The sequence below is a fragment of the Anolis sagrei genome (assembly GCF_037176765.1).
Source record: "Anolis sagrei isolate rAnoSag1 chromosome 6 unlocalized genomic scaffold, rAnoSag1.mat SUPER_6_unloc_1, whole genome shotgun sequence".
NCBI classification, from domain to species: Eukaryota; Metazoa; Chordata; class Lepidosauria; order Squamata; family Dactyloidae; genus Anolis; species Anolis sagrei.
The window spans coordinates 186,797-330,975 of NW_027118836.1; the positions used below are offsets into that span (position 1 = coordinate 186,797).

General features: G+C 44.2%; 1 long non-coding RNA gene across 2 annotated transcripts; it reads right to left on the minus strand.

Annotated features, from left to right (window-relative positions):
- Positions 1 to 15,639: 15,639 nt before the first annotated feature.
- Positions 15,640 to 97,953, minus strand: LOC137095777 (uncharacterized). Of its 2 annotated transcripts, none has more exons than XR_010908913.1 (8): positions 97,809 to 97,953; positions 50,692 to 50,736; positions 24,189 to 24,382; positions 23,561 to 23,686; positions 23,116 to 23,371; positions 21,145 to 21,266; positions 17,267 to 17,374; positions 15,640 to 16,050 (listed from the first exon to the last, which is right to left on the minus strand). It is a non-coding gene; the product is annotated as an uncharacterized lncRNA (long non-coding RNA). The 2 variants fall into 2 exon arrangements; XR_010908914.1 differs by having other exon boundaries at positions 23,116 to 23,271; positions 23,434 to 23,686.
- Positions 97,954 to 144,179: the final 46,226 nt, after the last annotated feature.

A 144,179-nucleotide genomic window follows, 5' to 3' on the forward strand; every position in this document is an offset into this window, starting at 1 on the left:
TAAATAAACACCAGAGTCAATGGAGATCAAACCCTATTAGATATAATCACGTCTCTTCTATAAAACGGAAATATCAAGTTGTGGTTTTGGGATGTTGTATTTATATAGTGTCTAGATGTAAGGAAATCATAGCCCCACTCTATTCTGCTTTGGTCAGACCTCATCTGGAATACCGTGCCAAGTTGTGGGCACCACAATTCAAGAAGGATATTGACTTTTATTTTGGGGGTAATATTTTTAAGTCATGGGTAGTTGAATCTGTATATACAGAATCTGTTGATAAGGGGGGCTAACTGTATTTATACAATACAACGGAGTTCAGCTTGTCTTTCTCACTCATGTTTTTGATTGGTGAAACTCTATAATATTCCCTAGAAGTTGGGGTAGTAACATTGAGCCCTTGTCTTCAGCCAGATGACCGGGGACTCATGAATGGCATCCCAGTGCTTAGAGGCACCTGACAAGGCCCTGAGGCTCTGCACTTCATCCAGACACCCCTTGAGCCTGGGAGCGAAGTGCAACTAGAGTTGGATTGGGACCGACGGTTCGATCACATGAGGCAGCGTTCAGGTAAACAACTGTTGATTGTGGCTACACTCCCAATCAATGCAGTTTGAACTGCATGATATGGTCAGCATAGACCATATGCACTTCAGATTGCATTATTTGGCAGTGTAGATCCAGGCCGTGGCACAGTTTGCATGGAACCCCCCTGCTATGCCAGCTCCACTGTCCATCTCCGAGCCCAATTCAAAGTGCTGGTTTTGACCTATAAAGCTCTATGCGGTTGTGGCCCAGCTTTCTTGTCAAAAACGCGTCCACCCCTTCGTCCCACCTCGTAATCTAAGATCATTCGGGGAGGCCCTGCTCATTTTGCTATAGTTTTTCTATGAATATCTCATTGAGTCTCAACCCATTCAACTTAGTTTGTGACAGGCAGAAAATGAAGTTTCAGAGGTATAACAACGACTTTCAAAGTAAGGAATGCACAATTAAACAGGAAATAACACTTTCAAACCAGGAACAGAACAGTTCTCCAATTTTGTTATATAGTATAATTGTGCCATAAAATTGTGGTAGGATAAGGAACAGAGTACTTGCCGGTTTTTCACACTGGTAAAAATCCTCTGCTTCACAAAGTACCGCAGAGGTAGTTCTTTGGGAATTGAGAATCTTGCCACCGACTTTCTTCTCACTTTTCTAATCTAGCCTTTTTTCGTGTCAGGAGCAACCTGAGAAACTACAGGCCGCTTCTGGTGTGAGAGAATTGGCCGTCTGCAAGGACGTTGCCCAGGGGACCCCCAGATGTTTTACCATCCGGTCCTTTCTGGGAGACACCTGTTCAACGCTACAACCATTGTCTTGTGGAGTTCCGCAAGGCTCAATATTGTCCCCTATGTTGTTTAGCATCTACATGAAGCCACTGGGGAAGATCGTCCGGAGTTTCGGGGTGAGGTGTCACCCGTATGTAGATGACGTCCAACTCTGTCACTCCTTCCCAGTCCACCTGCTACTAAGGAGGCTGTTCCAGTCCTGAACCAATGCTTGCCCTCTGTGATGATCTAGATGAGGGAGAACAAATTGAAATTGGTTCCAGACAAGACAGAGATACTCCTGGTCAGTTGAAAAGCCGACCAAGGCATAAGGTTACAGCCTAGGTTGGACAGGGTGACACTCCCCCTGAAGACGCAGGTTTTCAGCTTGGGTGGGATCCTAGACTCATCCCTGAGCTTGGAACCCCAAGTTTCGGGGGTGACCAGGGGAGCATTTGAACAGTTAAAACAACTTGTGCACCAGCTGTGCCCGTACCTTGAGAAGTATGACTTGGCCATGGTGGTCCATGCTCTTGTTACATCATGAATGCATTACTGCTGGCTTTAGCCTATAAAGCCATAAACAATTACGGCCCAACTTACCTGTCCGAATGTATCTACTCCTATGAACCATCTAGGAGCTTAAGAATGTCTGAGGAGACCCTGCTCTCGATCCGACCTGCTTCGCATGTGCAATTGGCAGAAACGAAGGACAGGACGTTTTTAAAGTGTAACCACCCATATGTGTATATGTATATATATATATGTATATGTATGCAAGCTTTGAATAACATGGGGGAAGGTTAACACTCTTGCAGTGTTTGTTTTGCTGTCTGCGCCCCTGCTCAGAAGATTTCATCTCACTTTCTGTCCATGTGATAATTGGATTTTGAAAAATGTGGCTTGTAGTGGAAACAAAGATTGTGATAAAAGTTTAAGTGGAGACAGCTTTTCCCCCATGAGAACTCTTTCAGGGGTGAATTTCCCTTCCGAGGGGTAGATTTCTCTCACTTCCTGTTGTCTCATCCCCATTTGTACCTCTTGAGCCATTTGTAAGTTGGATTTCTGTAACCCGAGGACTGTCTGTACTTGAGTTGTGCCAAGTCACCACTGCGTAGGCTAGCTACTCTTGAAATAGTGATCAGGTGCAACTAGATCAGTGTTTCTCAATCTTCCTAATGCCACGACCCCTTAATAAAGTTTCTCATGTTGTGGTGATCCCCAACCATAACATTATTTTCGTTGCTACTTCATAACTGTAATTTTGCTACTGTTATGAATCATGATTTAAATATCTAATATGCAGGACATATTTTCATTCACTGGACCAAATTTGGCACAAATACTCAATACGCCCAAATTTTTTCTTTTGTCATTTGGGATTTGTAGTTCCTGGGATTTATACTCAGTCTACAATCAAAGAGCATTCTGAATTCCACCGACGTTGGAATTGAACCAAACTTGGTGCACAGCACTCCCATGGCCAATAGAAAACACTGGAAGGATTTGGTGGTCATTGACCTTGTGCTTTGGAGTTGTAGTTCACCTACATCCAGAGAGCACTGTGGACTCAAGCAATGATGGATGTAGAGCAAACTTGGCACGAGGCTGGCAAAAGGCTTTGTGTCAATATGGACCCACTCTGGCCGTTCACACCACTTGTGGGCCTTCTCCAGTGTCCACAGGAGGTCTGCACCCAGCAACTTGAGCAGCAAGTAAAAGCCCAGGGCAAAGCCAAACAGGAAGAAGGTTGTATTCATGTATTGCCGCAGGTTTGCATTGTAGATGGAACAGACATGCTCAAAAACCTCTGCCACCAACATCCTTGGTAAGTGGGGAAATCACATGAAATTGACATGTTATGCTTCTTCAGTGTCACCACTTGAGCTTTGGAAGTAGACGTCCAAACTCTAGTCTTCTCAATCCCATTCCAACACTGAGACCATGTTGGTTCTCCAGTTGTCAAATAATGTAGTCTAAATCCTGCAAGTAGCCCCAACTAGAGGGGACTCACTGAATCAACGGGACCTTTGTCAATATTGATATAGAAAGTAAACATGTTCTATGTCAATACTTAGGAGTGGTTCACTGACTTGTTACATCATGAATGCATTACTGCTCAATGGGACACCCTTTTAAATCTTGAAACATTCTCATGTTCCCTCTCTACCTCCCTTTCTCCAAGCTAAACATCCCCCAGGAGGAAAGGAGGAAGGAAAAAGAGAAGGAAGGAAGGAAGGAAGGAAGGGTGAAAGGGAATTGGTGGAGGAAAGAGAGAAGGAAGGAAAGACCAAAGGGAAGGAAGGGAGGAAGGAGAGAGGGGGAAGGAGGGAGGAAAAAGGAAAGGATGAAAGGGTGGAAGGAAAGGAGGGATGGAGAAATAGGGAAGGGAGAGAGGGAAGGAGGAAACAAAGAGAAGGAAGGAAAAGATGGCGAAAGAGAAGACGGCCTGAGAAAAGAGCCCTGGGTTTACTCATACCTGGTCTAAATCCTACTCAATTAGCAGTCCAACTAATTTACGTTAAGTGTTCACTTAACATTCATAACTGATATAGTGGTTTCTGTGTATATTGTTGTTTATGCTTTGATGTTATACATGTTAATGTTATGTTGTTTATTTTACTGCAACTTGTATTGGTGTATTGTAATTTGTTGCTCGGGCTTGGTCCCATGTAATCCGCTCCGAGTCCCCGTTGGGGAGATGGTGGCGGGGTATAAATTGTTATTATTTCCCATAGTAGATAATCTCAATCATATTGCAAATCTCTCTCCCTGGACCCTTATGTGAAGTACCATGAAATATTCAGTAATTCTTTAACTCATCCTAGCAAACCATCACATAATTTCTGTATGGAATTTTTAAAATCTCATTTGCCCACCTGAGCCTAGAAGCCTCTGAAAGTGAGTTATTGATGTAGATGTAAAATACACAATATATGTCTTCTTGATGTATATAAAAAAAACTACTTGGAATGGTCAAGGGAGGACTTCTGTAAGAGAGGTTTTATCACCACCCGCTTAAGGCATGATGGAAATTTCCCCTGGCCCAATGAAGCATTTATTATCGCAACAAACCATTCCAACATCCCCTCTCTGGCCAGCTTAACTAGCCAGGACGGGCAAGCATCCAGAGCGCAAGTGGTGGCTCTCACAAAAGGTGAGTTATAAACATCCAGAGTTACCATTCACAACATCTGGATGGCCACAAACCGCCTACCCCTTCCCTCCATTATTGATGGGATGCCCTTACTGTGAGTTATCTTTTGTGTATCCTAAAACAAGAATAAACCCTTTCCGTTTCTTTTGTTCTAGGCTCACATGATGAACTTCAATCTCCTTCCGCCTGCCTGGTTGTCGGGAAAGTTGCCAAGGGCTTGTTGAACTCAAACAAGCCCTTCAATCATCTGTTCCTGAGACTATTATTATTATTGTTATTATTATTATTATTAAGTTTATTTGTACCCCGCTAGCATCTCCCGAAGGACTCGATGCGGCTTACAAAGGCCAAGGCCTCAACACAACATAACAATACAAACCTAAAGCAAAGTTGGTTTATTTGGAGAAATAAACATGCTGCTTTTGGATTTTTGTTTTCTACTCTTTGAATGGAAATACTTCCAGGTGACTTTGAATATGTGAATCACCTGTGCCTTGGGATCTTCGGGGATTTATTTAAACAATGTATGTGAATTTGTGTCCCAGCATTGAATGTTTGCTGTGTATATGCTGTGCTCCGCCCTGAGTCCCCTTCGGGGTGAGAAGGGCAGAATATCAATGTTTTAAATAAATAACAAACAAATAAATGAATAACAATCGATATCTTGTGTTCTTCCTGTTCCTTCTTTTGTGACCAGTGGGTTTCCGGATGAAGCCGTCCCAGCTGATACAGTGAAATTAGAAGAAGTTTGTCTGGATGGTTGGCCCGTGCCCAAAAGCTATACACAAAGAAGTCAAGCCTAAATACAACTGCTGATCCTCAAGGCTTGCCTGTTGAGTCACATAAGGAACATCAAAGTTTTTTTACATTTTTCCAACTTGATGAGCTGCATTTTGGGGCTTAGAAAGAAATACAACATTTTCAAGTGATCCTTGGCCCTAAATGCTCCTAAGTGGGTTTGGGTATCCATTAAAAAAAACTGCCAAGGCTCCATTAAACAAAATGGGAACAAAATAAGTTGGCTTCTGCAGCACAAATGATGCAAATTTAGATGGTCATCTTGTGCCTAATTTACACAGTTTATTTTTTCTAGTGGGGAAGCAGGCAGCAATACAGTGAATATTGAAAAGTCATCGACTTGAATTGACAAGACAGGGCTGGCAAACACTCATCCAAAAGAGCCTCAACTCACCTCTTTACAAAGGAAAAAGCCTAAAGTCATTGTATTGTTGAAGGCTTTCATGGCTGGAATCACTAGGTTCTTGTGGGTTTTTTCGGGCTATAGAGCTATGTTCTAGAGGCATTTCTCCTGAAGTTTCGCCTGCATCTATGGCAAGCATCCTCAGAGGTAGTGAGGTCATTGACTAGCGGGGGAATGGCTTTAGGAATCCAAAGGACTACATAGTTCAAAGATGGCCCTGCTCCAATGTCTCTTGTTCCATGTGGCCTGGGGTATGGATCACAATGGCTGGGTGATTTAGTCCATTGTTTATCAAGATGTAGCTCAGGGAGGTGGCTTGGAGGTGTCTCTAAGTGAAGACATGCCAATTGGAAAGATCACCATGATGGCTGGTTCGCCAAAGTTTTACCTATATCTATCTCTCTCTTTATCTCTATATCAATAAAATCGTAATGTTTGTTTGTGGGATTAACATAACTCAAAAACCACTGGATAAATTGATACCAAATTTGGACATAAGATGCCAATCGGGCCAACGAGTGACCAACACTCATAAAAACATTGGAAAGCACAATGGAGGGGCTTCAAAAGCTATTTTTTTTAATAAAAAAATACATTACAACGCATGCGTAAAATCACATATATACACAAACACACATATATACACATACACAAAGCAGATATACACAGACTGGGCCACAGCAAAGTGTGGCAGGGGACGGCTAGCATATATAATATTATAATATAATAACAATAATAATCTTCTATATATATAAAAATGCTCTGGTCGTAATGAGTACCTTAAAAACAAAAGAACCAGTGAACAAAATCACACCAAATTTGGCAACAAAACATCTCACAACACAAGGGGTGATCATCACTCAGAACTCCCATGGTACACAGAACTCCCATGACCCACAGAAAATACTGAAAGTGTTTGGTGGGCATTGATCTTCAGTTTTGGAATTGTAGTTCACCTCCATCCAGAGAACGCTGTGGACTCAAACAATGATGGATCTGGACCAAACTCGGCACGAATATTCCATAGGCCCAAATATCAACACAGATGGAGTTTAAGGGAAATAACCTTGACATTTGGGAGTTGTAGTTGCTGGGAATTATACTTCACCTACAATCAAAGAGCATTCTGAACTCCACCAATGATGGAATTGAACCAAACATGGCATACAGGACTTCCATGACCAACAGAACACACTGGAAGGGTTTGGTGGGCATTGACCTTGAGTTTGGGAGTTGTAGTTCACCTACATCCAGAGAGCACTGTGGACTCAAACAATGATGGATGTGGACCAAACTTGACACAAAAATTCCATATGCCCAAATATGAACACAGATGGAGTTTGGAGGAAATAGCCCTTGATATTTGGGATTTGTAAAAAAAGGTTGTCCCCTGACATTAAGTCCAGTCATGTCTGACTCTGGGGTGTGGTGCTCATCTCCATTTCTAAGCAGAAGAGCCAGCGTTGTCCATAGACACCTCCAAGGTCATGTGGCCGGGATTTGTAGTTACTGGGATTTATAGTTCACTACAATTAAAGAGCATTCTGAAACCCACAAACGACAGAAATGGGGCAAACTTCCCACACAGAACCCCCATGACCAACAGAAAATACTTAAGGTCATCCAGTCCAACTCTCTTCACCAGGGCAAGAAAATGTAATCAGAGCCCTCCTGACAAAGAGCCATCCAGTCATAAATATAGATAGATATGATTCTCTCTCACACACACAGATGGTGTCAACAGCCCCCGCCCAGTAATTGCTCCGCACTGCAGCGGAGAGTTCCGCAGTTCCTGGTAGCCAAAATTGGAAAAAGTGGTGTAATGTGACCCAACAGGCAGCTCTGGCTGCGAATGCACTCAGCCTCTGTTACCCTCCCTCCGGCACTGACTTTGTATCTATTTTCGAATAGAGGCACTTCAGCTTTGCAACTTTTAACTTTTCCGCTTGATACATTGTATCTTCCCCTGCCTCAAACTAACTCAAACCTGAAATAAACTTCTTTCTGGGCTCTGGGCAGCCGTGAGGTGTTCCAGGAGTGTCTCTGTAGATCTTAGAAAACTATTTCTTGATTTAGGTCGTTGACGTGCTGGCCGATACCCAAACAAGGGATGAGCTGGAGATGTCACTGCCTTGGTCCTTTCACTATTGGCTGCTACTTCCCGGCGGATGTCAGGTGGTGCAATACCGGCTAAACAGTGTAATTTCTCCAGTGGTGAAGGGTGCAGACACCCCGTGATAATGCGGCATGTCTCATTAAGAGCCACGTCCACTGTTTTAGCGTGGTGAAATGTGTTCCACACTGGGCATGCATACTCAGCAGCAGAGTAGCATAGCGCAAGGGCAGATGCCTTCACTGTGTCTGGTTGTGATCCCCAGATTGTGCCAGTCAGCTTTCGTATGATATTGTTTCTAGCACCCACTTTTTGCTTGATGTTCAGGCAGTGCTTCTGGTAGGTCAGAGCACGGTCCAGAGTGACTCCCAGGTATTTGGGTGCGCTGCAATGCTCCAGTGGGATTCCTTCCCAGGTAATCCTTAGAACTCGGGATGTTGCCTATTCTTAAGGTGAAAAGCACATGTCTGTGTTTTAGATGGGTAGGGATCTCTCTGGTTGTTCTAATCTATCTCTGAATATCCCTAATGGGCACTTCCCTGGTGTTTTTTTTTTTTAACTTTGTTGTGGATCATTTTATTTGTTTCCTTTATTATTCTTTTCCAATAGACCTGCACCAGTTCACAAGACCACCATACATGAAAGAAAGTCACTTTCTTTGCTTTGCACCTCCAACAGGAACCTGATTTTGAGTTGTCCATTTTGGCTAGGAGGGCTGGGGTCATGTAGCATCTGTAGATCATTTGATATACATTGTCTCGAATTGAAGCTGCCACTGTCAATTTAAAGCCATTGTTCCACAGGTTTTCCCAGATGTCCAAATCTATGCTTCCCCCTAAATCTTTTGCCCATGAGATCATGGAAGTTTTAACACGATTATCTTCCAAGTTGGAATGTAGGATATATTTGTACAGTCTGGCTATTAAGCCTTTTCCCCCTTTGTCTAATATAGTTTCCAGATCTGATTTTTTTTTGAAGAAAATCAAATCTTCTCGTCTTTTTTAAACCTTTCATAGAATTGATGATATCGAAACCAGTCTTTAATACCCAGTTCATCTCTCCCCCTCAGTGCCCATTGGCCATTGAACCTGCTAAGGAGTTCCTTCTATGTTCTGACGTCATCTTTACAGGTAGGTCTCCCAATAGCTTCCATTGGCCTCAGCCACAGGGGTGTTTTTGGTTCCATCCCTAACTTGTATCTTTTCCAAACGTCTATTAGGCTTCCTCTAATTATTATATCTTTATTAAACGCCTTATTTAATTTCTCTCCTTCATACCAAAGGTATGCATGCCATCCATATCTGATTCCATGTTCTTCTAAATTCAGTAGATTTATGTTCTGGAATTGAATCGAATCTCTGAGCCAGCTCATGCAGGCGGCTTCATAGCAGGTGTTTAAATCTGGTAAATTTAGCCCCCTCCCCGCTTCTTCTATTTTCCTAGTAATTTTGATGTCTATATTTTTTGTAATAAATTTGGATTTGTCTTTTTTGATTTTGAAAGCCGAAACCTCTCCATACAATTTGATTACCTCTAATAATTTTGGAAGGCTCTGTGTTGGATTAGATAGGATACAAACCATATCGTTTGCATATGTTCTGGTTTTGATTTCCTAGCCTCTTTCTTTGAACCCTTCAATTTCAGTGTCCTAATTCTTATTCTCAAAATTTCCAATCCCAGAATGAATAGTAATGGTGAAAGAGGGCAGCCTTGTCCACTCCCTTTCTGTATATCTATAGCTCTTGTCAGCTGTCCATTTATTTTGATCTTAGCGGATTGCTTAAAATGTATTGCCCCCACTGGTTATGATAGAAATGAATGGCAAAATGGAGCTTGGCAGCCTGCTGGGGTCCCCAAAGCGGCTAGGAAGTGGCCATGGGGCTTGGGGCAGTTATGAGGGGCTATTCGGTGGAAGACGTCACGAATTGGCCCTGTCCCAGGGCTTTGGAGGGCTGTGGAGGGCCGCAGAGGGCCCTGGGCCATGTGGCCCGGTCCGTTGCCAGCACAGCTGAGGAATGCTGAAGTGAAGGAGAAAGGCCCATGGAGGTGAACGGAGACACAAAGAGGCAAAGGATAAGGATAACTTCATTTTATTAGTGTTAAAAAGTAAGAAACGGGTCTTCTCCAGGTGCCGGTGGCTGCTGCAGGATCTCTTGACATTTAGAAATGGTAATGTTCCTTTGTTTTTTTTTTTCCAAGGTAAATTGGAAGATGTTTGGGTAGATGTTGTTGATGTGGGCCAGGAACTTGTTTGGTTTTCTTCCCCCCGGCTCCAAATGATGAAGGTATCATGCACATATCAGAACTATAGATGGGCTCTTTGGTGCTTCTTTCTAGGACTTGTTTCTCCAAGCGTTCCATGGAAAATTAGCGTGACAGGCTTAAGAGGGCTCCCTGTGTCTACCCCATTTTTCTGTTCAAAGAATTCATCGTCCCACTGGAAGTAGCTTGTGGTGAGGCGGTGTTGAAGCAGGGCTGTGAGGTCTTTTGGGAAATTCCCGAGAATGAGCGTGATGGTGAATAGAGACACCACATCAAGGCTTGGTTTTTCTGGTGCTTTTTTCTGGTTGGGTGCTTTTTCAGTTTTCTGTATGTTGTGGGATCCAGTTCTGATTTTTTTTCTCTTTGTATTGTTCTTTTTTCATGATTACCGTGGCATTCCTCTTGCCTGCTGGGAGAAGGATGATTTCTGGATCTGAACTGAGGTCTTTGATGGCTTTGAGTTCTTTTCCTCTTTTGTTGCTGGAGGGAAGTTTTGCTTCCTCAGGATCCTCACTTTTCCCCACTAACTTCTGCCGCTTCTTCCTAGGGGGATGATCAACCACTCATGGAAGATGGGCAGTGTTGTTTTCTATTGAGATCGAGCTGGTAACAGCAAAATTGCCTCCTTTTGCTATGTTGCCTCTCAGTCAGAGCGGTCAAGGTCCACAACGTCTCTCTTTCAGATCTTTGGTAGACGGCGAGGCTGGGGCACTGCCGGAATGCAGGGCTTGAAAGTTTTTGCCGGAGGAAGCCGTGGACCTGCTCGAGGCAGGGGAATAGCTTTCCCTGGGCTCCAGTCTTCAACATTCAGCTTCGGCAGGAAGGACTGCTGCCTCCTCAGTTCAGCCTCTTCGACCTTGGCCGGCCGGTGAGCAGATCCAGCATGGCGAAGCTTCTCCTCTGTGGACTGGGGCCGTGGGGGTGAGGAATGCTGGCTCTTCTGCTTTGGTAGGACGAGGGGCTCCTGCTGTGGCCGCCTGCGAAGCTTCTTTTCCTGGACCTTTGTCCTTTGAAGTTCTGGTTCTGCGGCTTTGGGAGGAGCCATTTCCCGCAAGGGGCGCCTCTGCCTGCTTGGCTGCTGCTGCTGCTGCCGCTGCCGAATTGGTGGAACTGGCCACGTGACGGGAACTTCTTGGGATTCGGGGGCCCTTAAATAAATGACCCGAATCTCAGGAAGCACCATGCCAAAATTCAATAGGTCGTATGCATCCATTGCACTTCCCAAAAAATAAAAAAAATAAAAATAAAAATACAACCAGACAACAAAAACCTGAAGTAAATCCAACAAAAAAACAACCAAACTCTAAATCAAAGAGTGTCAACAAAATAAAAAAATATATAACAATACAAAGAAACAAAAAAGGAAAAATAATACAATAAATATATTCTATATTTTAGAAACTAAGAAAAATAATAAATATCTAAAGCCCTAACTAACCTAATAAGAAGAATAAACAACTAACACTATTAATATATATATATTCAAACACCAACACACTCAATAACAAACACTCTACACACTAAACACTAAACTATTATAAAAACAAATACGAAAGACAACAACAACAACTACTACTACTACAACTACTACTACTCTTACTACTAGTATAATAAGTAAACCAATCAACACAAACCGAACACAACAACCGGGAGGCGCAAGTCGAGGTAAGGACCGAGGCAAAGGCAGGGCAGGGCAGGGCAGCGAAGAGGCAGGGACTGAGGGCAGAAGGGGACTGAGAGGCAGCAACAGTTCAGTCGCCGGGGGGGAGACATTGTGACCTCAGAAGGAGGCAGGGGAGGGGGAGGGGGAGGGAGGGGGCACCGTGACATATAAAACAATACAAAGAAACAAAAAAAGGAAAAATAATACAATAAATATATTCTATATTTTAGAAACTAAGAAAAATAATAAATATATAAAGCTCTGTCCTGGGGAGATGATGGCGGAAAAGGAGAAGAGTGGGGCGGAGGGGGGGGGGGATGCTGGGAGGCTTCTTAAGAGGAAGGTTGCCATCTTTGCCTTCCTCTGAATCGGAGAGTGGGACTTTGCCCCGGGGGCTTCCGGTGGTAGAATATCACATCTCAGACCTTGTTTAGTTTGTAAAATTGATCATTTGCAACCATTCAAAAGCCCACAGGTGCATCCCAATCATAGAAACGCAGGACCAGTACAGCTCCCCTCCTCCAGATATCCAAACTGGTCCGAAATTCAAAACAGTTCATGTGGTGGGCTGAGGGAGTGGCACCTTTACTTTCCCAGGGTTCACTAACTTTGTTTTTTGGAGTTTTCTTGGCCAGATTTCTGCTTTTTTTATCTTAAATATTTTTTTATTTAAATATTTGACACTATATCATATATAATCAGGAAATATCCGTTGAGAAATAATGAAACATGTCTAGATCTGTATGTAGACGTCAACTTGTACAAAGTAAATATAACATATTATAGCATTCACTCGAGTTTAAGTCACTTTTAAAGGAAAATCCATGCAGACTATTCCTAACTAGAACTGTTTCTATCTAGCTAACAGCAATAGTTCCATCAGCTACTCCCCCCCCCATATCATATGCAAAAAAAAAAAAAAAACTTTAAAAAAAAGATTCCTTACAAGGCAAGAAATATATATTCATGATCAAGACAGTTTCACAGTATGTCTTGATATTACATCAATAAAAAAAAACAAGAATGGGAGCAGGCAACAAAGTACTCTCTTATGTCAAGAGCTTTCTGACTATTTTACTGTTCCCTCAAGTTGAAGCAGGATATTTTTTATTTATTTATTTGTCTTTTTAAGTCCCTTCGGCTGTGTTTTCCAGTATTTTTAGGAGTGATGGTCACTCATTGGCCTGAGAGGGGTCTTGTGTCCAAATTTGGTGTCAATTTGCCCAGTGGTTTTTGAGTTCTTTTAATCCCACAAACGAACATGACATGTTTATTTCTCGAGAAAGAAAGATCGAGATCCACTCTTTGGAGCTTGGCCCCTTTGGTGAAGTGAAAGAAAGGCGGACCCTGACCGCTCTGACCGAGAGGCAACTCTTTGGTGGCGATGTATCCATCTTAGCAAAAGGAGGCAATTTTGCTGTTACCAGCACGATTCCAATAGAAAACATCACTGCCAATCTTGCATGAGTGGTTGATCATCCCCCTAGGAAGAAGCGGCAGAAGTTAGAGGGGAAAAGTGAGGATCCTGAGGAAGCAAAACTTCCCTCCAGCAACAAAAGAGGAAAAGAACTCAAAGCCATCAAAGACCTCAGTTCAGATCCAGAAATCATCCTTCTCCCAGCAGGCAAGAGGAATGCCACGGTAATCATGAAAACAGAACAATACAAAGAGAAAAAAAATCAGAACTGGATCCCACAACATACAGAAAACTGAAAAAGCACCCAACCAACCAAAGCACCAGAAAAACCAAGCCTTGATGTGGTGTCTCTATTCACCATCACGCTCATTCACGGGAATTTCCCAAAAGACCTCACAGCCCTGCTTCAACACCGCCTCACCACAAGCTACTTCCAGTGGGACGATGAATTCTTTGAACAGAAAGATGGGGTAGACACAGGGAGCCCTCTTAAGCCTGTCATGCTAATTTTCCATGGAACGCTTGGAGAAACAAGTCCTGGAAAGAAGCACCAAAGAGCCCATCTATAGTTCTGATATGTGCATCACACCTTCATCATTTGGAGCCGTGGGGAAGAAAAACCAAACAAGTTCCTGGCCCACATCAACAACATCTACCCAAACATCTTCCAATTTACCTTGGGAAAAAAAAAACCGAAGGAACATTACCATTTCTAAATGTCAAGAGATCCTGCAGCAGCCACCGGCACCTGGAGAAGACCCTTTTCTTCCTTTTCAACACTAATAAAGTGAAGTTATCCTTATCTTTTGACTCTGTGTCTCCGTTCACCTCCATGGGCCTTTCTCCTTCACTTCAGCATTCCTCAGCTGTGCTGGCAACGGACCGGGCCACATGGCCCAGGGCCCTCTGCGGCCCTCCACAGCCCTCCAAAGCCCTGGGACAGGGCCAATTCGTGACGTCTTCCACCGGATAGCCCCTCATAACTGCCCCAAGCCCCATGGCCACTTCCTAGCTGCTTTGGGAACCCCAGCAGGCTGCCAAGCTCCATTTTGCCATTCATTTCTATCATAACCAGTGGGGGCAATACATTCTAAGCAATCCGCTAAGATAAAAATAAATGGACAGCTGACAAAAGCTATAGATATACAGAAAGGGAGTGGACAAGGCTGCCCTCTTTCGCCATTACTATTCATTCTGGGACTGGAAATTTTGAGAACAAGAATTAGGACACTGAAATTGAAGGGTTCAAAGTAAGAGGCCAGGAAATCAAAACCAGAACATATGCAGACTATATGGTTTGTATCTTATGTAATCTAATGCTAACAAAAGCATCATACGATGCTAGCATCATAGTACAATCAAAATATCAAAAAATGAAACAACAATTTAAACAATTAATTAAGCACATCCATTAAAATCGAAATACAAAAACCAGTCCGGGTCAATTCATTGCCATAAGTTGTGTGATCTTCTTCCACTTGCTGCTCACTGATCAAATGCTTGGTCTCATAACCAGGTCTTGATTTTCCTTCTAAAAGACAAGGGGGAGGTGGCCAATCTGATATCTCTAGAGAGGGCATTCCATAGGCGGGGGGCCACTGCTGAGAAGTCCCTGTCACTAGTCCCCATCAATCGTGTGTGCGATAGTGGTGGGATCGAGAGCAGGGCCTCTCCTGAAGATCTTAAATTTTGTGATGGTTCGTGGCAGGAGATACGTTCGGACAGGTAGTCTGCTTGCTCCATCCATGTTCAACATTTACACAAATGACCAGTCACTGCCAGAAGGGACGGAGAGCTTCATCTATGCTGATGATCGTGCCATTACTTCTCAAGCAGGGAGCTTTGAGATGGTTGAACAGAAGCTCTCCGAAGCTCTAGGTGCTCTTACTACCTACTACAGGGAAAACCAGCTGATCCCCAACCCATCTAAAACACAGACATGTGCTTTTCACCTTAAGAACAGACAAACATCCCGAGCTCTGAGGATTACCTGGGAAGGAATCCCACTGGAGCACTGCAGCGCACCCAAATATCTGGGAGTCACTCTGGACCGTGCTCTGACCTATCCCTAAAATACCAACTCCAGGACTCACCCTCAATATTACAGAAGATTACAACAGATATCAAAAATATGTATAAATGAAACAACCTGGGATTTTCTAAACTGTGTTTTAAATAATGCTGGTAATCTTCAGAATAGTGTAAGAAAGAGTCTCTGTTGAATTAATTAATGCTTAAAAATTAAATAGCAGAGTCCTTCTTGGGATTTCTTATGTATAGAGAGGTTTTCAATTCAATCTTGATATTTTAGGTCACAAATCAATCCGAAATTTAAAACTCTCATTGAAATCTTAAGGACGTGGCATCATTTTTAGTTACAATTCTTAAGATCACTGAAACCTATGACAAGTTGAAAGTAGGTACCAAAATGTTTCAGAAGCTGCATATATTTCATGAGACTGTGAAATATCGAATTCTCTGGGGTGTAGCACAGATATGTCAAACTCGCAACATAAGATCTCTGAATACTTTTTTATTGTATGTGCTCTTTTATTATCAAAATAAATACAATGCCACAGTTGTCATTGTTCAGTAGATTCACATGAAGGATAAATCTTTCATCATGTTTCAGTCACCTAGGTCTATATCACATATCTTCTCACGTTCAAGTTCAAGTTCACTTTATTAGGGTCAATGACCAGCTCATGAGAAGAGGGACACAGTCCCACATATCTTCTCAACATCTAAGTAATTTACTTGAAGAAATATTTTACGTAGAAAGCAGAAACAATATCCCTGTAAGGAGTGTCTGAATCAGATTTGGTCCGAGGAATATGGCACAATCTACGGAAAGCAGGGGAGCGTAGCAGAAGGTTGTGTGAAAGGCCCATGAAACTTGATGATACCCAGTACAAAGCTATGGCCTGCAATAAAAAAGAATGAAATATTACTTTAAACAAAACCAAGATGTTGTTATGAAATAACATATCCCTCAGTAAATGGGTGTCGCCATTCTTTATTAGGAATATTCAATGTGAACATATGAATTTGCTCAATTATATTTTAGTCATTTTATCCCATCGGCCAAAGGATGTCAAGGTATTATATACGTTTGTTTCCCTCCATTTTATTCTAAAAACAAAGTCAGGTAGGCATAGGAGATTGTCACCCAACTCTGGTGGCCCAAGGAACATGTGAATCTGAATCTTAGTCAAGCACTAAAACTAAACACCTTATCTCAAAGCTAATATTCACACTGAAATGCACTAAAATGCTGTTAATTCATACCGGACCCCGAATGCCCCCCCCCCCCCGTTACGTGTTTTTAATAATAATAATAATAATAATAATTATTATTATTATTATTATTATTATTTCTGGTATTTCTACCCCGTTCCTTCTCAACCCCCGAAGGGGGACTCAGGACGGCTTACATTTGGCAGCAATTCTATGCCACTACATATAACAAAGCAATATAATACATAGAACATTCATTACAAGCAATAAAACAGTAAAAACAGTTAAATATCATCATTCCAGTAGAATTCCATATCCAAAGTGCTATTTATGCCTGCTATCCAAAAGCCTGGTCCCAAAACTACGACTTCAATTTCTTGCGAAAAGGCAGGAGGGATGAAGCCGAACTTACTTCTGTGGGAAGTGAGTTCCATAGGCGGGGAGCCACAGGCAAGAAGGCTCTGTCTCTTGTCCCCGCCAGCCGCATTTGTGACGCTGGCGGGAGCGAGAGCAGGGCCTCCCCGGACAATCTTAAACTGCGAGCTGGGACGTAGAGGGAGATGTGTTTGGACACGTAAATACGAAAATGTACTTTATAAATAGCAAATAATGTATAAATGCATATTCACATGGAACAATAACAAAGAAAGAACAACTTTAGAAGCACAAAGATATGGTAGGGAAGCACAAAGAACAAAGTGAAGAGGCAGAATCACCTCCCCAAAAGAAACAGCACAGATACGGAAAATACTGTTGTGCATGCAGCATTCTGTCTTGAAAGGAAACTGTTTTACAGAGGCAATTTCAGACTCTCTGGAACAAAACTAAGGGTTTATTTCCAATGCATTTTCTGGTACACACCACAATTAAAAGACTTTCACGTTATTGTCCTGAATTACTTACTGAAGGCACCGTTGCAGCAACTGGGATCATAAATATAGATACCCCACGGAAGAAGTTTCTGGCATATCTCTGAAATCTGGAGGATTCTGTTTTGCGTAAAGCAAAAATCTAGGGAGATAAATGTCACTTTTAAGAACTACAGGAAACAGACTGCTGTGAGGTCATGCAAATATGAGATTCGTAACAGGAACATTCAAGCCAAATAAATTAATAAGTTATGCAAGCAGTTCCCAGGTTACAAACAAGATAGGTTCTAAAGGTTGCTTCTAAATTGAATTTGTATGGAAGTCAGAACAGGTACATTTTTAAGTGTAACTCTAGCCAAACACACACACACACACAAGTTTTGGGTAGCATGGAGGTGGGTGGGTTTAACAGCACTGCAACATTTATTTCGCTAATTTTGCCCCTGTTCAAATTTTACCTCATTTTCTCTCCCTGTGACAATTGGATTTTGAAAAGTTTGCATTGTTGTGGAAAGAAACACTGGTGGTAAGCTTCAGTGGACACACATTTTTTCCATGATAACTTTTACAGGGGTGAATTTCCCTTCCTAGGGATAGATTTCCGTTCACTTCCCGTTGCCTTAACCTCCTTTGTAACTAAGAGTTGTATGTAACTCGGGGACTGCTTGTACCATATTTACACTTCATTGCATGTATGTATCTTCTCCAGTGTATATGTTAATGATTGGTGGGGATGAGAGACAGGGCCTTCTCGGTGATTGCTCCCCGGCTATGGAACTCCCTCCTTGGTGAGATCAGGTCAGCCCCCTCCCTCCTGTCCTTTAGAAGGATGGTAAAAACTTGGCCGTGGGACCAAGCTTTCGGGACAGGGCAATAAAACGGCAATAGGAAAGATGACCACGCCAATTAGACTTGACACGGATGACTAGGACGGTTTTAAATGGTGTATTTTAATATTTTGATAAATGTTTTTTTTTAATATTTAGTATGTGTATGTGAATTTGTGTCCTGGCATTGAATGTTTGCTGTATATATGCTGTGCTCCGCCCTGAGTCCACTTTGGAGTGAGAAGGGTGGAATATAAATATGATAAATAAATAAATAAATAAATATATAAATAAGCAATTTGCAGATACCCTGGCCTTTAGTTGGAAATTATTATGTGCTAGATCTGGGATTAACCTCACCTTTCGTTGGGCAGATGTACACTGATCTCTGATCCCAGGGCTTATGTGGCATGTTATCTAGGAGGCTGTAGAGACAGGTGGAAGTCCTGACCATTTAGCAGTACTGAGTCTGGTTTGGTGCTGCCACCTTTAGCATCCCTCCCTTTCTCTTGTCACAGTGGTCTCTGGGTGCGACATAGGTCCTGTCGGTCACTCATCACCTGGAATAACATGGGCCAGGGCACCAGAGCAATGGGAGAGGGAGGCCAGGAAGAATCGCCCCCTCTGTTCCTCCCTCTCTTCTCCAATCACTTCCTTGCTCCACCTGACATCATGGCAGGCAATAAGTGACCAGCAGGACCTATGTCACACCTGGAGTCAGCCACTATAAGGAGAATAGGAGGGCCATCTCATGTTCCTGGGCTACTTGAGCTCCTGGAACACGAGATGGCCATGGAAACAGTTGTGGCTGATTCCATCTCAGAACTAATTCAACTGGTTACATGGGCCAATCTTTGGTTAATACAGGTCAAGGCCAAGTTAAACTGAACCCATTCAGTTTGTAATTAGGCTGTCACAGTGTTTATTCAGATGTCCTTGTGCTAAACCTACGGGCTAAGAAAGGCGGTATACAAATACAATAAATAAATCTATATAAATAAAAATCTAATGTTCGTTTGTGGTATTCACAGAACTCAAAAACCACTGGAGGAATTGACACCAAATTTGGACACAAGACACCTAACAACCCAATATATGTCCTTCACTCAAAAAAAATTGATTTTGTCATTTGGGAGTTGTAGTTCCTGGGATTTATAGTTCACCTACAATCAAAGAGCATTCTGAACTCAACCAATGATGGAATTGAATTAAACTTGGCACACAGGACTCCCATGACCAACAGAAAACACTTGAAGGGTTTGGTGGGCAATGGTGTTGAGTTTGGGAGTTGTAGTTCACCTACATCCAGAGAACACTGTGGACACAAACAATGATGGATCTGGACCAAACGCTACACGAATACCCAATATGCCCAAATGTGAACACTGGTGGAGTTTGGGGAAAATAGAATCTTGACATTTGGGAGTTGCGGTTCCTGAGATTTATAGTTCACCTAAAATAACAGAACATTCTGAACCCCACCAACGATAGAATTGGGCCAAACCTCCCACACAGAACCCCCATGACCACCAAAGTGGGCCACAGCAACGCGTGGAAGGACGGCTAGTAAATAAATAAATAAATAAATAAATAAATGCATGGTGAGTGCTGATGTGCTCCCTGTCTCCTTGATGGGTAACTGCTTCCAAAAAAAAAGTGGTGGAAGTTTTCATTGTACTTATGAGATGATTTAGCACATCATCTATAACTGTGCTAGCAAGGCTGTAAAACCTATTCTGCTCCTGGCAGCATTTTTTCAGAAATTATCAGAAGCAAGCCAAGTTCACTATTTCCAAAATGAAGGCTACCTGGGCACTTGTAATATTATCACAAGAATGGCAACTGTTCATTTTCATCCATCTCTACTGCGGAATTGCTCTGCTATTTGCAATATAATTGCTGCAGCAAAATTTTGAATTTTTAAAAAACTTTCAAATACAGAAAACCAATCAGTTTTTAATTTGGCATTCTGAAGAAGGGAGGAAAAAACATGACAAATAGTTTCCTAAGGTAAAGGTTTTTTCCCCCCTAAGGGTACAGTGATTTGAACAACAATTTATGACTGCAAGTATTTACATAAAAACTCTGTTGATTTGCAATGAAATACAGCATTACATCATCATAAAACAGTAGATGTGGCCCTTAATGAGACATGCCGCATTATCACGGGGTGTCTGCGCCCTACACCACTGTCTAGCCGGTACTGCATCACCTGACATCTGCCGAGGAGTAGCAGCCAATAGTGAAAGGACCAAGGCAGTGACATCTCCAGCTCATCCCCTGTTTGGATATCATCCAGCACGTCAATGACTTAAATCAAGAAATAGTTTTCTAAGATCTACAGAGACACTTGCTGGAACACCTCAGCAAGCAAGAGTCCAAAAGTGGCAGGCTCAAACCCAAAACCTCAATCAATGGCTGATATCAAATGAGAGACTCCCTCCTGGGCACACAGAAAACTGGGCAACTTGGAAGGCACTGAGCAGACTGCGCTCTGGCACCACGGGATGCAGAGCCAACCTTAAGAAATGGGGCTACAAAATGGAATCCACGACATGCGAGTGTGGAGAAGAGCAAACCACAGACCACCTGCTGCAATGCAACCTGAGCCCTGCTACATGCACAATGGAGGACCTTCTTATAGTAACACCAGAGGCACTCCAAGTGGCCAGCTACTGGTCAAAGGACATCTAATAAATTACCAAGCTTGCAAACTTTGTGTTTTGTTTGTTTGTTAAAAAATGCAAAACAACTGTTTTGTTTGCTCCTGACACGATAAATAAATAAATCATCATAAAACAACCCCCAATATACATATTCATCAGGAATAATCCAGATAACAGGAAATTAACACAAAATTAGGTGCGAATATTTCGATGTAATAAGGACTGTTTCAGTTGGGGTTTTTTTCTAACTGCTTCTGTATCAGGCACAAGAAGGAATATCTCATCAGATGTTCTTCCACATTCCTTTGCTCATAAAGCTCTACTTTTCTAATTGCTTTGACAGATTGAGAAAACAGCTTGTCTTCTCTTTGTCCTTTAAAAAAAGATCTGTAAGTAGATATGGTGTGATCTATAAATACCTCCACTACCAGCAAATTGAGGACTTCAAGCGTGATTGGCATGATCTAAGTGGGGTCAGGTACAGTAAGATCTGGAAACCAAAGCAGGCCACCGGTGGAAAGTTGCTCCTGAATGAAAAGCCCTGTGGAAAACATACACATAAAAATAAAAGTGGCACATTTTATTACCTAGAAGGAGTATGAACATGTTTAGCAGAAGTGAGCACTGAATCAAGACCAAGGGAAATCACTGGTACATCCTTGGCCAACAGTTGGCAGCTGCCAAATTTTGGGCCCTCCCTAAGTGATTCAGTCTTGCAGCTTTTAAAAGTCAGCTGTAGCTCATGCTGATTTTTAAAAGCTGGAAACTTTCCAGGTTACATAATCCCAATGAGGGTTCCATAAACTACAGCAGTCTTAAATATTTTTCAACTACATAGAATGCTGCTAGATTCCTGCAGATTCAACTGGCTTGTTTAGAAGTCATCCCTTTATCTAATACTTCGTTTCAATGATTGAGATTAAGAAGCAGCTCTGAACTGTAAGATCCCAAATTTTCAAAGTCCAACAGCGACACCTACAAGAGACTTTGTGTAGCCAGAGTGTTGATTCGGGGGGGGGGGGGGGGTCTGAGTCTGAGTGAAAGAGGGTCTATCCTAGCAAACTTTTTGTATCGTTACCCCAATACCCCCATGCATATGGGATATATATTGAGCATGGTGATCAGACCATGATATGAATAAACATAACAGTTTAAATAATGTACCAGTAAGGCTTACTCGCGGACCACCATGAGAATTTCGGGGGGGGGAGGGGCTGAAGCCCCTCAAGCCCCCCCCCCCCCCCCCCCCCCGGCTACATGCCTGGCACTATGTGTCACTCAACTGTAGAGGATTCTGTCCCCTTTATTTTTCTTAAATAAATGCCTGGTTTGCACTAAATGTCACCTCTGTCCTCGGGAGTTTTTTTGCAAAGAGACCGGGGTCTGAGTGACCACAATTTCCCCGCTGGAAGGAGAAAAATGGAGCATATGACTCAAATATTTTGCGTGGGGTTTGGGAAGGAACCCACTCACATAAACCTTCTGTCGTTTCAGACTTAAGTTGACACTGAGCGAGGGCTGGGTAAATGACTTTGGAGAGCAGTATCCGTCCCCAGGGCCTTAGTTTAAGGACTCCTACTCTAATCACAAAAAGAGTCTATCATATAGCATGCTACTTTGCTTATGTCTATTTTGGGAACTCAAGAAGTGCTCAGACACGAATCAGGGAACATGAAAGGCACTGTGACTAATTCAACCAGAGAAGTCTGCTATAGTGGAGCACTTGATGAATCAACCTGAACACAGAATATTATTTGAGAACACAATTCTAGACCACTCTGGCAGACATTATGTCAGATTACACAGAGAAGCCATTGAAATCCACAAGCACCTGGGCAATTTCAACAGAAAGGAGGGAACCATGAAAATGAACAAAATCTGGTTACCATTATTAAAAAAAACCCAAAACACCAGAATCAAGACAGTAAATAAAGAACAAGACCCAGAAACAGGAAAACTCCAGACAGCAAACCATCATGTGCCGGTTAATACCTCCCAAACAGTGCCGGTTAACACCTCCAGGCAACAAAGCCCAGGTTACTGCTATGCAGATACTCTCACTGATTGACTTTACATGCTATTGAGCTTGCTAATTTGTAACAGCCACACTTTCTTTAACAGGCAAGGATTCTATCTCGCACCCCGACAGAATTTATTTATTTATTTATTTAAAACTTTTCTATCCCGATCTTCTCTACCTCCGTAGAGGGACTCAGACCAGCTAACAGCAAAAAGTCAATGCTAACAGTCAAAATCTAAAACATCATACAACAACAGTGAGTTAACAAATACATAAAGGATAAAATACATAAAAGCCATTCGTCAAGATAAAATCATCATGTCCAATTCAGTCCGTATATTGTGGTCAATACATTTGGTCAATTACTGACCTCAGCCATCATTCTGCAAAAGCCTTGTTCCAAATTGTATAGATGTTACAGGGGCAGGCAATTGGATATTATCAGGCCAAAGATTGCTGAATGTTGACTTTGTCCCCAGGATTTTTCTGCAAAGGGTCGGAGTGACCACAATTTCCCCACTTGACCCTAGAAGGAGAGAAATTTAGCATGTCAGTCAAATGTTAATTATTATCTCAAATCGGTAATAAAACAACATCCTCATAAACTTACCTTTAAATAAACTTACCTTTAAAGATACTCAAGATGAGCCAAATCCCTGCCCTGCCCTGGCTTTGCCTCGGTCCTTACCTCCACTTGCGCCTCTGAGTGACCACAATTTCCCCACTTGACCCTAGAAGGAGAGAAATTAAGCATGTCAGTCAAATGTTAATTATTATCTCAAATTGGTAATAAAACAACATCCTCATAAACTTACCTTTAAATAAACTTACCTTTAAAGATACTCAAGATGAGCCAAATCCCTGCCCTGCCCTGCCCTGGCTTTGCCTCGGTCCTTACCTCCACTTGCGCCTCTGAGTGACCACAATTTCCCCACTTGACCCTAGAAGGAGAGAAATTAAGCATGTCAGCCAAATGTTAATTATTATCTCAAATTGGTAATAAAACAACATCCTCATAAACTTACCTTTAAATAAACTTACCTTTAAATAAACTTACCTTTAAAGATATTTTTGTTTTGTTTTTTGTTTTTGGGAAGTGAAATGGGTGAATACGACATATTGAATTTTGGCATGTTGCTTCCTAAGATTTGGGTCATTTATTTAAGAGCCCCCTAATCACAAGAAGCACTTGTCACCTGGCCAGTTCCACAAATTCGGCAGTGGCATCGGCAGCAGCCAAGCAGGCAGAGGCGACTCTTTCAGGAAATGGCTCCGCACAAAGCCGCAGAACCAGAACTTCAAAGGACAAAGGTCCAGGAAAAGAAGCTCCACAGGCGGCCACAGCAGGAGCCTCTGGTCCTACCAAGGCAGAAGAGCCAGCATTCCTCACCCCCATGGCCCAAGTCCACAGAGGAGAAGCTTCGCCATGTTGGATTTGCTCACCAGCTGGCCAAGGTTGAAGAGGCTGAACTGAGGAGGCAGCAGTCCTTCCTGCCGAAGCTGCCTCTGAATTTCGAAGACTGGAGCCCAGGGAAAGCTATTCCCCTGCCTCGAGCAGGTCCACGGCTTCCTCCAGCAAAAACTTTGAAGCCCTGCCTTCCTGCAGTGCCGCGGCCTCGCCGTCTACCAACGGTGATCTGAAAGAGATACATTGCGGACCGTGACGGCTCTGACCGATAGGCAACTCTTTGGTGGACGATGTATCCATCTTAGCAAAAGGAGGCAATTTTGCTGTTACCAGCACAATCCCAATAAAAAACATCACTGCCAATCTTGCATGAGTGGTTGATCATCCCCCTAGGAAGAAGCGGCAGAAGTTAGAGGGTAAAAGCCGCAGAACCCAGGACCCTCCCCAACAGACACCCTCCCCCTCTGATATCACTATGCCTACCTCCCCCTCCCTCCCCCTTCTCCTCCTCTGCTTCCTTCTGATGTTGCAATGTCTCCCCGGGCGACTGAACTGTTACTGCCTCTCAGCTTCATCAGTGCTTTCTCATGCCTCCTTGTGCCCTCAGTCTCTGCCTCATCACTGCCCTGCCCTGCCCTTCCTTTTGCCTCTGTCCTTGCCTCCTCTTGCGCTTCCTGGTATTTGTGTTCAGTTTTTGTTTATTGGTTTACATTTTCTAGTAGTAGTATTTCTTATTTGTTTTTTATTGTTAGATTTGTTTGCATCTTTTATAGAACGTTTGTTCGTTGTTCTTGTTATTGAGTGTGTTGCTTTTTGTGGAAACCTGAAAAAATATTATTTATTTATAATTTTTTTGGTTTGTTTATATATTTTATTGAGTGTTTGTTAATTGTTTTTGTTATTAAGTGTGTTGTATTTTGAATCTATTTATTGATAGTGTATGTTATTTATTCTTATTATTAAGTTTGTTATTTTGAATATTAATTATTTTTGTTTTGTTTCTGAAATACAGACTAAACCACCCCCATGGCCCAAGGCCATGGAGAAGAAGCATCTTCATGTTGGGTTTGCCCACCGGCTGGCCAAGGTGGAAGAAGCCGAAGTAAGGAGGCACCACTCTTTCCTGCAAAAGCTGCCTCCAAATGGAGAGCAGTGGATCCCAGGAAAGACGATTCCCCTGCCTCCAGCTAAGCCAGTGACACAGCCTTGCCTTGTATTTATTATTTATTTTTATAATTGTTTGGTTTATTTGTATCTTTTATAGAGTATTTGTTAATTGTTTCTGTTATTGAGTGTGTTGTTTTTTTAAAAAAAATATTGGCTGATAGTGTTTGTGATTAATTAGAAATGGCATTTTCCTTCTCCCAATTTTGGAAAATTCCTGAAAAACAGATCGGGACAGAATTTTCCCGAATTGCACACCCCTAACATAAACCCATGTTGGAAAGCATGATCTCTGACATTGTATATGTTGTGGAAATTCAATAAAATACTTCTGTTAAAAAGGAAAAAGTGGAAAAAATAAAAACGGAAAGAGAAAAACGTCTCTTTTAAAATGTGTATTTATTAGAACTCTTTCAAAATAACATAAAAACAGGGGGAACATATCAGTGTATAGGAAAGTAGGAGATATAGGTGGGAAGTGGTTGCAGGGAGGTATAGGGAGTAGGTAAGGGAGGGTAGGATGGGGGTAGGATTGGAGCAAAGGATTGGATTTGGGTTGGGAAGGTTAGGGTGATGAGGGGCTTAGGTTGGGGTAGGAAAGTCTGGTTTGTCTTCCAGAGAATTGATCAATTTTCTTATTTTTTAGTATTTCTTAGGTGTTGTTGGAAGGTGTCATAAAAAAGGGCTAGTAGCAAATCCCAAGACCAGTGGAGGTAAAGAGAAAGATCCACAGCAGGAGCCCCCCACCAACCCAAGACTGAAAAGCCAAAGGTCACCATGCCCATGGCCCCAATCCATGGAGAATAGGGATCTTTGTGCTGGGTTTGCCTACCGGTTGGCCAAGGTAGAAGAGACCGAAGTAAGGAGGCAGCAGTCCTTCCTGCAGAAACTGCCTCCAAATGGAGAGCAGTGGATCCCAGGAAAGACGATTCCCCTGCCTCCAGCTAAGCCAGTGACACAGCCTTGCCTTGTATTTATTATTTATTTTTATAATTGTTTGGTTTATTTGTATCTTTTATAGAGTATTTGTTAATTGTTTCTGTTATTGAGTGTGTTGTTTTTTAAAAAAATATATTGGCTGATAGTGTTTGTTATTTATTCTTATTAAGTGTGTTAGAGTTTTGAATATTTATTTTTATTTTGTTTCTGAAATACAGACTAAACCACCCCCATGGCCCCAGGCCATGGAGAAGAAGCATCTTCATGCTGGGTTTGCGCACCGGCTGGCCAAGGTGGAAGAAGCCGAAGTAAGGAGGCACCAGTCTTTCCTGCAAAAGCTGTCTCCCAAAGGAGAGCAGTGGATCCCATGAAAGATGATTCCCCTGCCTCCTGTTGTCAAACACTAGGAACCCAAAAGTCATGACTGAGGGGTCCTGATGGATGATCACGAAGGATCCCATAAACCAAAATCAAATAATAATTGTTTTCCCTTTCCCAGCCCTGTTCATGTCCCTTACACACTCACTCCTCTCCTCCTGGCTGGTTGCATCCTAAATAACGATGGCCTGGGACCCAACCCTTCTGCCCAATAATGAATCAATCTCCTCCTGCCTGAGAGCCCATCAAGACAGACACCTATGGCAGTGTCTTTGGACTTCATCAGAAAGAGCTGGGGGAAATGGCGGAAAGTGGGGCAAATTGTGTTCTTTGCATGTAGAATCATCTTCTTCATGTGGGCTTCTGTAACATACTGGCCTACTGTGCAGGCCTGGTGTTTGGTTCCTTAACAGCCAAAAACCAAGCAGCCATTTTCTTAGCTCAGAGCTGAGGGAGCGGAGCCAGCAGGCAGCCTTTAGGGTATATGGTGCCACCTGATTGGTCAATAGCCTTGGAGGAAGAAAGTGGGCGGAGCTAAGACAAGACGAGTAGACGAATTAAACATTTTAAGTCAGTTAGGATTTTGGATTTTGAAACTGTAGGAAGAAGGAAGGTTTGGGTTAGAAGTAAAAGTTCAGCTTGTGTTATATTCTTAAATAGTTACTTTGAGGAAGAACGATTGTTTTAAACAGACAGGAATCTGACATTTCACCGTCGGAAGCCCCTGGGGCAAAGTCCCACTCTCAGATTAAAAGGAAGGCAAAGATAGCAGTCTCCCTTTAAAGAAGCCTCCTGGCATGCCAGCCCCATGTCCCTTTCCACCATTCTCTCCCCAGGACACCCCCCCCCAACAGACCCTCCTCCCCTTCTGATGTCACGATTTCTCCCCCTCCACCCCCTTTTGCCTCCTGATGTCACAATGTCTTCCCAGGGGACAAAACTTGCCTCCTTCCGACCTCAGCCTCTACCTCATCGCTGCCTTTCCCTTTTCTTGAATTTATTAATTGGTAGAGTTTGTTATTTATGCATATTCTCATTATTATGCTGGCTTGAGGGTCCCCAAACCAGCTTTTCTCTATGAATTGCTTCTCTTCAGTATCAAGCTTCAACCTGCATTATATTTCTTGTGTAGTACCATCGAATTGTGCCGTTTTGTAAACTGCCATGAGTCGCCCTCGGGCTGAGAATGGCGGTATAGAAGCGTAGTAAATAAATAAACAAATAAATACCACCTTCAATAATATTTTGGATAAATTATTAGGGGAAGTTAAGATTAACATTAATAAAATGGAAGATAGAGAATGGCATGAAAAATGAACAAAATCTGGTTACCAGTATTAAAAAACAAAACACCAAAGTCAAGACAGTAAATAAAGAACAACGCTCAGAAACATCAGACAGCAAACCATCAAGTGCCGATTAACACCTCCCAAACAGAGGATGCCTCCATGCAACAAAGCCATGTTACCTCTATGTAGATACTCTCACTGATTGACTTTACATGATATGGAGCTTGCTAATTTGTAATATTCACACTTGCTTTAACGGAAAAGGGTTTCATCTCCTGCACTGACAGAACCTTTGCAGATGCCTGCTACAGATGCAGTGGAAACATCAGGAGAGAATGCAACTGGGACATGGCCATACAGGCCAAAAAACTCATAGCAACACAGTGATTCCAGCCATGAAAGCTTTCTACAACACATTACACTTCTAGTGCCATATATCCCTGTTGCAAAGAGTAGGTGACATGACTAGCCTATCCTTGTGCAAGCATCACTTTTTTGTCACAGGAACAATGGTTTCTGGAATTTGTATGGATGTTACAGGGGCAGGCAATTGGATATCATCAGGCCAAAGATTGCATTTTTCAGTTCTTTGGACTCAGGCTTTTTTTTGTTTTGTTTTGAAGGGATTTATACAAATCCTCATCTGATCAAATAGGACAGATGGCAAATGGGCTTGAAATGGCAACTGTGTACCCTAGAGATGGAGTCTAGGGGGTATTCACGGAAGACTATTGTTATCTTGAGGAGGCAAGCTAGGTGGGGTACACGGTCCTCCCATTTTTCTATACCCATTGCCCCTTTAAAAAAAATCCCTAAAGGAACGAAATCTGCTTTACAGGGAACATTGAAATTTTCTTCCTTTCTTATGCCTACTTTCATTGTTAAGAGTGAATTGGGATGGAATTAGAGGGCGTACAGCTGGCTGATGTAAAATGGATGTGATTAATTAGAAATGGCATTTTCCTTCTCCCAATTTTGGAAAATTCCTGAAAAACAGATCGGGACAGAATTTTCCCAAATAGCACACCCCTAACATAAACCCATGTTGGAAAGCATGCTCTCTGACATTGTATATGTTGTGGAAATTCAATAAAATACTTCTGTTAAAAAGGAAAAAGTGGAAAAAATAAAAACGGAAAGAGAAAAACGTCTCTTTTAAAATGTGTATTTATTAGAACTCTTTCAAAATAACATAAAAACAGGGGGAACATATCAGTGTATAGGAAAGTAGGAGATATAGGTGGGAAGTGGTTGCAGGGAGGAATAGGGAGTAGGTAAGGGAGGGTAGGATGGGGGTAGGATTGGAGCAAAGGATTGGATTTGGGTTGGGAAGGTTAGGGTGATGAGGGGCTTAGGTTGGGGTAGGAAAGTTTGGTTTGTTTTCCAGAGAATTGATCAATTTTCTTATTTTTTAGTATTTCTTAGGTGTTGTTGGAAGGTGTCATAAAAAAAGGGCTAGTAGCAAATCCCATGACCAGTGGAGGTAAAGAGAAAGATCCACAGCAGGAGCCCCCCACCAACCCAAGACTGAAAAGCCAAAGGTCACCACGCCCATGGCCCCAATCCATAGAGAATAGGGATCTCTGTGCTGGGTTTGCCTACCGGTTGGCCAAGGTAGAAGAGACCGAAGTAAGGAGGCAGCAGTCCTTCCTGCAGAAACTGCCTTCAAGTGCTGAGCAATGGAGCCCAGCAAAGATTATTTCCCCTTTAAAATATATTTATTGATAGTGTTTGTTATTTCTTCTTATTCTCATTATTATTTTTGTCTATTTTTAGAAATTCTAAGGAGAAAGGTCCAAGACCAGCGGAGGAAAAGAGGAAGATCCACAGCAGGAGCCCTCCACCAACTCAAGACTGAAAAGCCAATGGTCACCACCCCCACGGCCCTAGTCCATGGAGAATAGGGATTTCCGTAATGTGTTTGCACACCGGCTGGCCAAGGTTGAAGAGCCCGAAGTAAGGAGGCAGCAGCCATCCTGCTTAAGCTGCCTCCGAGTGGTGCCCAGCGAAGATTATTCCCTTTTTTGAATATATTATGTTTGTTATAGATTCTTATTCTCATTATTATTTTTGTCTATTTTTAGTAAATTGATTTTTAGTATTTGTAGAGTTTTGAATATTCATTGTTTTGATTTATTTAAGGGGCCTTGAATGGGAAGACACCTCCATCCCCTGGCCAGTATGGCCCATCCATCCGCAACACCAGTGACCGAGCAGACAGTGGTATCCCATGTGGGAAGTCGCTGCACACAAAGCTGCACAAGAAGAAATTCTAAGGAGAAAGGTCCAAGACCAGCGGAGGAAAAGAGGAAGATCCACAGCAGGAGCCCTCCACCAACTCAAGACTGAAAAGCCAATGGTCACCACCCCCACGGCCCTAGTCCATGGAGAATAGGGATTTCCGTAATGTGTTTGCACACCGGCTGGCCAAGGTTGAAGAGCCCGAAGTAAGGAGGCAGCAGCCATCCTGCTTAAGCTGCCTCCGAGTGGTGCCCAGCGAAGATTATTCCCTTTTTTGAATATATTATGTTTGTTATAGATTCTTATTCTCATTATTATTTTTGTCTATTTTTAGTAAATTGATTTTTAGTATTTGTAGAGTTTTGAATATTCATTGTTTTGATTTATTTAAGGGGCCTTGAATGGGAAGACACCTCCATCCCCTGGCCAGTATGGCCCATCCATCCGCAACACCAGTGACCGAGCAGACAGTGGTATCCCATGTGGGAAGTCGCTGCACACAAAGCTGCACAAGAAGAAATTCTAAGGAGAAAGGTCCAAGACCAGCGGAGGAAAAGAGGAAGATCCACAGCAGGAGCCCTCCACCAACTCAAGACTGAAAAGCCAATGGTCACCACCCCCACGGCCCTAGTCCATGGAGAATAGGGATTTCCGTAGTGTGTTTGCACACCGGCTGGCCAAGGTTGAAGAGCCCGAAGTAAGGAGGCAGCAGCCATCCTGCTTAAGCTGCCTCCGAGTGGTGCCCAGCGAAGATTATTCCCTTTTTTGAATATATTATGTTTGTTATAGATTCTTATTCCCATTATTATTTTTGTCTGTTTTTAGTAAATTTATTTGTAGTATTTGTTAGAGTTTTGAATATTCATTGTTTTCTTTTGTTTCTGAAATATAGAATACATTTATTTCATTTTTTTTTAGTTTTATTCATTTTTTGTATTTATTAAATTAAATATAATTATAATAAACTGAAGGTATGTATGTGACAATGTCTGTGGTTCCCACTTCCAGAGATGCCCCTGACCCCCACTGATTATAGATCAGGACCAGGTTTGACACAGACCCCATATGACCAACAGAAAATACTAGAGAGGTTTTGGGGGGGAGGGGGCTTGACATGTTCTTTGAGAAGTATCAAGGATGTCAACTGACCTTTGCAAATTTCCAACTGAACATTGCTTGACAAACTCTCCCTCTTACATGGAATCGGGGGGGGGGGGGGTAAAGGAAACACTGAGCAGAATGTTGGGCTGATTATCTAGCTCAATGAAATCCCACAAGGGGCTAATAAACCCTGTAAGTAAACTGTGAAAATGTGTTTGGACACCAGCAAGAAGGCAAGAAGTTACATCAGACTGCTTAGAAAAACAACCCTGTACTGAATATTCCTTTGTCATCAGCCCTCCAAAATATTTTATCTACTTGCTTTTTTAAAAAAGTGAAAATATGCCTGCACAGTCTTGGCCTAGTATAATGTTGTGGGTAGATAGTTTGACATGGGAGGTTGTCCACTATCTCGGACAGGCTTGTGTGTCAAGGTGTCTTTCCACTTCTTTGTACAAACTTGCTCTTTTTACTATTACTACTGTGAAGGAGTAGAATTTTCATTATGATTTGATGAGCTAACAGTGTTAACAAGGACATTTGTTAAGGGAATGAACAAAACTATCTAGTAGAAGTTTTTTCCTCCCTCTTGGATGCATGCTATGTGCCTTCAAGTTGTCTGTTGACTTACGGTGACCCCATGAATTTCACAAGGTTTTCTTAGGAAAGGAATACTCAGAGGTGATTTTGCCAGTTCCTACCTCTGAAATATAGCTGAACTTCAAACTTTTTAGCATTCATATTAAATATAGCTTCACTTTAACCTTTTTATAATCCACATTTTATCCCATGATATCACGATTGTGCCATATTCGTCATAATCACCACTATCCTCATCACCACCTAACATCTTCACTATCACAGATGCAAGGTTGTTGGCTTCAAAGCAGGCTGTGACTTCCATGTGCATTTACCATGGTCTAAAGTCATACCAGGGAGTCCCCGGTGGTGCAATGGGTTAAACCACTGAGCTGTTGAGCTTGTCGACCGAAAGGTCGCAGGTTTGAATCCGGGGAGCGGCATGAGCTTCTGCTGTCAGCCCCAGCCTTTGCCAACCTAGCAGTTTGAAAACATGCAAATGTGAGTAGATCAATAGGTACCTCTCAGGTGGGAAGTTAATGGCGCTCCATGCAGTCTTGCTGGCCACATGACCTTGGAGGTGTCTAAGGACAATGCCGGCCTCTTCGGCTTAGAAATGGAGATGAGCACCACACTCCAGAGTCGGACATGACTGGACTTAATGTCAGGGGAAAACCTTTACCTTTACCCTTAAAGTCATACCAACAATTAAAATAAAACAACAATCAGGACCCAGATATGGTAACATAGTCCAAATATAAATTTGTAAATATAAGCCCCTTTTATAACACTGGAACAAGGGTCATTAGTCCCAAAACAATTTGCCAACTTCTAGATAGGTTTTTGTACAGAAGTGTATCACTGTGGGAAGAGTGCCACGGTCATGATTCTCTTGCCTCTGCTCTTCCAGGCAGCCGCCGCAGCGCTCAAGACCCTCTTCCTCTTCCTCTGAGGAAGAAGAAGAAAGGGGAGATGAGAAAAAGGGGAAAGTGGGAGAGACTGAAACAGGGAGAAAGAGAAAGAGCTTGAGTGGGAGACAGACAGAACATTTTGTGCAGCAATGTCGAGAGCTCTTTGGTATACAATTGAGCATACCTTTGCCCCAAAATTTGTTAACTCGTGAGGGGCAAAACCTAACCTACTAACTGTGTGGCCAAATCTGCTAAGCCAAGATGACCACTCTTTGTGGTTTTCTTGTTCTAGAAGGCATAGGGCTGGGAGTCTGTGTGGTTGCATTTGTCTTATTTTGTACCACCAATTGATCTGCCTCTTCAGAATTGTGGTGGAGATTGGGGGTACTCCCGTCTCTGCTCTCACTGCAGCTGACAGGGATGATCTCTCCACACCTAAGCCAATTTTCAGGTGGCGCAGTTGGAATCTCTCTACCAGTAAAGGGTCTTGCTCACCCCATATTTCAGCTCCATACAAAGCGATGGGGAACACCTTTGCCTTAAGAACCTTCAGAAAGGGGCGCAGAGAGCCCGGGTAATTGTGGTTGCATAATTTATGAATTGCCTGTGCAGCATTATCAGCTTTTGCAATACTTAGTTTTAGATGTTGGGTCCATGCCCCTGATGCCGCAAAATGAAGACCTAAGTATTTAAATGTCCTCACTTGCTCCACTTTGTGCCCGTCAAGGTGCCAGTTGGAAGCCTTAGCTTTCTTACCAAAAACCATTATTTTGGATTTTTCTTTACTTATAGTGAGGGCATTTTCAGTACAATATTGGCTAAGTTTTTGCAGGGACCTCCTTAACCCGATTGGGGTGGTGGATAACAATACTATGTCATCTGCATATATCAAGATATTTGTCTCCCTATCCATAATCTTTGGACTGTGACATTCTTTCATATTCAAATATTCCACAATATCATTAATATAAAAATTAAAACAGAACGGAGCCAACAAACATCCCTGTCTCACACCCCTAGTTGTGGGTATTCCATTGGAGACTGCCCCACCAGATAGAACAAAAGGAGCTCTGCGTTAGCAGCCAAGACTGATTCCACTGAGAGGGAGGTCTCCTCCTTGGCAGGCCAGATAAATGCCCTCAGCGGGCCACATCTAGTCCCCAGGCTGCAGTTTGAGGACCCCTGTTCTAATGGGAGCATTCCTAAAAAAAGAAAGGCAAAGGCTTACTTGTAATAAACAGCATTACAAATCACCTAACCTGGGCATTGCAGTTATTGGTTTAGAAAGTATCTCTTTGGGTTTGGAGACCGCCATTTTTCCTGGGGTTGAGATCTCCATTTTGGAATCTCCCCTGCCTCCTTCAGTAGAGAAAAGAGCCTCAGATGTGCTGTTGGTCAGGCAGGTAGCTCTGAAAAACCATTGTGAGAACAATTGAGTTATAGATAGGTTAATTGAGAATTGAGTAACTGAATTATATAGATAGAAAGATAGAAGCATCCCCTGTTTGGGTATCAGCCAGCACGTCAACGACTTAAATCAAGACATAGTTTTCTTAGAACTACAGAGACACTCGCTGGAACACCCCAGCAAGCGAGAGTCCAAAAGTGGCAGGCCCAAACCCAGCACCTCAATTCATGGGTGATACCAGATGAGAGACTCCCCCCTGGGCACTCAGAAGACTGGGCGACTTGGAAGGCGCTGAACAGATTGTGCTCTGGCACCACGAGATGCAGAGCCAATCTTAAGAAATGGGGCTACAGGGTGGAATCCTCGGCATGCGAGTGCGGAGAAGAACAAACCACTGACCACCTGCTGCAATGCACCCTGAGCCCTGCCATATGCACGATGGAGGACCTTCTTGCGGCAACCCCAGAGGCACTCCAAGTGGCCAGATACTGGTCAAAGGACATTTAACCAAATACCAAATTTACAAAATCTGTGTGGTTTTTTTCTTTCCTTTTTTTTTCTTTTTTTTCTTTTTCTTTTCAATCTCTGTGTTTGTTTTGCTCTGTTAGAATTGTAATACAATGGTTGCTGATGACACGATAAATAAATAGAAGCATATTGAGATAATATTGGGTACTGAGATATAGAGAAGCCTATTGAGATACTATAGATATTGAGAAAAGAAATTGAGTTATTGAGAAATAGAGAGAAATAGTTATTGAGTACTATTGAGCATTACTTCATCTCCAACGCTAACCTTGAGCTTAGATAGTGGAAGACCTGTTCTTTCTAACCATAGCAGCTCAGGGTTAGGGTGAAAGTCCCAGGATTTTTTCTACCATTTGGGTAAAAGTTGCCTCAGTAACTGAAGGAAAAGGAAAGAAAGATCATCTCTATGGTTTCTCAGATTGACTGTTTGTGTTGTAACTTCTTCAAGCTGTGCCAAGTCCGCCAAGGACTTTGGAAATAAATATTCTGTTTGATGTTCCAAACCTGAAGTGGCCTCAGTTGCTGAGAATTTTTGAGCCTCTAAAGAAAGACCCCCCCCCCCCCCGCAGTCCTTCCAGATAAAGAGAGAAGCACATCTTTGTTTTAATTTTATAGCGTCTAGGTGTGACGGCACAACCTGAGCTAGATAAAAAAGGAACAAAATGGTTTAAAAGCTAGCATAGCATAGTTTTTGGAAGATGTCATTTCACAAGGACTTTAGCCTCCTCTACCAAGGAGCACTGGTACATATGAAATGAAAAATCTATTGAAATGGCTTAGTCCTCGTAATAAAGGCTGTTTTTCCCTATGGTTCTTTCTTTCTCTATTATTCTCATTTGGGTTAAAGCCTTTATAGTCCTGAGTATTTCCTCTTCATCTTCCTTGAAGTATTCTACACATATTAATAAAATTATGTTTATATCCATGGAATGATTTTCTTCTCCACTAGCCAAGAAGCGGTCATTTGTGACAATGAGAGGAACATGATTAAGAAAAATAAATTTCCAATTATTCTCTGTGTTCCTTGTTCAGTTAGACAAGCAGGTGCACTCCCTCACTCCCTAAAATTCTTTCAGCCATGGGTAAGCAAACTTGCAGATAGATAAGCCACAGCTCAGGGTCAGACATTTCAACAGAATCATTCATAGGCTTTGACGTTAGAAACAGAAGAACCAACCAGAAGTTGCTTACATGTTGTTTTTACCAGTTTGATATAAAAACTTGTTAAGTGCGCCACAAAGGGGGGCAGTTCTTTGTTCTTTGACCTGGATGGTCAAGGAATGTTCATCTCAATGTTGACCAACTTGAAAAAAAGCCTTGTTGAAAAACCAAATCGGAAACTCATCTCCTGCCTGCCCTCTGGGCCCGTCACCCTAGATTCCCAGTCTCTAACAACAACACCGAGAAGGTCATTACTTCAAGGGTTACTTGTTAAGTCAAATGTGGTTAGATTTCTTTTGAGAAGTGAAAACGAAAACCTTCCCCAAATTAAGGAGGTCCCCAATCTTCATTCCTCTTTTGAGTTCGTTTATGGAACTAATGGACTCTTAGGGCCTGACCAGCTGAAATATTGGGATGGGTTCTGCAGAGAGGCTAAAATGGCAATCTGAGCTGCTTGTCTTCTCTGTGCCCACTACACCCTTCTGGATTCATGAAACACTAAGAGAAAATGTGGATAATTCATTGCTTTCTTTTCTTCCTAGCTGAATTTATGCTGGCTTGAGGGTTTTCTCTAGGAATTGCTTCTCTTCGGTATCAAGCTTTAACCTGCATTATAGTTCCTGTGTAGAACCGCCTTCAGTGAAATTTTGGATAAATAATTAGGAGAAATTAAGATTAATATTATTATTATGAAAAATAGAGTAGAGGATAATTTATTAGTGAAATAATTACATGGAGGTATTGTGTAAACCTCTGTGTCTTGAAGATTGGAGGGAGGGTGAATGGGACAAAGCAAGATTGTGAATTGCGATTTGCTGCTGTACTGTGACATGGTACAAAATCTGGAAGTTCAATAAATATTACTATTGAAAAATAAAAGTAAAAGAGAAAGACAAGATTCTTCCTAAGTGACTATGGCCTGGCATCCAACCCTTCTGTTCAGTAATGAATTAATCTCCTCCTGCCTGAGGGCCCATCAAGACAGGCACCTATGGCAGTGTCTTTGGACTACATCAGAAAGAGTTGGGGAAAATGGGGGAAATTGTGTTCTTTGCATGTAGAATCATCTTCTTTGTGTGGGCTTCTGTAACCTACTGGCCTACTGTGCAGGGCTGTAGTTTGGTTCCTTAAAGGCCAAAAGCCAAGCAGCCATTTTCTTAGCTCAGAGCTGAGGGAGCAGAGCCAGCAGGCAGCCTTTAGGGTATGTGGCGCCACCTGATTGGTCAATAGCCTTGGAGGAAGAAAGTGGGTGAAACTAAGACAAGGCCAGGAGAAAAAGGAACAATTTTAAGTCAGTTAGGCAGCGTGTATTAAACTTTAAGAAAAATAAAGGGGACAGAATCCCTTACAGTTGAGTGACACATAGTGCCAGGCATGTAGCCGGGGGGGGGGGGGGGGGCTTGTGGGGCTTCAGCCCCCCCCCCCCCCCTGAAATTCTCATGGTGGTCCGCGAGAAGGCCTTACTGGTACATTATTTAAACTGTTATGTTAATTCATATCATGATCTGATCACCATTCTCAATATATCCCTTATGTATGGGGGCATTGGGGTAACGATACAAAAGGGTAGACCCTCTTTCACTCAGACTCAGCCCCCCCGAACCAAACTCAGCCCCCCCCCCCAAAACAAAAACAAAATCCTGGCTATGAGCCTGCATAGCGCGCTATTCCTAACAGCTATTAGGGTAACTGTTACGGCTTCCATCTTTAAAGAAGATGGAGAATTTATTTACCCCCATCACACACGATCACCTCTTCCTGCCTCTAGCTCAGCTATCTATCCCAAAGCACCGTTCTTAAGACAGACACCACTCTTTTACCTTTCTTCTCAATCCTGTTACACTAGAGGAGATCCAAGGCACCATTCTAACTTTCTAAATATTACATTAAATATAAATATAATAAAAGTGAATGTATGCATCTATGTATGTATGTGGCAATGTCTGTGGTTCCCACTTCCAGAGATGACCGTGACTCCCACCGATTATGGATCAGGACCAGGTTTGGCACACAGAACCCACATGACCAACAGAAAATATTAGAGGGATTTTTTTGGGGAGAGGGGATTGACCTTGATTTTGGGGAGTTGTAATTCAACCGCATCTGGACCAAACTTGGCACACAGACCCAATTTGGCCAACTGTGAATCCTGATATTGGATAATCACTGGTCACATCACCAAGTGGACAATTATGAGTTGTTAGGATCATAACCTATTGCATTAGGACCAATTGGGAAAACCACAATCTTTCAATCTTTTAAGAAAAGAAATGGTGTCCACATGGTTTATGCTTGGCAAATGGTTTTGAACTCTTGGATTGATTTCCTAGTGACTCTTAACAATTAACAATGAACGGTGCTCCATGCAGTCATGCCGACCACATGACCTTGGAGGTGTCTACGGACAATGCTGGCTCTTCAGTTTAGAAATGGAGATGAGCACTACACCCCAGAGTCAGTCATGACTGGACTTAATGTCACCTTTACCTTAACAATTAGGAACAGAGAATATGCCAATACACAAAGCATATATATATATATATATATATATATATGGTAGATCTGCAGAAGTATTATATAATACTCAAAATATATCTAATCTCCCATAAATGTCTTGTACCTATTTCATGCTCTCAGAAGACAAAATTCAAGTTAGATTTCTTTAAAATAGCTTGTTTTATTCACAACTTAGAATCATAGACTTGGAACCTCATGGGCCATCCAATCATAGACTTGGACCTCATGGGCCATCCAGTCCAACCCCCTGCCAAGAAACAGGAAAACTGCATTCAAAGCACCCCCCACAGATAGCCGTTCAGCCTCTGTTTAAAAGCTTCCAAAGAAGGAGCCTCCACCATACTCCGGGGCAGAGAGTTCCACTGTTGAACAGCTCTCACAGTCTTCCTAATGTTCAGATGGAATCTCCCTTCTTGCAGAACCGCCTTCAGTGAAATTTTGGTTAAATAATTAGGGGAATTCAAGATTAACATTAATATTATGAAAAATAGAGTAGAGGATAATTCATTAGAGGTAATTACATGGAGGTATTGGGTAAACCTCTGTGTCTTGAAGATTGGAGGGAGGGTGGATGGGACAAAGCAAGATTGTGGATTGCGATTTGTTGCTGTACTGTAACATGGTACAAAATCTGGAAGTCCAATAAATATTACTATTGAAAAATAAAAGTAAAAGAGAAAGACAAGATTCTTCCTAAGTGACTATGGCCTGGCATCCAACCCTTCTGTTCAATAATGAATTAATCTCCTCCTGCCTGAGGGCCCATCAAGACAGGCACCTATGGCAGTGTCTTTGGACTACATCAGAAAGAGTTGGGGAAAATGGGGGAAATTGTGTTCTTTGCATGTAGAATCATCTTCTTTGTGTGGGCTTCTGTAACCTACTGGCCTACTGTGCAGGGCTGTAGTTTGGTTCCTTAAAGGCCAAAAGCCAAGCAGCCATTTTCTTAGCTCAGAGCTGAGGGAGCAGAGCCAGCAGGCAGCCTTTAGGGTATGTGGCGCCACCTGATTGGTCAATAGCCTTGGAGGAAGAAAGTGGGTGAAACTAAGACAAGGCCAGAAGAAAAAGGAACAATTTTAAGTCAGTTAGGCAGCGTGTATTAAACTTTAAGAAAAATAAAGGGGACAGAATCCCTTACAGTTGAGTGACACATAGTGCCAGGCATGTAGCCGGGGGGGGGGGGGGGACTTGTGGGGCTTCAGCCCCCCCCCCCCTGAAATTCTCATGGTGGTCCGCGAGAAGGCCTTACTGGTACATTATTTAAACTGTTATGTTAATTCATATCATGATCTGATCACCATTCTCAATATATCCCTTATGTATGGGGGCATTGGGGTAACGATACAAAAGGGTAGACCCTCTTTCACTCAGACTCAGCCCCCCCGAACCAAACTCAGCCCCCCCCCCAAAACAAAAACAAAATCCTGGCTATGAGCCTGCATAGCGCGCTATTCCTAACAGCTATTAGGGTAACTGTTACGGCTTCCATCTTTAAAGAAGATGGAGAATTTATTTACCCCCATCACACACGATCACCTCTTCCTGCCTCTAGCTCAGCTATCTATCCCAAAGCACCATTCTTAAGACAGACACCACTCTTTTACCTTTCTTCTCAATCCTGTTACACTAGAGGAGATCCAAGGCACCATTCTAACTTTCTAAATATTACATTAAATATAAATATAATAAAAGTGAATGTATGCATCTATGTATGTATGTGGCAATGTCTGTGGTTCCCACTTCCAGAGATGACCGTGACTCCCACCGATTATGGATCAGGACCAGGTTTGGCACACAGAACCCACATGACCAACAGAAAATATTAGAGGGATTTTTTTGGGGAGAGGGGATTGACCTTGATTTTGGGGAGTTGTAATTCAACCGCATCTGGACCAAACTTGGCACACAGACCCAATTTGGCCAACTGTGAATCCTGATATTGGATAATCACTGGTCACATCACCAAGTGGACAATTATGAGTTGTTAGGATCATAACCTATTGCATTAGGACCAATTGGGAAAACCACAATCTTTCAATCTTTTAAGAAAAGAAATGGTGTCCACATGGTTTATGCTTGGCAAATGGTTTTGAACTCTTGGATTGATTTCCTAGTGACTCTTAACAATTAACAATGAACGGTGCTCCATGCAGTCATGCCGACCACATGACCTTGGAGGTGTCTACGGACAATGCTGGCTCTTCAGTTTAGAAATGGAGATGAGCACTACACCCCAGAGTCAGTCATGACTGGACTTAATGTCACCTTTACCTTAACAATTAGGAACAGAGAATATGCCAATACACAAAGCATATATATATATATATATATATATATATATATGGTAGATCTGCAGAAGTATTATATAATACTCAAAATATATCTAATCTCCCATAAATGTCTTGTACCTATTTCATGCTCTCAGAAGACAAAATTCAAGTTAGATTTCTTTAAAATAGCTTGTTTTATTCACAACTTAGAATCATAGACTTGGAACCTCATGGGCCATCCAATCATAGACTTGGACCTCATGGGCCATCCAGTCCAACCCCCTGCCAAGAAACAGGAAAACTGCATTCAAAGCACCCCCCACAGATAGCCGTTCAGCCTCTGTTTAAAAGCTTCCAAAGAAGGAGCCTCCACCATACTCCGGGGCAGAGAGTTCCACTGTTGAACAGCTCTCACAGTCTTCCTAATGTTCAGATGGAATCTCCCTTCTTGCAGAACCGCCTTCAGTGAAATTTTGGTTAAATAATTAGGGGAATTCAAGATTAACATTAATATTATGAAAAATAGAGTAGAGGATAATTCATTAGAGGTAATTACATGGAGGTATTGGGTAAACCTCTGTGTCTTGAAGATTGGAGGGAGGGTGGATGGGACAAAGCAAGATTGTGGATTGCGATTTGTTGCTGTACTGTAACATGGTACAAAATCTGGAAGTCCAATAAATATTACTATTGAAAAATAAAAGTAAAAGAGAAAGACAAGATTCTTCCTAAGTGACTATGGCCTGGCATCCAACCCTTCTGTTCAATAATGAATTAATCTCCTCCTGCCTGAGGGCCCATCAAGACAGGCACCTATGGCAGTGTCTTTGGACTACATCAGAAAGAGTTGGGGAAAATGGGGGAAATTGTGTTCTTTGCATGTAGAATCATCTTCTTTGTGTGGGCTTCTGTAACCTACTGGCCTACTGTGCAGGGCTGTAGTTTGGTTCCTTAAAGGCCAAAAGCCAAGCAGCCATTTTCTTAGCTCAGAGCTGAGGGAGCAGAGCCAGCAGGCAGCCTTTAGGGTATGTGGCGCCACCTGATTGGTCAATAGCCCTGGAGGAAGAAAGTGGGTGAAACTAAGACAAGGCCAGGAGAAAAAGGAACAATTTTAAGTCAATTAGGCAGCGTGTATTAAACTTTAAGAAAAATAAAGGGGACAGAATCCTCTACAGTTGAGTGACACATAGTGCCAGGCATGTAGCCGGGGGGGGGGGGGGGGGGGCTTGTGGGGCTTCAGCGCCCCCCCCCCCCGAAATTCTTATGGTGGTCCGAGAGAAGGCCTTACTGGTACATTATTTAAACTGTTATGTTTATTCATATCATGATCTGATCACCATTCTCAATATATCCCTTATGTATGGGGGTATTGGGTAACGATACAAAAGGGTAGACCCTCTTTCACTGACTCAGTCCCCCCGAACCAAACTCAAAAAACACCCCAGAGTCAGACATGACTGGACTTAATGTCACCTTTACCTTTACCTTAACAATTAGGAATAGAGAATATGCCAATACACAAAGCATATATATATGGCAGATCTTCAGAAGTATTATATAATACTCAAAATATATCTAATCTCCCGTAAATGTCTTGTACCTATTTCATGCTCTCAGAAGACAAAATTCAAGTTAGATTTCTTTAAAATAGCTTGTTTTATTCACAACTTAGAATCATAGACTTGGAAGAGACCTCATGGGCCATCCAGTCCAACCCCCTGCCAAGAATCAGGAAAATTGCATTCAAAGCATCCCCAACAGATAGCCGTTCAGCCTCTGTTTAAAAGCTTCCAAAGAAGGAGCCTCCACCACACTCCGGGGCAGAGAGTTCCACTGTTGAACAGCTCTCACAGTCTTCCTAATGTTCAGATGGAATCTCCTTTCTTGTAGTTTGAGGCCATTGTTCCACATCCTAGTCTCCAGGGCAGCAGAAAACAAACTTGCTCCCTCTTCCCTATGACTTCTTCTCATGTATGTATACATGGCTATCATGTCTCCTCTCAGCCTTCTCTTCTTCAGGCTAAACATACTTCATGCACTTAAATATACAGGCACATTTCTTGTTAGTTTAAACTTTAAAACATTCTGATTTGTGTCTTTAACTTTCAGTCTTTATCAGTCTCTTTAACACGATACAGCTCTGTACAACTCTCTTCTATAACTGTTTTCAACTGTCAACTTCAATGGTCACTCCTGAACTGTCAACTTTCAAACTGTGTTCTAGGCAGTCCCTGACCTGGTCACATGGTCTGGAGCTCCTTGCACAACGTCAAGAACATACAGTTAGGAAAAAACTGCATACCAAACAACACATATACACCTCAGTGCATAAAACCACATATTATATACAGACAGGAGGCTTGAGAAGGTTCCCTATTGCCAACAACTGGTGGGGTTCGACGAGGATTGACCCACAATTTTGGAAATTGTAGTTCACCAATAGCATAGTTTTTGGGAGATGTCATTTCACAAGGACTTTAGCCTCCTCTGCCAAAGAATGCGGGTGCATAAAAAATGAAAAAAAAAATTATAATGGCTTATTCCTCGTAATGAAGGCTGTTTTTCCTGATGGTTCTTTCTTTGGATTGTTTTGGGTTTTTTGGACTATATGGCCATGTGCCAGAAGCATTCTCTCCTGACGTTTTGCCTGCATCTATGGCAAGCATCCTCAGAGGTTGTGAGGTCTTGTGAGGTTCTTTCTTCATTATTCTCATCTGGATTAAAGCCTTTATAATCCTGAGTATTTCCTCTTCGTCTTCCTTGAAGTATCCCACAAATATTAATAAAAATATTTTTACATCCATGGAATGATTTTCTTCTCCACAAGCTAAGAGGCAGTCATTTGTGACAACACAGAAAAGGTTTTTATTTCAAGAGCTCCTTCATAAGTTTGATTTATTTTGAGAAGTGAAAATGAAAACCTTCCCCAAATTAAGGAGGTCCCCAATCTTCATTCTACCTTTTTGATCATTTATGGAGCTAATGGACTCTTAGGGCCTGACCAGCTGAAATGTTGGGACGGGTTCTGCAGAGAGGCTAAAATGGCAATCTGAGCTGCTTGTCTTCTCTGTGCCCACTACACCCTTCTGGATTCATGAAACACTAAGAGAAAATGTGGATAATTCATTGCTTTCTTTTCTTCCTAGCTGACTTTATGCTGGCTTGAGGGTTTTCTCTAGGAATTGCTTCTCTTCCATATCAAGCTTCAACCTGCATTATAGTTTCTGTGTAGAACCGCCTTCAGTGAAATTTTGGATAAATAATTAGGGGAATTCAAGATTAACATTAATATTATGAAAAATAGAGTAGAGGATAATTCATTAGAGGTAATTACATGGAAGTATTGTGTAAACCTCTGTGTCTTGAAGATTGGAGGGAGGGTGGATGGGACAAAGCAAGATTGTGGATTGCGATTTGTTGCTGTACTGTGACATGGTACAAAATCTGGAAGTCCAATAAATATTACTATTGAAAAATAAAAGTAAAAAAGAAAGCCAAGATTCTTCCTAAGTGACTATGGCCTGGCATCCAACCCTTCTGTTCAATAATGAATTAATCTCCTCCTGCCTGAGGGCCCATCAAGACAGGCACCTATGGCAGTGTCTTTGGACTACATCAGAAAGAGTTGGGGAAAATGGGGGAAATTGTGTTCTTTGCATGTAGAATCATCTTCTTTGTGTGGGCTTCTGTAACCTACTGGCCTACTGTGCAGGGCTGTAGTTTGGTTCCTTAAAGGCCAAAAGCCAAGCAGCCATTTTCTTAGCTCATAGCTGAGGGAGAAGAGCCAGCAGGCAGCCTTTAGGGTATGTGGCGCCACCTGATTGGTCAATAGCCTTGGAGGAAGAAAGTGGGTGAAACTAAGACAAGGCCAGGAGGGAAAAAAACAATTTTAAGTCAGTTAGTAGTTTGCATTTTGAAAATGTAGGAATAAGGAGGGTTTGGGTTAAAAGTGGAAGCTCAGCTTGTGTCATATTTTTAAATAATTACTTCGAGGAAGAACTGTTGTTTTTAACAGACCCTGGTGATTGGGCTGTTTGTAGTTAAGGAACTGTTTTATGGAAGGCTCAAAGTTTCTTGGGTATTATTATTATTATTATTAAACTTTATTTGTATCCCGCTAGCATCTCCCGAAGGATTTGATGTGGCTTACAACAAGGCCTCAATACACAACATAACAATACACCTAAAGCAAAATAAAACATTTAAAGCAGTATTAAAACAACAAAACCACAAGCAATAAACAATACATCAAACAGGATAAAACTAGGCCGGGCCAGAGTAAAGGGTTGTTGTTGTTTATTCGTTCAGTCGTCTCCGACTCTTCGTGACCTCATGGACCAGCCCACGCCAGAGCTCCCTGTCGGCCGTCACCACCCCCAGCTCCCTCAAGGTCAGTCCAGTCACTTCAAGGATGCCATCCATCCATCTTGCCCTTGGTCGGCCCCTCTTCCTTTTGCCTTCCACTTTCCCCAGCATAATTGTCTTCTCTAGGCTTTCCTGTCTGCTCATGATGTGACCAAAGTACTTCAACTTTGTCTCTAGTATCTTTCCCTCCAGTGAGCAGTCGGGCTTTATTTCCTGGAGGATGGACTGGTTGGATCTTCTCGCAGTCCAAGGCACTCTCAGAACTTTCCTCCAGCACCACAGTTCAAAAGCATCTATCTTCCTTCGTTCAGCCTTCCCTAAGGTCCAGCTCTCACATCCGTAGGTTACTACAGGGAATACCATGGCTTTGACTAGGCGGATCTTTGTTGCCAGTCTGATGTCTCTACTCTTTACTATTTTATCGAGATTGGACATTGCTCTCCTCCCAAGAAGTAAGCGTCTTCTGATTTCATGGCCACAGTCTGCATCTGCAGTAATCTTTGCACCTAGAAATACAAAGTCTGTCATGGCCTCCACGGTTTCTCCCTCTATTTTCCAGTTGTCAATCATTCTTGTTGCCATAATCTTAGTTTTTTTTGACGTTTAGCTGCAACCCGGCTTTTGCGCTTTCTTCTTTCACCTTGATTAGAAGGCTCCTCAGCTCCTCCTCGCTTTCGGCCATCAGAGTGGTGTCATCTGCATATCTGAGGTTGTTAATGTTTCTTCCAGCAATTTTCACCCCAGCTTTGCATTCATCCAGTCCCGCACATCGCATGATGTGTTCTCCAGCAAAGGATCACCGCCTTGTCGGGGCGCTGGAGCTTGAGCACCTCAATGATGTCATGAGCGAAACCGTGAAGGGACACCCAAGACGGGACGGTTGTGGCAGAGAGGTCAGACCAAGCGTGATCCCTGGGGAAGGCAATGGCAAACCACTCCAGTATCCTTGCCAAGAAAACTAAATGGACCAGTACAACCAGAGTAAAGGGTACAGGATCAAAAATTGCTGATGTGACAGGTGATATGTAAGGATTATAGGGCAAGTGCAGTGTGTAGTGTCCGGCAATCTTAATTCTAATAAAGCGCTTCTGGGACTTGGTATTGGAGACTTGGTATTGGTATTTAAAGTTTTTGACTGGAACCTGCCATTCAAGCTCTGAAGTACTTCTGAAGCCTCAATGCTCTGTACCAATATTACTACAACCATAAACTTTGGTGCCTATTCTAAATAAATAAATAAACATCTTTCTTTGTTTATACCAAACAAAAGTCTCTGAGTGTCACATACAAGCTACACATATTAGGAGGTAGCCTATTGAAATGTTCTGTATTTGATGGCAGTGTGTATTAAAACTAAAGAAAAATAAAGGGAAGTGAATCCTCATCAGTGAGTGACACATTGTGCGATATTCCTAACAGCTATTAGGGCATCAGTTACAGCTTCCATCTTGAAAGAAGATGGAGAATTTATTTACCTCCATCACACAGGATCACCTCTTCCTGCCTCTAGCTCAGCTATCCATCCCAAAGCACCATTATGAAGACAGACTCCACTCTTTTACTTTTCTTCTCCATCCTGTTACACTAGAGGAGATCCAAGGCACCATTCTAACTTTGGACTAAATTGGACTAAATTCTCAGACATGTTAGATGACATGATCACCAGATTGGACTAAATTCTCAGACATGTTAGATGACATGATCACCAGATTGGACTAAATTCTCAGACATGTTAGATGACATGATCACATCGGTCCGCCAATCCCTGAGGAATACAAGCATTTTATTGAAATAGTGAAAACCCGCATACCCACCCAAAAGACCCCCTTCCCCTCTGATGTCACAATGCCTCCCCCTCCCTTCTTCTCCTCTTCCTCCTTCTGATGTTGCAATGACTCCCCAGGCAACTGAACTGTTTCTGCCTCTCAGCCTCTTCAGTGCTTTCTCTTGCCTCCCTCTGCCCTCAGTCTCTGCCTCATCGTTGCCCTGCCTTTCGTCTCTGTCCTTATCTCATCTTGCGCTTCTCGGTATTTGTGTTCAGTTTTTGTTTATTGGTATACTTTTATATATATATATATATATATATATATATAATTTTATTAGATTTTCCATAATACAATGAAAGTCTGGGAACAATAGCAATATAGAAAGAGAGGAAAAAGAGAAAAAAAGAGAAAAAAAGAATGAAAATTAGAAATAAAAAATGACAAATGACAAAAATGAAAAATAATGAAAAATACAAAAATACAAAAAAGAAAAAGTAAAAAAGAAAATTGACTTCCATTCCATCATCTTGGTTAGTGTCCTTTTATTATTAAAAATATTCCTTGAAAAATAAATGTCTATTGCAGTGGTTCTCAACCTGGGGGTCGGGACCCCTGAAGAGGTCACGAGGGGGTGTCAGAGGGGTCGCCAAAGACCATCACAGACAATAGTTTCTGTTGGTCATGGGACTTCTGTCTGGCCTAATTCTATTGTTGGTGGGCGTCAGAATGCTCTTTGGTAGTAGGTGAACTATAAATCCCAGCAACTGCAACTCCCAAATGTCAAGGTCTATGTTCCCTGAACCACCCCAGTGTTCACATTTGGGCATTTTGAATATTCGTGCCAAGTTTGATCCAGATCCATCATTGAGTCCACAGTGCTCTCTGGATGTAGGCAAACTCTAAAACCCAAGGTCAATGCCCACCAAACCCTTCCAGTATTTTCTGTTGGTCATGGCAGTTCTGTGTTGCAAGATTGGTTCAAGTCCATTGTTGGTGTAGTTCAGAATGCTCTTTGAATGTAGGTGAACTATAAATCCCAGCAACTACAACTCCCAAATGACAAAATCAATCCTCCCATCCCAGCCCCACCAGCATTCAAATTTAGGCATATTGGGTGTTTGTGCCAAATTTGGTCCAGTGCATGAGAATACATCCTGCATATCAGATATTTACATAACGATTCATAACAGTAGCAAAATTACAATTATGAAGTAGCAATGAAAATAATTTAATAGCTGGGGGTCACCACAACATGAGGAACTGTATTAAGGGGTCGTGGCATTTTCGCAATTTCGCAATTTCTCCAGGTAGCTGTGGAGAGGGTCCCAATTTGTTCTTTTTAAAGTATTGCCTGTATTTTTCTTCAGCAAAAAAGTCAATTCATCCATGTCCATAATTTCCCTGATTTTCTCTATCCACTCTTCTATAGGTGGATTTAATTCTTGCTTCCATTCTCTTGCAAAGATAATTCTGGTGGCATTTGTAATAAATGTAAAAAGGTTATCTTCTTGTTCATTTAATTGTAGGTCTAAATCTGTAAACCTAATAAATAATACTCCGTTTTTTTGTGAACTTTATTTTTAAAATCTTCTGTACTTCTTTGTGTATTTCCGTCCAAAACTTGGATGCTACTTTACATGTCCACCACATATGGAAAAAAGAGCTAAGTTGCTCATGGCATTTCCAACACTTATCTGAGACTGTTTTATACATTTTAGCTCATTGTTTAGGCGTCGTATACCATCTGTGGAATATTTTTATCCAATTTTCTTTTAAATCCATTGCATATGTGTATTTCAGTTTTTTTATTTCACATTTGTTCCCATTCTCTCATTTGAATTGATCTTCTTACATTTTAGCCCATTTAATCATGCAGTTTTTCACCTGTTCTTTTTCGGTTAGCCAAGTAAGTAATATATTATAAATATTGGATATCACTTTCTTTTCCAATTTTAAAATCTTGTCCCAGGTCCCTTCTTCCCAATTGAAGCCCAACTTTTTATCTTGGTTATAATAATTTTAATCTGCATATAATGTGGCCATGTGATATGAGAGAATGTCTGTTTCAGCTCCTCATAAAGTTTTATATTATTCGTATTTATGTTTAACAAATCTCTATAAATTGGCCATCTTCGCCATCCCAAGAGTCTTCTCTGATGTGCTTCCATTGGGGAGACCCATAAAGGTGTTTTGCTATAAAAATATCTTTTGTATTTTTGCCAGACTCTTAACAGAGACGCTCTGACAAAGTGATTTCCAAAATTCTTTTCCTTCATTTCTCTTTCATACCACACGTAGGCATGCCAGCCTACTCTTAGGTCATTCCTTTCTATATTTAAAAAGTCTTCTTTATTCAGTAGAATCCAGTCCTTAATCCATAGCAAAGCTCATGCATCGTGGTAGGCTTTAAAATCAGGAAGCCCCAAGCCACCTCTAGTTTTCTTATCAATTAAATTATCGTATTTTATTCTTGGTCTTTTCCCAGCCCAGATAAATTTTAATATCTCTTTCTTCCATTTTATAAAAATTATTTGACTTCTAATCACTGGTAAATTTTGAAAGAGAAACACCAATTTTGGTAGTAATTTTGGGCGAACAAACTGAAATTAAATCCAGACAAGACAGAGGTACTCCTGGTCAGTCGCAAGGCCGAGCAGGGTATAGGGTTACAGCCTGTGCTGGATGGGGTCGCACTCCCCTTGAAGGCGCAGGTTCGCAGCTTGGGTGTGACCCTGGATTCATCGTTGAGCCAGGATCCCCAGGTTTCAGCGGTGACCAGGGGAGCATTTGCACAGCTTAGGCTCGTGCGCCAGCTGCGCCCGTACCTTGGGAAGTCTGACTTGGCCACGGTGGTACACGCTCTGGTCACATCCCGCCTTGACTACTGCAACGCTCTCTACGTGGGGCTGCCCTTGAAGACGGCCCGGAAGCTTCAGCTAGTCCAGCGCGCGGCAGCCATGCTACTAACAGGAGCGGGGCGCAGGGAGCATACAACGCCCTTGTTGCTCCAGCTCCACTGGCTGCCGATATGCTACCGGGCCCAATTTAAGGTGCTGGTGTTATCCTACAAAGCCCTAAACGGTTCCGGCCCAAAATACCTTTCGGACCGCATCTCGGCCTATGAGCCCACGAGGGCCTTGAGATCGTCTGGGGAGGCCCTTCTCTTGATCCCGCCTGCTTCACAGGCACGTCTGGCGGGGACGAGAGAGAGGGCCTTCTCGGTGGTGGCCCCCCGGCTGTGGAACACCCTCCCTGTTGACATCAGGCAGGCGCCCTCCCTTATGTCTTTTCGTAAGAGCCTAAAGACATGGCTATTTGAGAAGGCATTTAACTGAGTATACATCATCTGATAATGACAACTGAAACGGAATATGGATTACAAGTTTGGTTATGATTTACGATAAGACGAAGCGGATCATTTTTAGTGTAATTATTGTAGTGTGTATTAGTGAGATGTTGTTTTTTCGATGTGCTTTATTGTAAACTGTTTTTTATATATGTTGTACACCGCCATGAGTCGCCCTAGGGCTGAGAATGGCGGTTAATAAATGCAGGAAATAAATAAATAAATAAATAATATATTCACCTTAACTAAAGAAATACGACCTAATAATGCTATATCTTCAGATATTTCCATTTTTGTAAATCCTTTTGTATTTTTTCCACACCACTTCGTAGTTATTCTTTAATAATTGTCCATTCTTAGTCATGATCCATACTCCTAGATAGTTTTTGTTTTTTTTTTACAATTTCCAGACCTGTTGGTCCCTTAATCATGTCCCGTTTCTTCTTCTCCGCTCAAAACTTCCTTCTCTTTTCTGTTCATCTACCCACAAGGTAGATGAACAGATTTTAGTTGCTGTTATTCGAATCACACACAAGCAAGTAGAAAGGAAGAAATCAGAGACGCATCCTGCTCACCATGATGTTGTCTTGAATCCAGACATCAGATCTGCGAGTGCTGTCCTGAAAGAGACAATTATAAAGTACCTAGTGTTGGATTAGGATTGACCAAATGCTTTATTCTATAAGGTTCTTCTGCTCTTTCAGACAGATATTTTTAATTTTTAATGTGTTTTCTGTAATATTTATTTATTTATTTATTTATTTATAGTATTTATATACCGCCTTTCTCACCCCTGGGGGGGGGGGGGGACTCAAAGCGGTTGGCAGATAAATAATGGCAAGATTCAATGCCTTACGTTGGGCACCGATACGATGCCAATACAAACAATTACAATAGTAAAACCACAATTAAACATAAATCACAATTAAAACAATACATCAACAAGTATTAAAACAATGAAACAGTCTCGTCAGTCGAATCGCCGTTCCAGTCAATGTCCCTCTAAAATGCTACATACATCAACTGTTCGAAGGCCTGGTCCCAGAACCATGATTTTATTTTTTTTCTAAAAGCCTGGAGGGAGGGAGCAGATCTTACCTCATTTGGGAGTGTGTTCCATAGGCGGGGGGCCACAGCCGAGAAGGCCCTGTCTCTCGTCCCCGCCAGACGCATTTGTGCTGTTGACGGGAGCGAAAGCAGGGCCTCTCCAAATGATCTTAGATTACGAGGTGGGATGTACGGGTGGATGCGTTCGGACAAGTAAGCTAGGCCACAACCGTATAGAGCAGTGGTTCTCAACCTTTCTAATGCCGTGACCCCTAAATAAAATTCCTCATGTTGTGGTGACCCCCAACCACATTTTCGTTGCTACTTCATAAGAGTAATTTTGCTACTGTTATGAAATGTAATGTAAATCAATAGGAGCATAGTGTCTAGATCTAAGGAAGTAATGCTACCCCTCTATTCTGCTTTGGTTAGACCACATCTGGAATATTGTGTCCAATTCTGGGCACCACAATTCAAGAGAGATATTGACAAGCTGGAAAGTGTCCAGAGGAGGGCGACTAAAATGATCAAGGGTCTGGAGAACAAGCCCTATGAGGAGCGGCTTAGGGAACTGGGCATGTTTAGCCTGAAGAAGAGAAGGCTGAGAGGAGATATGATAGCCATGTATAAATATGTGAGAGGAAGCCACAGGGAGGAGGGAGCTAGCTTGTTTTCTGCTTCCTTGGAGACTAGGACACGGAACAATGGCTTCAAACTACAAGAAAGGAGATTCCATCTGAACATTAGGAAGAACTTCCTGACTGTGAGAGCCGTTCAGCAGTGGAACTCTCTGCCCCGGAGTGTGGTGGAGGCTCCTTCCTTGGAAGCTTTTAAACAGAGGCTGGATGGCCATCTGTCAGGGGTGATTTGAATGCAATATTCCTGCTTCTTGGCAGGGGGTTGGACTGGATGGCCCATGAGGTCTCTTCCAACTCTTTGATTCTATGATTCTATGATTCTATGAAATGTCTGATATGAAGGATGTATTTCCATTGTTACAAATTGAACATAATTAAAGCATAGTGATTAATCACAAAAACAATATGTTTGGGGGAGTGTGGGCAACGGATGATGGGATGTGAAGTACCTTCAACCAATACAGCTCTGACTTCCAGAGACCACAGAGACACACCCCCCCCCCCCCCCAAATACAGACCTGGACCAAACTTGGCCCATAGAACCCTAATGGCCAATAGAAAATACTGGAGGGGGTTGGGGGCAATTGATAGTGAATTATGGGAGAGATAGTCCACCTACATCCAGAGAGCACAGTGAACCCAAATTACTATGGATCTGGACAGAACTTGGCACAAATACTCAGTATGCCCAAATCTGAAGACTGGTGGAGTTTGGGGGAAATAGACCTTGGCATTTGGGACTTGTTGGGGTGTTTAGTTCCCCAGCCATCAAAGAACATTCTGAAATCCAATCACAATTAAATTGGACCAAACTTGAGATGTGTGGAAGGGGCCTGGGTTATCTGGGTCCCCTTCCATACAGCTGCATAAAATACCCACTGAAGTGGATTATCTGGCTGTGTAGACTCAGATAATCCAGTTCAAAGCAGACAATGTGGGATTTCATTCAGCTGTGTGGAAGGGGACTGGGTTATCTGGGGCACCTTCCATACAGCTGCATAAAATACCCACTGAAGTGGATTATCTGACTGTGTGGACACAGATAATCCAGTTCAAAGCAGACAATGTGGGATTTCATTCAGCCATGTGGAAGGGGACTGGGTTATCTGGGTCCCCTTCCATACAGCTGCATAAAATACCCACTGAAGTGGATTATCTGGCTGTGTAGACTCAGATAATCCAGTTCAAAGCAGACAATGTGGGATTTCATTCAGCTGTGTGGAAGGGGACTGGGTTATCTGGGGCACCTTCCATACAGCTGCATAAAATACCCACTGAAGTGGATTATCTGACTGTGTGGACACAGATAATCCAGTTCAAAGCAGACAATGTGGGATTTCATTCAGCCATGTGGAAGGGGACTGGGTTATCTGGGGCACCTTCCATACAGCTGCATAAAATACACACTGAAGTGGATTATCTGACTGTGTGGACACAGATAATCCAGTTCAAAGCAGACAATGTGGGATTTCATTCAGCTGTGTGGAAGGGAACTCTGCAATCAAAGAGCATTCTGAAACCCCAACAGCCATGAAATTGGACTAAACTTGGCACAGAGAACACCCATGAACACAAAGAGAATACTGGGGGCTCTGGGGAAAACAGACCTTGGAGATTGGGAGCTCCCTGGGATTTATAGTTCTCTGCAATCAAAGAGCATTCTGAAACCCCAACAGCCATGAAATTGGACTAAACTTGGCACAGAGAACACCCATGAACACAAAGAGAATACTGGGGGCTCTGGGGAAAACAGACCTTGGAGATTGGGAGCTGCCTGGGATTTATAGTTCTCTGCAATCAAAGAGCATTCTGAAACCCCAACAGCCATGAAATTGGACTAAACTTGGCACAGAGAACACCCATGAACACAAAGAGAATACTGGGGGCTCTGGGGAAAACAGACCTTGGAGATTGGGAGCTGCCTGGGATTTATAGTTCTCTGCAATCAAAGAGCATTCTGAAACCCCAACAGCCATGAAATTGGACTAAACTTGGCACAGAGAACACCCATGAACACAAAGAGAATACTGGGGGCTCTGGGGAAAACAGACCTTGGAGATTGGGAGCTGCCTGGGATTTATAGTTCTCTGCAATCAAAGAGCATTCTGAAACCCCAACAGCCATGAAATTGGACTAAACTTGGCACAGAGAACACCCATGAACACAAAGAGAATACTGGGGGCTCTGGGGAAAACAGACCTTGGAGATTGGGAGCTCCCTGGGATTTATAGTTCTCTGCAATCAAAGAGCATTCTGAAACCCCAACAGCCATGAAATTGGACTAAACTTGGCACAGAGAACACCCATGAACACAAAGAGAATACTGGGGGCTCTGGGGAAAACAGACCTTGGAGATTGGGAGCTCCCTGGGATTTATAGTTCTCTGCAATCAAAGAGCATTCTGAAACCCCAACAGCCATGAAATTGGACTAAACTTGGCACAGAGAACACCCACGAACACAAAGAGAATACTGGGGGCTCTGGGGAAAACAGACCTTGGAGATTGGGAGCTCCCTGGGATTTATAGTTCTCTGCAATCAAAGAGCATTCTGAAACTCCAACAGCCATGAAATTGGACTAAACTTGGCACAGAGAACACCCATGAACACAAAGAGAATACTGGGGGCTCTGGGGAAAACAGACCTTGGAGATTGGGAGCTCCCTGGGATTTATAGTTCTCTGCAATCAAAGAGCATTCTGAAACCCCAACAGCCATGAAATTGGACTAAACTTGGCACAGAGAACACCCATGAACACAAAGAGAATACTGGGGGCTCTGGGGAAAACAGACCTTGGAGATTGGGAGCTGCCTGGGATTTATAGTTCTCTGCAATCAAAGAGCATTCTGAAACCCCAACAGCCATGAAATTGGACTAAACTTGGCACAGAGAACACCCATGAACACAAAGAGAATACTGGGGGCTCTGGGGAAAACAGACCTTGGAGATTGGGAGCTGCCTGGGATTTATAGTTCTCTGCAATCAGAGAGCATTGTGAAACCCCAACAGCCATGGAATTGCACTAAACTTGGCACAGAGAACACCCATGAACACAAAGAGAATACTGGGGGCTCTGGGGAAAACAGACCTTGGAGATTGGGAGCTGCCTGGGATTTATAGTTCTCTGCAATCAGAGAGCATTGTGAAACCCCAACAGCCATGGAATTGCACTAAACTTGGCACAGAGAACACCCATGAACACAAAGAGAATACTGGGGGCTCTGGGGAAAACAGACCTTGGAGATTGGGAGCTGCCTGGGATTTATAGTTCTCTGCAATCAAAGAGCATTCTGAAACCCCAACAGCCATGGAATTGGACTAAACTTGGCACAGAGAACACCCACGAACACAAAGAGAATACTGGGGGCTCTGGGGAAAACAGACCTTGGAGATTGGGAGCTGCCTGGGATTTATAGTTCTCTGCAATCAAAGAGCATTGTGAAACCCCAACAGCCATGGAATTGCACTAAACTTGGCACAGAGAACACCCATGAACACAAAGAGAATACTGGGGGCTTTGGGGAAAACAGACCTTGGAGATTGGGAGCTGCCTGGGATTTATAGTTCTCTGCAATCAAAGAGAATTCTAAAACCCCAACAGCCATGGAATTGCACTAAACTTGGCACAGAGAACACCCGTGAACACAAAGAGAATACTGGGGGCTCTGGGGAAAACAGACCTTGGAGATTGGGAGCTGCCTGGGATTTATAGTTCTCTGCAATCAAAGAGCATTGTGAAACCCCAACAGCCATGGAATTGGACTAAACTTGGCACAGAGAACACCCACGAACATAAAGAGAATACTGGGGGCTCTGGGGAAAACTGACCTTGGAGATTGGGAGCTGCCTGGGATTTATAGTTCTCTGCAATCAAAGAGCATTCTGAAACCCCAACGGCCATGAAATTGGACTAAACTTGGCACAGAGAACACACACGAACACAAAGAGAATACTGGGGGCTCTGGGGAAAACAGACCTTGGAGATTGGGAGCTCCCTGGGATTTATAGTTCTCTGCAATCAGAGAGCATTCTGAAACCCCAACAGCCATGGAATTGCACTAAACTTGGCACAGAGAACACCCATGAACACAAAGAGAATACTGGGGGCTCTGGGGAAAACAGACCTTGGAGATTGGAAGCTGCCTGGGATTTATAGTTCTCTGCAATCAGAGAGCATTGTGAAACCCCAACGGCCATGAAATTGGACTAAACTTGGCACAGAGAACACACACGAACACAAAGAGAATACTGGGGGCTCTGGGGAAAACAGACCTTGGAGATTGGGAGCTCCCTGGGATTTATAGTTCTCTGCAATCAGAGAGCATTCTGAAACCCCAACAGCCATGGAATTGCACTAAACTTGGCACAGAGAACACCCACGAACACAAAGAGAATACTGGGGGCTCTGGGGAAAACTGACCTTGGAGATTGGGAGCTGCCTGGGATTTATAGTTCTCTGCAATCAAAGAGCATTCTGAAACCCCAACAGCCATGGAATTGCACTAAACTTGGCACAGAGAACACCCATGAACACAAAGAGAATACTGGGGGCTCTGGGGAAAACAGACCTTGGAGATTGGGAGCTGCCTGGGATTTATAGTTCTCTGCAATCAGAGAGCATTGTGAAACCCCAACAGCCATGGAATTGCACTAAACTTGGCACAGAGAACACCCACGAACATAAAGAGAATACTGGGGGCTCTGGGGAAAACAGACCTTGGAGATTGGGAGCTGCCTGGGATTTATAGTTCTCTGCAATCAGAGAGCATTGTGAAACCCCAACAGCCGTGGAATTGCACTAAACTTGGCACAGAGAACACCCATGAACACAAAGAGAATACTGGGGGCTCTGGGGAAAACTGACCTTGGAGATTGGGAGCTGCCTGGGATTTATAGTTCTCTGCAATCAAAGAGCATTCTGAAACCCCAACAGCCATGGAATTGCACTAAACTTGGCACAGAGAACACCCATGAACACAAAGAGAATACTGGGGGCTCTGGGGAAAACAGACCTTGGAGATTGGGAGCTGCCTGGGATTTATAGTTCTCTGCAATCAAAGAGCATTCTGAAACCCCAACGGCCATGGAATTGGACTAAACTTGGCACAGAGAACACCCACGAACATAAAGAGAATACTGGGGGCTCTGGGGAAAACAGACCTTGGAGATTGGGAGCTGCCTGGGATTTATAGTTCTCTGCAATCAAAGAGAATTCTAAAACCCCAACAGCCATGGAATTGCACTAACCTTGGCACAGAGAACACCCACGAACATAAAGAGAATACTGGGGGCTCTGGGGAAAACAGACCTTGGAGATTGGGAGCTGCCTGGGATTTATAGTTCTCTGCAATCAGAGAGCATTGTGAAACCCCAACAGCCATGGAATTGGACTAAACTTGGCACAGAGAACACCCATGAACACAAAGAGAATACTGGGGGCTCTGGGGAAAACAGACCTTGGAGATTGGGAGCTGCCTGGGATTTATAGTTCTCTGCAATCAGAGAGCATTGTGAAACCCCAACAGCCATGGAATTGCACTAAACTTGGCACAGAGAACACCCATGAACACAAAGAGAATACTGGGGGCTCTGGGGAAAACAGACCTTGGAGATTGGGAGCTGCCTGGGATTTATAGTTCTCTGCAATCAAAGAGCATTCTGAAACCCCAACAGCCATGGAATTGGACTAAACTTGGCACAGAGAACACCCACGAACACAAAGAGAATACTGGGGGCTCTGGGGAAAACAGACCTTGGAGATTGGGAGCTGCCTGGGATTTATAGTTCTCTGCAATCAAAGAGCATTGTGAAACCCCAACAGCCATGGAATTGCACTAAACTTGGCACAGAGGACACCCATGAACATAAGGAGAATACTGGGGGCTCTGGGGAAAACAGACCTTGGAGATTGGGAGCTGCCTGGGATTTATAGTTCTCTGCAATCAGAGAGCTTTCTGAAACCCCAACAGCCATGGAATTGCACTAAACTTGGCACAGAGAACACCCATGAACACAAAGAGAATACTGGGGGCTTTGGGGAAAACAGACCTTGGAGATTGGGAGCTGCCTGGGATTTATAGTTCTCTGCAATCAAAGAGCATTCTGAAACCCCAACGGCCATGAAATTGGACTAAACTTGGCACAGAGAACACCCACGAACACAAAGAGAATACTGGGGTCTCTGGGGAAAACAGACCTTGGAGATTGGGAGCTGCCTGGGATTTATAGTTCTCTGCAATCAAAGAGAATTCTAAAACCCCAACAGCCATGGAATTGCACTAAACTTGGCACAGAGAACACCCGTGAACACAAAGAGAATACTGGGGGCTCTGGGGAAAACAGACCTTGGAGATTAGGAGCTGCCTGGGATTTATAGTTCTCTGCAATCAAAGAGCATTGTGAAACCCCAACAGCCATGGAATTGGACTAAACTTGGCACAGAGAACACCCACGAACATAAAGAGAATACTGGGGGCTCTGGGGAAAACTGACCTTGGAGATTGGGAGCTGCCTGGGATTTATAGTTCTCTGCAATCAAAGAGCATTCTGAAACCCCAACGGCCATGAAATTGGACTAAACTTGGCACAGAGAACACACACGAACACAAAGAGAATACTGGGGGCTCTGGGGAAAACAGACCTTGGAGATTGGGAGCTCCCTGGGATTTATAGTTCTCTGCAATCAAAGAGCATTGTGAAACCCCAACAGCCATGGAATTGCACTAAACTTGGCACAGAGAACACCCATGAACACAAAGAGAATACTGGGGGCTCTGGGGAAAACAGACCTTGGAGATTGGGAGCTGCCTGGGATTTATAGTTCTCTGCAATCAAAGAGCATTGTGAAACCCCAACAGCCGTGGAATTGCACTAAACTTGGCACAGAGAACACCCATGAACACAAAGAGAATACTGGGGGCTCTGGGGAAAACTGACCTTGGAGATTGGGAGCTGCCTGGGATTTATAGTTCTCTGCAATCAAAGAGCATTCTGAAACCCCAACAGCCATGGAATTGCACTAAACTTGGCACAGAGAACACCCATGAACACAAAGAGAATACTGGGGGCTCTGGGGAAAACAGACCTTGGAGATTGGGAGCTGCCTGGGATTTATAGTTCTCTGCAATCAAAGAGCATTCTGAAACCCCAACGGCCATGGAATTGGACTAAACTTGGCACAGAGAACACCCACGAACATAAAGAGAATACTGGGGGCTCTGGGGAAAACAGACCTTGGAGATTGGGAGCTGCCTGGGATTTATAGTTCTCTGCAATCAAAGAGAATTCTAAAACCCCAACAGCCATGGAATTGCACTAACCTTGGCACAGAGAACACCCACGAACATAAAGAGAATACTGGGGGCTCTGGGGAAAACAGACCTTGGAGATTGGGAGCTGCCTGGGATTTATAGTTCTCTGCAATCAGAGAGCATTGTGAAACCCCAACAGCCATGGAATTGCACTAAACTTGGCACAGAGAACACCCATGAACATAAAGAGAATACTGGGGGCTCTGGGGAAAACAGACCTTGGAGATTGGGAGCTGCCTGGGATTTATAGTTCTCTGCAATCAGAGAGCATTGTGAAACCCCAACAGCCATGGAATTGCACTAAACTTGGCACAGAGAACACCCACGAACACAAAGAGAATACTGGGGGCTCTGGGGAAAACAGACCTTGGAGATTGGGAGCTGCCTGGGATTTATAGTTCTCTGCAATCAGAGAGCATTGTGAAACCCCAACAGCCGTGGAATTGCACTAAACTTGGCACAGAGAACACCCATGAACACAAAGAGAATACTGGGGGCTCTGGGGAAAACTGACCTTGGAGATTGGGAGCTGCCTGGGATTTATAGTTCTCTGCAATCAGAGAGCATTGTGAAACCCCAACAGCCATGGAATTGCACTAAACTTGGCACAGAGAACACCCACGAACACAAAGAGAATACTGGGGGCTCTGGGGAAAACAGACCTTGGAGATTGGGAGCTGCCTGGGATTTATAGTTCTCTGCAATCAGAGAGCATTGTGAAACCCCAACAGCCGTGGAATTGCACTAAACTTGGCACAGAGAACACCCATGAACACAAAGAGAATACTGGGGGCTCTGGGGAAAACTGACCTTGGAGATTGGGAGCTGCCTGGGATTTATAGTTCTCTGCAATCAAAGAGCATTCTGAAACCCCAACAGCCATGGAATTGCACTAAACTTGGCACAGAGAACACCCATGAACACAAAGAGAATACTGGGGGCTCTGGGGAAAACAGACCTTGGAGATTGGGAGCTGCCTGGGATTTATAGTTCTCTGCAATCAAAGAGCATTCTGAAACCCCAACGGCCATGGAATTGGACTAAACTTGGCACAGAGAACACCCACGAACATAAAGAGAATACTGGGGGCTCTGGGGAAAACAGACCTTGGAGATTGGGAGCTGCCTGGGATTTATAGTTCTCTGCAATCAAAGAGAATTCTAAAACCCCAACAGCCATGGAATTGCACTAACCTTGGCACAGAGAACACCCACGAACATAAAGAGAATACTGGGGGCTCTGGGGAAAACAGACCTTGGAGATTGGGAGCTGCCTGGGATTTATAGCTCTCTGCAATCAAAGAGCATTCTGAAACCCCAACGGCCATGGAATTGGACTAAACTTGGCACAGAGAACACCCACGAACATAAAGAGAATACTGGGGGCTCTGGGGAAAACAGACCTTGGAGATTGGGAGCTGCCTGGGATTTATAGTTCTCTGCAATCAAAGAGCATTCTGAAACCCCAACGGCCATGGAATTGCACTAACCTTGGCACAGAGAACACCCACGAACATAAAGAGAATACTGGGGGCTCTGGGGAAAACAGACCTTGGAGATTGGGAGCTGCCTGGGATTTATAGTTCTCTGCAATCAAAGAGCATTGTGAAACCCCAACAGCCATGGAATTGGACTAAACTTGGCACAGAGAACACCCACGAACATAAAGAGAATGCTGGGGGCTCTGGGGAAAACTGACCTTGGAGATTGGGAGCTGACTGGGATTTATAGTTCTCTGCAATCAAAGAGCATTCTGAAACCCCAACGGCCATGAAATTGGACTAAACTTGGCACAGAGAACACACACGAACACAAAGAGAATACTGGGGGCTCTGGGGAAAACAGACCTTGGAGATTGGGAGCTCCCTGGGATTTATAGTTCTCTGCAATCAAAGAGCATTGTGAAACCCCAACAGCCATGGAATTGCACTAAACTTGGCACAGAGAACACCCATGAACACAAAGAGAATACTGGGGGCTCTGGGGAAAACTGACCTTGGAGATTGGGAGCTGCCTGGGATTTATAGTTCTCTGCAATCAAAGAGCATTCTGAAACCCCAACAGCCATGGAATTGCACTAAACTTGGCACAGAGAACACCCATGAACACAAAGAGAATACTGGGGGCTCTGGGGAAAACAGACCTTGGAGATTGGGAGCTGCCTGGGATTTATAGTTCTCTGCAATCAAAGAGCATTCTGAAACCCCAACGGCCATGGAATTGGACTAAACTTGGCACAGAGAACACCCACGAACATAAAGAGAATACTGGGGGCTCTGGGGAAAACAGACCTTGGAGATTGGGAGCTGCCTGGGATTTATAGTTCTCTGCAATCAAAGAGCATTCTGAAACCCCAACAGCCATGGAATTGCACTAAACTTGGCACAGAGAACACCCACGAACACAAAGAGAATACTGGGGGCTCTGGGGAAAACAGACCTTGGAGATTGGGAGCTGCCTGGGATTTATAGTTCTCTGCAATCAAAGAGCATTCTGAAACCCCAACAGCCATGAAATTGGACTAAACTTGGCACAGAGAACACCCATGAACACAAAGAGAATACTGGGGGCTCTGGGGAAAACAGACCTTGGAGATTGGGAGCTCCCTGGGATTTATAGTTCTCTGCAATCAAAGAGCATTCTGAAACCCCAACAGCCATGAAATTGGACTAAACTTGGCACAGAGAACACCCACGAACACAAAGAGAATACTGGGGGCTCTGGGGAAAACAGACCTTGGAGATTGGGAGCTCCCTGGGATTTATAGTTCTCTGCAATCAAAGAGCATTCTGAAACCCCAACAGCCATGAAATTGGACTAAACTTGGCACAGAGAACACCCATGAACACAAAGAGAATACTGGGGGCTCTGGGGAAAACAGACCTTGGAGATTGGGAGCTGCCTGGGATTTATAGTTCTCTGCAATCAGAGAGCATTGTGAAACCCCAACAGCCATGGAATTGGACTAAACTTGGCACAGAGAACACCCATGAACACAAAGAGAATACTGGGGGCTCTGGGGAAAACAGACCTTGGAGATTGGGAGCTGCCTGGGATTTATAGTTCTCTGCAATCAGAGAGCATTGTGAAACCCCAACAGCCATGGAATTGCACTAAACTTGGCACAGAGAACACCCACGAACACAAAGAGAATACTGGGGGCTCTGGGGAAAACAGACCTTGGAGATTGGGAGCTGCCTGGGATTTATAGTTCTCTGCAATCAAAGAGCATTCTGAAACCCCAACAGCCATGAAATTGGACTAAACTTGGCACAGAGAACACCCATGAACACAAAGAGAATACTGGGGGCTCTGGGGAAAACAGACCTTGGAGATTGGGAGCTCCCTGGGATTTATAGTTCTCTGCAATCAAAGAGCATTCTGAAACCCCAACAGCCATGAAATTGGACTAAACTTGGCACAGAGAACACCCACGAACACAAAGAGAATACTGGGGGCTCTGGGGAAAACAGACCTTGGAGATTGGGAGCTCCCTGGGATTTATAGTTCTCTGCAATCAAAGAGCATTCTGAAACCCCAACAGCCATGAAATTGGACTAAACTTGGCACAGAGAACACCCACGAACACAAAGAGAATACTGGGGGCTCTGGGGAAAACAGACCTTGGAGATTGGGAGCTCCCTGGGATTTATAGTTCTCTGCAATCAAAGAGCATTCTGAAACCCCAACAGCCATGAAATTGGACTAAACTTGGCACAGAGAACACCCATGAACACAAAGAGAATACTGGGGGCTCTGGGGAAAACAGACCTTGGAGATTGGGAGCTGCCTGGGATTTATAGTTCTCTGCAATCAAAGAGCATTCTGAAACCCCAACAGCCATGAAATTGGACTAAACTTGGCACAGAGAACACCCATGAACACAAAGAGAATACTGGGGGCTCTGGGGAAAACAGACCTTGGAGATTGGGAGCTGCCTGGGATTTATAGTTCTCTGCAATCAGAGAGCATTGTGAAACCCCAACAGCCATGGAATTGGACTAAACTTGGCACAGAGAACACCCATGAACACAAAGAGAATACTGGGGGCTCTGGGGAAAACAGACCTTGGAGATTGGGAGCTGCCTGGGATTTATAGTTCTCTGCAATCAGAGAGCATTGTGAAACCCCAACAGCCATGGAATTGCACTAAACTTGGCACAGAGAACACCCATGAACACAAAGAGAATACTGGGGGCTCTGGGGAAAACAGACCTTGGAGATTGGGAGCTGCCTGGGATTTATAGTTCTCTGCAATCAGAGAGCATTGTGAAACCCCAACAGCCATGGAATTGCACTAAACTTGGCACAGAGAACACCCATGAACACAAAGAGAATACTGGGGGCTCTGGGGAAAACAGACCTTGGAGATTGGGAGCTGCCTGGGATTTATAGTTCTCTGCAATCATAGAGCATTCTGAAACCCCAACAGCCATGGAATTGGACTAAACTTGGCACAGAGAACACCCACGAACACAAAGAGAATACTGGGGGCTCTGGGGAAAACAGACCTTGGAGATTGGGAGCTGCCTGGGATTTATAGTTCTCTGCAATCAAAGAGCATTGTGAAACCCCAACAGCCATGGAATTGCACTAAACTTGGCACAGAGGACACCCGTGAACATAAGGAGAATACTGGGGGCTCTGGGGAAAACAGACCTTGGAGATTGGGAGCTGCCTGGGATTTATAGTTCTCTGCAATCAGAGAGCTTTCTGAAACCCCAACAGCCATGGAATTGCACTAAACTTGGCACAGAGAACACCCATGAACACAAAGAGAATACTGGGGGCTTTGGGGAAAACAGACCTTGGAGATTGGGAGCTGCCTGGGATTTATAGTTCTCTGCAATCAAAGAGAATTCTAAAACCCCAACAGCCATGGAATTGCACTAAACTTGGCACAGAGAACACCCATGAACACAAAGAGAATACTGGGGGCTCTGGGGAAAACAGACCTTGGAGATTGGGAGCTGCCTGGGATTTATAGTTCTCTGCAATCAAAGAGAATTCTAAAACCCCAACTGCCATGGAATTGCACTAAACTTGGCACAGAGAACACCCACGAACACAAAGAGAATACTGGGGGCTCTGGGGAAAACAGACCTTGGAGATTGGGAGCTGCCTGGGATTTATAGTTCTCTGCAATCAAAGAGCATTCTGAAACCCCAACAGCCATGAAATTGGACTAAACTTGGCACAGAGAACACCCATGAACACAAAGAGAATACTGGGGGCTCTGGGGAAAACAGACCTTGGAGATTGGGAGCTGCCTGGGATTTATAGTTCTCTGCAATCAAAGAGCATTCTGAAACCCCAACAGCCATGAAATTGGACTAAACTTGGCAGAGAGAACACCCATGAACACAAAGAGAATACTGGGGGCTCTGGGGAAAACAGACCTTGGAGATTGGGAGCTCCCTGGGATTTATAGTTCTCTGCAATCAAAGAGCATTCTGAAACCCCAACAGCCATGAAATTGGACTAAACTTGGCACAGAGAACACCCACGAACACAAAGAGAATACTGGGGGCTCTGGGGAAAACAGACCTTGGAGATTGGGAGCTCCCTGGGATTTATAGTTCTCTGCAATCAAAGAGCATTCTGAAACCCCAACAGCCATGAAATTGGACTAAACTTGGCAGAGAGAACACCCATGAACACAAAGAGAATACTGGGGGCTCTGGGGAAAACAGACCTTGGAGATTGGGAGCTCCCTGGGATTTATAGTTCTCTGCAATCAAAGAGCATTCTGAAACCCCAACAGCCATGAAATTGGACTAAACTTGGCACAGAGAACACCCACGAACACAAAGAGAATACTGGGGGCTCTGGGGAAAACAGACCTTGGAGATTGGGAGCTGCCTGGGATTTATAGTTCTCTGCAATCAAAGAGCATTCTGAAACCCCAACAGCCATGGAATTGCACTAAACTTGGCACAGAGAACACCCATGAACACAAAGAGAATACTGGGGGCTCTGGGGAAAACAGACCTTGGAGATTGGGAGCTGCCTGGGATTTATAGTTCTCTGCAATCAAAGAGCATTCTGAAACCCCAACAGCCATGGAATTGGACTAAACTTGGCACAGAGAACACCCATGAACACAAAGAGAATACTGGGGGCTCTGGGGAAAACAGACCTTGGAGATTGGGAGCTGCCTGGGATTTATAGTTCTCTGCAATCAAAGAGCATTGTGAAACCCCAACAGCCATGAAATTGGACTAAACTTGGCAGAGAGAACACCCATGAACACAAAGAGAATACTGGGGGCTCTGGGGAAAACAGACCTTGGAGATTGGGAGCTCCCTGGGATTTATAGTTCTCTGCAATCAAAGAGCATTCTGAAACCCCAACAGCCATGAAATTGGACTAAACTTGGCACAGAGAACACCCACGAACACAAAGAGAATACTGGGGGCTCTGGGGAAAACAGACCTTGGAGATTGGGAGCTCCCTGGGATTTATAGTTCTCTGCAATCAAAGAGCATTCTGAAACCCCAACAGCCATGAAATTGGACTAAACTTGGCAGAGAGAACACCCATGAACACAAAGAGAATACTGGGGGCTCTGGGGAAAACAGACCTTGGAGATTGGGAGCTCCCTGGGATTTATAGTTCTCTGCAATCAAAGAGCATTCTGAAACCCCAACAGCCATGAAATTGGACTAAACTTGGCACAGAGAACACCCACGAACACAAAGAGAATACTGGGGGCTCTGGGGAAAACAGACCTTGGAGATTGGGAGCTGCCTGGGATTTATAGTTCTCTGCAATCAAAGAGCATTCTGAAACCCCAACAGCCATGGAATTGCACTAAACTTGGCACAGAGAACACCCATGAACACAAAGAGAATACTGGGGGCTCTGGGGAAAACAGACCTTGGAGATTGGGAGCTGCCTGGGATTTATAGTTCTCTGCAATCAGAGAGCATTGTGAAACCCCAACAGCCATGGAATTGGACTAAACTTGGCACAGAGAACACCCATGAACACAAAGAGAATACTGGGGGCTCTGGGGAAAACAGACCTTGGAGATTGGGAGCTGCCTGGGATTTATAGTTCTCTGCAATCAGAGAGCATTGTGAAACCCCAACAGCCATGGAATTGCACTAAACTTGGCACAGAGAACACCCATGAACACAAAGAGAATACTGGGGGCTCTGGGGAAAACAGACCTTGGAGATTGGGAGCTGCCTGGGATTTATAGTTCTCTGCAATCAAAGAGCATTCTGAAACCCCAACAGCCATGAAATTGGACTAAACTTGGCACAGAGAACACCCATGAACACAAAGAGAATACTGGGGGCTCTGGGGAAAACAGACCTTGGAGATTGGGAGCTGCCTGGGATTTATAGTTCTCTGCAATCAAAGAGCATTGTGAAACCCCAACAGCCATGGAATTGCACTAAACTTGGCACAGAGAACACCCATGAACACAAAGAGAATACTGGGGGCTCTGGGGAAAACAGACCTTGGAGATTGGGAGCTGCCTGGGATTTATAGTTCTCTGCAATCAAAGAGCATTCTGAAACCCCAACAGCCATGGAATTGCACTAAACTTGGCACAGAGAACACCCATGAACACAAAGAGAATACTGGGGGCTTTGGGGAAAACAGACCTTGGAGATTGGGAGCTGCCTGGGATTTATAGTTCTCTGCAATCAAAGAGAATTCTAAAACCCCAACAGCCATGGAATTGCACTAAACTTGGCACAGAGAACACCCGTGAACACAAAGAGAATACTGGGGGCTCTGGGGAAAACAGACCTTGGAGATTGGGAGCTGCCTGGGATTTATAGTTCTCTGCAATCAAAGAGCATTGTGAAACCCCAACAGCCATGGAATTGGACTAAACTTGGCACAGAGAACACCCACGAACATAAAGAGAATACTGGGGGCTCTGGGGAAAACTGACCTTGGAGATTGGGAGCTGCCTGGGATTTATAGTTCTCTGCAATCAAAGAGCATTGTGAAACCCCAACAGCCATGGAATTGGACTAAACTTGGCACAGAGAACACCCACGAACATAAAGAGAATACTGGGGGCTCTGGGGAAAACAGACCTTGGTGATTGGGAGCTGCCTGGGATTTATAGTTCTCTGCAATCAGAGAGCATTCTGAAACCCCAACAGCCATGGAATTGCACTAAACTTGGCACAGAGAACACCCATGAACACAAAGAGAATACTGGGGTCTCTGGGGAAAACAGACCTTGGAGATTGGGAGCTGCCTGGGATTTATAGTTCTCTGCAATCAAAGAGCATTCTGAAACCCCAACAGCCATGGAATTGGACTAAACTTGGCACAGAGAACACCCACGAACATAAAGAGAATACTGGGGGCTCTGGGGAAAACAGACCTTGGTGATTGGGAGCTGCCTGGGATTTATAGTTCTCTGCAATCAGAGAGCATTCTGAAACCCCAACAGCCATGGAATAGCACTAAACTTGGCACAGAGAACACCCATGAACACAAAGAGAATACTGGGGGCTCTGGGGAAAACAGACCTTGGAGATTGGGAGCTGCCTGGGATTTATAGTTCTCTGCAATCAGAGAGCATTCTGAAACCCCAACAGCCATGGAATTGCACTAAACTTGGCACAGAGAACACCCACGAACATAAAGAGAATACTGGGGGCTCTGGGGAAAACAGACCTTGGTGATTGGGAGCTGCCTGGGATTTATAGTTCTCTGCAATCAGAGAGCATTCTGAAACCCCAACAGCCATGGAATTGCACTAAACTTGGCACAGAGAACACCCATGAACACAAAGAGAATACTGGGGGCTCTGGGGAAAACAGACCTTGGAGATTGGGAGCTGCCTGGGATTTATAGTTCTCTGCAATCAGAGAGCACTGTGAAACCCCAACAGCCATGGAATTGCACTAAACTTGGCACAGAGAACACCCACGAACATAAAGAGAATACTGGGGGCTCTGGGGAAAACAGACCTTGGAGATTGGGAGCTGCCTGGGATTTATAGTTCTCTGCAATCAGAGAGCATTCTGAAACCCCAACAGCCATGGAATTGCACTAAACTTGGCACAGAGAACACCCATGAACATAAAGAGAATACTGGGCGCTCTGGGGAAAACAGACCTTGGAGATTGGGAGCTGCCTGGGATTTATAGTTCTCTGCAATCAAAGAGCATTCTGAAACCCCAACAGCCATGGAATTGCACTAAACTTGGCACAGAGAACACCCACGAACACAAAGAGAATACTGGGGGCTCTGGGGAAAACAGACCTTGGAGATTGGGAGCTGCCTGGGATTTATAGTTCTCTGCAATCAGAGAGCATTCTGAAACCCCAACAGCCATGGAATTGCACTAAACTTGGCACAGAGAACACCCATGAACATAAAGAGAATACTGGGCGCTCTGGGGAAAACAGACCTTGGAGATTGGGAGCTGCCTGGGATTTATAGTTCTCTGCAATCAAAGAGCATTCTGAAACCCCAACAGCCATGGAATTGCACTAAACTTGGCACAGAGAACACCCACGAACACAAAGAGAATACTAGGGGCTCTGGGGAAAACAGACCTTGGAGATTGGGAGCTGCCTGGGATTTATAGTTCTCTGCAATCAGAGAGCATTCTGAAACCCCAACAGCCATGGAATTGCACTAAACTTGGCACAGAGAACACCCATGAACATAAAGAGAATACTGGGCGCTCTGGGGAAAACAGACCTTGGAGATTGGGAGCTCCCTGGGATTTATAGTTCTCTGCAATCAAAGAGCATTCTGAAACCCCAACAGCCATGGAATTGCACTAAACTTGGCACAGAGAACACCCATGAACACAAAGAGAATACTGGGGGCTTTGGGGAAAACAGACCTTGGAGATTGGGAGCTGCCTGGGATTTATAGTTCTCTGCAATCAAAGAGAATTCTAAAACCCCAACAGCCATGGAATTGCACTAAACTTGGCACAGAGAACACCCGTGAACACAAAGAGAATACTGGGGGCTCTGGGGAAAACTGACCTTGGAGATTGGGAGCTGCCTGGGATTTATAGTTCTCTGCAATCAAAGAGAATTCTAAAACCCCAACAGCCATGGAATTGCACTAAACTTGGCACAGAGAACACCCACGAACACAAAGAGAATACTAGGGGCTCTGGGGAAAACAGACCTTGGAGATTGGGAGCTGCCTGGGATTTATAGTTCTCTGCAATCAGAGAGCATTCTGAAACCCCAACAGCCATGGAATTGCACTAAACTTGGCACAGAGAACACCCATGAACATAAAGAGAATACTGGGCGCTCTGGGGAAAACAGACCTTGGAGATTGGGAGCTCCCTGGGATTTATAGTTCTCTGCAATCAAAGAGCATTCTGAAACCCCAACAGCCATGGAATTGCACTAAACTTGGCACAGAGAACACCCATGAACACAAAGAGAATACTGGGGGCTCTGGGGAAAACAGACCTTGGAGATTGGGAGCTGCCTGGGATTTATAGTTCTCTGCAATCAAAGAGCATTGTGAAACCCCAACAGCCATGGAATTGGACTAAACTTGGCACAGAGAACACCCACGAACATAAAGAGAATACTGGGGGCTCTGGGGAAAACTGACCTTGGAGATTGGGAGCTGCCTGGGATTTATAGTTCTCTGCAATCAAAGAGCATTGTGAAACCCCAACAGCCATGGAATTGGACTAAACTTGGCACAGAGAACACCCACGAACATAAAGAGAATACTGGGGGCTCTGGGGAAAACAGACCTTGGTGATTGGGAGCTGCCTGGGATTTATAGTTCTCTGCAATCAGAGAGCATTCTGAAACCCCAACAGCCATGGAATTGCACTAAACTTGGCACAGAGAACACCCATGAACACAAAGAGAATACTGGGGTCTCTGGGGAAAACAGACCTTGGAGATTGGGAGCTGCCTGGGATTTATAGTTCTCTGCAATCAAAGAGCATTCTGAAACCCCAACAGCCATGGAATTGGACTAAACTTGGCACAGAGAACACCCACGAACATAAAGAGAATACTGGGGGCTCTGGGGAAAACAGACCTTGGTGATTGGGAGCTGCCTGGGATTTATAGTTCTCTGCAATCAGAGAGCATTCTGAAACCCCAACAGCCATGGAATAGCACTAAACTTGGCACAGAGAACACCCATGAACACAAAGAGAATACTGGGGGCTCTGGGGAAAACAGACCTTGGAGATTGGGAGCTGCCTGGGATTTATAGTTCTCTGCAATCAGAGAGCATTCTGAAACCCCAACAGCCATGGAATTGCACTAAACTTGGCACAGAGAACACCCACGAACATAAAGAGAATACTGGGGGCTCTGGGGAAAACAGACCTTGGTGATTGGGAGCTGCCTGGGATTTATAGTTCTCTGCAATCAGAGAGCATTCTGAAACCCCAACAGCCATGGAATTGCACTAAACTTGGCACAGAGAACACCCATGAACACAAAGAGAATACTGGGGGCTCTGGGGAAAACAGACCTTGGAGATTGGGAGCTGCCTGGGATTTATAGTTCTCTGCAATCAGAGAGCACTGTGAAACCCCAACAGCCATGGAATTGCACTAAACTTGGCACAGAGAACACCCACGAACATAAAGAGAATACTGGGGGCTCTGGGGAAAACAGACCTTGGAGATTGGGAGCTGCCTGGGATTTATAGTTCTCTGCAATCAGAGAGCATTCTGAAACCCCAACAGCCATGGAATTGCACTAAACTTGGCACAGAGAACACCCATGAACATAAAGAGAATACTGGGCGCTCTGGGGAAAACAGACCTTGGAGATTGGGAGCTGCCTGGGATTTATAGTTCTCTGCAATCAAAGAGCATTCTGAAACCCCAACAGCCATGGAATTGCACTAAACTTGGCACAGAGAACACCCACGAACACAAAGAGAATACTGGGGGCTCTGGGGAAAACAGACCTTGGAGATTGGGAGCTGCCTGGGATTTATAGTTCTCTGCAATCAGAGAGCATTCTGAAACCCCAACAGCCATGGAATTGCACTAAACTTGGCACAGAGAACACCCATGAACATAAAGAGAATACTGGGCGCTCTGGGGAAAACAGACCTTGGAGATTGGGAGCTGCCTGGGATTTATAGTTCTCTGCAATCAAAGAGCATTCTGAAACCCCAACAGCCATGGAATTGCACTAAACTTGGCACAGAGAACACCCACGAACACAAAGAGAATACTAGGGGCTCTGGGGAAAACAGACCTTGGAGATTGGGAGCTGCCTGGGATTTATAGTTCTCTGCAATCAGAGAGCATTCTGAAACCCCAACAGCCATGGAATTGCACTAAACTTGGCACAGAGAACACCCATGAACATAAAGAGAATACTGGGCGCTCTGGGGAAAACAGACCTTGGAGATTGGGAGCTCCCTGGGATTTATAGTTCTCTGCAATCAAAGAGCATTCTGAAACCCCAACAGCCATGGAATTGCACTAAACTTGGCACAGAGAACACCCATGAACACAAAGAGAATACTGGGGGCTCTGGGGAAAACAGACCTTGGAGACTGGGAGCTGCCTGGGATTTATAGTTCTCTGCAATCAGAGAGCATTCTGAAACCCCAACAGCCATGGAATTGCACTAAACTTGGCATAGAGAACACCCATGAACACAAAGAGAATACTGGGGGCTCTGGGGAAAACAGACCTTGGAGATTGGGAGCTGCCTGGGATTTATAGTTCTCTGCAATCAAAGAGAATTCTAAAACCCCAACAGCCATGGAATTGCACTAAACTTGGCACAGAGAACACCCACGAACATAAGGAGAATACTGGGGGCTCTGGGGAAAACAGACATTGGAGACTGGGAGCTGCCTGGGATTTATAGTTCTCTGCAATCAAAGAGAATTCTGAAACCCCAACAGCCATGGAATTGCACTAAACTTGGCACAGAGAACACCCATGAACACAAAGAGAATACTGGGGGCTCTGGGGAAAACAGACCTTGGAGATTGGGAGCTGCCTGGGATTTATAGTTCTCTGCAATCAAAGAGAATTCTAAAACCCCAACAGCTATGGAATTGCACTAAACTTGGCACAGAGAACACCCATGAACACAAAGAGAATACTGGGGGCTCTGGGGAAAACAGACCTTGGAGATTGGGAGCTGCCTGGGATTTATAGTTCTCTGCAATCAAAGAGAATTCTAAAACCCCAACAGCCATGGAATTGCACTAAACTTGGCACAGAGAACACCCATGAACACAAAGAGAATACTGGGGGCTCTGGGGAAAACAGACCTTGGAGATTGGGAGCTGCCTGGGATTTATAGTTCTCTGCAATCAAAGAGAATTCTAAAACCCCAACAGCCATGGAATTGCACTAAACTTGGCACAGAGAACACCCACGAACACAAAGAGAATACTGGGGTCTCTGGGGAAAACGGACCTTGGAGATTGGGAGCTGCCTGGGATGTATAGTTCTCTGCAATCAAAGAGAATTCTAAAACCCCAACAGCCATGGAATTGCACTAAACTTGGCACAGAGAACACCCATGAACACAAAGAGAATACTGGGGGCTCTGGGGAAAACAGACCTTGGAGATTGGGAGCTGCCTGGGATTTATAGTTTTCTGCAAGCAAACAGCATTGTGAAACCCCAACAGCCATGGAATTGCACTAAACTTGGCACAGAGAACACCCATGAACACAAAGAGAATACTGGAGGATCTGGGGAAAACAGACCTTGGAGATTGGGAGCTCCCTGGGATTTATAGTTCTCTGCAATCAAAGAGAATTCTAAAACCCCAACAGCCATGGAATTGCACTAAACTTGGCACAGAGAACACCCATGAACACAAAGAGAATACTGGGGGCTCTGGGGAAAACAGACCTTGGAGATTGGGAGCTGCCTGTGATTTATAGTTCTCTGCAATCAAAGAGAATTCTAAAACCCCAACAGCCATGGAATTGCACTAAACTTGGCACAGAGAACACCCATGAACACAAAGAGAATACTGGGGGCTCTGGGGAAAACTGACCTTGGAGATTGGGAGCTGCCTGGGATTTATAGTTCTCTGCAATCAAAGAGAATTCTAAAACCCCAACAGCCATGGAATTGCACTAAACTTGGCACAGAGAACACCCATGAACACAAAGAGAATACTGGGGGCTCTGGGGAAAACAGACCTTGGAGATTGGGAGCTGCCTGGGATTTATAGTTCTCTGCAATCAAAGAGAATTCTAAAACCCCAACAGCCATGGAATTGCACTAAACTTGGCACAGAGAACACCCATGAACACAAAGAGAATACTGGGGGCTCTGGGGAAAACAGACCTTGGAGATTGGGAGCTGCCTGGGATTTTTAGTTCTCTGCAATCAAAGAGAATTCTAAAACCCCAACAGCCATGGAATTGCACTAAACTTGGCACAGAGAACACCCACGAACATAAGGAGAATACTGGGGGCTCTGGGGAAAACAGACATTGGAGACTGGGAGCTGCCTGGGATTTATAGTTCTCTGCAATCAGAGAGCATTCTAAAACCCCAACAGCCATGGAATTGCACTAAACTTGGCACAGAGAACACCCACGAACATAAAGAGAATACTGGGGGCTCTGGGGAAAACAGACCTTGGAGATTGGGAGCTGCCTGGGATTTATAGTTCTCTGCAATCAAAGAGCATTCTGAAACGCCAACAGCCATGGAATTGCACTAAACTTGGCACAGAGAACACCCATGAACACAAAGAGAATACTGGGGGCTCTGGGGAAAACAGACCTTGGAGACTGGGAGCTGCCTGGGATTTATAGTTCTCTGCAATCAAAGAGAATTCTAAAACCCCAACAGCCATGGAATTGCACTAAACTTGGCACAGAGAACACCCATGAACACAAAGAGAATACTGGGGGCTCTGGGGAAAACAGACCTTGGAGATTGGGAGCTGCCTGGGATTTATAGTTGTCTGCAATCAAAGAGAATTCTAAAACCCCAACAGCCATGGAATTGCACTAAACTTGGCACAGAGAACACCCATGAACACAAAGAGAATACTGGGGGCTCTGGGGAAAACAGACCTTGGAGATTGGGAGCTGCCTGGGATTTATAGTTTTCTGCAAGCAAACAGCATTGTGAAACCCCAACAGCCATGGAATTGCACTAAACTTGGCACAGAGAACACCCATGAACACAAAGAGAATACTGGGGGCTCTGGGGAAAACAGACCTTGGAGATTGGGAGCTGCCTGGGATTTATAGTTCTCTGCAATCAAAGAGAATTCTAAAACCCCAACAGCCATGGAATTGCACTAAACTTGGCACAGAGAACACCCATGAACACAAAGAGAATACTGGGGGCTCTGGGGAAAACAGACCTTGGAGATTGGGAGCTGCCTGGGATGTATAGTTCTCTGCAATCAAAGAGAATTCTAAAACCCCAACAGCCATGGAATTGCACTAAACTTGGCACAGAGAACACCCATGAACACAAAGAGAATACTGGGGGCTCTGGGGAAAACAGACCTTGGAGATTGGGAGCTGCCTGGGATTTATAGTTTTCTGCAAGCAAACAGCATTGTGAAACCCCAACAGCCATGGAATTGCACTAAACTTGGCACAGAGAACACCCATGAACACAAAGAGAATACTGGAGGATCTGGGGAAAACAGACCTTGGAGATTGGGAGCTCCCTGGGATTTATAGTTCTCTGCAATCAAAGAGAATTCTAAAACCCCAACAGCCATGGAATTGCACTAAACTTGGCACAGAGAACACCCATGAACACAAAGAGAATACTGGGGGCTCTGGGGAAAACTGACCTTGGAGATTGGGAGCTGCCTGGGATTTATAGTTCTCTGCAATCAAAGAGAATTCTAAAACCCCAACAGCCATGGAATTGCACTAAACTTGGCACAGAGAACACCCATGAACACAAAGAGAATACTGGGGGCTCTGGGGAAAACAGACCTTGGAGATTGGGAGCTGCCTGGGATTTATAGTTCTCTGCAATCAAAGAGAATTCTAAAACCCCAACAGCCATGGAATTGCACTAAACTTGGCACAGAGAACACCCATGAACACAAAGAGAATACTGGGGGCTCTGGGGAAAACAGACCTTGGAGATTGGGAGCTGCCTGGGATTTTTAGTTCTCTGCAATCAAAGAGAATTCTAAAACCCCAACAGCCATGGAATTGCACTAAACTTGGCACAGAGAACACCCACGAACATAAGGAGAATACTGGGGGCTCTGGGGAAAACAGACATTGGAGACTGGGAGCTGCCTGGGATTTATAGTTCTCTGCAATCAGAGAGCATTCTAAAACCCCAACAGCCATGGAATTGCACTAAACTTGGCACAGAGAACACCCACGAACATAAAGAGAATACTGGGGGCTCTGGGGAAAACAGACCTTGGAGATTGGGAGCTGCCTGGGATTTATAGTTCTCTGCAATCAAAGAGCATTCTGAAACGCCAACAGCCATGGAATTGCACTAAACTTGGCACAGAGAACACCCATGAACACAAAGAGAATACTGGGGGCTCTGGGGAAAACAGACCTTGGAGACTGGGAGCTGCCTGGGATTTATAGTTCTCTGCAATCAAAGAGAATTCTAAAACCCCAACAGCCATGGAATTGCACTAAACTTGGCACAGAGAACACCCACGAACACAAAGAGAATACTGGGGTCTCTGGGGAAAACAGACCTTGGAGATTGGGAGCTGCCTGGGATTTATAGTTGTCTGCAATCAAAGAGAATTCTAAAACCCCAACAGCCATGGAATTGCACTAAACTTGGCACAGAGAACACCCATGAACACAAAGAGAATACTGGGGGCTCTGGGGAAAACAGACCTTGGAGATTGGGAGCTGCCTGGGATTTATAGTTTTCTGCAAGCAAACAGCATTGTGAAACCCCAACAGCCATGGAATTGCACTAAACTTGGCACAGAGAACACCCATGAACACAAAGAGAATACTGGGGGCTCTGGGGAAAACAGACCTTGGAGATTGGGAGCTGCCTGGGATTTATAGTTCTCTGCAATCAAAGAGAATTCTAAAACCCCAACAGCCATGGAATTGCACTAAACTTGGCACAGAGAACACCCATGAACACAAAGAGAATACTGGGGGCTCTGGGGAAAACAGACCTTGGAGATTGGGAGCTGCCTGGGATTTATAGTTCTCTGCAATCAAAGAGAATTCTAAAACCCCAACAGCCATGGAATTGCACTAAACTTGGCACAGAGAACACCCACGAACACAAAGAGAATACTGGGGTCTCTGGGGAAAACGGACCTTGGAGATTGGGAGCTGCCTGGGATTTATAGTTCTCTGCAATCAAAGAGAATTCTAAAACCCCAACAGCCATGGAATTGCACTAAACTTGGCACAGAGAACACCCATGAACACAAAGAGAATACTGGGGGCTCTGGGGAAAACAGACCTTGGAGATTGGGAGCTGCCTGGGATTTATAGTTCTCTGCAATCAAAGAGAATTCTAAAACCCCAACAGCCATGGAATTGCACTAAACTTGGCACAGAGAACACCCACGAACACAAAGAGAATACTAGGGGCTCTGGGGAAAACAGACCTTGGAGATTGGGAGCTGCCTGGGATTTATAGTTCTCTGCAATCAGAGAGCATTCTGAAACCCCAACAGCCATGGAATTGCACTAAACTTGGCACAGAGAACACCCATGAACACAAAGAGAATACTGGGGGCTCTGGGGAAAACAGACCTTGGAGATTGGGAGCTGCCTGGGATTTATAGTTCTCTGCAATCAGAGAGCACTGTGAAACCCCAACAGCCATGGAATTGCACTAAACTTGGCACAGAGAACACCCACGAACATAAAGAGAATACTGGGGGCTCTGGGGAAAACAGACCTTGGAGATTGGGAGCTGCCTGGGATTTATAGTTCTCTGCAATCAGAGAGCATTCTGAAACCCCAACAGCCATGGAATTGCACTAAACTTGGCACAGAGAACACCCATGAACATAAAGAGAATACTGGGCGCTCTGGGGAAAACAGACCTTGGAGATTGGGAGCTGCCTGGGATTTATAGTTCTCTGCAATCAAAGAGCATTCTGAAACCCCAACAGCCATGGAATTGCACTAAACTTGGCACAGAGAACACCCACGAACACAAAGAGAATACTGGGGGCTCTGGGGAAAACAGACCTTGGAGATTGGGAGCTGCCTGGGATTTATAGTTCTCTGCAATCAGAGAGCATTCTGAAACCCCAACAGCCATGGAATTGCACTAAACTTGGCACAGAGAACACCCATGAACATAAAGAGAATACTGGGCGCTCTGGGGAAAACAGACCTTGGAGATTGGGAGCTGCCTGGGATTTATAGTTCTCTGCAATCAAAGAGCATTCTGAAACCCCAACAGCCATGGAATTGCACTAAACTTGGCACAGAGAACACCCACGAACACAAAGAGAATACTAGGGGCTCTGGGGAAAACAGACCTTGGAGATTGGGAGCTGCCTGGGATTTATAGTTCTCTGCAATCAGAGAGCATTCTGAAACCCCAACAGCCATGGAATTGCACTAAACTTGGCACAGAGAACACCCATGAACATAAAGAGAATACTGGGCGCTCTGGGGAAAACAGACCTTGGAGATTGGGAGCTCCCTGGGATTTATAGTTCTCTGCAATCAAAGAGCATTCTGAAACCCCAACAGCCATGGAATTGCACTAAACTTGGCACAGAGAACACCCATGAACACAAAGAGAATACTGGGGGCTTTGGGGAAAACAGACCTTGGAGATTGGGAGCTGCCTGGGATTTATAGTTCTCTGCAATCAAAGAGAATTCTAAAACCCCAACAGCCATGGAATTGCACTAAACTTGGCACAGAGAACACCCGTGAACACAAAGAGAATACTGGGGGCTCTGGGGAAAACTGACCTTGGAGATTGGGAGCTGCCTGGGATTTATAGTTCTCTGCAATCAAAGAGAATTCTAAAACCCCAACAGCCATGGAATTGCACTAAACTTGGCACAGAGAACACCCACGAACACAAAGAGAATACTAGGGGCTCTGGGGAAAACAGACCTTGGAGATTGGGAGCTGCCTGGGATTTATAGTTCTCTGCAATCAGAGAGCATTCTGAAACCCCAACAGCCATGGAATTGCACTAAACTTGGCACAGAGAACACCCATGAACATAAAGAGAATACTGGGCGCTCTGGGGAAAACAGACCTTGGAGATTGGGAGCTCCCTGGGATTTATAGTTCTCTGCAATCAAAGAGCATTCTGAAACCCCAACAGCCATGGAATTGCACTAAACTTGGCACAGAGAACACCCATGAACACAAAGAGAATACTGGGGGCTCTGGGGAAAACAGACCTTGGAGATTGGGAGCTGCCTGGGATTTATAGTTCTCTGCAATCAAAGAGCATTGTGAAACCCCAACAGCCATGGAATTGGACTAAACTTGGCACAGAGAACACCCACGAACATAAAGAGAATACTGGGGGCTCTGGGGAAAACTGACCTTGGAGATTGGGAGCTGCCTGGGATTTATAGTTCTCTGCAATCAAAGAGCATTGTGAAACCCCAACAGCCATGGAATTGGACTAAACTTGGCACAGAGAACACCCACGAACATAAAGAGAATACTGGGGGCTCTGGGGAAAACAGACCTTGGTGATTGGGAGCTGCCTGGGATTTATAGTTCTCTGCAATCAGAGAGCATTCTGAAACCCCAACAGCCATGGAATTGCACTAAACTTGGCACAGAGAACACCCATGAACACAAAGAGAATACTGGGGTCTCTGGGGAAAACAGACCTTGGAGATTGGGAGCTGCCTGGGATTTATAGTTCTCTGCAATCAAAGAGCATTCTGAAACCCCAACAGCCATGGAATTGGACTAAACTTGGCACAGAGAACACCCACGAACATAAAGAGAATACTGGGGGCTCTGGGGAAAACAGACCTTGGTGATTGGGAGCTGCCTGGGATTTATAGTTCTCTGCAATCAGAGAGCATTCTGAAACCCCAACAGCCATGGAATAGCACTAAACTTGGCACAGAGAACACCCATGAACACAAAGAGAATACTGGGGGCTCTGGGGAAAACAGACCTTGGAGATTGGGAGCTGCCTGGGATTTATAGTTCTCTGCAATCAGAGAGCATTCTGAAACCCCAACAGCCATGGAATTGCACTAAACTTGGCACAGAGAACACCCACGAACATAAAGAGAATACTGGGGGCTCTGGGGAAAACAGACCTTGGTGATTGGGAGCTGCCTGGGATTTATAGTTCTCTGCAATCAGAGAGCATTCTGAAACCCCAACAGCCATGGAATTGCACTAAACTTGGCACAGAGAACACCCATGAACACAAAGAGAATACTGGGGGCTCTGGGGAAAACAGACCTTGGAGATTGGGAGCTGCCTGGGATTTATAGTTCTCTGCAATCAGAGAGCACTGTGAAACCCCAACAGCCATGGAATTGCACTAAACTTGGCACAGAGAACACCCACGAACATAAAGAGAATACTGGGGGCTCTGGGGAAAACAGACCTTGGAGATTGGGAGCTGCCTGGGATTTATAGTTCTCTGCAATCAGAGAGCATTCTGAAACCCCAACAGCCATGGAATTGCACTAAACTTGGCACAGAGAACACCCATGAACATAAAGAGAATACTGGGCGCTCTGGGGAAAACAGACCTTGGAGATTGGGAGCTGCCTGGGATTTATAGTTCTCTGCAATCAAAGAGCATTCTGAAACCCCAACAGCCATGGAATTGCACTAAACTTGGCACAGAGAACACCCACGAACACAAAGAGAATACTGGGGGCTCTGGGGAAAACAGACCTTGGAGATTGGGAGCTGCCTGGGATTTATAGTTCTCTGCAATCAGAGAGCATTCTGAAACCCCAACAGCCATGGAATTGCACTAAACTTGGCACAGAGAACACCCATGAACATAAAGAGAATACTGGGCGCTCTGGGGAAAACAGACCTTGGAGATTGGGAGCTGCCTGGGATTTATAGTTCTCTGCAATCAAAGAGCATTCTGAAACCCCAACAGCCATGGAATTGCACTAAACTTGGCACAGAGAACACCCACGAACACAAAGAGAATACTAGGGGCTCTGGGGAAAACAGACCTTGGAGATTGGGAGCTGCCTGGGATTTATAGTTCTCTGCAATCAGAGAGCATTCTGAAACCCCAACAGCCATGGAATTGCACTAAACTTGGCACAGAGAACACCCATGAACATAAAGAGAATACTGGGCGCTCTGGGGAAAACAGACCTTGGAGATTGGGAGCTCCCTGGGATTTATAGTTCTCTGCAATCAAAGAGCATTCTGAAACCCCAACAGCCATGGAATTGCACTAAACTTGGCACAGAGAACACCCATGAACACAAAGAGAATACTGGGGGCTCTGGGGAAAACAGACCTTGGAGACTGGGAGCTGCCTGGGATTTATAGTTCTCTGCAATCAGAGAGCATTCTGAAACCCCAACAGCCATGGAATTGCACTAAACTTGGCATAGAGAACACCCATGAACACAAAGAGAATACTGGGGGCTCTGGGGAAAACAGACCTTGGAGATTGGGAGCTGCCTGGGATTTATAGTTCTCTGCAATCAAAGAGAATTCTAAAACCCCAACAGCCATGGAATTGCACTAAACTTGGCACAGAGAACACCCACGAACATAAGGAGAATACTGGGGGCTCTGGGGAAAACAGACATTGGAGACTGGGAGCTGCCTGGGATTTATAGTTCTCTGCAATCAAAGAGAATTCTGAAACCCCAACAGCCATGGAATTGCACTAAACTTGGCACAGAGAACACCCATGAACACAAAGAGAATACTGGGGGCTCTGGGGAAAACAGACCTTGGAGATTGGGAGCTGCCTGGGATTTATAGTTCTCTGCAATCAAAGAGAATTCTAAAACCCCAACAGCTATGGAATTGCACTAAACTTGGCACAGAGAACACCCATGAACACAAAGAGAATACTGGGGGCTCTGGGGAAAACAGACCTTGGAGATTGGGAGCTGCCTGGGATTTATAGTTCTCTGCAATCAAAGAGAATTCTAAAACCCCAACAGCCATGGAATTGCACTAAACTTGGCACAGAGAACACCCATGAACACAAAGAGAATACTGGGGGCTCTGGGGAAAACAGACCTTGGAGATTGGGAGCTGCCTGGGATTTATAGTTCTCTGCAATCAAAGAGAATTCTAAAACCCCAACAGCCATGGAATTGCACTAAACTTGGCACAGAGAACACCCACGAACACAAAGAGAATACTGGGGTCTCTGGGGAAAACGGACCTTGGAGATTGGGAGCTGCCTGGGATGTATAGTTCTCTGCAATCAAAGAGAATTCTAAAACCCCAACAGCCATGGAATTGCACTAAACTTGGCACAGAGAACACCCATGAACACAAAGAGAATACTGGGGGCTCTGGGGAAAACAGACCTTGGAGATTGGGAGCTGCCTGGGATTTATAGTTTTCTGCAAGCAAACAGCATTGTGAAACCCCAACAGCCATGGAATTGCACTAAACTTGGCACAGAGAACACCCATGAACACAAAGAGAATACTGGAGGATCTGGGGAAAACAGACCTTGGAGATTGGGAGCTCCCTGGGATTTATAGTTCTCTGCAATCAAAGAGAATTCTAAAACCCCAACAGCCATGGAATTGCACTAAACTTGGCACAGAGAACACCCATGAACACAAAGAGAATACTGGGGGCTCTGGGGAAAACAGACCTTGGAGATTGGGAGCTGCCTGTGATTTATAGTTCTCTGCAATCAAAGAGAATTCTAAAACCCCAACAGCCATGGAATTGCACTAAACTTGGCACAGAGAACACCCATGAACACAAAGAGAATACTGGGGGCTCTGGGGAAAACTGACCTTGGAGATTGGGAGCTGCCTGGGATTTATAGTTCTCTGCAATCAAAGAGAATTCTAAAACCCCAACAGCCATGGAATTGCACTAAACTTGGCACAGAGAACACCCATGAACACAAAGAGAATACTGGGGGCTCTGGGGAAAACAGACCTTGGAGATTGGGAGCTGCCTGGGATTTATAGTTCTCTGCAATCAAAGAGAATTCTAAAACCCCAACAGCCATGGAATTGCACTAAACTTGGCACAGAGAACACCCATGAACACAAAGAGAATACTGGGGGCTCTGGGGAAAACAGACCTTGGAGATTGGGAGCTGCCTGGGATTTTTAGTTCTCTGCAATCAAAGAGAATTCTAAAACCCCAACAGCCATGGAATTGCACTAAACTTGGCACAGAGAACACCCACGAACATAAGGAGAATACTGGGGGCTCTGGGGAAAACAGACATTGGAGACTGGGAGCTGCCTGGGATTTATAGTTCTCTGCAATCAGAGAGCATTCTAAAACCCCAACAGCCATGGAATTGCACTAAACTTGGCACAGAGAACACCCACGAACATAAAGAGAATACTGGGGGCTCTGGGGAAAACAGACCTTGGAGATTGGGAGCTGCCTGGGATTTATAGTTCTCTGCAATCAAAGAGCATTCTGAAACGCCAACAGCCATGGAATTGCACTAAACTTGGCACAGAGAACACCCATGAACACAAAGAGAATACTGGGGGCTCTGGGGAAAACAGACCTTGGAGACTGGGAGCTGCCTGGGATTTATAGTTCTCTGCAATCAAAGAGAATTCTAAAACCCCAACAGCCATGGAATTGCACTAAACTTGGCACAGAGAACACCCATGAACACAAAGAGAATACTGGGGGCTCTGGGGAAAACAGACCTTGGAGATTGGGAGCTGCCTGGGATTTATAGTTGTCTGCAATCAAAGAGAATTCTAAAACCCCAACAGCCATGGAATTGCACTAAACTTGGCACAGAGAACACCCATGAACACAAAGAGAATACTGGGGGCTCTGGGGAAAACAGACCTTGGAGATTGGGAGCTGCCTGGGATTTATAGTTTTCTGCAAGCAAACAGCATTGTGAAACCCCAACAGCCATGGAATTGCACTAAACTTGGCACAGAGAACACCCATGAACACAAAGAGAATACTGGGGGCTCTGGGGAAAACAGACCTTGGAGATTGGGAGCTGCCTGGGATTTATAGTTCTCTGCAATCAAAGAGAATTCTAAAACCCCAACAGCCATGGAATTGCACTAAACTTGGCACAGAGAACACCCATGAACACAAAGAGAATACTGGGGGCTCTGGGGAAAACAGACCTTGGAGATTGGGAGCTGCCTGGGATGTATAGTTCTCTGCAATCAAAGAGAATTCTAAAACCCCAACAGCCATGGAATTGCACTAAACTTGGCACAGAGAACACCCATGAACACAAAGAGAATACTGGGGGCTCTGGGGAAAACAGACCTTGGAGATTGGGAGCTGCCTGGGATTTATAGTTTTCTGCAAGCAAACAGCATTGTGAAACCCCAACAGCCATGGAATTGCACTAAACTTGGCACAGAGAACACCCATGAACACAAAGAGAATACTGGAGGATCTGGGGAAAACAGACCTTGGAGATTGGGAGCTCCCTGGGATTTATAGTTCTCTGCAATCAAAGAGAATTCTAAAACCCCAACAGCCATGGAATTGCACTAAACTTGGCACAGAGAACACCCATGAACACAAAGAGAATACTGGGGGCTCTGGGGAAAACTGACCTTGGAGATTGGGAGCTGCCTGGGATTTATAGTTCTCTGCAATCAAAGAGAATTCTAAAACCCCAACAGCCATGGAATTGCACTAAACTTGGCACAGAGAACACCCATGAACACAAAGAGAATACTGGGGGCTCTGGGGAAAACAGACCTTGGAGATTGGGAGCTGCCTGGGATTTATAGTTCTCTGCAATCAAAGAGAATTCTAAAACCCCAACAGCCATGGAATTGCACTAAACTTGGCACAGAGAACACCCATGAACACAAAGAGAATACTGGGGGCTCTGGGGAAAACAGACCTTGGAGATTGGGAGCTGCCTGGGATTTTTAGTTCTCTGCAATCAAAGAGAATTCTAAAACCCCAACAGCCATGGAATTGCACTAAACTTGGCACAGAGAACACCCACGAACATAAGGAGAATACTGGGGGCTCTGGGGAAAACAGACATTGGAGACTGGGAGCTGCCTGGGATTTATAGTTCTCTGCAATCAGAGAGCATTCTAAAACCCCAACAGCCATGGAATTGCACTAAACTTGGCACAGAGAACACCCACGAACATAAAGAGAATACTGGGGGCTCTGGGGAAAACAGACCTTGGAGATTGGGAGCTGCCTGGGATTTATAGTTCTCTGCAATCAAAGAGCATTCTGAAACGCCAACAGCCATGGAATTGCACTAAACTTGGCACAGAGAACACCCATGAACACAAAGAGAATACTGGGGGCTCTGGGGAAAACAGACCTTGGAGACTGGGAGCTGCCTGGGATTTATAGTTCTCTGCAATCAAAGAGAATTCTAAAACCCCAACAGCCATGGAATTGCACTAAACTTGGCACAGAGAACACCCACGAACACAAAGAGAATACTGGGGTCTCTGGGGAAAACAGACCTTGGAGATTGGGAGCTGCCTGGGATTTATAGTTGTCTGCAATCAAAGAGAATTCTAAAACCCCAACAGCCATGGAATTGCACTAAACTTGGCACAGAGAACACCCATGAACACAAAGAGAATACTGGGGGCTCTGGGGAAAACAGACCTTGGAGATTGGGAGCTGCCTGGGATTTATAGTTTTCTGCAAGCAAACAGCATTGTGAAACCCCAACAGCCATGGAATTGCACTAAACTTGGCACAGAGAACACCCATGAACACAAAGAGAATACTGGGGGCTCTGGGGAAAACAGACCTTGGAGATTGGGAGCTGCCTGGGATTTATAGTTCTCTGCAATCAAAGAGAATTCTAAAACCCCAACAGCCATGGAATTGCACTAAACTTGGCACAGAGAACACCCATGAACACAAAGAGAATACTGGGGGCTCTGGGGAAAACAGACCTTGGAAATTGGGAGCTGCCTGGGATTTATAGTTCTCTGCAATCAAAGAGAATTCTAAAACCCCAACAGCCATGGAATTGCACTAAACTTGGCACAGAGAACACCCACGAACACAAAGAGAATACTGGGGTCTCTGGGGAAAACGGACCTTGGAGATTGGGAGCTGCCTGGGATTTATAGTTCTCTGCAATCAAAGAGAATTCTAAAACCCCAACAGCCATGGAATTGCACTAAACTTGGCACAGAGAACACCCATGAACACAAAGAGAATACTGGGGGCTCTGGGGAAAACAGACCTTGGAGATTGGGAGCTGCCTGGGATTTATAGTTCTCTGCAATCAAAGAGAATTCTAAAACCCCAACAGCCATGGAATTGCACTAAACTTGGCACAGAGAACACCCATGAACACAAAGAGAATACTGGGGGCTCTGGGGAAAACAGACCTTGGAGATTGGGAGCTGCCTGGGATTTATAGTTCTCTGCAATCAAAGAGAATTCTAAAACCCCAACAGCCATGGAATTGCACTAAACTTGGCACAGAGAACACCCACGAACACAAAGAGAATACTGGGGGCTCTGGGGAAAACAGACCTTGGAGATTGGGAGCTGCCTGGGATTTATAGTTCTCTGCAATCAAAGAGAATTCTAAAACCCCAACAGCCATGGAATTGCACTAAACTTGGCACAGAGAACACCCATGAACACAAAGAGAATACTGGGGGCTCTGGGGAAAACAGACCTTGGAGATTGGGAGCTGCCTGGGATTTATAGTTTTCTGCAAGCAAACAGCATTGTGAAACCCCAACAGCCATGGAATTGCACTAAACTTGGCACAGAGAACACCCATGAACACCAAGAGAATACTGGGGGCTCTGGGGAAAACAGACCTTGGAGATTGGGAGCTGCCTGGGATTTATAGTTCTCTGCAATCAGAGAGCATTCTGAAACCCCAACAGCCATGGAATTGCACTAAACTTGGCACAGAGAACACCCACGAACATAAAGAGAATACTGGGGGCTCTGGGGAAAACAGACCTTGGTGATTGGGAGCTGCCTGGGATTTATAGTTCTCTGCAATCAGAGAGCATTCTGAAACCCCAACAGCCATGGAATTGCACTAAACTTGGCACAGAGAACACCCATGAACACAAAGAGAATACTGGGGGCTCTGGGGAAAACAGACCTTGGAGATTGGGAGCTGCCTGGGATTTATAGTTCTCTGCAATCAGAGAGCATTCTGAAACCCCAACAGCCATGGAATTGCACTAAACTTGGCACAGAGAACACCCATGAACACAAAGAGAATACTGGGGGCTCTGGGGAAAACAGACCTTGGAGATTGGGAGCTGCCTGGGATTTATAGTTCTCTGCAATCAGAGAGCACTGTGAAACCCCAACAGCCATGGAATTGCACTAAACTTGGCACAGAGAACACCCACGAACATAAAGAGAATACTGGGGGCTCTGGGGAAAACAGACCTTGGAGATTGGGAGCTGCCTGGGATTTATAGTTCTCTGCAATCAAAGAGAATTCTAAAACCCCAACAGCCATGGAATTGCACTAAACTTGGCACAGAGAACACCCATGAACACAAAGAGAATACTGGGGGCTCTGGGGAAAACAGACCTTGGAGATTGGGAGCTGCCTGGGATTTATAGTTCTCTGCAATCAAAGAGAATTCTAAAACCCCAACAGCCATGGAATTGCACTAAACTTGGCACAGAGAACACCCACGAACACAAAGAGAATACTGGGGTCTCTGGGGAAAACGGACCTTGGAGATTGGGAGCTGCCTGGGATTTATAGTTCTCTGCAATCAAAGAGAATTCTAAAACCCCAACAGCCATGGAATTGCACTAAACTTGGCACAGAGAACACCCATGAACACAAAGAGAATACTGGGGGCTCTGGGAAAAACAGACCTTGGAGATTGGGAGCTGCCTGGGATTTATAGTTCTCTGCAATCAAAGAGAATTCTAAAACCCCAACAGCCATGGAATTGCACTAAACTTGGCACAGAGAACACCCATGAACACAAAGAGAATACTGGGGGCTCTGGGGAAAACAGACCTTGGAGATTGGGAGCTGCCTGGGATTTATAGTTCTCTGCAATCAAAGAGAATTCTAAAACCCCAACAGCCATGGAATTGCACTAAACTTGGCACAGAGAACACCCACGAACACAAAGAGAATACTGGGGGCTCTGGGGAAAACAGACCTTGGAGATTGGGAGCTGCCTGGGATTTATAGTTCTCTGCAATCAAAGAGAATTCTAAAACCCCAACAGCCATGGAATTGCACTAAACTTGGCACAGAGAACACCCATGAACACAAAGAGAATACTGGGGGCTCTGGGGAAAACAGACCTTGGAGATTGGGAGCTGCCTGGGATTTATAGTTTTCTGCAAGCAAACAGCATTGTGAAACCCCAACAGCCATGGAATTGCACTAAACTTGGCACAGAGAACACCCACGAACACAAAGAGAATACTGGGGGCTCTGGGGAAAACAGACCTTGGAGATTGGGAGCTGCCTGGGATTTATAGTTCTCTGCAATCAAAGAGAATTCTAAAACCCCAACAGCCATGGAATTGCACTAAACTTGGCACAGAGAACACCCATGAACACAAAGAGAATACTGGGGGCTCTGGGGAAAACAGACCTTGGAGATTGGGAGCTGCCTGGGATTTATAGTTTTCTGCAAGCAAACAGCATTGTGAAACCCCAACAGCCATGGAATTGCACTAAACTTGGCACAGAGAACACCCATGAACACCAAGAGAATACTGGGGGCTCTGGGGAAAACAGACCTTGGAGATTGGGAGCTGCCTGGGATTTATAGTTCTCTGCAATCAAAGAGAATTCTAAAACCCCAACAGCCATGGAATTGCACTAAACTTGGCACAGAGAACACCCACGAACACAAAGAGAATACTGGGGTCTCTGGGGAAAACGGACCTTGGAGATTGGGAGCTGCCTGGGATTTATAGTTCTCTGCAATCAAAGAGAATTCTAAAACCCCAACAGCCATGGAATTGCACTAAACTTGGCACAGAGAACACCCATGAACACAAAGAGAATACTGGGGGCTCTGGGGAAAACAGACCTTGGAGATTGGGAGCTGCCTGGGATTTATAGTTCTCTGCAATCAAAGAGAATTCTAAAACCCCAACAGCCATGGAATTGCACTAAACTTGGCACAGAGAACACCCATGAACACAAAGAGAATACTGGGGGCTCTGGGGAAAACAGACCTTGGAGATTGGGAGCTGCCTGGGATTTATAGTTTTCTGCAAGCAAACAGCATTGTGAAACCCCAACAGCCATGGAATTGCACTAAACTTGGCACAGAGAACACCCATGAACACAAAGAGAATACTGGGGTCTCTGGGGAAAACAGACCTTGGAGATTGGGAGCTGCCTGGGATTTATAGTTCTCTGCAATCAAAGAGCATTCTGAAACCCCAACAGCCATGGAATTGCACTAAACTTGGCACAGAGAACACCCATGAACACAAAGAGAATACTGGGGGCTCTGGGGAAAACAGACCTTGGAGATTGGGAGCTGCCTGGGATTTATAGTTCTCTGCAATCAGAGAGCACTGTGAAACCCCAACAGCCATGGAATTGCACTAAACTTGGCACAGAGAACACCCACGAACATAAAGAGAATACTGGGGGCTCTGGGGAAAACAGACCTTGGAGATTGGGAGCTGCCTGGGATTTATAGTTCTCTGCAATCAGAGAGCATTCTGAAACCCCAACAGCCATGGAATTGCACTAAACTTGGCACAGAGAACACCCATGAACATAAAGAGAATACTGGGCGCTCTGGGGAAAACAGACCTTGGAGATTGGGAGCTGCCTGGGATTTATAGTTCTCTGCAATCAAAGAGCATTCTGAAACCCCAACAGCCATGGAATTGCACTAAACTTGGCACAGAGAACACCCACGAACACAAAGAGAATACTGGGGGCTCTGGGGAAAACAGACCTTGGAGATTGGGAGCTGCCTGGGATTTATAGTTCTCTGCAATCAGAGAGCATTCTGAAACCCCAACAGCCATGGAATTGCACTAAACTTGGCACAGAGAACACCCATGAACATAAAGAGAATACTGGGCGCTCTGGGGAAAACAGACCTTGGAGATTGGGAGCTGCCTGGGATTTATAGTTCTCTGCAATCAAAGAGCATTCTGAAACCCCAACAGCCATGGAATTGCACTAAACTTGGCACAGAGAACACCCACGAACACAAAGAGAATACTAGGGGCTCTGGGGAAAACAGACCTTGGAGATTGGGAGCTGCCTGGGATTTATAGTTCTCTGCAATCAGAGAGCATTCTGAAACCCCAACAGCCATGGAATTGCACTAAACTTGGCACAGAGAACACCCATGAACACAAAGAGAATACTGGGGTCTCTGGGGAAAACAGACCTTGGAGATTGGGAGCTGCCTGGGATTTATAGTTCTCTGCAATCAAAGAGAATTCTAAAACCCCAACAGCCATGGAATTGCACTAAACTTGGCACAGAGAACACCCATGAACACAAAGAGAATACTGGGGGCTCTGGGGAAAACAGACCTTGGAGATTGGGAGCTGCCTGGGATTTATAGTTCTCTGCAATCAAAGAGCATTCTGAAACCCCAACAGCCATGAAATTGCACTAAACTTGGCACAGAGAACACCCATGAACACAAAGAGAATACTGGGGGCTCTGGGGAAAACAGTCCTTGGAGATTGGGAGCTGCCTGGGATTTATAGTTCTCTGCAATCAAAGAGAATTCTGAAACCCCAACAGCCATGAAATTGCACTAAACTTGGCACAGAGAACACCCATGAACACAAAGAGAATACTGGGGTCTCTGGGGAAAACAGACCTTGGAGATTGGGAGCTGCCTGGGATTTATAGTTCTCTGCATTCAGAGAGCATTCTGAAACCCCAACAGCCATGAAATTGCACTAAACTTGGCACAGAGAACACCCATGAACACAAAGAGAATACTGGGGGCTCTGGGGAAAACAGACCTTGGAGATTGGGAGCTGCCTGGGATTTATAGTTCTCTGCAATCAAAGAGCATTCTGAAACCCCAACAGCCATGGAATTGGACTAAACTTGGCACAGAGAACACCCACGAACATAAAGAGAATACTGGGGGCTCTGGGGAAAACAGACCTTGGTGATTGGGAGCTGCCTGGGATTTATAGTTCTCTGCAATCAAAGAGCATTCTGAAACCCCAACAGCCATGGAATTGCACTAAACTTGGCACAGAGAACACCCACGAACACAAAGAGAATACTGGGGGCTCTGGGGAAAACAGACCTTGGAGATTGGGAGCTGCCTGGGATTTATAGTTCTCTGCAATCAGAGAGCATTCTGAAACCCCAACAGCCATGGAATTGCACTAAACTTGGCACAGAGAACACCCATGAACATAAAGAGAATACTGGGCGCTCTGGGGAAAACAGACCTTGGAGATTGGGAGCTGCCTGGGATTTATAGTTCTCTGCAATCAAAGAGCATTCTGAAACCCCAACAGCCATGGAATTGCACTAAACTTGGCACAGAGAACACCCACGAACACAAAGAGAATACTAGGGGCTCTGGGGAAAACAGACCTTGGAGATTGGGAGCTGCCTGGGATTTATAGTTCTCTGCAATCAGAGAGCATTCTGAAACCCCAACAGCCATGGAATTGCACTAAACTTGGCACAGAGAACACCCATGAACACAAAGAGAATACTGGGGTCTCTGGGGAAAACAGACCTTGGAGATTGGGAGCTGCCTGGGATTTATAGTTCTCTGCAATCAAAGAGAATTCTAAAACCCCAACAGCCATGGAATTGCACTAAACTTGGCACAGAGAACACCCATGAACACAAAGAGAATACTGGGGGCTCTGGGGAAAACAGTCCTTGGAGATTGGGAGCTGCCTGGGATTTATAGTTCTCTGCAATCAAAGAGAATTCTGAAACCCCAACAGCCATGAAATTGCACTAAACTTGGCACAGAGAACACCCATGAACACAAAGAGAATACTGGGGTCTCTGGGGAAAACAGACCTTGGAGATTGGGAGCTGCCTGGGATTTATAGTTCTCTGCATTCAGAGAGCATTCTGAAACCCCAACAGCCATGAAATTGCACTAAACTTGGCACAGAGAACACCCATGAACACAAAGAGAATACTGGGGGCTCTGGGGAAAACAGACCTTGGAGATTGGGAGCTGCCTGGGATTTATAGTTCTCTGCAATCAAAGAGCATTCTGAAACCCCAACAGCCATGGAATTGGACTAAACTTGGCACAGAGAACACCCACGAACATAAAGAGAATACTGGGGGCTCTGGGGAAAACAGACCTTGGTGATTGGGAGCTGCCTGGGATTTATAGTTCTCTGCAATCAGAGAGCATTCTGAAACCCCAACAGCCATGGAATTGCACTAAACTTGGCACAGAGAACACCCATGAACACAAAGAGAATACTGGGGGCTCTGGGGAAAACAGACCTTGGAGATTGGGAGCTGCCTGGGATTTATAGTTCTCTGCAATCAGAGAGCATTCTGAAACCCCAACAGCCATGGAATAGCACTAAACTTAGCACAGAGAACACCCATGAACACAAAGAGAATACTGGGGGCTCTGGGGAAAACAGACCTTGGAGATTGGGAGCTGCCTGGGATTTATAGTTCTCTGCAATCAGAGAGCATTCTGAAACCCCAACAGCCATGGAATTGCACTAAACTTGGCACAGAGAACACCCACGAACATAAAGAGAATACTGGGGGCTCTGGGGAAAACAGACCTTGGTGATTGGAAGCTGCCTGGGATTTATAGTTCTCTGCAATCAGAGAGCATTCTGAAACCCCAACAGCCATGGAATTGCACTAAACTTGGCACAGAGAACACCCATGAACACAAAGAGAATACTGGGGGCTCTGGGGAAAACAGACCTTGGAGATTGGGAGCTGCTTGGGATTTATAGTTCTCTGCAATCAGAGAGCATTCTGAAACCCCAACAGCCATGGAATTGCACTAAACTTGGCACAGAGAACACCCATGAACACAAAGAGAATACTGGGGGCTCTGGGGAAAACAGACCTTGGAGATTGGGAGCTGCCTGGGATTTATAGTTCTCTGCAATCAGAGAGCACTGTGAAACCCCAACAGCCATGGAATTGCACTAAACTTGGCACAGAGAACACCCACGAACATAAAGAGAATACTGGGGGCTCTGGGGAAAACAGACCTTGGAGATTGGGAGCTGCCTGGGATTTATAGTTCTCTGCAATCAGAGAGCATTCTGAAACCCCAACAGCCATGGAATTGCACTAAACTTGGCACAGAGAACACCCATGGACATAAAGAGAATACTGGGCGCTCTGGGGAAAACAGACCTTGGAGATTGGGAGCTGCCTGGGATTTATAGTTCTCTGCAATCAAAGAGCATTCTGAAACCCCAACAGCCATGGAATTGCACTAAACTTGGCACAGAGAACACCCACGAACACAAAGAGAATACTGGGGGCTCTGGGGAAAACAGACCTTGGAGATTGGGAGCTGCCTGGGATTTATAGTTCTCTGCAATCAGAGAGCATTCTGAAACCCCAACAGCCATGGAATTGCACTAAACTTGGCACAGAGAACACCCATGAACATAAAGAGAATACTGGGCGCTCTGGGGAAAACAGACCTTGGAGATTGGGAGCTGCCTGGGATTTATAGTTCTCTGCAATCAAAGAGCATTCTGAAACCCCAACAGCCATGGAATTGCACTAAACTTGGCACAGAGAACACCCACGAACACAAAGAGAATACTAGGGGCTCTGGGGAAAACAGACCTTGGAGATTGGGAGCTGCCTGGGATTTATAGTTCTCTGCAATCAGAGAGCATTCTGAAACCCCAACAGCCATGGAATTGCACTAAACTTGGCACAGAGAACACCCATGAACACAAAGAGAATACTGGGGGCTCTGGGGAAAACAGACCTTGGAGATTGGGAGCTGCCTGGGATTTATAGTTCTCTGCAATCAAAGAGAATTCTAAAACCCCAACAGCCATGGAATTGCACTAAACTTGGCACAGAGAACACCCATGAACACAAAGAGAATACTGGGGGCTCTGGGGAAAACAGACCTTGGAGATTGGGAGCTGCCTGGGATTTATAGTTCTCTGCAATCAAAGAGCATTCTGAAACCCCAACAGCCATGAAATTGCACTAAACTTGGCACAGAGAACACCCATGAACACAAAGAGAATACTGGGGGCTCTGGGGAAAACAGTCCTTGGAGATTGGGAGCTGCCTGGGATTTATAGTTCTCTGCAATCAAAGAGAATTCTGAAACCCCAACAGCCATGAAATTGCACTAAACTTGGCACAGAGAACACCCATGAACACAAAGAGAATACTGGGGGCTCTGGGGAAAACAGACCTTGGAGATTGGGAGCTGCCTGGGATTTATAGTTCTCTGCAATCAAAGAGAATTCTGAAACCCCAACAGCCATGGAATTGGACTAAACTTGGCACAGAGAACACCCATGAACACAAAGGGAATACTGGGGGCTCTGGGGAAAACAGACCTTGGAGATTGGGAGCTGCCTGGGATTTATAGTTCTCTGCAATCAGAGAGCATTCTGAAACCCCAACAGCCATGGAATTGCACTAAACTTGGCACAGAGAACACCCATGAACACAAAGAGAATACTGGGGGCTCTGGGGAAAACAGACCTTGGAGATTGGGAGCTGCCTGGGATTTATAGTTCTCTGCAATCAAAGAGCATTCTGAAACCCCAACAGCCATGGAATTGCACTAAACTTGGCACAGAGAACACCCATGAACACAAAGGGAATACTGGGGGCTCTGGGGAAAACAGACCTTGGAGATTGGGAGCTGCCTGGGATTTATAGTTCTCTGCAATCAAAGAGCATTCTGAAACCCCAACAGCCATGGAATTGCACTAAACTTGGCACAGAGAACACCCACGAACACAAAGAGAATACTAGGGGCTCTGGGGAAAACAGACCTTGGAGATTGGGAGCTGCCTGGGATTTATAGTTCTCTGCAATCAGAGAGCATTCTGAAACCCCAACAGCCATGGAATTGCACTAAACTTGGCACAGAGAACACCCATGAACACAAAGAGAATACTGGGGGCTCTGGGGAAAACAGACCTTGGAGATTGGGAGCTGCCTGGGATTTATAGTTCTCTGCAATCAAAGAGAATTCTAAAACCCCAACAGCCATGGAATTGCACTAAACTTGGCACAGAGAACACCCATGAACACAAAGAGAATACTGGGGGCTCTGGGGAAAACAGACCTTGGAGATTGGGAGCTGCCTGGGATTTATAGTTCTCTGCAATCAAAGAGCATTCTGAAACCCCAACAGCCATGAAATTGCACTAAACTTGGCACAGAGAACACCCATGAACACAAAGAGAATACTGGGGGCTCTGGGGAAAACAGTCCTTGGAGATTGGGAGCTGCCTGGGATTTATAGTTCTCTGCAATCAAAGAGAATTCTGAAACCCCAACAGCCATGGAATTGCACTAAACTTGGCACAGAGAACACCCACGAACACAAAGAGAATACTGGGGGCTCTGGGGAAAACAGACCTTGGAGATTGGGAGCTGCCTGGGATTTATAGTTCTCTGCAATCAGAGAGCATTCTAAAACCCCAACAGCCATGGAATTGCACTAAACTTGGCACAGAGAACACCCATGAACACAAAGAGAATACTGGGGGCTCTGGGGAAAACAGACCTTGGAGATTGGGAGCTGCCTGGGATTTATAGTTCTCTGCAATCAGAGAGCATTCTGAAACCCCAACAGCCATGGAATTGCACTAAACTTGGCACAGAGAACACCCACGAACATAAAGAGAATACTGGGGGCTCTGGGGAAAACAGACCTTGGTGATTGGGAGCTGCCTGGGATTTATAGTTCTCTGCAATCAGAGAGCATTCTGAAACCCCAACAGCCATGGAATTGCACTAAACTTGGCACAGAGAACACCCATGAACACAAAGAGAATACTGGGGGCTCTGGGGAAAACAGACCTTGGAGATTGGGAGCTGCCTGGGATTTATAGTTCTCTGCAATCAGAGAGCATTCTGAAACCCCAACAGCCATGGAATTGCACTAAACTTGGCACAGAGAACACCCATGAACACAAAGAGAATACTGGGGGCTCTGGGGAAAACAGACCTTGGAGATTGGGAGCTGCCTGGGATTTATAGTTCTCTGCAATCAGAGAGCACTGTGAAACCCCAACAGCCATGGAATTGCACTAAACTTGGCACAGAGAACACCCACGAACATAAAGAGAATACTGGGGGCTCTGGGGAAAACAGACCTTGGAGATTGGGAGCTGCCTGGGATTTATAGTTCTCTGCAATCAGAGAGCATTCTGAAACCCCAACAGCCATGGAATTGCACTAAACTTGGCACAGAGAACACCCATGAACATAAAGAGAATACTGGGCGCTCTGGGGAAAACAGACCTTGGAGATTGGGAGCTGCCTGGGATTTATAGTTCTCTGCAATCAAAGAGCATTCTGAAACCCCAACAGCCATGGAATTGCACTAAACTTGGCACAGAGAACACCCACGAACACAAAGAGAATACTAGGGGCTCTGGGGAAAACAGACCTTGGAGATTGGGAGCTGCCTGGGATTTATAGTTCTCTGCAATCAAAGAGCATTCTGAAACCCCAACAGCCATGGAATTGCACTAAACTTGGCACAGAGAACACCCACGAACACAAAGAGAATACTAGGGGCTCTGGGGAAAACAGACCTTGGAGATTGGGAGCTGCCTGGGATTTATAGTTCTCTGCAATCAAAGAGCATTCTGAAACCCCAACAGCCATGGAATTGCACTAAACTTGGCACAGAGAACACCCACGAACACAAAGAGAATACTGGGGGCTCTGGGGAAAACAGACCTTGGAGATTGGGAGCTGCCTGGGATTTATAGTTCTCTGCAATCAGAGAGCATTCTGAAACCCCAACAGCCATGGAATTGCACTAAACTTGGCACAGAGAACACCCATGAGCATAAAGAGAATACTGGGCGCTCTGGGGAAAACAGACCTTGGAGATTGGGAGCTGCCTGGGATTTATAGTTCTCTGCAATCAAAGAGCATTCTGAAACCCCAACAGCCATGGAATTGCACTAAACTTGGCACAGAGAACACCCATGAACACAAAGAGAATACTGGGGGCTCTGGGGAAAACAGACCTTGGAGATTGGGAGCTGCCTGGGATTTATAGTTCTCTGCAATCAAAGAGCATTCTGAAACCCCAACAGCCATGAAATTGCACTAAACTTGGCACAGAGAACACCCATGAACACAAAGAGAATACTGGGGGCTCTGGGGAAAACAGTCCTTGGAGATTGGGAGCTGCCTGGGATTTATAGTTCTCTGCAATCAAAGAGAATTCTGAAACCCCAACAGCCATGAAATTGCACTAAACTTGGCACAGAGAACACCCATGAACACAAAGAGAATACTGGGGGCTCTGGGGAAAACAGACCTTGGAGATTGGGAGCTGCCTGGGATTTATAGTTCTCTGCAATCAAAGAGAATTCTGAAACCCCAACAGCCATGAAATTGCACTAAACTTGGCACAGAGAACACCCATGAACACAAAGAGAATACTGGGGTCTCTGGGGAAAACAGACCTTGGGGATTGGGAGCTGCCTGGGATTTATAGTTCTCTGCAATCAAAGAGCATTCTGAAACCCCAACAGCCATGGAATTGCACTAAACTTGGCACAGAGAACACCCACGAACACAAAGAGAATACTAGGGGCTCTGGGGAAAACAGACCTTGGAGATTGGGAGCTGCCTGGGATTTATAGTTCTCTGCAATCGGAGAGCATTCTGAAACCCCAACAGCCATGGAATTGCACTAAACTTGGCACAGAGAACACCCATGAACATAAAGAGAATACTGGGCGCTCTGGGGAAAACAGACCTTGGAGATTGGGAGCTGCCTGGGATTTATAGTTCTCTGCAATCAGAGAGCATTCTGAAACCCCAACAGCCATGGAATTGCACTAAACTTGGCACAGAGAACACCCATGAACACAAAGAGAATACTGGGGGCTCTGGGGAAAACAGACCTTGGAGATTGGGAGCTGCCTGGGATTTATAGTTCTGTGCAATCAGAGAGCATTCTGAAAACCCAACAGCCATGGAATTGCACTAAACTTGGCACAGAGAACACCCATGAACACAAAGAGAATACTGGGGGCTCTGGGGAAAACAGACCTTGGAGATTGGGAGCTGCCTGGGATTTATAGTTTTCTGCAAGCAAACAGCATTGTGAAACCCCAACAGCCATGGAATTGCACTAAACTTGGCACAGAGAACACCCATGAACAGAAAGAGAATACTGGGGTCTCTGGGGAAAACAGACCTTGGAGATTGGGAGCTGCCTGGGATTTATAGTTCTCTGCATTCAGAGAGCATTCTGAAACCCCAACAGCCATGAAATTGCACTAAACTTGGCACAGAGAACACCCATGAACAGAAAGAGAATACTGGGGTCTCTGGGGAAAACAGACCTTGGAGATTGGGAGCTGCCTGGGATTTATAGTTCTCTGCATTCAGAGAGCATTCTGAAACCCCAACAGCCATGAAATTGCACTAAACTTGGCACAGAGAACACCCATGAACACAAAGGGAATACTGGGGGCTCTGGGGAAAACTGACCTTGGAGATTGGGAGCTGCCTGGGATTTCCTTCCTGCCACAGCTATCCCCTGGGAGGCGCCTGCAAACGCTGCTGCAACAACTCAGGGGCCGTTTGCAGCAGGGAGCTTCTCCCTTTGCAGCTTCTCCGTTGGCCTGGGGATGGCTCTCCTCCTTTCCTGGGCCCGCCTACAGGAGCGGCTGCAGCCCAGCACGTGCTGCTCCAGGGAGGATGATGCCAGGCAGGTGTGGGGCTGAAAGAAGGGCATCCATTCTCTGCATAGCAACCCCGTTGTCTTTTCCTCCTCTTTCCTTGCCCCTTTCTTTCCTCTGCTCTTTCTTCCTGCACACCTTTCCCTCCTTCTCCCTTGCCCCAGACCCGTTGATTTTCTTCTTCCTCGCCCCGTGTGCCCTTTTTTCTCCCTCTCCCTTGCCATGTGCGCGCCCTTTTCTCCTCCCTTGACCCTCGTTCACCTTTCTTCTCCCTCACCCTGCGTGGACCCTTTCCCCCTTCTCCCTCACCCCATGTGTGCCTTTCCACCCCCCTCCCTTGCCCCCGTGTGCCTTTCTCTCCTTCTCTCTCATCAAACTACAAGAGAGGAGATTCCACCTGAACATGAGGAAGAACTTCCTGACTGTGAGAGCCGTTCAGCAGTGGAACTCTCTGCCCCAGAGTGTGGTGGAGGCTCCCTCTTTGGAAGCTTTTAAGCAGAGGCTGGATGGCCATCTGTCAGGGGTGATTTGAATGCAATATTCCTGCTTCTTGGCAGGGGGTTGGACTGGATGGCCCATGAGGTCTCTTCCAACTCTTTGATTCTATGATTCTATGATCTTGTGCGTGCTTTTCCTTTTTTCTCCCTCACTCCATGGACACCTTTCTTTCCTTCGCCCTTTCCCTGCATACCCATTATTATTATTATTATTATTATTATTAACTTTATTTGTACCCCGCTAGCATCTCCCGCAGGACTCGATGCGGCTTACACAGGCCGAAGCCTCCAAACACAATACAATAAAACATAGCACAATAATAAGCAAAGCAAATCAAACAATTAAGCAAAATAACAACAATAACTACATCAAGACACTATTAAAACTGGTTCGGCCGGCGCAATGGGGTACAGGGGTTAAAGTGCTGAAATGGCAGGAGGAACGTAGGATTAGAGGTATGGTGTGCAGTAACATCGGTTGTACTAAAGTGCTTCTAGGACTTGGGATGGGGGATTCCTAATCTGCGAAGGCACATCGGAACAGCCAGGTTTTTAGGTTCCTTCTGAAAACTGCTAGAGTAGGGGCCTGTCGGAGATCTTTTGGAAGGGCATTCCAAAGTCGGGGGGCCGCCACAGAGAAGGCCCTGTCCTGTGTCCCCACCAAGCGCGCTTGCGGCGTGGGTGGGATCACGAGCAGGGCCTCCCCAGATGACCGGAGTGAGCGTGTGGGTTCGTAGATGGAGATGCGGTCACGCAGGTAGGGTGGTCCCAAACCGTTCAGGGCTTTGTAGGTGAGCACCTGCGCCTTGAATTGGGCTCGGAAAGTAAATGGCAGCCAGTGGAGCTCCTTAAACAGAGGGGTAGACCTCTCTTGATAATGAGCCCCGGTTAGCATCCTGGCTGCTGCCCGCTGGACCAATTGAAGTTTCCGAGCCGACTTCAAGGGCAGCCCCACGTAGAGCGCATTGCAGTAATCCATTCTAGAGGTGACCAAGGCGTGGACCACCCCGGCCAGATCTGCCTTCACGAGGTACGGCCGCAGCTGGCGCACCCTTTATCTTCCTCTCTCTCTAGCTGGGTTGCTCTGCCGAGAGAGAGAGAGAGAGAGCGGAGGAAAGGCCTCCTCTCCCAGTTTTCCAGGAGCCATTCGCAGGCAGGGGAGGACTTCCATCAGCCTCCGTCGAGCTGCTACTGCTGGGTTGCAGCTGCTCCTCTAGGCCTGCAGCAGCAGCTCGACGATGGAGGTGTTCAGAGGTAGGACGCCGCTGCCTCCGCCGCCCCGGGAAGGCATGCGATTATTGCTGGGCTGGGAAAGGGCTGCCACTATCCCTATCAGGAGTGCCATTGGCTTGTGGGTCGGCCGCCATTTTGGAGGGGGCGTGGCTAGCCAATGCAGCTTGGCGACCCCCAGAAAATGGCCAAAGGACCCCCCGGGGGTCGCGACCCCCAGGTTGAGAACCGCTGGTATAGAGCTTTATAGGTCAAAACCAACACTTTGAATTGGGATCGGAGATGGACCGGCAGCCAGGGGAGCTGGCATAGCGGGAGGGGGGGGGGGGGGTTCCATGAAAACTGCGTCACAGCCTAGATCTACACTGCCAAATAATGCAATCTGAAGTGCATATAGTCTACGCTGACTATATCATGCAGTTCAAACTGCATTGATTGGGAGTGTAACCACAATCACCAGTCGGTCTCAATCCAACTCTAGTTGCACTTCGCTCCCAGGCTCAAGGGGTGTCTGGATGAAGTGCAGAGCCTCAGGGCCTTGTCAGGTGCCTCTAAGCACTGGGATGCCATTCATGAGTCCCCGGTCATCTGGCTGAAGACAAGGGCTCAATGTTACTACCCCAACTTCTAGGGAATATTATACAGTTGCACCAATCAAAAGCATGAGTGAGAAAGACAAATTGAACACCGTTGTATTGTATAAATACAGTTAGCCCGCCTTATCAACAGATTCGGTATATACACATTCAACTACCCATGACTTAAAAATATTCCCTCCAAAATAAAAAGTCAATATCCTTCTTGAATTGTGGTGCCCAGAACTTGGCACGGTATTCCAGATGAGGTCTGACCAAAGCAGAATAGAGTGGGGCTATGATTTCCTTACATCTAGACACTATATAAATACAACATCCCAAAACCATGACTTGATATTTCCGTTTTATAGAAGAGACATGATTGTATCTAATGGGGTTTGATCTCCATTGACTTTGGTGTTTATTTATGTATTTATTTATTTACAGTATTTCTATTCCACCCTTCTGACCCCGCAGGGGACTCAGGGTGGATTACAATGTACATATACATGGCAAACATCCAAAGCCATAGACAAGCAACATATATAGACAGACACTCAGAGGCTATTTAACATTCCAGCTTCTGGCCACCAGGGGAGCTGTCACTTCACCGTCCATTTGTGACACTGATGAAGCACTTCCTCATTCTTTGCATACTTCCTGGAGATTTTTATGGCCTCGTAAATCAGTTTAATTGGTATTCTGAAGGAGGGTCCTAGAACCAAAACTTTTTCGAACTGCCACCACAACACCTAAAAAATTATCCCAGATTTACCAAACGTATAATAATAATTATAAAAAAATAAAACTTTGTAACCCACCCTCTCTCACCAAAGGGACTCAGAGTGGTATAGTCCAATCCTATTCATGTATTCAGAAGAGTTGGTTCCCTCATAGGAAATAGGTTTACAATGGCACACTGAAACATATGGAATGGAAATAGCACAGATAGATATTAAATATAAGGAACACAAACTCAGATCTTCAGAACCACCAGATGATCAATGGCTATCTACACTGCCATATCATGCAATTAGAAGATTCATCATATGGTTAGTGTAGAGTCATTCATCATATAGTCAGTGTAGACTGCATTATATGGCAGTGTAGATGGGACCTTGGTTTCAAACACAGCTCACTGTGAACCCCAATTAATGCATTAAGAAATATACATCGTCTCAGTTTTAACTTGTGAATTTTAATCTGCATTTAATCAGTGCATTTTAACCTGCATTTTAACTGTGTGCATCTTGTCATATGTATTTCAATAGTCTTGTATTTGACGTCTCTGTTTTAGCCATGTTGCATCCCACCTCAAAGGAAGATGTGGGTTGTTGTTGTTTTGTTACAGCTCACTGAACACATTCCATCCTAAATCTGAGCAAGAACAATATATGTTACCTGACCTCCACCTTCTGGGAAAAGAATGGTGTCTTCCAGAATGACATGGTATCCTTGTAGACTTTCCTTCTTTCCGCCGGTTTCTGGGGAGAATTCTGCAGGGCAGCATGAGACCACTCATGTTGTAAACTGGGGAGGAAAAAGGACATGTGCATGAATGTCACTGGACTTGATTGGGGGGGGGGGGAGAGTTTGATTCGGGGGGGGGGGCTGAGTCTGAGTGAAAGAGGGTTTACCCTAGCAAACCTTTTGTATCGTTACCCCAAGACCCCTATGCATATGAGATAAATATATTTCATATGGTGATCAGATCAAGATATGAATAAACATAACAGTTGAAATAATGTACCAGTAAGGCCACCATGAGAATTTCGGGGGGGGGGGGGGCTGAAGCCCCCAAAGCCCCCCCCCCCCCCCCCGGCTATATGCCTGGACACAGCCCATCGTTTCTCTATTGGGCAGGCATCTGCTCACAGTGGCAATCAGGGTCCTCGCTCCTTTCTCCTTTCTTTCCTTTTGGAGCCAGCAATCCCTCTGCCACTTGAACGCCAGGATTCCAATGGGAAGAATTGCCCGGTGAGTCCAGTGTCCGCAAAGGCCAATAGCAACGCCGCTTGGCTTCTTCCGCCCAGCATACTGGGGCCGGTGAGGGGAGGAATTGGCCAGCTGCCTTTCTTTCGCTTCACCAAAGGGGCCAAGCTCCAAAGAGTGGATCTCAATCTTTCTTTCTCGAGAAATAAACATGTCATGTTTGTTTGTGGGATTAACAGAACTCAAAAACCACTGGGCGAATTGACACCAAATTTGAACACAAGACCCCTCTCAGGCCAATGAGTGACCATCACTCCTAGTAATACTGGAAAACACGGCAGAAGGGACTTAAAAAGACAAATAAATAAATAAACCAAATCCTGTTTCAATTTGGGGGAGAAATGCTGGAGCTTTTTGAAAGAGGAATGGATTGCAATGGGCTGGGCGGGGCTGGACAGTTTCTGGGATGCCCCCAAACTGTAGGATTTTGTGAAATGGAGCAATGGAGTCGATGGAAGAGAAAGGGCAGTCCAGATAAATATGGAAACCCAGGGATGGCCTTAGGCACGTCATACACTCTCAGCCCAAGAGGGAAGCAAAGGCACACTCCCTCAGAAGCAGGAATCTGGCCAAGAAAACCCAAAAGAACCAAAGTTTGTGAACCTGGGAAAGCAAAGGTGCCACTCCCTCAGCCCACCACGTGGACTGTTTTGAATTTCGGACCAGTTTGGATATCTGGAGGAGGGGAGCCGTACTGGTCCTGCGTTTCTATCTGTATCTCTGATTGGGATACAGCTGTGGGCTTTTGAATGGTTGCAAATGATCAATTTTAGAAACTAAACAAGGTCTGAGATGTGACATTCTACCACCAGAAGCCCCCGGGGCAAAGTCCCACTCTCCGATTCAGAGGAAGGCAAAGATGGCAGCCTTCCTCTTAAGAAGCCTCCCAGCATGCCCCCTCCCACTCTTCTCCTTTTCTGCCATCATCTCCCCAGGACCCCACCCCTGCCAAGAGACCTCCTCCCCCCCGGTGATGTCACGGTGCCCCCTCCTTCCCCCTCCCCCCCTGCCTCCATCTGAGGTCACATTGTCTCCCCCGGTGACTGAACTGTTGCTGCCTCTCAGCCCCCTTCTGCCCTCAGTCTCTGGCTCTTCCCTGCCTGCCCTGCCTTTGCCTCGGTCCTTACCTCCACTTGCGCCTCTGGGTTGTTGTGTTCAATTTGTGATTATCGGTTTGGTTATTATAGTAGTAGTAGTAGTAGTTGTTGTTGTTGTTGTTGTTTTTCTTATTTGTTTTTATAATCATTTAGTGTTTAGTGTGTATAGAGTGTTTGTTATTGGGTGTGTTGGTTTTTGAATATCTTTATTGATAGTGTTAGTTATTTATTCTTCTTATTAAGTTAGTTAGAGCTTTGAATATTAATTATTTTTATTAGTTTCCAAAATATAGAATACATTTATTTTATTATTTTCCTTTTTTGTTTTTTTGTATTGTTTTATATTTTTTATTTTGTTGGCACTCTTTGCTTTAGAGTTTGGTTGTTTTTTTGCTGGTTTTGCTTCAGGTTTTTGGTTGTTGTTTTTTTGGGTTTTTTTGTTTTGTTTTTGGGAAGTGCAAGGCATGTATACGACATACTAAATTTTAGCATGGTGCTTCCTGAGATTTGGGTCATTTATTTAAGGGCCCTCGAATCACAAGAAGCGTCCGTCACCTGGCCAGTTCCACCAATTCGGCAGTGGCAGATACAGCCAAGCAGACAGAGGTGAAGTCAGACTAGACTTTAGGGGGGTAAACTCCAAGGGGAGATGACCCTTTGTTCCCACCAAAGAGGGAACACTACCTTGGCGAGCCGTCAGAGAAGCCTGATTCCAGCAATTTTATTAATATTAATAATTGAAATGAGACTCTTGCCATGGCGAAGAAGTGGCACCGAGGTTTATTGTGCGATTCATCTGAGTCGGATGCAAATGCGGGGATAGCTCACCCACAAGCATACCAGTACATTGATCAGAGGCATATTTATAGCAAATTCAAAGTTGCAGGGTTCAAACTCCCCGCCCTGGCTTCCCTGTTGTTCCCTGCCATGATTGGGCGATGGGCAAACAGTTGGGAGGTGGCCCTCCCGCCCCCGGTGCCTCTGGACCAATCAGGAAGCTCCAGTGGTCCATAGGAACCAATGGGGAGACCTCTGTCACCTGGTGGCGAAGGCCAATCAGGAGAGATGGAGGTGGGATGAGGGAGCACAAAGGAATCTGGGAAAGGAGTAAACAAAGGAAATGCCATGTGACCGGCGAAACAAAGGGGAAATCTCAAGCCAGCCTGATCTATCAACATGTGTAGACTGGGGTGATTGTTTCTTGGTGGAGATAGCTGAGTTAATCAGAGCGAAGGCTAAAGGTTTTTCGAGGACCTTTTGTCCTTCAGGAGGAAATATGATTAAGATTTTTGCCAAAGGGGCAAGCTGAGGGCTGGGCAATTCCTCCGAGGGCCACCAGCTGCCCAGGCTATTGTTCATGCAAAAGGAAGTTGTGGATAAAAAAATACGGGAATATTTGGGGCTTTGTAGTCCCTTTCGTTGAGTTTCTTCATGTATATAGGGCAGCGATGGGCAACCTTTTGTGTGTCAATTTTTGCCAAAACATCAAGCATAACTCGGGTGGTGTGTCACTTTAAGGAAACAAAAACATAATTTTGTGATATTTATACTTTAAATAACAAAAATGTATAATTGTAATATATAACTGTATTTAATAAACCAAAAACTAATTATTTAACTTACCTGCTTTAACTGATGCTTTTTTTTGGGTCTTTTATGATATTTCTACTGAGAGGCAACTCAGATATTCTCTTAGTAATTGCATCTTTATTCTGCATATCATGAAATAGAACTGGTTCACATCTTAGGAGAGTTTCTTTAATAAATTCTCCCTCACTGAGTGCTTTTCCATGCTGAACTATGGAGTGAGCAATGCTCAAACTTGCAGATGTTAAATTTATAGAGCCTTTTACAAATTTAAGGATGGAATTAGATTGGCTCTTAAAGGTGTAGCTGCATCAAATGTATTCTTTCCTTTAATCCTCATTTTTTTCAAGAGCTGGGAATGATTAGTTTCAAAATGTCTATTTATATTCCACGTTCTGCTTACTACAGTTTCAATACATAGAAGGCAAAATGATCTGCCATTTTTTCTATAATGCCATACATTTTGGTCCATGTCTCTTGAAAGGGTCGGCTACTGCTACTACCACTACCTTTACTTAACTTTGTTTTTTTATGGGGGGGGGGGTTCTCCATCAGGGGGGCAGTGACAGAGGATAGAATTATAGATAGCCTGTTAGTCCTGCAGGCAATTAGGGGTTAACTAGCCTGACTAAAAGATGGCACAGTAACTGTCCTGTAGGAAACCCTGCAATTAATAAGCAGAAATAGGGGTTAATAAGTAATAGTGTTGAAATGGAGTCTGCACTATGCTGCAAGATGGCGTTCCTTATGTAAATTAAGATGGCTGCATTCCGTTGCTCCCTGCTCCGCTGGCTGAAAGTGAAGTCGAAGATCCCCTAACGGCTTCACTGGAAGTCACACTAGACACTCTGTGCTGGAGTTCTGTTGTTTTGACCGACAGACCTCCGGTACAGAGTGTCTACACTACACTACAGCAAATGTTTCATCCTCAGATATTGCACCTGACTGTGCAGGAGCCAAGGATGAAATGTCCTTCTCGGCATGTGGCCCCATACTTCTCTATATGTGGTTGTATGTGGCTGCGTGTCATAGAAAATGGCTAGGCATGTCAGTGCTGACACGCATGTCATAGGTTCACCATCATGGATATAGGGGAAACAAAGGTCAGAAGAAAAGGGGAAAGGCTTCTGCCACACAAAGAAACCAGAAAACATATTTCATACATCTAAAGTTCATAAAAGGCGAGATTTCATAAGGTTTGTCCATGTGGGGGGGAAAGAGTGTTCATAGGGGATGGCTAAAACGCAAGGGTGTTGCACAAAGGTCCTGGCAGGAGTTCTTGAGTGGCCCAAATGAACCTGGTATCTCTGGAAACAAGCTTTGCTCCCCATCCTTGGAGACCTACAGCTCCTGAGAGAGGCAGAGACCCCAAGGTCTAGCTATTCCTGAAGTTTCATGGGTTCCTCATTGTTGTTAAGGCATTGGCAAATAGACCAAGACTTAACCCCTATTGTGCAGTCTGATACCTTTGTCCTTTGCAGAACTATAAGTCACCATCCCCTGTTAGGGGGGAGGGCGTGCTCGACGTCATTGGCGCCCCTTGCGGGAAATGGCGCCGCACAAAGCTGCAGAACCAGAACTGCAAAGACAAAGGTCCAGGAAAAGAAGCTCCGCAGGCGGCCACAGCAGGAGCCCCTCGTCCTACCAAGGCAGAAGAGCCAGCATTCCTCACCCCCACGGCCCCAGTCCACAGAGGAGAAGCTACGCCATGCTGGATTTGGTCACCGGCCGGCCAAGGTCGAAGAGGCTGAACTGAGGAGGCAGCAGTCCTTCCTGCCGAAGATGCCTCTGAATTTTGAAGAATGGAGCCCAGGGAAGGCTATTCCCCTGCCTCGAGCAGGTCTACGGCTTCCTCCGGCAAAAACTTTGAAGCCCTGCCTTCCTGCAGTGCCCCGGCCTCGCCGTCTACCAACGGTGATCTGAAAGAGATACATTGAGGACCTTTACCGCTCTGACCAAGAGGCAACTCTTTGGTAGCAATGTATCCATCTTAGCAAAAGGAGGCAATTTTGCTGTTACCAGCACGATCCCAATAGAAAACATCACTGCCAGTCTTGCATGAGTGCTTGATCATCCTCCTAGGAAGAAGCGGCAGAAATTAGAGGGGAAAAGTGAGGATCCTGAGGAAGCAAAACTGAAAAGAATGCAAAAAATGCAACAAAAGAAAAAAAAGAACACATAGCCATCAAAGAAATCATCCTTCACCCAGCAGGCAAGAGGAATACCACGGTAATCATGAAAACAGAACAATTCAAAGAGAAAAAAACCAATCAGAACTCCTGGATCCCACAACATACAGAAAACTGAAAAAGCACCCAACCAACCAAAACACCAGAAAAACCAACCCTGGATGTGGTGTCTCTATTCACCATCACGCTCATTAATGGGAATTTCCCAGAAGACCACACAGCTTCAATACCGCCTCACCACAAGGTACTTCCAGTGGGACAATGAATTCTTTGAACAGAGAGATGGAGTAGCCACAGGGAACCTTCTTAAGCCTGTCATCGTTAATTTTCCATGGAACACTTGGAGAAACAAGTCCTGGAAAGAAGCACCAAAGAGCCCATCTATAGTTCTGATATGTGCATGATAACGTCACCATTTGGAGCCATGGAGAAGAAAAACTGAACAAGTTCCTGGTTCTGCGGCTTTGTGCGGAGCCATTTCCCGCAAGGGGCGCCTCTGCCTGCTTGGCTGCTGCTGCTGCCACTCCCAAATTGGTGGAACTGGCCACGTGACGGGCGCTTCTTGGGATTCGGGGGCCCTTAAATAAATGACCCGAATCTCAGGAACTAGCCAGCTTAACTAGCCAGGACGGGCAAGCATCCAGAGCGCAAGTGGTGGCTCTCACAAAAGGTGAGTTATAAACATCCAGAGTTACCATTAACAACATCTGGATGGCCACAAACCGCCTACCCCTTCTCTCCATTATTGATGGGATGCCTTTAGTGTGAGCTATCTTTTGTATATCCTAAAACATAAATAAATCCTTTCCATTTCTTTTGTTCTAGGCTCACATGATGAACTTCAATCTCCTTCCACCTGCCTGGTTGTCGGGAAAGTTGTCAAGGGAGGAACTGGCTTGCTTGAACCCAAACAAGCCCTTCAACCATCTGTTCCTGAGACTTTTAAAGGTGGTTTATTTTGAGAAAAAAATATCCTGCTTCTGGATTTTTGTTTTCTAATCTTAGAATGGAAATACTTCCAGGTGACTTAGAATGGAAATACTTCCAGGTGACTTAGAATGGAAATACTTCCAGGTGACTTAGAATGGAAATACTTCCAGGTGACTTGTGCGGAGCCATTTCCCGCAAGGGGCGCCTCTGCCTGCTTGGCTGCTGCTGCTGCCACACCCAAATTGGTGGAACTGGCCACGTGACGGGCGCCTCTTATGATTCGGGGGCCCTTAAATAAATGACCCGAATCTCAGGAACTAGCCAGCTTAACTAGCCAGGACGGGCAAGCATCCAGAGCGCAAGTGGTGGCTCTCACAAAAGGTGAGTTATAAACATCCAGAGTTACCATTAACAACATCTGGATGGCCACAAACCGCCTACCCCTTCTCTCCATTATTGATGGGATGCCTTTAGTGTGAGCTATCTTTTGTATATCCTAAAACATAAATAAATCCTTTCCATTTCTTTTGTTCTAGGCTCACATGATGAACTTCAATCTCCTTCCACCTGCCTGGTTGTCGGGAAAGTTGTCAAGGGAGGAACTGGCTTGCTTGAACCCAAACAAGCCCTTCAACCATCTGTTCCTGAGCCTTTTAAAGGTGGTTTATTTTGAGAAAAAAATATCCTGCTTCTGGATTTTTGTTTTCTAATCTTAGAATGGAAATACTTCCAGGTGACTTAGAATGGAAATACTTCCAGGTGACTTAGAATGGAAATACTTCCAGGTGACTTAGAATGGAAATACTTCCAGGTGACTTGTGCGGAGCCATTTCCCGCAAGGGGCGCCTCTGCCTGCTTGGCTGCTGCTGCTGCCACACCCAAATTGGTGGAACTGGCCACGTGACGGGCGCTTCTTGGGATTCGGGGGCCCTTAAATAAATGACCCGAATCTCAGGAACTAGCCAGCTTAACTAGCCAGGACGGGCAAGCATCCAGAGCGCAAGTGGTGGCTCTCACAAAAGGTGAGTTATAAACATCCAGAGTTACCATTAACAACATCTGGATGGTCACAAACCGCCTACCCCTTCTCTCCATTATTGATGGGATGCCTTTAGTGTGAGCTATCTTTTGTATATCCTAAAACATAAATAAACCCTTTCCATTTCTTTTGTTCTAGGCTCACATGATGAACTTCAATCTCCTTCCACCTGCCTGGTTGTCGGGAAAGTTGTCAACGGAGGAACTGGCTGGCTGGAACCCAAACAAGCACTTCAACCATGTGTTCCTGAGCCTTTTAAAGGTGGTTTATTTTGAGAAAAAAACATCCTGCTTCTGGATTTTTGTTTTCTAATCTTAGAATGGAAATACTTCCAGGTGACTTAGAATGGAAATACTTCCAGGTGACTGAGAATGGAAATACTTCCAGGTGACTTGTGCGGAGCCGTTTCCCGCAAGGGGCGCCTCTGCCTGCTTGGCTGCTGCTGCTGCCGCTCCCAAATTGGTGGAACTGGCCACGTGACGGGCGCTTCTTGGGATTCGGGGGCCGTTAAATAAAAGACCCGAATCTCAGGAATTAGCCAGCTTAATTAGCCAGGACGGGCAAGCATCCAGAGCGCAAGTGGTGGCTCTCACAAAAGGTGAGTTATAAACATCCAGAGTTACCATTAACAACATCTGGATGGCCACAAACCGCCTACCCCTTCTCTCCATTATTGATGGGATGCCTTTAGTGTGAGCTATCTTTTTTATATCCTAAAACATAAATAAATCCTTTCCATTTCTTTTGTTCTAGGCTCACATGATGAACTTCAATCTCCTTCCACCTGCCTGGTTGTCGGGAAAGTTGTCAAGGGAGGAACTGGCTTGCTTGAACCCAAACAAGCCCTTCAATCATCTGTTCCTGAGACTTTTAAAGGTGGTTTATTTTGAGAAAAAAACATCCTGCTTCTGGATTTTTGTTTTCTAATCTTAGAATGGAAATACTTCCAGGTGACTTAGAATGGAAATACTTCCAGGTGACTTAGAATGGAAATACTTCCAGGTGACTTGTGCGGAGCCATTTCCCGCAAGGGGCGCCTCTGCCTGCTTGGCTGCTGCTGCTGCTGCCGCTTCCAAATTAGTGGAACTGGCCACGTGACGGGCGCTTCTTGGGATTCGGGGGCCCTTAAATAAATGACCCGAATCTCAGGAACTAGCCAGCTTAACTAGCCAGGACGGGCAAGCATCCAGAGCGCAAGTGGTGGCTCTCACAAAAGGTGAGTTATAAACATCCAGAGTTGCCATTAACAACATCTGGATGGCCACAAACTGCCTACCCCTTCTCTCCATTATTGATGGGATGCCTTTAGTGTGAGCTATCTTTTGTATATCCTAAAACATAAATAAACCCTTTCCATTTCTTTTGTTCTAGGCTCACATGATGAACTTCAATCTCCTTCCACCTGCCTGGTTGTCGGGAAAGTTGTCAAGGGAGGAACTGGCTTGCTTGAACCCAAACAAGCCCTTCAATCATCTCTTCCTGAGACTTTTAAAGGTGGTTTATTTTGAGAAAAAAACATCCTGCTTCTGGATTTTTGTTTTCTAATCTTAGAATGGAAATACTTCCAGGTGACTTAGAATGGAAATACTTCCAGGTGACTTAGAATGGAAATACTTCCAGGTGACTTAGAATGGAAATACTTCCAGGTGACTTAGAATGGAAATACTTCCAGGTGACTTGTGCGGAGCCATTTCCCGCAAGGGGCGCCTCTGCCTGCTTGGCTGCTGCTGCTGCCGCTCCCCAATTGGTGGAACTGGCCACGTGACGGGCGCTTCTTGGGATTCGGGGGCCCTTAAATAAATGACCCGAATCTCAGGAACTAGCCAGCTTAACTAGCCAGGACGGGCAAGCATCCAGAGCGCAAGTGGTGGCTCTCACAAAAGGTGAGTTAGAAACATCCAGAGTTACCATTAACAACATCTGGATGGCCACAAACCACCTACCCCTTCTCTCCATTATTGATGGGATGCCTTTAGTGTGAGCTATCTTTTGTATATCCTAAAACATAAATAAACCCGTTCCATTTCTTTTGTTCTAGGCTCACATGATGAACTTCAATCTCCTTCCACCTGCCTGGTTGTCGGGAAAGTTGTCAAGGGAGGAACTGGCTTGCTTGAACTCAAACAAGCCCTTCAATCATCTGTTCCTGAGACTTTTAAAGGTGGTTTATTTTGAGAAAAAAACATCCTGCTTCTGGATTTTTGTTTTCTAATCTTAGAATGGAAATACTTCCAGGTGACTTAGAATGGAAATACTTCCAGGTGACTTAGAATGGAAATACTTCCAGGTGACTTGTGCGGAGCCATTTCCCGCAAGGGGCGCCTCTGCCTGCTTGGCTGCTGCTGCTACCGCTCCCAAATTAGTGGAACTGGCCACGTGACGGGCGCTTCTTGGGATTCGGGGGCGCTTAAATAAATGACCCGAATCTCAGGAACTAACCAGCTTAACTAGCCAGGACGGGCAAGCATCCAGAGCGCAAGTGGTGGCTTTCACAAAAGGTGAGTTAGAAACATCCAGAGTTACCATTAACAACATCTGGATGGCCACAAACCACCTACCCCTTCCCTCCATTATTGATGGGATGCCTTTAGTGTGAGCTATCTTTTGTATATCCTAAAACATAAATAAACCCGTTCCATTTCTTTTGTTCTAGGCTCACATGATGAACTTCAATCTCCTTCCACCTGCCTGGTTGTCGGGAAAGTTGTCAAGGGAGGAACTGGCTTGCTTGAACCCAAACAAGCCCTTCAATCATCTGTTCCTGAGCCTTTTAAAGGTGGTTTATTTTGAGAAAAAAACATCCTGCTTCTGGATTTTTGTTTTCTAATCTTAGAATGGAAATACTTCCAGGTGACTTAGAATGGAAATACTTCCAGGTGACTTAGAATGGAAATACTTCCAGGTGACTTGTGCGGAGCCATTTCCCGCAAGGAGCGCCTCTGCCTGCTTGGCTGCTGCTGCTGCTGCCGCTCCCAAATTAGTGGAACTGGCCACGTGACGGGCGCTTCTTGGGATTCGGGGGCCCTTAAATAAATGACCCGAATCTCAGGAACTAGCCAGCTTAACTAGCCAGGACGGGCAAGCATCCAGAGCGCAAGTGGTGGCTCTCACAAAAGGTGAGTTATAAACATCCAGAGTTGCCATTAACAACATCTGGATGGCCACAAACCGCCTACCCCTTCTCTCCATTATTGATGGGATGCCTTTAGTGTGAGCTATCTTTTGTATATCCTAAAACATAAATAAACCCTTTCCATTTCTTTTGTTCTAGGCTCACATGATGAACTTCAATCTCCTTCCACCTGCCTGGTTGTCGGGAAAGTTGTCAAGGGAGGAACTGGCTTGCTTGAACCCAAACAAGCCCTTCAATCATCTGTTCCTGAGACTTTTAAAGGTGGTTTATTTTGAGAAAAAAACATCCTGCTTCTGGATTTTTGTTTTCTAATCTTAGAATGGAAATACTTCCAGGTGACTTAGAATGGAAATACTTCCAGGTGACTTAGAATGGAAATACTTCCAGGTGACTTGTGCGGAGCCATTTCCCGCAAGGGGCGCCTCTGCCTGCTTGGCTGCTGCTGCTGCCGCTCCCAAATTGGTGGAACTGGCCACGTGACGGGCGCTTCTTGGGATTCGGGGGCGCTTAAATAAATGACCCGAATCTCAGGAACTAGCCAGCTTAACTAGCCAGGACGGGCAAGCATCCAGAGCGCAAGTGGTGGCTTTCACAAAAGGTGAGTTATAAACATCCAGAGTTACCATTAACAACATCTGGATGGCCACAAACCGCCTACCCCTTCTCTCCATTATTGATGGGATGCCTTTAGTGTGAGCTATCTTTTGTATATCCTAAAACATAAATAAACCCTTTCCATTTCTTTTGTTCTAGGCTCACATGATGAACTTCAATCTCCTTCCACCTGCCTGGTTGTCGGGAAAGTTGTCAAGGGAGGAACTGGCTTGCTTGAACTCAAACAAGCCCTTCAATCATCTCTTCCTGAGACTTTTAAAGGTGGTTTATTTTGAGAAAAAAACATGCTGCTTCTGAATTTTTGTTTTCTAATCTTAGAATGGAAATACTTCCAGGTGACTTTGAATAGGTTAATCACCTGTGCCTTGGGATCTTCGGGGATTTATTTAAACAATCGATATCTTGTGTTCTTCCTGTTCCTTCTTTTGTGACCATTGGGTTTCCGGATGAAGCCGTCCCAGTTGAAACCGTGAAATTAGAAGAAGTGTGTCTGGATTGTTGGCACGTGCCCAAAAGGTATACACAAACAAGTCAAGCCTAAACGCCAACTGCTGATCCTCAAGGCTTGCCTGTTGAGTCACATAAGGAACATCAAAGTTTTTTACATTATTCCAACTTGATGAGTTGCATTTTGGGGCCTAGAAAGAAATACAACATTTTCAAGTTATTCTTGGCCCTAAATGCTCCTAAGTGGGTTTGGATATCCATTAAAAGAAAAACTGCCAAGGCTCCATTAAACAAAATGTTAAAAAAATAAGTTGGCTTCTGCAGGACAAATGATACAAATTTAGATGGTCATCTTGTGCCTAATTTACACAGTTTATTTTTTCTAGTAGGGAGGCAGGCAGCAATACAGTGAATATTGAAAAGTCATCGACTTGAATTGACAAGACAGGGCTGGCAAACACTCATCCAAAAGAGCCTCAACTCACCTCTTTAGAAAGAAAAAAGCCTAAAGTCATTGACTAGGTGGTGAATGGCTTTAGGAATCCAAAGGGCTACATAGTTCACAGATGGCCCTGCTCCAATGTCTGTTGTTCCATGTGGCCTGGGGTATGGATCACAATGACTGGGTGATTTAGTCCATTGTTTATCAAGATGTAGCTCAGGGAGGTGGCTTGGAGGTGTCTCTGAGTGAAGACATGCCAATTTGAAAGATCACCATGATGGCTGGTTCGCCAAAGTTTACCTATATCTATCTCTATCTTTATCTCTATATCAATAAAAACGTAATGTTTGTTTGTGGGATTAACATAACTCAAAAACCACTGGACAAATGGACACCAAATTTGGACATAAGATACCAATCAGGCCAACGAGTGACCAACACTCATAAAAACATTGAAAGACAACAGAAGGGGCTTAAAAAGCCAAAAATGTTTTACAAATATATTAGAATGCATGCGTAAAACCACACATATACACATACACAAAGCACATATACACAGACTGGGCCACAGCAAAGTGTGGCAAGGGACGGCTAGTATATATTATATTATAATATTATAATAATAATCTATATAAATAAATGTGCAATGTTTGTTTGTGGCATTAACATAACTCAAATACCACTGGACGAATTGACACAAAATTTGGACTCAAGATACCTCTCAGGCCAACGAGTGACCATCATTTATAAAAACACTTAAAAAACTCAGCAGAAGTTAGATTTTTAACAAACAAATAAAACATAACGTTTGCAAGCTTGGTAGTTGATTTTTTTAAAAAATAGATTTTATTTACATACAATAACAACTTACAGTGTAAACAACACACAAAACAGTGAAGTATCCTTTCCTTAACCCTGTATTCATAAATCAACCATTAATCAAATGTCATATCCAAAATTCCTGACCAACAAAGTTCTGTTGTTTTCGCTCTCTAAGGCATATTTAATGAAGACCGACCAGTATACCTCAAAATCTGATCTGTTAATTTCCCCCTTAAATACCCTCATTTCCATTGTTAATTTATCATTTAAGGCTACGTTCCATACCTCCTTATGCCATGCTTCTGGTGTTAGATTAGTTATTATTTTCCAGTTCTTTGCTCTTATAATTTTTCCCATTGGGAGTAAAATAATCCCCAATTCTTTCTTACTTGTTTCTAAATTCAGCTTCGTGGTGTCCATTAATAATGCTAACCTAGCATCTGGCGTAATATTTGATCCTATCATGTTGTTTATTTCGATAAATATATCCTTCCAAAAACTCTTCACTTGGGGGCATTCCCACCATAAATGAAAATATGTCCCTTTGTGTTTGCCACATCTCCAGCAGAGGTTACTTTGCTTGCTATCCATCTGATGTTGTTTGACTGGTGTGGTATACCATCTCCATATAACTTTGTATACATTTTCTTTTAATCTTATTGATAGATTCTTGGCCACTCTCCACTTCAGGACCCTTTTCCAATCGAAATCTCTGAGAGGCCCTAGGTCTCCTTCCCATAATTTTTCTAACAGCTTCAGCCCTATTTCTTCGCCAATTAATCCATTATATATTTTCCCAATTAATCCTTTTCCCATTCTTTCTTGGTTTTTAAGCTTACTTAGCCATTCCTCATATTTATTCAGTGCTCTACATCTGGGATTTTTACTTAACCAGTCCTTTTTCCAATTATACAGCTGTTGTCTCTCAAACCAATTCAGGGTACCTTGTTCTTCTAACTTATTAAAATTCCCCCTTGAGTTTTGTATCCATTCCTTCCAGGAAAAAGCAGTTTCCTCCTCCACTAATTTTTTATGTTTAAGTTTAATTCTCAGGTTTTCTGGAAAACTTTCCAGTAAAACTATTGGGTTTAGGGTGGAAACTCCTGGAAATATTTTATTTTTTAACTTAACCCATGTCTCCATAACATCTTTAGCCAGATTATTTTTACACCCCTTAATTTCTTTGCCTATCTTTGACCTAAAAACATTTCCCCATAATCTCTATGCCAGCATTTTCCTTCCAGTTCCCGCCAGATTAATTTAGGTTTCCTGTCGTAGTCAACTGTGAATCGCACCTTATGGTCAATAGTAATGGCGAAAGAGGGCAGCCTTGTCCGCTCCCTTTCTGTATATCTATAGCTTTTGTCAGCTGTCCATTTATTTTTATCTTAGCAGATTACTAAGACTATATTGCCCCCACTGGTTATGATAGAAATGAATGGCAAAATGGGGTTTGGCAGCCTACTGGGGTTCCCAAAGCGGCTAAGAAGTGGCCATGGTGCTTGGGGCGGTTATGAGGTGCTATCCGATAAAAGAGGTCACAAATTGGCCCTGTCCCACGGTTTTGGAGGGCAGTGGAGGGCCGCAGAGGGCCCTGGGCCATGTGGCCCAGTCTGTTGCCAGCACAGCTGAGGAATGCTGAAGTGCAGGAGAAAGGCCCATGGAGGTGAACGGAGACACAGAGAGGCAAAAGATAAGGATAGCTTCACTCTATTAGAATTGAAAAGGAAGAAAAGGGTCTTCTCCAGGTGCTGGTGGCTGCTGCAGGATCTCTCCACACCTCCAGATGCTTGCACAATTCTTCTTGACCTCTAGAAATGGTAATGTTCCTTCGTTTTCTTTTTCCAAGATAAATTGGAAGATGTTTGGGTAGACATTGTTGATGTGGGCCAGGAACTTGTTGGGTTTTTCTTCTCCACGGTTCCAAATGGTGAAGGTATGCACATATCAGAATTATAGATGGAGTCTTTGGTGCTTCTTTCTAGGACTTGTTTCTCCAAGTGTTCCATGCAAAATTAGCAATGACAGGCTTAAGAGGGCTCCCTGTGACTATACCATCATTCTGTTCAAAGAATTCATTGTCCCACTGGAAGTACCTTGTGGTGAGGCGGTGTTGAAGCAGGGCTGTGAGGTCTTCTGGGAAATTCTGGTTAATGAGCGTGATGGTGAACAGAGACACCACATCCAGGGTTGGTTTTTCTGGTGATTTGGATGTTTGGGTGCTTTTTCAGTTTTCTGTATGTTGTGGGATCCAGGAGTTCTGATTTTTTTTTGTCTGTTTGTATTGTTCTGTTTACATGATTACCGTGGCATTCCTCTTGCCTGCTGGGAGAAGGATGATTTCTGGATCTGAACTGAGGTCTTTGATGGCTTTGCATTCTTTTTTTATTTTGTTGCTGGAGGGAAGTTTTGCTTCCTCAGGATCCACACTTTCCCCCTCTAACTTCTGCCGCTTCTTCCTAGGGGGATGATCAACAACTCATGCAAGATTGGCAGTGTTCTTTTCTATTGGAATCGTGCTAGTAACAGCAAAATTGCCTCCTTTTGCTAAGATGGATACATCGCCACCAAAGAGTTGCCTCTCGGTCAGAGCGGTTAAGGTCCTCAATGTATCTCTTTCAGATCACCGTTGGTAGACGGCGAGGCCGGGGCACTGCAGGAAGGCAGGGCTTCAAAGTTTTTGCTGGAGGAAGCTGTGGACCTGCTCGAGGTAGGGGAATAGCTTTCCCTGGGCTCCAGTCTTCAACATTCAGAGGCAGCTTCGGCAGGAAGGACTGTTGCCTCCTCAGTTCAGCCTCTTAGACCTTGGCCGGCCGGCGAGCAAATCCAGCATGGCGAAGCTTCTCCTCTGTGGACTGGGGCCGTGGTGGTGAGGAATGCTGGCTCTTCTGCCTTGGTAGGACGAGGGGCTCCTGCTGTGGCCGCCTGCGGAGCTTCTTTTCCTGGACCTTTGTCCTCTGAAGTTCTGGTTCTGCGGCTTTGTGAACATTACATGTTTTTTTTTATATAAATTTATTTATTAGAATTTTCTGACACAAATATCATACCATCACATCCGCTCATTGTTAGAAATTCAGTTACTAAATTACATTCTGGAAACATATCACATACCATATAACACATATCACATTATAATTACCTAGTGCTCTTATCTGTCTCCCCTTCACCTTACCCTTGTGTCTTACGATTTTTCACCCCTCCTCCCCCCTCCCCCACCCTTCAGGGAACAGTAAATACCTTAATTCAGAACTTAATTTAAGTGAACAATTGTATAGAGAGAATGGTTTAGCACCTTGTATCTTTCATTTCCTTCCACTTTTTCTATCAGTCTTTCCCATTTCTGCATCCAAGTTTTCTTAAGTCGGCTTGTTGAGTATTTGCTTCTTTTTTCGTAGATGTACTCGTGGAGCATATATTCTGCTAAATACTCGTACCATTTTTTAACCTCCCATTTTCTATAATCTTTCCACCCCAACGCTACAGTTGCTTGGGCAGCTAATATCATGTATTTTATAATTTCCTCCCAGTCTTTGCAATTATCTTTTTTGTCTAATTTCTTTGTAAAAAGTTCTATTTTATTCAAGGCCAGTTTATAACCTATTATTTCTTCCATTTCCTTCATTACCTTGCTATAGAACTCTTGTACTCTATCACATTCCCACCACATGTGGGAATAAGAGCCAATTTTCCCACATCCATGCCAACAAAGTTTTGTGGTGTTTTTTGTCATCTGGGCTATTTTAATTGGGGTTCTGTACCATCTAGTCAATAATTTCCTTTGCGTTTCTCTGATCTTTATATGCTTAAGATTTTTAATTGAGTCAATCCAATTTTCTATTTCTAAAACTTTATTATTTAAATCTTCTTTCCATATTTCTATCAAGGCTTGTTTCAAGTTATATTGTATTCCAATTAATTTCTTATAAATAAACCCCATCAGCCCTTGCTCCTTTTCTATTTTCCATTTTAGAATTTGGTCTAGGGCTGTTTCAGGGCCTTCTTTCTTCTTCTCTTTAATGATCCTTTGTTTTAATCCATTCCAAAGAAGCCAGTTACCTTCACCGCATTTACCCTTTATTGTCTCCCAGTCCTTAATTGTCCCATCTGAGTTCAAGAGGTCTTTTATCAGATTCATTCCATTCTGTTTCAACTTTGTTATAACCTTACCAAATGTCTGCTCTTTTCTATTGTCTAGGAACCCTATTGGGAGTATATCTACCCTATTAATTTGTAGTTTGTTTTGCCATTTTTTCCAACATTCCAAAGATGAGACCAATGGTCCCCCTTTAGTTTCTGTTAAGATTTTTTTATCAACCCGTCCTTTTAAACATAAACAGTAGTTCCATCCATTTATTGCTTTTTCAATTCTAGCCCATCTTCTTGATTCATCAAAATCTAGTTCTATCAGTCTTGTTAATTGGCAGACGTCGAAATAATTCTGTAAATTAGGGGCACCCCATCCTCCATTCTCTTCTAAGGAATAAAATACTGATTTGGGAATACGATTTTTATTTGTTCCTTCTATCCAATTTTTAATCGAAGAATCCCATTTTTGAATAATTTTGATGGGGATACTACATGGGAGTGCTTGGAACAGGAATAAAAATTTGGGGAGAATCACCATTTTAACCATTTTAATTTTGCTTGATATATCCCAATTTTGTTTTTTCCAACTACCCATCTGTTTGTTTATTTTTTTCCATAAGCTATTATAATTAGATTGGATTATATTGTTAAGGTTTTTGGGAATATATACACCCAAATATTTTATCTTCTTCTCTCCTAGTTTTATCCCTGTAATACTCTGGATTTCTTTTAACTCTTTAGGAGTCAAATTTTTGTGTAGTATTTCCGATTTTTGTATATTAATGGCCAATCCTGATAATTTCTCGAATTTCTTTATCGTATTTGTAACTACCTTTATAGAGTCCTCTGGTGACCCTAATAACACCATGGCGTCGTCTGCAAAAAGGTTGATTTTCATTACTTCTGTCCCTATTTTTATACCTTCAATATTAACATTGTTTCTAATTAGATTAGCTAGGGGTTCTATTGCCAGCGCAAATAGGATGGGGGAAAGAGGGCATCCTTGCTTTGTTCCACTATTAATCTTAATAATTCTTGTTTTGGTCCCATTAATCAATATTTGTGTTTGGTTATCTTTATAGAGTTCCTTTATTATTTCGCAGAATTGTTTTCCCAAATTAAAGTCTTCGCAAACTTTATGCAAATATTGGTGATTGACCGTATCGAATGCTTTATACACGTCTAGTTTTAGTAACAAAAGTTTCTCTTTTTCCCTGGTAGCATGATTAATTATATTTAGGATATTTCTTATAGGATCAGCTATTCTTCTATTTTTGATAAACCCATATTGGTCTTCACCTATTAAATTTGGAATTATATCAGCCAATCTATTTGCAAGAAGTTTTGTAAAAATTTTATAATCTACATTGCACAGAGTAATTGGTCTATATGAGTTTGGGTTGGTTTCATCTTTGCTAGGTTTCAGAATTGTAATTATTTCAGATTTCTTCCATGTTCCTGGGATAATTTTATTTTTTAATATCTCATTGAATAAAATTTCTAAATGAGGGGTAATTTCTAAATTAAATATTTTATAAAAGTTAGACGTAAAGCCATCCGGTCCAGGAGAGGAGTTTGGTTTAAGATTGTTAATGACCTCTTCGATTTCCTTACTAGTGATAGGTCTATTCAGTTTTGATTGTGCTTGGAGGTCTAATTTTCTCGTGATAATTCCCTCAGCTTTCTCAATTTCTTTATCCGAATATAAATTTTCATAATAACTAGCCATTATTTCTCTCAAATCCTCCTCTTTGGTTTTCATTTGTCCTTTTGCATCTTTTAATTTTACTATCGTATTCCTTCCTTTCCTTGATTTAAGGTAGCTAGCTAATCTTTTAGTGTTATTTATGGAGTTAATTTGGAAATCATTTTTTACAAACAGGTATTTTTTTGTTAATTCAATTTTCTCTAACTCTTCTATTATCTTCCTATTCTCCTTCCATCTTTCCTTATTTTGATCTGTTGGGTTTTTTTTAAAATTTTGAAATAGTTTATCCCCTTTCTGTTTTACCTCCTCTTTTTTTTGTTTTAATTTTTTTTAATACCTATTTCCATTGTGATACATTTCCCTCTAATAACGGCTTTGAATGCATCCCAAATTATATTTTCTTTTAAAACAGGGGATCTATTAATTTCAAAAAATTGCTTGATTTCCGCTTTTAGCTCTTGTTTATCCTGTTCCTTGGCTGTTACTAGTGGATTAAATCTCCATTTATATTCCTTTCTCCTACTTATGTTACCCACTCTAAGAAAAAGAGGGGCATGATCTCCTGGCCACCTATTCCCAACTGATGTCTCCACAATGGGTAACACATTATTATTACCAATAAGGAAATAGTCTAGAGTGGAAAAGGAATTATGCCTAGCAGAGTAATATGTGGGGGTGTCGACTTTTTGTCCTAATCTTTCATTAACATCACGAAGATTCCATTTTTTAAGGTTAATTTTATTTTCTCCCCTCATTTTCCCAGTCTTCTTATTGATCCTCCCCTTATAGAGATCTAAATTCAGATCACCACCTATAATTATATCTCCCTCTGCCTCTCGTTCTATTTTTTTAAAGATTTTATTAATAAATCTTTTTTGCCCCTTATTGGGCCCATAGACACTAATAATAGAAAGTTTACAATCATTTAATTTTCCACATACCATTATGAATCTCCCCTCCTCATCTGTAATACATTTCTCTGTTACGAAAGAAAGATCATTTTTAATTATAATAGCAACTCCCCGAGAATTGTTTGTACCCTTAGACTCATATTGAACATCTCAATTAGCTAAATTTAACAGTTTTAATCTCCCAACATGATGAGTCTCCTGTAGACACACGATTGCTACCTGATTCTCTGATATTAATTTACGTAATCTATCATTTTTAACTTCCGATTTCAGACCATTAATGTTGACTGACATCAAGTGGATAGAATCTGATGGAGCCATTACATTTAATTAATTCACTTTGTAGGTCTTTGTGCTTTCCATTCCCCTTATATCATATTTTTGGACCACTGTTCCCTCGCATCCCCAACCCTGCCTTTACATGTTTATTCCTCGAGAAAGAAAGATTGAGATCCACTCTTTGGAGCTTTGCCCCTTTGGTGAAGCGAAAGAAAGGCAGCTGGCCAATTTCGCCCCTCACCGGCCCCCGTAGGTTGGGCAGAAGAAGCCCAGCGGCGTTGCGGACACTGGACTCGCAAGGCAATTCTTCCCATTGGAATCCTGGCGTTCAAGTGGCAGAGGGATTGCGGGCTCCAGCAGGTGTGTGCCAGAAGGAGGAAGGAGGGAGCATAGCATGTGGCATAGTAATAGCCTTGATCTACACTGCCCTATATCCCAGGATCTGATCCCAGATATTCTGCTTTGAACTGGAGTATGTGAGCCTACACTGCCAGATAATGTGGGATAAGAAATTAATCTAGGATCAGATCCTGAAATATAGGTCAGGGTGGAAGGGACCCTAGTTAGACCTAGGTCCCTTCTGCACTTCCATATAATCCAGATGATCAAAGCCGATAACCCATATTAGCTGCTTTGAACTGGATTATCTAAGGTCCCTTCCACACATCTGAATAAAATCCTACATTCTCTGCTTTGAACTGGGATATATGGCAGTGGACTCAAGGCCCTTCCACATAGCCATGTTACCCAGAAAATCAAGGCAGAAATCTCACAATATCTGCTTTGAACTGGGAGATCTGAGTCCACAGTACAAAGCAGATAATATAGGATTTTAATCAGCTGTGCGGAAGGGGCCTCAGATAACCCAGTTCAAAGCCAATACTGTGGGCTATTTTGCCTTGATATTCTGGGTTAATATGGCTGTGTGGAAGGGTCCTGAGTCTGCACTGCCATATAATCCAGTTCAAAGCAGTTCATCTGAGTTTTCTATGGCAGTGTATTTTTAATACTGACTCTCAGGCTGGAGTTACGCTGCTCTATATCCCAGGATCTGATCCCAGATGATCTGCTTCTTGCAGATGATCTGGCAGTGTAGACTCAGTGTAGATCCTGGAATACAGGGCAGAGTAGATCCAGCTACGACAACCAGAAACTACATTGATCTGAAATCTACCAATCCCCATGAGAGTCTATTGTATATCTTTCATTTCTACTTTCAGGGCAACTCTTTCTTCTATACAAGAAGGCTTTCAGATTTGAGTCCAGTGACATTCATGCACATGTCCTTTTTCCTCCCCAGTTTACAACACGAGTGGTGTCATGCTGCCCTTCAGAATTCTCCCCAGAAACCGGCGGAAAGAAGGAAAGACAACAAGGATACCATGCCATTCTGGAAGACCCAATTCTTTTCCCAGAAGGTGGAGGTCAGGTAACACTTATTGTTCCTGCTCAGATTTAGGATGGAATGTGTTAAGTGAGCTGTAACATAATAATAATAATAATAATAATAATAATAACAACAACAACAACAACAACAACCCACATCTTCTCTTGAGGTGGGATGCAACATGGCTAAAACAGAGACGTTAAATACGAGACTATTGAAATACATATGACAAGATGCACACAGTTGACATTCACTGATGAAATGCAGATTGAAAATCACAAGTTAAAACTGAGACGATGTATATTTCTTAATGCATTAATTGGGGTTCACAGTGAGCTGTGTTTGAAACCAAGGTCCCATCTACACTGCCATATCATGCAGTCTACACTGACTATATGATGAATGAGTCTACACTAACCATATGATGCATGGTTATCATATACATGGTTATCATATAGGATACACTAGCCTAATTGCATGATATGGCAGTGTAGATGGTCATTGATCATCTGGTGGTTCTGAAGATCTGAGTTCATGTTCCTGTTCCTTACATTTAGTATCTATCTGTGCTATTTCCATTCCATATGTTTAAGTTTGCCATTGTAAACCTATTTCCTATGAGGGAACAAACTCTTCTGAATACAGGAATAGCATTGCACTATATCACTCTGAATCCCTTTGGGGAGAGAGGGTGGGTTACAAAGTATTATTATTATTATTATTATTATTATTATTATTATTATTATTATATGTTTGGTAAATCTGGGGTAATTTTTTAGGTGTTGTGGTGGCAGTTTGAAAATGTTTTGGTTCTAGGACCCTCCTTCAGAATGCAAAGAATGAGGAAGTACTTCATCAGTGTCACAAACGGACAGTGAAGTGACAGCTCCCCTGGTGGCCAGAAGCTGGAATGTTAAATAGCCTCTGAGTGTCTGTCTATATATGTTGTTTGTCTATGGCTTTGAATGTTTGCCATGTATATGTACATTGTAATCCACCCTGAGTCCCCTGCGGGGTGAGAAGGGTGGAATAGAAATTCTGTTAATAAATAAATAAATAAACACCAGAGTCAATGGAGATCAAACACTATTAGATATAATCATGTCTCTTCTATAAAACGAAAATATCAAGTTGTGGTTTTGGGATGTTGTATTTATATAGTGTCTAGATGTAAGGAAATCATAGCCCCACTCTATTCTGCTTTGGTCAGACCTCATCTGGAATACCGTGCCAAGTTGTGGGCACCACAATTCAAGAAGGACATTGACTTTTATTTTGGGGGTAATATTTTTAAGTCATGGATAGTTGAATCTGTATATACAGAATCTGTTGATAAGGGGGGCTAACTGTATTTATACAATACAACGGAGTTCAGCTTGTCTTTCTCACTCATGTTTTTGATTGGTGCAACTGTATAATATTCCCTAGAAGTTGGGGTAGTAACATTGAGCCCTTGTCTTCAGCCAGATGACCGGGGACTCATGAATGGCATCCCAGTGCTTAGAGGCACCTGACAAGGCCCTGAGGCTCTGCACTTCATCCAGACACCCCTTGAGCCTGGGAGCGAAGTGCAACTAGAGTTGGATTGGGACCGACGGTTTGATCACATGAGGCAGCGTTCAGGTAAACAACTGTTGATTGTGGCTACACTCCCAACCAATGCAGTTTGAACTGCATGATATGGTCAGCATAGACCATATGCACTTCAGATTGCATGATTTGGCAGTGTAGATCCAGGCTGTGGCACAGTTTGCATGGAACCCCCCTGCTATGCCAGCTCCACTGGCTGCCGGTCCATCTCCGAGCCCAATTCAAAGTGCTGGTTTTGACCTATACAGCTCTATACGGTTGTGGCCCAGCTTTCTTGTCAAAAACACGTCCACCCTTTCGTCCCACCTCGTAATCTAAGATCGTTCGGGGAGGCCCTGCTCATTTTGCTATAGTTTTTCAATGAATATCTCATTGAGTCTCAACCCATTCAACTTAGTTTGTGACAGGCAGAAAATGAAGTTTTCGGAGTATAACAATGACTTTCAAAGTAAGGAATGCACAATTAAACAGGAAATAACACTTTCCAACCAGGAACAGAATAGTTCTCCAATTTTGTTACATAGTTTAATTATGCCATAAAATTGTGGTAGGATAAGGAACAGAGTACTTGCCGGTTTTTCACACTGGTAAAAACCCTCTGCTTCACAAAGTACCCCAAGAGGTAGTTCTTTGGGAATTGAGAATTTTGGCACCAACTTTCTTCTCACTTTTTTAATCTAGCCTTTTTTTGTGTCAGGAGCAACCTGAAAAACTGCAGGCCGCTTCTGGTGTGAGAGAATTGGCCGTCTGCAAGGACGTTGCCCAGGGGACACCCGGGTGTTTTACCATCCTGCGGGAGGCTTTTCACATATCCCCACATGAGAAGCTGGAGCTGACAGGTGGGAGCTCACCCCGCTCCCTGGATTTGAACTGTCGGCCTCTCGGTCAGCACTCCTGCCAGCACAAGGGTTCAACCCATTGTGCCACCAGGGGCTCCAATGGAGCCTTGAAAGACTAATTTCTGTTTCGATCTTGCTAACGATTCCCTGTCTGCTCTTGATTGGTTATGGGAAGAAAATGGATAATTCTTCCATGCCGTTATTTCTTTCTCTTTCAGAACAACTTGAACCTATTGAGGGACTTGGCTGTCCTTACTGCACAGAGCTTCAAAGACAACATGGCTCAGGAGTTAGTGTTTGTATTACACAGGTGAGGAAAAAGGTCACTCACTGCTAAGTACACATGAATATGGGATAAGCAAATTTGAGATACTTGCAAAAAGGGGGAACCCCCTTAAACTTTTCTCCCACAAAAGACTGCACTGATTGAACTACTGGAAAATATCAGGATTTGGGTGAGTGACCACAATCACCCCATACCCAAAAATGTGAAATATGCATTCTTATTGATTTTTTAAAAAAATGGATCAAGAAGTTTCAGTGTTTAATAATAATTAAAAATTAAGCATGTGCTTCTAGAAGCATGTAATTTGACAGCGATCCTATGGATTTTCTTGGGTTTCTGTAGGCATGGCACATTCAGAGGTGGTTTACCATTAGTTTCCTCTGAATATAACCTTCAGCATCTGATATTCCTTGGCAGTTGCTCATCCAAGGAATTAATAGGCCTGATGCTGTTTAGCTTCCAAGACAGGCAGGATCTGGTGCTTTGAGGATCTGCTGGACCTATCAGCAGCCTTCAATACCGTTGACCATGGTATCCCTCTGGGATGCCTTGCGGGAATGGGCCTTGGAGATACTGTCTTTCAGTGATTCCGGTCCTTTCTGGGAGACACCTGTTCAACCCCACAACCGTTGTCTTGTGGAGTTCCGCAAGGCTCAATATTGTCCCCTATGTTGTTTAGCATCTACATGAAGCCACTGGGGGAGATCATCCGGAGTTTCGGGGTGTGGTGTCACCCGTATGTAGATGACGTCCAACTCTGTCACTCCTTCCCACCTCCTACTAAGGAGGCTGTTCCAGTCCTGAACCAATGCTTGGCCGCTGTGACGATCTGGATGAGGGAGAACAAATTGAAATTGGTTCCAGACAAGACAGAGATACTCCTGGTCAGTTGAAAAGCCGACCAAGGCATAGGGTTACAGCCTAGGTTGGACAGGGTGACACTCCCCCTGAAGACGCAGGTTTTCAGCTTGGGTGGGATCCTAGACTCATCCCTGAGCTTGGAACCCCAAGTTTCAGGTGTGACCAGGGGAGCATTTGAACAGTTAAAACAACTTGTGCACCAGCTGTGCCCGTACCTTGAGAAGTCTGACTTGGCCACGGTGGTCCATGCTCTTGTTACATCTTGAATGCATTACTGCAACGCGCACTACGTGGGGTTGCCTTTGAAGACTGTTCAGAAGCTTCCAATGGTCCAAAGGGCATCAGCTCCACTGGCTGCCAATTTGCTACCGAGCACAATTCAAGGTGCTGGCTTTAGCCTATAAAGCCATAAACGATTACGGCCCAATTTACCTGTCCGAATGTATCTCCTCCTATGAACCATCTAGGAGCTTAAGAATGTCTGAGGAGACCCTGCTCACGATCCGACCTGCCTCGCATGTGCAATTGGCAGAGACGAAGGACAGGATGTTTTTAAAGTGTAACCACCCATATGTGTATATGTATATGTATATACGTATGCAAGCTTTGAATAACATGGGGGAAGGTTAACACACTTGTAGTGTTTGTTTTCCTGTCTGCGCCCCTGCTCAGAAGATTTCATCTCACTTTCTGTCCATGTGATAATTGGATTTTGAAAAATGTGGCTTGTTGTGGAAACAAGGATTGTGATAAAAGCTTAAGTGGAGACACCTTTTCCCCATGAGAACTCTTTCAGGGGTGAATTTCCCTTATGACGGGTAGATTTCTCTCACTTCCTGTTGTCTCATCCCCATTTGTACCTCTTGAGCCATTTGTAAGTTGGATTTCTGTAACCCGAGGACTGTCTGTACTTGAGTTGTGCCAAGTCACCACTGCGTAGGCTAGCTACTCTTGAAATAGTGATCAGGTGCAACTAGATCAGTGTTTCTCAATCTTCCTAATGCCACGACCCCTTAATAAAGTTTCTCATGTTGTGGTGATCCCCAACCATAACATTATTTTCGTTGCTACTTCATAACTGTAATTTTGCTACTGTTATGAATCGTAATGTAAATATCTAATATGGAGGACATATTTTCATTCACTGGACCAAATTTGGCACAAATACCCAATACGCCCAAATTTTTTCTTTTGTCATTTGGGATTTGTAGTTCCTGGGATTTATACTCAGTCTACAATCAAAGAGCATTCTGAATTCCACTGACGATGGAATTGAACCAAACTTGGTGCACAGCACTCCCATGGCCAATAGAAAACACTGGAAGGATTTGGTGGGCATTGACCTTGTGCTTTGGAGTTGTAGTTCACCTACATCCAGAGAGCACTGCGGACTCAAGCAATGATGGATGTGTAGGAAACTTGGCACGAGGCTGGCAAAAGGCGTTGTGTCAATATGGACCCACTCTGGCCGTTCACACCACTTGTGGGCCTTCTCCAGTGTCCACAGGAGGTGCGAACCCAGCAACTTGAGCAGCAAGTAAAAGCCCAGGGCAAAGCCAAACAGGAAGAAGGTTGTATTCATGTATTGCCACAGGTTTGCATTGTAGATGGAACAGACATGCTCAAAAACCTCTGCCACCCTGCTAATTGGGGAAATCACATGAAATTGACATGTAATGCTTCTTCATTGTCACCACTTGAGCTTTGGAAGTAGACGTCCAAACTCTAGTATTCTCAATCCCATTCCAACACAGAGACCATGCTGGTTTTCTGCAAGTAGCCCCAACTAGAGTGAACTCACTGAATCAACGGGACCTTCGTCAATAGTGATATGGAAAGTAAACATGTTCTATGTCAATACTTAGGAATGGTACACTGACTCAATAGGTCAGTCCTCCACTCCCCCTCCTCAATGGGACACCCTTTTAAATCTTGAAACATTCTCATGTTCCCTCTCTACCTCCCCTTCTAGCAAACCATCACATAATTTCTGTATGGAATTTTAAAAAGCTCATTTGCCCACCTGAGTCTAGAAGCCCATGAAAGCGAATTATTGATGTAGATGTAAAATGCACAATACATGTCTTCTTATTGTATATACAAAAAACTACTTGGAATGGTCAAGGGAGGACTTCTGTAAGAGAGGTTTTATCACCACCCGCTTAAGGCATGACGGAAATTTCCCCTGGCCCAATGAAGCATTTATTATCGCAACAAACCATTCCAACATCCCCTCTCTGGCCAGCTGAACTAGCCAGGACGGGCAAGCATCCAGAGCGCAAGTGGTGGCTCTCACAAAAGGTGAGTTATAAACATCCAGAGTTACCATTAACAACATCTGGATGGCCACAAACCACCTACCCCTTCCCTCCATTATTGATGGGATGCCCTTAGTGTGAGTTATCTTTTGTGTATCCTAAAACAAGAATAAACCCTTTCCGTTTCTTTTGTTCTAGGCTCACATGATGAACTTCAATCTCCTTCCGCCTGCCTGGTTGTCGAGAAAGTTGTCAAGGGCTTGTTGAACTCAAACAAGCCCTTCAATCGTCTGTTCCTGAGACATTTATTATTATAATTATTATTATTATTATTATTATTATTATTATTAACTTTATTTGTACCCCGCTAGCATCTCCCGAAGGACTCGATGCGGCTTACAAAGGCCAAGGCCTCAACACAACATAACAATACAAACCTAAAGCAAAGTTGGTTTATTTGGAGAAATAAACATGCTGCTTTTGGATTTTTGTTTTCTACTCTTTGAATGGAAATACTTCCAGGTGACTTTGAATATGTGAATCACCTGTGCCTTGGGATCTTCGTGGATTTATTTAAACAATGTATGTGAATTTGTGTCCCAGCATTGAATGTTTGCTGTGTATATGCTGTGCTCCGCCCTGAGTCCCCTTCGGGGTGAGAAGGGCAGAATATCAATGTTTTAAATAAATAACAAACAAATAAATAAATAACAATCGATATCTTGTGTTCTTCCTGTTCCTTCTTTTGTGACCATTGGGTTTCCGGATGAAGCCGTCCCAGCTGATACAGTGAAATTAGAAGAAGTGTGTCTGGATGGTTGGCACGTGCCCACAAACAAGTCAAGCCTAAATACAACTGCTGATCCTCAAGGCTTGCCTGTTGAGTCACATAAGGAACATCAAAGTTTTTTACATTATTCCAACTTGATGAGCTGCATTTTGGGGCTTAGAAAGAAATACAACATTTTCAAGTGATCCTTGGCCCTAAATGCTCCTAAGTGGGTTTGGGTATCCATTAAAAAAAACTGCCAAGGCTCCATTAAACAAAATGGGAACAAAATAAGTTGGCTTCTGCGGCACAAATGATGCAAATCTAGATGGTCATCTTGTGCCTAATTTATACAATTTATTTTTTCTAGTAGGGAGGCAGGCAGCAATACAGTGAATATTGAAAAGTCATCGACTTGAATTGACAAGACAGGGCTGGCAAACACTCATCCAAAAGAGCCTTAACTCACCTCTTCACAAAGAAAAAAGCCTAAAGCCACTGACTAGGTGGTGAATGACTTTAGGAATCCAAAGGGCTACATAGTTCACAGATGGCCCTGCTCCAATGTCTGTTGTTCCATGTAGCCGGGGGTATGGATGACAATGGCTAGGTGATTTAGTCCATTGTTTATCAAGATGTAGCTCAGGGAGGTGGCTTGGAGGTGTCTCTGAGTGAAGACATGCCAGTTGGAAAGATCACCATGATGGCTGGTTCGCCAAAGTTTTACCTATATCTATCTCTGTCTTTACCTCTACATCAATAAAAACGTAATGTTTATTTGTGGGATTGTTGTTGTTCATTCGTTCAGTCGTCTCCGACTCTTCGTGACCTCATGGACCAGCCTACGCCAGAGCTCCCTGTCGGCCGTTACCACCCCCAGCTCCCTCAAGGTCAGTCCAGTCACTTCAAGGATGCCATCCATCCATCTTGCCCTTGGTCGGCCCCTCTTCCTTTTGCCTTCCACTTTCCCCAGCATAATTGTCTTCTCTAGGCTTTCCTGTCTCCTCATGATGTGGCCAAAGTACTTCAACTTTGTCTCTAGTATCTTTCCCTCCAGCGAGCAGTCGGGCTTTATTTCCTGGAGGATGGACTGGTTGGATCTTCTCGCAGTCCAAGGCACTCTCAGCACTTTCCTCCAACACCACAGCTCAAAAGCATCGATCTTCCTTCGCTCAGCCTTCCCTAAGGTCCAGCTCTCACATCCGTAGGTTACTACAGGGAATACCATGGCTTTGATTAGACGGATCTTTGTTGCCAGTCTGATGTCTCTACTCTTTACTATTTTATCGAGACTGGACATTGCTCTCCTCCCAAGAAGTAAGCGTCTTCTGATTTCCTGGCTACAGTCTGCATCTGCAGTAATCTTTGCACCTAGAAATACAAAGTCTGTCACGGCCTCCACGGTTTCTCCCTCTATTTTCCAGTTGTCAATCATTCTTGTTGCCATAATCTTGGTTTTTTTGACGTTTAGCTGCAACCCGGCTTTTGCGCTTTCTTCTTTCACCTTGATTAGAAGGCTCCTCAGCTCCTCCTCGCTTTCGGCCATCAGAGTGGTGTCATCTGCATATCTGAGGTTGTTAATGTTTCTTCCAGCAATTTTCACCCCAGCTTTGCATTCATCCAGCCCCGCACATCGCATGATGTGTTCTGCATACAAGTTAAAAAGGTTGGGTGAGAGGATGCAGCCTTGCCGTACACCTTTCCCAATCTTGAACCAGTCTGTTGTTCCGTGGTCAGTTCTGACTGTTGCGACTTGGTCCTTGTACAGATTCCTCAGGAGAGAGACAAGGTGGCTTGGTATGCCCATCCCACCAAGAACTTGCCACAATTTATTATGATCCACACAGTCAAAGGCTTTAGAATAGTCAATGAAGCAGAAGTAGATGTTTTTCTGAAACTCCCTGCCTTTCTCCATTATCCAGCGGATATTGGCAATTTGGTCTCTCGTTCCTCTGCCTTTTCTAAACCCAGCTTGTCCATCTGGCAACTCTCGCTCCATGTATTGCTGGAGTCTTCCTTGCAGGATCTTGAGCATTACCTTACTGGCATGAGAAATAAGGGCCACTGTACGGAAGTTTGAGCAGTCTTTCGCATTTCCCTTTTTTGGTATGGGGATATAAGTTGATTTTTTCCAGTCTGATGGCCATTCTTGTGTTTTCCATATTTGCTGGCAAATGGCATGCATCACCTTGACAGCATCATCTTTTAAGATTTTCAACAGTTCAGCTGGGATCCCGTCGTCTCCTGCTGCCTTGTTGTTAGCAATGCTTCTTAAGGCCCATTCAACCTCACTCCTCAGGATGTCTGGTTCTAATTCATTCACCACACCGTCAAAGCTATCCTCGATATTGTTATCCTTCCTATACAGATCTTCTGTATAGTCTCGCCACCTTCTCTTGATCTCTTCAGCTTCTGTTAGGTCCCTGCCATCTTTGTTTCTTATCATACCAATTTTTGCCTGAAATTTACCTCCAATGTTTCTAATTTTCTGGAAGAGGTCTCTTGTCCTTCCTATTCTGTTGTCTTCTTCCACTTCCATGCATTGCTTATTTAAAAATAGTTCCTTATCTCTTCTGGCTAACCTCTGGAATTGCGCATTTAACTGGGCATATCTCCCCTTTTCACTGTTTCCTTTTGCTTTCCTCCTTTCTTGGGCTACTTCCAGTGTCTCAGCAGACAACCATTTTGCCTTCTTGGTTTTCTTTTTCTTTGGGACGTACTTTGTTGCCGCCTCCTGAACAATGTCGCGGACTTCTGTCCATAGTTCTTCTGGGACTCTGTTTACTAAATCTAGTCCTTCAAATCTGTTCTTCACTTCCACTGTATATTCGCTAGGAATGTTAGTGAGATCATATCTCACTGGTCTGTGTATTTTCCCTGATCTCTTTAGTTTTATTCTAAATTGGGCAATAAGAAGTTCGTGATCTGAGCTACAGTCAGCCCCAGGTCTTGTTTTCACCGACTGGATGGATGTCCGCCACCTTTGGCTGCAAAGGATGTAGTCAATCTGATTTCGGTGTTGACCATCTGGTGAGGTCCATGTATAAAGCCGTCTTTTAGGTTGTTGGAAGAGAGTATTCGTTATACACAGCGAGTTTTCCTGGCAGAATTCTATCAGCCTGCGTCCCGCTTCATTTTGTTCTCCCAGGCCATGCTTGCCTGTGATCCCAGTTGTCACTTGACTTCCCACCTTGGCATTCCAGTCTCCTGTAATGAAAATAATGTCTCTTTTTGGTGTATTATCCAGTAGGTCCTGCAGATCCTCATAGAACTGATCTACTTCTGCTTCTTCAGCAGCTGTGGTTGGGGCGTATATTTGGATCACTGTGATGTTGAAAGGCTTTCCTTGCACTCGAATTGAGATCATTCTGTCATTTTTTGGGTTGTATCCAAGCACCGCTTTAGCGAATTTCTTATTAATTATGAAGGCTACTCCATTTCTTCGATGTTCCTCTTGTCCGCAGTAGTAGATCTGGTGGTCATCTGATGTGAAGTGGCCCGTTCCAGTCCATTTCAGTTCGCTGACCCCCAGAATGTCTATCTTTAGTCTTGACATCTCACCAATAACAACATCCAATTTGCCCTGGCTCATAGATCTTACATTCCAGGTTCCTATGGTGTGTTGATCTTTAGAGCATCGGATTCGTCGTTCGCCTCCAGTACCGTCGGCCGCTAGCCTTCCTTTCGGCTTTGAGCTAGCTGCGTCATCACATCTGGGGCTAGTTGAACTTATCCTCTGCTCCTCCCCAGTAGCATTTTGGCCATCTTCCGACCTGGGAGTCTCATCTTCCAATGGCATACCGACATATCTCTGGTTGTACTGGTCCATTTAGTTTTCTTGGCAAGGATACTGGAGTGGTTTGCCATTGCCTTCCCCAGGGATTTGTGGGATTAACATAACTCAAAAACCGCTCTCTACGTGGGGTTGCCCTTGAAGACGGCTCGGAAGCTCCAACTGGTCCAACGTGCGGCAGCCATGATACTAACAGTAGCGGGGCGCAGGGAGCATACAACCCCCCTGCTGTACCAGCTCCACTGGCTGCCGATCTGCTACCGGGCTCAATTCAAGGTGCTGGCATTGGCCTATAAAGCCCTAAATGGTTCCGGCCCAAGATACCTAACTGACCGCCTCTCGGCCTATGAGCCCACGAGGACTTTGAGATCTTCCGGGGAGGCCCTGCTCTCGATCCCGCCTGCGTCACAGGCACGGCTGGCAGGGACGAGAGATAGGTGCTTCTCGGTGGTGGCTCCTCGGCTGTGGAACACTCTTCCCGTAGACATCAGTCTAGCCCCGTCCCTGTTGATATTCCGCAGGAAGCTAAAGACCTGGTTGTTTAAGAAGGCATTTGAATAGAAGTGCAATGACTGGTAACTTGACCATAGGAATGGAACAATGGAAATGGTATTGGATTGTGAATTTGACAATGAGACGACTCGGAATGGCTTGTAGTAATGTTGATGTTTTTGATGAGATGTTTTGATAATGATGTACTGTGGATTATTTTATTTTATGTTGTATTTTGCACCTGTCTTTCAATGTTGTACACCGCAATGAGTCGCCATTAGGCTGAGAATTGCGGTATATAAGCGAAGTAAATAACTAACTAAATAAATAAATTGACAAATTGACACCAAATTTGGACATAAGATACCAATCTGGCACACGAGTGACCAACACTCATAAAATCATTGAAAAACACAACGGAAGGGGCTTAAGAAGTATGCGCAAAACCACATATATACACAAACACACATATATACACATACACAGAGCACATATACACAGACTGGGGCACAGCAAAGTGTGGCAGGGGACGGCTAGTATATTTTATATTATAATATACTAATAATAATCTATATAAATAAAAGCGCAATGTTTGTTTGTGGCATTAACGTAACTCAAATACCACTGGACGAATTGACACAAAATTTGGACTCAAGATACCTCTCAGGCCAAAGAGTGACCATCTATACATATAAATTTGTTAGGGGCATCCAACGAGGAAACAAAACGCAAAAACCCCCCAACGAAACTGTACCAAAATTGCCATGCCCATAACACAACCCACAAGGTACAAACATATCTACTCAAAATGAAAAACAACACAACAACACACTCACAAAACGGCAAAACAACAAAACTCAAAAAACCCCAACGAAACTTAACCAAAATTGCCATGCCTATAACACAACCCACAAGGTACAAACATATCTACTCAAAATGAAAAACAACACAACAACACACTCACAAAACGGCAAAACAACAAAACTAAAAAAACCCAACGAAACTTAACCAAAATTGCCATGCCCATAACACAACCCACAAGGTACAAACATATCTACTCAAAATGAAAAACAACACAACAACACACTCACAAAACGGCAAAACAACAAAACTCAAAAAACCCCAACGAAAATTAACCAAAATTGCCATGCCCATAACACAACCCACAAGGTACAAACATATCTACTCAAAATGAAAAACAACACAACAACACACTCACAAAACGGCAAAACAACAAAACTCAAAAAAAACCAACGAAACTTAACCAAAATTGCCATGCCCATAACACAACCCACAAGGTACAAACATATCTACTCAAAATGAAAAACAACACAACAACACACTCACAAAACGGCAAATCAACAAAACTCACAAACCCCCCAACGAAACTTAACCAAAATTCCCATGCCCATAACACAACCCATAAGGTACAAACATATCTACTCAAAATGAAAAACAACACAACAACACACAAAACGGCAAAACAACTGAGCATGCACATTGGTGCCCAGCCGCAAGTTCCCTGGCGCGCGCACACAGTTCCCTCTGCGGAAGCCATGCCCACTCCAAGCCCCGCCACGCTGCTTCCCGCACACACACACCCCCCCGCCGCACGCACACACACAACCCCACGCTCCATCACTCCCCCCGCCGCACACAGACACGCAACCCCACTCTCCATCCCACAGCCACACACACACTCCCCCACAGCCACACACACACGCGCAACCCCACTCCCCCCCCCGCTGCCGCACACACACACGCAACCCCACGCTCCATCACTCCCCCCGCTGCCGCACACACACACACAACCTCACGCTCCATCACTCGCCTGCCCCAATCTTACCTCCTTTTACTTCACGCCACCTCCAAACCCCACCGCACCCCTTCCCGCCCTGTCAAAATCCAGGAAAGACAGGAAGGAAGGAAAGAAGGAAGAAAGAGAAAGGGAGATAAAGAAAAGGGGGAAGGAAGGAAAGTTAGAGAAAGAAGGAAGAAGAAAAGGAAAGAAAAGGAAAGATGGAAGGAAAGAAAAGAGAGACAGCAGAAGAGAAAGAAAAAGGGGAAAGGAAGGAAAGAGGTAGAGAAGGAAGAAATGAGAGACAGAGGGAGGGAAAGAAAAAGGGGGAAGGAAGGAAGGAGAGAAGGAAAGAAAAAAGGGAATGAAAGAAGGAAAGAGGGAGTGAAGGAAGGGGGAAGATGTAGAGAAAGAGGGAGGGAAGGAAAGAAGGAAAGAGAGAAGGAAGAAAAGAGACCAGAAGAGAAAGAAAAAGGGGGAAGGAAGGAAGGAGAGAAGGAAAGAAAAAAAGGAATGAAGGAAGGAAAGAGGGAGTGAAGGAAGGGGGAAGATGTAGAGAAAGAGGGAGGGAAGGAAAGAGAGAAGGAAGGAAAGAGGCCAGAAGAGAAAGAAAAAGGGGGAAGGAAGGAGATAGAGAAGGAAGAGGAGAAGGAAAGATGGGAGGGAAGGAAGGAAGGAGGGAAAGAAGGAGAGAAAGAGGGAAGGTTGGTCACAGCAATGCGTGGCGGGTAAAGGTTGTTATTTCTATGATTATTATGATGCTATTATTCCTATGAGACCCTTTTAGGGGGAATGGGAGAGGTGTCAGGTCCCGGAGGCAATGCATTGCATTATTGTTATTGTTATGATGGTGGTGAAATAAAAGGAAATAAAAAGCGAAAGAAGGAAGCAAACAGGGAGGGAAGAAAGGCAAAGGAAGAAAGGGGGAGGGAATGAAGGAAAGAGAGAAGGATGAAACCAAGTAGTGAAAGAAGGAAAGAAAGAAAGAGGTAGAGAAGGAAGAAAGGAGAGAAAGGGGGAAGGAATAGGTAGGTACCTCTCTTTCATAATAGTCCAGATATCTACCTCAACTTTGATAAGTTTTACTATAGGCCCGACAACGCGTGGCAGGGCACAGCTAGTCATTTATAAAAACACTAAAGAACTCAGCTGAAGACACTTAAAAGCAAAAAATCAACAACATTACAATGCATGCACAAAAGCACATTATATATTATAATTATAATTATATATATTATACAACTATATTATTATTATTATTATTATTATTATATATACTATATATTAATTATTATCATTAATAATTATATTATTATTATTATTATTATTATTACTACTACCTATTTGCACCATTTTGATTCTTTGGTGGGAACCTTGACGTGGAAGATGGGGAACAACAACAACAACAATAATTTATTATTATTATTATTATTATTATTATTATACACAAATATACACACACACAAAACATATACACAAACTGGGCCACAGAAATGCGTGGCAGGGGACAACTAGTAAATAAATGAATTTTGCATATTATAACCAAGATAAATATGCTAAATTCCCAAAAATAGGCTGCGGCGATCACTTTTCTGGACTGTAGAGGCTTAACTTGCCGGCATGGACCTGTTTGGCAGGATCGAACTGCGACGAGGGCTTTGTTTTGCCTTTACCTGGAAGGAAAGGGGTTTTATTTATTTATCGTGTCAGGAGCAACCAAACAATTGTATTACATTTTTAACAAACAAATAAAACATAATGTTTGCAAGCTTAGTAGTTGATTAAATGTCCTTTGACCAGTAGCTGGCCACTTGGAGTGCCTCTGGTGTTCCTATAAGAAGGTCCTCCATTGTGCATGTAGCAAGGCTCAGGTTGCATTGCAGCCAGTGGTCTGTAGTTTGCTCTTCTCCACACTCGCGTGTCGTGGATTCCACTTTGTAGCCCCATTTCCTAAGGTTGGCTCTGCATCTCGTGGTGCCAGAGCGCAATCTGTTCAGCGCCTACCAAGTCGCCCAGTGTGCCCAGGGGGAAGTCTCTCATTTGGTATCAGTCATTGACTGAGGATCTGGGTTTGAGCCTGCCACTTTTGGACTCTCGCTTGCTGAGGTGTTCCAGCGAGATGTAGCATCTGCATCTGTAGAACATTTGATATACATTGTCTCTAACTGAAGCTGCCACTGTCAATTTAAAGCCATTGTCACTCAGGTTTTCCCAGATGTCCAAATCTATGCTTCCCCCTAAATCCTTTGCCCATGAGATCATGGAAGTTTTAACACGATTATCTTCCAAGTTGGAATGTAGGATATATTTGTACAGTCTGGCTATTAAGCCTTTTCCCCCTTTGTCTAATATAGTTTCCAGATCTGATTTTTTTTTGAAGAAAATCCCATCTTCTCGTCTTTTTTAAACCTTTCATATAATTGATGATATCAAAACCAGTCTTTAATACCCAGTTCATCTCTCCCCCTCAGTGCCCATTGGTCATTGAACCTGCTAAGGAGTTCCTTCTATGTTCTGACGTCATCTTTACAGGTAGGTCTCCCAATAGCTTCCATTGGCCTCAGCCACAGGGGTGTTTTTGGTTCCATCCCTAACTTGTATCTTTTCCAAACGTCTATTAGGCTTCCTCTAATTATTATATCTTTATTAAACGCCTTATTTAATTTCTCTCCTTCATACCAAAGGTATGCATGCCATCCATATCTGATTCCATGTTCTTCTAAATTTAGTAGATTTATGTTCTGGAATTGAATCCAATCTCTGAGCCAGCTCATGCAGGCGGCTTCATAGCAGGTGTTTAAATCTGGTGAATTTAGCCCCCTCCCCCTCTCTTTGGTATCAATTAAATGTTTGTAAGCAATCCTGGCTTTTTTCCCTGTCCAAATGAAATTCACGATATCCCTCTTCAACAAATTAAAGATTTTAGTCCCTTTAATGATAGGTATGTTTTGAAATAAGAAAAGCATTTTGGAGAGTCTCGTCATCTTAATAATTGTAATCCTGCCCAGTCATGTTAATGGTACCTTCTGCCAATTACTCAAATTTCCTTTGATCTCCGACCCCATCTTCACATAATTATTTTGATGTTTTTACTTGTGATCGTGATTCCCAGATATTTTGTCTTCGGGACTACTTTACAGTTAGCCGCTTCTTCTATTTTCCTAGTAATTTTGATATCTATATTTTTTGTAATAAATTTGGATTTGTCTTTATTGATTTTGAAAGCCGAAACCTCTCCATACAATTTGATTACCTCTAATAATTTTGGAAGGCTTTGTGTTGGATTAGATAGGATACAAACCATATTGTCTGCATATGTTCTGGTTTTGATTTTCTGGCCTCTTACTTTGAACCCTTCAATTTCAGTGTCCTCTCTAATTCTTATTCTCAAAATTTCCAAACCCAGAATGAATAGTAATGGTGAAAGATGGCAGCCTTGTCCACTCCCTTTCTGTATATCTATAGCTCTTGTCAGCTGTCCATTTATTTTTATCTTAGCGGATTACTTAGAATGTATTGCCCCCACTGGTTATGATAGAAATGAATGGCAAAATGGAGCTTGGCAGCCTGCTGGGGTCCCCAAAGCAGCTAGGAAGTGGCCATGGGGCTTGGGGCAGTTATGAGGGGCTATCCGGTGGAAGACGTCACGAATTGGCCCTGTCCCAGGGCTTTGGAGGGCTGTGGAGGGCCGCAGAGGGCCCTGGGCCATGTGGCCCGGTCCGTTGCCAGCACAGCTGAGGAATGCTGAAGTGAAGGAGAAAGGCCCATGGAGGTGAATGGAGACACAGAGAGGCAAAGGGTAAGGATAACTTCATTTTATTAGTGTTGAAAAGTAAGAAAAGTGTCTTCTCCAGGTGCCGGTGGCTGCTGCAGGATCTCTCCACACCTCCAGATGCTTGCACAATTCTTCTTGACATTTAAAAATGGTAATGTTCCTTTGTTTTCTTTTTTGCAAGGTAAATTGGAAGGTGTTTGGGTAGACGTTGTTGATGTGGGCCAGGAACTTGTTCGGTTTTTCTTCTCCACGGCTCCAAATGGTGAAGGTATCATGCACATATCAGAACTACAGATGAGCTCTTTGGTGCTTCTTTCCGGGACTTGTTTCTCCAAGTGTTCCATGGAAAATTAGCGTGACAGGCTTAAGAGGGCTCCCTGTGGCTACCCCATCTTTCTGTTCAAAGAATTCATCGTCCCACTGGAAGTAGCTTGTGGTTGAAGCAGGGCTGTGAGGTCTTTTGGGAAATTCCTGTGAATGAGCGTGATGGTGAATAGAGAAACCACATCAATGGTAGGTTTTTCTGGTGCTTTGGTTGGTTGGGTGCTTTTTCAGTTTTCTGCATGTTGTGGGATCCAGGAGTTCTGATTTTTTTCCTCTTTGTATTGTTCTGTTTTCATGATTACCGTGGCATTCCTCTTGCCTGCTGGGAGAAGGATGATTTCTGGATCTGAACTGAGGTCTTTGATGGCTTTGCGTTCCTTTCTTCTTTTGTTGCTGGAGGGAAGATTTGTTTCCTCAGGATCCTCACTTTTCCCCTCTAACTTCTGCCGCTTCTTCCAAGGGGGATGATCAACCACTCATGCAAGATTGGCAGTGATGTTTTCTATTGGAATTCTGCTGGTAACAGCAAAATGGCCTCCTTTTTCTAAGATGGATACATCGCCACCAAAGAGTTGTCTCTCGGTCAGAGCGGTCAGGGTCCGCCACGTTTCTCTTTCAGATCACCGTTGGTAGATGGCGAGTCCGGGGCACTGCAAGAAGGCTTCAAAGTTTTTGCCGGAGGAAGCTGTGGATCTGCTCGAGGCAGGGGAATAGCTTTCCCTGGGCTCCAGTCTTCTCTTTGGAGGGCTGAGGAGGGCCGCAATGGGCCGTGGGCCATGAGGAATGCTGAAGGAAAAAGGCCCATGGAGATGAACGGAGACACAGAGAGGCAAAAGATAACGATAACTTCATTTTATTAGTGTTGAAAAGGAAGAAAAGGGTCTTCTCCAGGTGCCAGTGGCTGCTGCAGGATCTCTCCACACCTCCAGATGCTTGCACAATTCTTCTTGACATCTAGAAATGGTAATGTTCCTTGGTTTTCTTTTTCCTAGGTAAATTGGAAGACGTTTGGGTAGACGTTGTTGATGTGGGAAAGGAACTTGTTCGGTTTTTCCTCCCCACGGCTCCAAAGGGTGAAGGTACCATGCACATATCAGAACTACAGATGAGATCTTTGGTGCTTCTTTCCAGGACTTGTTTCTCCAAGCGTTCCATGGAAAATTAGCATGACAGGCTTAAGAGGGCTGCCTGTGGCTACCCCATGTTTCTGTTCAAAGAATTCATCGTCCTACTGGAAGTAGCTTGTGGTGAGGCGTTGTTGAAGCAGGGCTGTGAGGTCTTTTGGGAAATTGCCATTAATGAGCGTGATGGTGAATAGAGACACCACATCAAGGCTTGGTTTTTCTGGTGCTTTGGTTGGTTGGGTGCTTTTTCAGTTTTCTGTATGTTGTGGGATCCAGGAGTTCTGCTTTTTTTTCTCTTTGTATTGTTCTGTTTTCATGATTACCGTGGCATTCCTCTTGCCTGCTGGGAGAAGGATGATTTCTGGATCTGAACTGAGGTCTTTGATGGCTTTACGTTCTTTTCCTCTTTTGTTACTGGAGGGAAGTTTTGCTTCCTCAGGATCCTCACTTTTCCCCTCTAACTTCTGCCGCTTCTTCCTAGGGGGATGATCAACCACTCATGCAAGACTGGCAGTCTTGTTTTCTATTGGGATCGTGCTGGTAACAGCAAAATTGCCTCCTTTTGCTATGTTGCCTCTCGGTCAGAGCGGTCAAGGTCCGCAACGTCTCTCTTTCAGATCTTTGGTAGACGGCGAGGCTGGGGCACTGCAGGAATGCAGGGCTTGAACGTTTTTGCCGGAGGAGGCCGTGGACCTGCTCGAGGCAGGGGAATAGCTTTCCCTGGGCTCCAGTCTTCAACATTCAGCTTCGGCAGGAAGGACTGCTGCCTCCTCAGTTCAGCCTCTTCGATCTTGGCCGGCCGGTGAGCAAAACCAGCATGGCGAAGCTTCTCCTCTGTGGACTGGGGCCGTGGGGGTGAGGAATGCTGGCTCTTCTGCCTTGGTAGGACGAGGGGCTCCGGCTGTGGCCGCCTGCGGAGCTTCTTTTCCTGGACCTTTGTCCTCTGAAGTTCTGGTTCTGCGGCTTTGGGAGGAGCCATTTCCCGCAAGGGGCGCCTCTGCCTGCTTGGCTGCTGCTGCTGCTGCCGCTGCCGAATTGGTGGAACTGGCCACGTGACGGGCACTTCTTGAGATTCGGGGGCCCTTAAATAAATGACCCGAATCTCAGGAAGCACCATGCCAAAATTCAATAGGTCGTATGCATCCATTGCACTTCCCAACCCACCCCCCCCAAAAAAAAACAAAAATAAAAAATACAACCAAACAACCGAAACCTGAAGTAAAGGAAAGAGTGTCAACAAAATAAAAAATATATAACAATACAAAGAAACAAAAAAAGGAAAAATAATACAATAAATATATTCTATATTTTAGAAACTAAGAAAAATAATAAATATCTAAATTTCTAACTAACCTAATAAGAAGAAGAATAAACAACTAACACTATTAATATATATATATTCAAACACCAACACACTCAATAACAAACACTCTGCACACTAAACACTAAACTATTATAAAAACAAATAAGAAAAACAACTACTACTACTACTACTACTACTACTACTCTTACTACTACTATAATAAGTAAACCAATCAACTCAAACCGAACACAACAACCGGGAGGCGCAAGTGGAGGTAAGGACCGAGGCAAAGGCAGGGCAGGGCAGGGCAGCGAAGAGGCAGGGACTGAGGGCAGAAGGGGACTGAGAGGCAGCAACAGTTCAGTCGCCGGGGGAGACATTGTGACCTCAGAAGGAGGCAGAGGAGGAGGGAGGGGCACCGTGACATCACCGGGGGGGGGATAGGAGGACTCTTGGCGGGAGGGGGGATGCCCTGGGGAGATGATGGTGGAAAAGGAGAAGAGTGGGGCGGGGGGGGGGGGGGGATGCTGGGAGGCTTCTTAAGAGGAAGGTTGCCATCTTTGCCTTCTTCTGAATCGGAGAGTGGGACTTTGACCCGGGGGCTTCCGGTGGTAGAATATCACATCTCAGACCTTGTTTAGTTTGTAAAATTGATCATTTGCAACTATTCAAAAGCCCACAGGTGCATCCCAATCATAGAAACGCAGGACCCCCCCCCCCCCCATATCATATGCAAAAAAACTTTTAAAAAAAGATTCCTTACAAGGCAAGAAATACATCTTCATGATCAAGACAGTTTCACAGTATGTCTTGATATTACATCAATAAAAAAAAAACAAAATAAGAATGGAAGCAGGCAACCAAGTACTCTCTTATGACAAGAGCTTTCTGACTATTTTACTGTTCCCTCAAGTTGAAGCAGGATATGTTTTATTTATTTATTTGTCTTTTTAAGTCCCTTCGGCTGTGTTTTCCAGTATTTTTAGGAGTGATGGTCACTCATTGGCCTGAGAGGGGTCTTGTGTCCAAATTTGGTGTCAATTTGCCCAGTAGTTTTTGAGTTCTGTTAATCCCGCAAACGAACATGACATGTTTATTTCTAGAGAAAGAGAGATTGAGATCCACTCTTTGGAGCTTTGCCCCTTTGGTGAAGTGAGAGAAAGGCAGCTGGCCAATTCTGCCCCTCACCGGCCCCCGTAGACTGGACGGAAGAAGCCAGGCGGAATTGCTATTGGCCTTTGCGGACACTGGACTCGCCGGGCAATTCTTCCCATTGGAATCCTGGCGTTCAAGTGGCAGAGGGATTGCTGGCTCCAGCAGGTGCGGAAAGAAGGGAGCGAGGACCCTGATTGCCACTGTGAGGAGATGCCCGCCCAATAGAGAAACGATGGGCTGTGCCAGAAGGAGGAAGGAGGGAGCATAGCATGTGGCATAGTAATAGCCTGGATCTACACTGCCCTATATCCCAGGATCTGATCCCAGATCTTCTGCTTTGAACTGGAGGATATGAGCCTACACTGCCAGATAATCTGGGATAAGAAATTAATCTAGGATGAGATCCTGAAATATAGGTCAGGGTGGAAGGGACCCTAGTTAGGTCCCTTCTGCACTTCCATATAATCCAGATTATCAAAGGCGATAGCCCATATTAACTGCTTTGAACTGGATTATCTAAGGTCCTTTCCACACATCTGGATAAAATCCTACATTCTCTGCTTTGAACTGGGATATATGGCAGTGGACTCAAGGCCCTTCCACATAGCCATGTTACCCAGGAAATCAAGGCAGAAATCTCACAATATCTGCTTTGAACTGGGAAATCTGAGTCCACAGTTCAACGCAGATAATATAGGATTTTAATCAGCTGTGCGGAAGGGGCCTCAGATAACCCAGTTCAAAGCCAATACTGTGGGCTATTTTGCCTTGATATTGTGGGTTAATATGGCTGTGTGGAAGGGTCCTGAGTCTGCACTGCCATATAATCCAGTTCAAAGCAGTTCAT